Source organism: Dryas octopetala, chromosome 4 (genome assembly GCF_963921425.1).
Source record: "Dryas octopetala chromosome 4, drDryOcto1.1, whole genome shotgun sequence".
Lineage (NCBI taxonomy): Eukaryota > Viridiplantae > Streptophyta > Magnoliopsida > Rosales > Rosaceae > Dryas > Dryas octopetala.
Window position 1 is genome coordinate 4,673,536 of NC_141369.1, and position 116,821 is coordinate 4,790,356.

Sequence of the window (116,821 nt, forward strand, 5' to 3'; positions counted from 1 at the left end):
TTCCCCTTCTCTCTCTGACCCAAAGTAGTGGCAATCTGACCCATTTGACTCTCCAAGTGTGCAATAGCCTTCGAATTGGCTTGCATCTGCTGCTCGGTTCGGTTCCTGAAGGCATTGGTGCTTTGGGCAAGGGAAGTGGTGCTTTGAGCAATCTGAGCAATCTTGTCCTCCAAACTAGACCTCTCGGCATTAGGGTGCACATACGGCTTGTTGGTGCTCCCACTAGCTTGCTGTCCATTGTTGTTGCTCCATCTGAAATTCGGGTTGTTCTTCCATCCAGGGTTGTAAGTGTTGGAATATGGGTCATACGGCACCCTAGGATAGCTCCCAACCTGGTTCACTTGTTCCACGTCACCCCCTTGTCCTTGCGCACTCATCATCTTCTCTTGAGCCAAAGATAACTTCTGCACCATAGTCTTGATTTCCAAAATCTGTCCCTCCATGGTGTTTGGCACATCAGCCACCTCATATAACCCTCTCTTTGGTCCTCCTCTTGCACGATTGGAATCCCATTGTTGAGAACTCAAAGAAAGCGACTCAAACAATTCTGTAGCCTCATCCTCCGTTTTGGACATGAATGCACCACCACATGCCGAATCCACCTTGGCTTGGTCTCTTTCCAACAATCCCTGATAAAAACAGCAAATCACATACCAAGGAGATAAGTTATGGTGTGGGCAGCTAGTAAGTAACTCATTGAATCTGTCCCAAGTCTCATGGAATGGCTCGTCCGCTTTCTGCACAAATCCAAGGATCTCCTTCCGAATAGAATTAGTCTTGGAAATGGAATAGAACTTGTTCAAAAACTTGCTCGAAAGATCATCCCATGTCGAAATGGAACCACTGGGCAGCGAATACAACCACCTCTTTGCCTTGTCCTTAAGCGCAAAAGGGAACATCCTCAAACGGTACTGATCGGCATTCAGGCCCCTCAATTGTGCGGCTTCACAAACCCCAGAAAACTCCTTCAAAAAGTGGATCGGATCCTCCCCATTCAGCCCATGGTAGCTCGGCAACAAGTGAATCTGACCACTCTTGATTTCGAAATCAGTGGCTATGGTGGCATACCGAATGCACGATGGTTGAGTGGGCAGCGAAGGCGCTGAAAAGTGGCTCAGGGGCTGCGGCACAATCTCATTTGCTTCAGCCATGTCGACACTCTCAGTCTCTTCACTACTCGAATCTGATGCACTAGGTTGCGGGCTGACTTGTGATGTATCTAAAGCTTCGTTCTTGAGCCTCTCCAACCTAGCAACAAGTTCAGGGTTCATAAAACACACCTAATCAAGAGAAAACACACAATCAGTAGAAAGAATGCATATAAAGGCATGGCATTTATTTAAAACTAAGAATTAACAAAAACTGAAATCTAGCTAATATAACCTAATTCTAATGACTAATTACACCAATTCATTGATATTAGACACCATTCCCCGGCAACGGCGCCAAAAACTTGTTGATGTGTTTTCTTAGAACAAAACAAACAATTATCTCATTCTAAGTTTACTCGCAAGTGCACGAATCGCATCAGTAGCAAAGCGTACAAGCACGAGGTCGATCCCACAGGGAATGGTTAATATACAACAAATCAGTGCAAATAATCACTAGAATAACTAAATGGGGGGTTTTGAAAGATGGAAACACACGCACACACACTTTATTCTATCTTGCAATGTTAATTTTCAGTTTCAAATCAGATAAGCATGCAATAACCATCCAAGGCTAATGACAGTTAATTTGAACACAACATATTAAAGTTTGACAGCTAAAAAGGTTTGGCTAGTTACTTTCTCGCCATTGTTCTCCTAATGCATAAACTAAGAGCTTCTTGGGCCTTCCTTAGCTAGTTAACCTACATGTTCCCTAGTTCAAGCTAAGGCAGCTGTTACCCATGCAGGAGTCATTAAGTTTTATGAGAACGTCAAACATGCACAACATATAAGCTTTGACTATTTCCTTATAGAGGTTGCAATAGATGGGCTAGGGTTTCACTCCATGTTGGGCTTCCATGTTGGGCTTCAGTAGCTTGCACAAGATGGGCTAGGGTTTCACTCCATGGGCTTCCATCTTGGGCTTGTCACCTTGGGCTTGCGCATGGCCCCTTCCTTGCTAGGGTTTGCATGGCATGCATGCGCATGCATGGCTGCCATCTACCTCCTTGCGTGTGGCTTTTGGGCTGCTAGGGTTTGGGCCCATGCATGTGCATGCATGGCCCACTTGGTTCGGCATCCCTAGGGCCCATGGGCCCTCCACTTTTGAATTCAAATTCATTTCTTCCCTCCATTCATTTCCATGGATGTCCACCACCTTCTGGAAACTTCTGGAACCTTGAAAAACATTTCCTGGTGCAACTAGGATTTCTTGAAAATGAGACATTCCTTATCCATTTCGACTTCTCGTAATGACCATATTGCCCCTGGGATCTCCTAGTGTCACTAGGACTCCTTTCCCTAGTTGGGTTAGGTTTCCTAGTTCGACCAGGAATTCCTGTTCGAATCAGTATTTCACATTTCTGGCTCCGCAATGATGGTTCTGGACTTGATGTTTCCTAGTGTGACTAGGAATCCTCATTTGACTAGGATTTCTGCACTTTTCCTGGTTTGACCAGGAAATGTCCCAAAATGGCTCCATTTGCTTCTTTTTCTCATTTCTGCTTCATTTGACCTGAAAACACAAAAACAAGACAAGAAACACAAAATAGCGAGTTCTAACACTCTAGGTTAAGGAATTAGTATCATAAAGTGATGCAAAATGCACACTCATCAGCAACCCAAGTTTTCGTCGAGGACCAAGGAGGCCGCGCCTACCCTTGGAGTGTCCACGCTTGCGTACGCAAGTAAACAGTTTTTTTATTTCGCTTCATAAGACAATTTTTCATTTTGGGGTGTTTATTTGGTTTTTGATATTTTCAATTTCCCGTTTCGCTTAATTTGATCATTCTTGCATTTATTTCATATACATTGAGGGCAATGTATCATTTAAGTGTGGGGGGAAAGGCAATTGTCATTTGTTAGTGTTTTTAGGTTAGAACAAGTGTTTAGAGTGTTTTAAGTGTTTTTGAGTGTTTTTAGAAAAAAAAAAAATTGTTTTTAGTGTTTTTAGGTGTTTTTAGGTTAGGAAAAAACTTTTTCTTTTGTTTCTAAACTTAGGGTATCAAAACCCACATCAAAATGCACATTTTCGTTAGATCTCATTCACCTTAGTGATGGATGTGATTCTTTAGAAGTGTGCGACATTGTTTTAAAAACAAAAAATTTTTGAGTCATTTTGGTTGTTTCAGGTCGTTTTGAGTCCCCAACTAATTGATTTGAGTGTGCATGATTGTTATGAGCATGTTTTAGTATTGTGTATATATTTGGTGTTCTTTTCATTCTAATAGTGTTCCATAACATATCTTGCAATTCTATGTCATTTGGCCTTGTTGATATGAATTTAGGTTGTGATTAGCATTACTAATGATTATATGCATAATAGAGTAGACTTGCATGACCTAAGTGAGCTTTTGAGCCCTGTTCTTCAATTCTTGAGTGTTGCGCGCCACTCTGATTCTATCATTGTCATATAAGTCATTGTTTTGATCTCATTATCTTTCATTTGGTCATTTGCTTAGTGATGAGTGTTCATTTTACGTTATTTTATGATACTAACTCCCTAACCTAGAGTGTTAGAACTCGATACTTTGGTGTCTGTTATCTTGTTTTTGTGTTTTTAGGTCTAATGAAGCAAAAATAGGAAATTGGAGCAAATGGAGCTGTTTTGGGACATTTCCTGGACAAACTAGGAAACGAGCATAAATCCTAGTCAAATGAGGATTCCTAGTCACAAGAGGAAACATCAAGCCCAGAACCATCATTGCCAAGCCAGAAATGAGAAATCCTAATTGAAGCAGGAATTCCTGGTTGAACTAGGAAACCTAATCCTACTAGGAAAAGGAGTCCTGATGAGACTAGGGGTCACTAGGGGCAATATGGTCATTATGAGAAGTTGAAATGGACAAGGAATCCTACATCTACAAGGAATCCTAGTGGGACTAGGAAAGGTTGGTCAAAGTCAACTCTATCAAGTCAAGGTTCCAGAAGCTTCTAGAAGGTGGTGGACATCCATGGAAATGAGGGGCGAAATGGAAAGTTAAAGTCAATGGCCAAGGGTCAACTATGACATGTCATCAAGTCAAATGGGCCATGGGCCTATGTGGAAGTCAATGGCAAGGTGGCAGCCCATGCATACATGCGCATCCCATGCAAGCCCATGCGCCTAAACCTAGCAGCCCAAGTCCATCACGCCATGCAAGGTGGCAGCCCATGCACTGAAACCCTAGGGCCTATGTGCAACCCATTCAGCCCAAGTCATGCAGCCATGCGCAAGCCATGCAGCCCAAGTCCATCACGCCATGCAAAGAGAAAGCCCAAGGAATCCTAGCTGAAAAAGAAGTGAAAACCCTGGAAAATAGAGCACCAATTTCGACAGCAATTCTGTAATTCTCCAGAGAGAACCAGGTAGCATGCCATATATGGTTGGAAAGATACGGATGTTAGCTTCGCAGGGAATTTTACGGATTTCAATTTCGAGTTTTCTAGCTCAAGATATGGCCATTTTAGTGGAGGTAGCGCAGCAGTTCCGCGAGCTGAAAATAAGTTACGCCCAAAAAGAGCCCAAATCAGCCCAAGGCCCACTTTTGGCCGAAAATTAGAAGTCTTAAGGAGCAAGAAATTCACTTAAGCCCATGTTATTTTAATGAAACCCTAGCCGCACCTTGTCTTCTCCTTGCCTCCAAAGGAATCCTCACCTCACCTCTATAAATATATCCTATTCTCTCATTGTTTAGGGTTCCCATATTTTTATATTTTCAGAATTCAGAGAGAGAGGGGGAGGCCGAATTTCAGAGAGAGAGAGTGAGAGGGTGGCGCCACTTGAGGGAGAATGAGAGACCATGTGCCGCAGCCCTAGCTCAACTTTGTCGTGAGCCTCCTTGCTGCTATGTCTCTCCTCTTCTTCTCTCTTGTGCCGCTGCCACCCTCTTGTGATGTTCTTTGTTTTTCTTTTGATTTTCTTCTTTTTCTTTAGTTAATTAGCTTGTTCTTGCTTTCATTGTGGATTTAATTATTTTAATGGAAGTTAGATCTTTTATTTTCTTTATTATTATGTTTTGAAGTTTTTTTATTGCTTTGCTAAGTTGGATGATGAAACTTTAATTGTGAGTTATGCAATGGTGACACTTGTGATTTAATTTGATGCATGTAGTAAATCCTTGATCTCTATTTAAATTGACTCTATTTGTTTTGCATCTTTGACTGATCACCTTAGGTTGCATGCATCTAGATTTATGTTGTGAAACTAAACAAGCTCGAAAGAATGATAGTTTCAGTAGGCAACAAGTGGGTATCCTAAGATAATATTCATGAGAAAAGGGATCATAGATGACATACAGTACATTAATTTGGAGCCATGCGCTATGTGTTTGTCACTCTCACAGATCGTAACGACTCTTGCATGGGTAACAGCTGCCTTAGCTTAGAACTAGAGAACATGCAAGTTAACTGGCTAAGGAAGGCCCAAGAAGCTCTTAGTTTATGCACAGTAAGGGGAGTAATTGCTAAAAGTGACTAGCCAAACCTTTTAGTAGATGAACTTTATTACATTTATGCATTATCTTGAATTGCTTGGTTGTATTTCCATCAATTGGTGTGGATTCTGAATTCTTAGCATTGCAATTGTGTGTGTGTGTGTATGTGGTGTGTGTGAGTTTAACAATCTACAAACCCCCCCCCCTTTGCCGTGTGTGTGTGTTTGGTGATTCTAGTTGGTAAGTTGAATTGGTTTGATGTGTATTTACCTATTCCTCGTGGGATCGACCTCGTACTTATACGCTATGCTTACATGAGCGATTCGTATACTTGCGAGCTACAACTTGGTATTCGTTTCGAAATTCCAAGTAAAACAAGTTGTACAAAAAGGAGCAACACTTAGAATATGCATAATCTTGAATCAATGAGCTAGAACTCTTTTCTTGTGTACACAAAGCATGTCGTATTTGCATAACTCTTGAGAAATTAATTTAGGCCCTGTTTGTTACCCCATAGCCTGAAAGCCTACCCATTACATGTTTTATCCATAGTTACCCATTTTGAGCCTTTTAAGCCGTTTTCTTTGTAACCCCATACCAAACCCTAAGTTTAGGGGTGTTACACCCCTTTTACCCATTTTACCCTTTTTATGGTATTGCAAGTTGTTTATATGTTGATTGAGGTGAAAAAGAAGTGAAAATGCATAGCTTATACAAAAATGTGGCAGAAAAGTATGTATACCGTGCCCAAAGAAAAGAAAAAGAAAAGAAATCAAAGAAAAGAGATGGGACGGTTTCAAAAGAAAAAGTGAGCAAAAAGAGTTCAAATTGAGCTATGAAGTGCAAAAGGCAAAGTGTACCTCAGAATGTTCTATTGATGCTTGCAATTCCATGAATTTAGCCCTTTGTGTTTCCGTTTCATTTCAATACCCTATCCTAGCCTAAGCCTTCATTATAACCCTATTAAAAGCCCTAGCTGATCTCAAGAGGTGTGTATTATACTTATGTGGAGTCTATTTAAGAAGGGAGCCTATGGTCATTGATTCTATTTCAAGCATTTGGATTCCTTTCATGAGATCAGTAGTTCTTTCTAAAATGTGCCTTTATTTCATGTACATATGTGAGCTAATTGTTTTTGTTACATATTTCCTCTCACATATACTGTTGAGTGCACATAACAACCCAATTCTTAAGTGTTATCATTGAGAGTATGCCATAGTGAGGATTGGAGTTGAATCTATTGTGTATGTATTGATTTAGTCTTGTTTGTCTAATACTTGGATTTGTGTCAAGGATGGCCTATACGACAATAGAGGAGCGAGGTATGTTATTTGAAATGTTATTAGAATTTGAAGAATACAATTTATACGCCTTGCTTTCCTATGTGATTAATGGTTGTGCGCATGAATTCAGTTGTTGGGATGTTAGAGTCAGTTTTGAGTCTTTTCTTTCCTTTATTTGCTCGAGGACTAGCAAAATCTAAGTTTGGGGGTGTGATGAGTGTGCATTTTGCATCACTTTATGATACTAATTCCTTAACCTAGAGTGTTAGAACTCGATATTTTGTGTTTGTTGTCTTGTTTTTGTGTTTTCAGGTCAAATGAAGCATAAATGAGAAAAAAAAGCAAATGGAGCCATTTTGGGACATTTCCTGGTCAAACCAGGAAAACGAGTGAAATCCTGGTCAAACCAGAAAAAGTGCAGAAATCCTAGTCAAATGAGGATTCCTAGTCACACTAGGAAACATCAAGTCCAGAACCATCATTGCGGAGCCAGAAATGTGAAATCCTGATTCGAACAGGAAATCCTGGTTGAACTAGGAAACCTAACCCAACTAGGGAAATGAGTTCTAATGACACTAGGAGACCCTAGGGGCAATATGGTCATTACGAGAATTCGAAATGGATAAGGAATCTCTCATTTTCAAGAAATCCTAGTTGCACCAGGAAATGTTGGTCAAAGTCAAGGTTCCAGAAGCTTCCAGAAGGTGGTGGACATCCATGGAAATGAATGGAGGGAAGAAATGAATTTGAATTCAAATGGAAATGAGGGGCAAAATGGGAAGTCAAAAGTCAAGGGCCCATGGGCCTAAGGGATGCCGAACCCAAGATGGGCCATGCATGCACATGCATGGGCCCAAACCCTAGCAGCCTAAAGACCATGCGAAAGGAGCAAGATGGCAGCCCATGCATGCGCATGCATGCCATGCAAACCCTAGCAACCAAGGAGCCCATGCGCAAGCCCAAGATGCAAGCCCAAGGTGGAAGCCCATGGAGTGAAACCCTAGCCCATCTTGTGCAAGCCACCTCAGCCCAACACATGTGAGCCCAATGCACCATCAAGGTCCAAACCCTAGCAACCCATGCGCAAGGAGGGAGGCCTAGCTGACTTGCATGCACCACTTAAGCCCAAGAGGACAAGCCCTTGCCGCAAGCCCACAAGCTCTAACCCTAGCTGATGCCGCAAGCTACAAGGAGAAGAAACCCTAGCAGCCGCATGTCACCTCTTCCTTGCCTCTCAAGGATTGCATCTCTATATATATCCCCTTAATTCAGAACCCTAGGGACCACACTTCACACTTCTTGCACCAGCCGAAACCTCCTAGTCTTTAGTTTTATATTTCTGTTCTAGGTTTTTAATTTCAAAATTTTAGTTTGTTCTTGGGAGGACTAGCCTAAGGTTGAGAGAGAGAGAGAAGTGGCATGGCTGCAAGGAAGAGCAACCCTAAGCCGCAAGCCCTAGCTCACCATAGCCGTGAGCCAATTGCTTGTGCAAGCTGCTTCTTCTTCCTTGTCTTGCCGCAGCCCCTTCCACTTGTTTCCTTCAATTTTTGTTCTAGTTTTCTATTTTATTGTTGGATTGTGCCTCTGAATATATTTAATTAAGTTTCTGAATTTATTTAGTTTTCCTTTTGATTTCATTTAATTCATGTTGCTGAGTTCAATTCGTTTATGCATTTAATTTCGTTAACTTTGCGTTTCTGATTTTATTATTAAGCATGAATTGGGATTTCATTATTTATTGTTGGTGTTTTTATTTATTTAATTTAAGTATGTAGGTTAGTTATTCTATCTTGCATGTTAGTCGTAGGTCGATTAATGGTTTGCATGTTCTAACAAATCGTTTATCCGTCTCTTGGTCTGTTAGTTTGATGTTTGCATGTATTAAATTTCCACTATCTATTAGAACCCGTCACTAGTTGTTTGCATCCTTTGACTGGCCACCTTAGGGTAATTGCATCTAGTTTATTTGTTAGGTTTAGCTGTGAAATAGTCAAAGACACTAAACCACAAGTAACAAGGGAATAAGGGATATTCTTGGTAGTGGGGTTGGGCAACCTCTATAAGGAAATAGTCAAAGCTTATATGTTGTGCATGTTTGACGTTCTCATAAAACTTAATGACTCCTGCATGGGTAACAGCTGCCTTAGCTTGAACTAGGGAACATGTAGGTTAACTGGCTAAGGAAGGCCCAAGAAGCTCTTAGTTTATGCATTAGGAAAACAATTGCGAGAAAGTAACTAGCCAAACCTTTTTAGCAGTCAAACTTTAATATGTTGTGTTCAAATTAACTGTCATTAGCCTTGGATGGTTATTGCATGCTTATCTGATTTGAACCCGAAAACTTAACATTGCAAGATAGAATAAAGGGTGTGTGTGTGTGGTGATGTGTGCGTGTGTTTCCATCTTCCAAAACACCCCCCCCCCCCCCATTTAGTTATTCTATTGATTAATTGAATTAATTTGTTGTGTATTAACCATGCTCTGTGGGATCGACCTCGTGCTTGTACGCTTTGCTACTAATGCGATTCGTGCACTTGCGAGTAAACTTAGAATGAGATAATCGTTTATTTTGTTCTAAGAAAACACAATCAACACAAAACCATTACCAAGAATAATCCCTTGTTCTCTTGTTACTTGTGATTTAGTGTCTTTGATTAGTCCACAGCTAAACCTAACAAATAAACTAGATGCAATTACCCTAAGGTGGCCAGTCAAAGGACGCAAACAACTAGTGACGGATTCAATCAGATAATGAGAATTTAATACATGCAAACATCAAATTAATTCATCAAGAGACGGATAAACGATTTGTTAATGTATGTCATCTCTGAAAATCAACCTACAACTAACATGCAAGATAGAATAATAAACTACATAATTAACATAGAAAATAAAATCTGAATAACATAAATAAAATCCCAATCCATAATTATAACAAAATTAGAAACACAAACTAAAAAGAAAATCAGAATTCTAGACGAAAAAATTAAAGAACATCAAAGAGGGGCTGCGGCAAGACAAGGAGGAGAAGGGAACATCACACAAGCAGGTGGCTCACGGCTAGGGTGAGCTAAGGCTTGCGGCAAAGGCACCTTCTCTCTCTTGCTGCCACGCCAACCTCTCTCTCTTCCTCTCTCTGAAATTCGGCCTCTCTCTCTCTCTGAATTCTGAAAATATAAAAATATGGGAACCCTCAACAATGAGAGAATATGATGTATTTATAGAGGTGAGGGAGAAATCCTTGTGAGGCAAGGCTTTAGCATATGCGGCAGCAGCTAGGGTTTGGGGAAGCTTGGGCTTGCGGCAAGGCTTGGCATTGGACTTAAGTGACTCACGCCTAGGCCCCCTAGGGTTTCCTTCCTTCATGCGCATGGGCTGCCACCTTGGGTCTTGTCGCATTGGGCTTGGGCTGCTTGGGTTAGGCGCATGCACTTGCATGGCATGCGCATGCATGCATGGGCTGCCATGCCATTGACTTCCATATAGGCCCATGGCCCATTTGACTTGATGACATGTCATAGTTGACCCTTGACCATTGACTTTGACTTCCCATTCCGCCCCTCATTTCCTTTTGAATTTGAATTCATTTCTTCCCTCCATTTATTTCTATGGATGTCCACCTCCTTCTAGAAGCTTCTGGAACCTTGACTTGATAGAGTTGACTTTGATCAACCTTTTCTGTTGAATGTTTTCTTAGAACAAAATAAACATCTATTTCATTCAAAGTATACTCGCAAGTGCACGAATCGCATCAGTAGCAAAGCGTACAAGCACGAGGTCGATCCCACAAGGAATGGTTAATAAACAACAAATCAATTCAAATAATCACTAGAATAACTAAATGGGGAGTTTTGAGAGATGGAAACACACGCACACATCACCACACGCACACACCCTTTATTCTATCTTGCAATGTTAAGTTTTCAGTTTCAAATAAGATAAGTATGCAATAACCATCCAAGGCTAATGACAGTTAATTTGAACACAATGTATTAAAGTTTGATTGCTAAAAAGGTTTGGCTAGTTACTTTCTCGCAGTTGTTCTCCTAATGCATAAACTAAGAGCTTCTTGGGCTTTCCTTAGCCAGTTAACTTACATGTTCCCTAGTTCAAGCTAAGGCAGCTGTTATCCATGTAAGAGTCATTAAGATTCGTGAGAACGTCAAACATGCAGAACATATAAGCTTTGACTATTTCCTTATAGAGGTCGCCCAACCCCATTACCAAGAATAATCCCTTATTCCCTTGTTAAAACATGCAAATCCATTAATCAACCTACAACTAACATGCAAGATAGAATAAATAACTACATAATTAAATTAAATAAAATAAAACAGCAACAAATAATAAAATCCCAATTCATGCTAATAATAAAATCAGAATCACAAACTAAATAAATTCAGAAACATAAATCAACATGAAATCAGAATTCTAGAAGGAAAAAGAAAACAAAATCAGAGATTCAAGCACAAGGTGGCTGCGGCAAGGAGAGAGGAAGAAAGAGTTACCTAGCAAGCAGGAGGAACTCACGGCAAGGTGAGCTAGGGCTTGCGGCAAGGGCTGGTTCCTTCTCTCTCTCACTTGTCACGCCACCTTCTCTCTCTAACTCACTAAATTCAGCTCTCTCTCTCTCACTCTAACTTTCTGAAAAATAAAACCTAAAACTGAAAATAAAACTAGGAGGCAAGAGGTGATGGGGTTCTGAAGTGATGAGGTATATAGAAGTGCAATCCTTGAGAGGCAAGGAGAAGACTTGCGGCAGCAGCTAAGGTTTGGCGCCTTGGACTTGCGGCAAGGGCTTGGCCCTTTTGGGCTTAAGTGACACACGCAAGTCAGCTAGGGCTTCCTCTTCATGCGCATGGGCTGCTGGTCTTGGGTTATGGACTTGACGCATTGGGCTTGCACAATGTGGGCTAGGCTTTCACTCCATGGGCTATCACCTTGAGGTTTGCACATTGGGCTTGCATGTTGGGCTGAAGTGGCTTGCATGGCATGCATGTGCATGCATGGGCTACCACCTTGGACCTTGCGCATAGGGCTTGGTATGCTAGGGTATGGCGCATGCATGCATGCATGGCCCATTGTTGTATGTTTTCCTAGAGCAAATTAAATACCCTTTCCTGAGCTCTAGGTTAACTCGCAAGTGCACGAATCGCGGAGTAGCAAAGCTTACAAATACGAGGTCGATCCCACAGGGAATTGTACTAGTGTTATGATCACTAACTTAATTAAATTCGATTAAATCAACTCTAACTCACACACGCAAATGGGGGGTTTTGATTGGTTTTTGAGACTAGAAAAACTAACAGATAAATGACAAAACTTTAAAATAACAACTGAATGAATTTGGATAAAACAATAATAAAGAAATACTAGGGGTCAGAATCCACCACTAGCATACCATTCACTCTACTATGGATATTAACAATCAATATATAAACATGTCAACAAAGTTTGTCTACTAAAAGGTTTGGCTAGTTACTTTTAGCAATTACTCCCCTTACTGTGCATAAACTAAGAGCTTCTTGGGCCTTCCTTAGCCAGTTAACTTGCATGTTCCCTAGTGCTAAGCTAAGGCAGCTGTTACCCATGCAAGAGTCATTACGATCTGTGAGAGTGACAAACACATAGCGCATAGCTCCAAATTAATGTACCCTATGTCCTCTATGATCCCTTTTCTCATGAATATTATCTTAGGATATCCACTTGTTGCCTATTGAAACTATCATCCTTTCGAGCTTATTTAGTTTCACAACATATATCTAGATGCATGCAACCTAAGGTGATCAGTCAAAGATGCGAAACAAATAGATTCAATTTAAACAGAGATCCAAGATTTGTCAACATGTAAATAATTAAAAATCAATAATCCATAGTGAGAGTAAGCAGCATCGCTAGGGCTTCATCCTTGCCCTAGCCCAATATTCAGTTACACATAATTAAATCCATAAATAAATAATGCATAATTAAAACAATTAAAATAAAAGAAAGGGAAGAAGAAATCAAGCCACGGATGACGAGGTGGAGGCGGCTCCACCCTTGGACGGTGTGGCTGCAAGGTGGCGCGATGGCTGCTGCTCGGCTTGGGCTCCACGGCAAGGCTGCTGGGGTGCTCGGCAAAGTGGTGGCAGCAAGAAGGTGGCGCGGCTAGGTGGTGGTGGCTGCGGCGTGACTTCCTCCTCCTTCTTCAGTTCAGCCCAAAAATAAAAGAACACAAAGATAGGTGGCTGTAGCAGAAAAATAAAGAGAAGAGAAGGAGGTGATGGGGGCTGCGGCAAGAGAAAAGAAAGAGATGGTGGCTGCTAGGGTTTGCTTCAGAAAAATAAAAGAAAGAGAGAGAAAGGACAAGGGGTGTGCGGCAAGGAAGAAGGAGGCTAGCTAGGGTTTCTGAAAATTAAAGAGGAGAGAGCCCTATCCTTGAGTTATAAAGATGTATTTATAGAGGAGAGTGGGGCTGAGATTTCTCTTTCTCTTCAATGTGGGATAAGTGCATTCCTTGCACACCAAGGCTTATAATTTTCGGCCAAGCATGGGCCTTGGGCTGATTTGGGCTCTTTTTGGGCGTAACTCCTTTTTCAGCTCGCGGAACTGCTGCGCTACCTCCACTAAAATGGCCATATCTTGAGCTAGAAAACTCGGAATCGAAATCCGTAAAATTCCCTGCGAAGCTAACATCCGTATCTTTCCAACCATATATGGCATGCTACCTCATTCATTCTGGAGAATTACAGAATTGCTGTCGAAATTGGTACTCTATTTTCCAGGGTTTTGACTTCTTTTTTCAGCTAGGATTCCTTGGGAGGCAAGGACAAGAAAGTGCGGCAGCAGCTAGGGTTAGGAGAGCATTGGGCTTGCGGCAAGGGCTTTGGCTTTGGACTTAAGTGACACAAGCCAGCCCCCTAGGGTTTAGTGCATGCGCATGGCTGCTAGTCTTGGGCTGGCGCATTGGGCTTCCTCTTGGGCTGGCGCATGCATGCATGCATGGCCCCTTCAGATTTCGGCATTGTATAGGCCCATGGCCCATTTGACTTGTTGACTTTGTCATAGTTGAACCTTGACCTTTAACTTTGACTTCCCATTTTGCCCCTCATCTCCATTTGAATTTTAATTCATTTCTTCCCTCCATTTATTTCCATGGATGTCCACCACCTTCTAGAAGCTTCAAGAACCTTGACTTTGTAGAGTTGACTTTGACCAACATTTCCTAGTGCAACTAGGATTTCTTGTAAATGAGGGATTCTTTATCCATTCCGACTTCCCGTAATGACCATATTGCCCCTGGGGTCTCCTAGTGTCATTAGGACTCCTTTCCCTAGTAGGGTTAGGTTTCCTAGTTCAACCAGGATTTCCTGTTTCAATCAGGATTTCTCATTTCTGGCTCCGCAATGATGGTTCTGGACTTGATGTTTCCTAGTGTGACTAGGAATCCTCATTTGACTAGGATTTCTGCACTTTTCTTGGTTTGACCAGGATTTCACTCGTTTTCCTAGTTTGACTAGGAAACGTCTAAAAATGGTTCTTTTGGCTCCTTTTCTCTTCTTTGCTCATTTTATCCTATAAGAACAAAAACAAACTAACAACACACAAAATATCGAGTTCTTGCACTCTGGGTTAGGGAGTTAGTATCATAAAGTAGTGTAAAATGAGCACTCAACACACCCCCAAACTTAGATTTTGCTAGTCCTCGAGCAAAAAGAACAAAGAAAAGACTCAAGACAGACTCAAAACATCCCAACACATGACTTCATAAGTACAGCCATAAATAGCATAGTCAAGCAAGATACATATAGAATTTATTCCTCAATCTCTAATAATGCTTCAATTAACATACCTTACTCCTCCATGAAGCGTATAGACCATCCTTGACACAAACTCAAGTGTTAGACAAACAAGACCAAATCAGGATACACAAAATAGATTCAACTCAAATTCTCACTAAGGCATACTCTCAACAATAAAACGCTCAGAGATTGGGTTAACACGTGTACTCAAGTATATGTGAGAGATGATATGATAAACAAATACAAAAAGCTCACATATTAATCATGAAAGAAAGGCACAATGAAACAAAAACACTGATCTCAATAGAAGAAATTAAAATACTTGGAACAGAATCAATAACCATAAGCTTCCCTTTTATCTAGACTCCACATAATGAACCACATTTCTCCCAAGATCAATTAGGACTTTTATGCAGGTTGTAATGGAGGCTTAGGTTAGGATAAGGTATTGAAATGAAAGGGATAACCAAGGGCTACAGACTATGGATTTGCACAAAGAAAACAATAGAGGTATTCCTTGCATAATTTGCACTCATAGCTCAAATTCGAACACTTTCCTTCTTCAATCTTTTGAAATCGTCCCTTCCCTTTGATATATTTTTTTTTTTTTTTTTTTCAGGGAACGACAAACACTCTTAAGCACAATTCATTTTCCTTTTACATCAAGCTATGCATAGACATTTCTTTTCAACCTCACATTTTCACCAACTCCATGCAAATTCATAGGTAAGGTAAACGGGTAGAGGAGTGAAACTCCAAACTTAGGGTTTGGTATAGGGGTGAACAAAGAAAAGGTCATTAGGCTCAAAATGTTTGACTAGGGTTATAACATAGGGTAGGCTTTAGGCTATGGGTTAAAAACAAACAAGGCCTAATATCATCTCCTAAGATTTATGTAGTTATATTCATGCTTTGTATAGAATAAGAGAGAAGTTCTAGCTCTTTGATTCACAATTATATTCCAAGTACTTAATCAAAAGAAAGAATAATGAGATCACAACGACTTTATATGACAAGAAAATATTAGAGTAATGTTAACACTCAAGAATTGAAGTACATGGCTCAAAAGTTCACTTAGGTCATACAAGTCTACTCTATTAAGTATATGCATCTCTAAGCATGCAAGTCATCACTTAAGCTCATGAAAACAAGGCCACAAGTCCATAGAGTTGTAAAGCATGTTACGAAACAATACTAGATAAAGAAGAATACATACTATATATACGGGCTAGACATGCTCAAAATAACCATACATAATGAAATCAATTAGTCGGGGACTCAAGACTAAAACAAACAAAAAGACTCAAAAACACTGTTGCATGCTTCTAAAGATTCGAATCCATCTCTACGGTGAATGAAATCTTAAGAACAGATGCATTTTAATGTGGGTTTGATACCCTTAATTAACAACAAAAGTAAATTTTTTTTTTTTTTTTTTTTTTTACACTAAAAACTAAAAATGCGTTGCATTCCCCACCCCCAAACTTAAAAGAAACATTGTCCTCAATGTTTAAATGAATGACAAATGTAATGCATAATGTAATGAAAAGAGGAAGGGAAAAACAACAAATAAAACAAAACTACTGAACTGAGCAAAGAGAGGGTGAAAACGTACCTTGGCTAATGTGAAAATAGCTTGCCCACGCATATGTGCAAAATCACCTCCTCGTCGTCATCCATCCCTTGGGTTGCCTCCCAAGAAGCGCTAAGTTTCACGTCTTCAGCCAGACCTAGTCTTGTACTAGAAATCAATTTTTTCTTGGTTCAGCTCAAAATCAGGTTTAAGGAAAGGCTTCACACGATGACCATTGACCTTAAATATGTTCCCATTCTTCGGGTTCTTGAGTTCAACTGTACCATAGGGAAACACTCTAATCACCTCATAAGGTCCGGTCCATCTCGAACGCAACTTGCCTGGGAAGAGACGTAATCTTGTATCATATAATAACACATTCCCTCCAACAAAGAATTCTCGCGGACGTAGCTTCTTATCATGGTACCTCTTGGTCCTTTCCTTGTACAACTTAGCATTCTCATATGCGAAATGTCGTATTTCCTCCAGCTCACTAAGTTGCAACTTCCTTTTCTCACCAGCGGCATGAATATCGAAATTGAACTTCTTAATCGCCCAATTTGCCTTATGCTCAAGCTCAACTGGTAAATGACAAGCTTTCCCATAGATCAGTCGAAACGGAGACATTCCAATGGGTGTCTTGTAAGCGGTGCGATAAGCCCATAATGCATCATTAAGCTTGGTAGACCAATCCTTCCTATTGGCGAGCACCGTTCTTTCCAAAATGAACTTAATCTCACGATTCGAAATTTCCACTTGCCCACTTGTTTGAGGATGGTAGGGAGTAGCTACTTTATGCCTTATTCCATATTTCTTCATCACGGCCTCAAACAGCTTGTTGCAAAAATGCGACCCCCCATCACTAATGATTGCTCTCGGGGTACCAAATCGTGCAAAGATATTGGTCTTAAGGAAATTCAAGACCACTCGAGCATCAATAGTCCTACAAGCGACAGCTTCCACCCACTTAGACACATAATCAACTCCAACCAGAATGTACTCGTATCCAAAAGAAGATGGAAATGGTCCCATGAAATCTATACCCCAAACATCAAAGATTTCGACTTCCAACATGAAGTTTAGCGGCATCTGATCGCGAGTCGAAATATTTCCCATCTTCTGACACCTGTCACATGTGAGATAAAACTGATGACAATCATGAAAAATAGTGGGCCAAAAGAAACCTGCTTGAAGAATCTTGTAAGCGGTCTTAGTTCCTCCACCATGGCCTCCACATTCTTTAGAATGGCACATGTCAATGACATTCCTCTGCTCCATTTCCGGTACACATAGTCTAATCAACTGATCTGACCCATATTTGAACAAATAAGGATCATCCCACACATATTGTCTGACATCATGCAAAAACTTCTTCCTTTGGTAGTGTGTCAGATCATTGGGCAACACTCCACTTGCTAAATAATTAGCTATGTCAGCATACCATGGAGTAGTCAAGATGGCAAAAAGCTGCTCGTCCGGGAATGACTCTCGTAACGGTAGTGTGTTCTCTTCAGACTGTTCCTCATTGACGAGTCTACTCAAATGGTCTGCTACCACATTCTCACACCCTTTCTTATCCTTGATCTCAATATCAAATTCCTGTAGCAACAGAATCCATCTAATCAACCTTGGCTTGGCATCTTTCTTATTCAGCAGATACTTGAGAGCGGCATGATCCGTGTAGATGATGATCTTAGACCCAATCAAATAACTTCTAAATTTCTCCAAAGCAAAGATCACAGCAAGCAACTCCTTCTCTGTAGTAGAATAGTTCAACTGTGCATCATTCAGAGTCCTGCTTGCATAATAAATCACATGTGGCAGCTTATCGACTCTCTGTCCCAAAACAGCTCCAACAGCATAGTTACTTGCATCACACATAAGCTCAAACGGCAAGTTCCAATCGGGTGGCATGATGATCGGAGCGGAAGTGAGTAGCTTCTTCAATTTGTTAAAGGCAACCAAGCAATCTTCATTAAACTCGAAATTCACCTCTTTTTGCAATAAGGTGCACAAAGGCCTGGAGATCTTGGAAAAATCCTTGATGAACCTCCTATAAAACCCAGCATGGCCTAGGAAACTTCTTACTTCCTTAACACTCGATGGAGGCGGCAATCTCTGTATCACATCAATCTTGGCCTTATCAACTTGTATGCCCTCTTTTGAAATCACATGACCCAATACTATCCCTTGTTGAACCATGAAGTGACATTTCTCCCAATTAAGCACTAGATTGGCTTCTTGACATCTTTTCAGAACTAAAGACAAGTTATCCAGACATGCATCAAAAGACGAACCAAAAACAGAGAAATCATCCATAAATACCTCAATGATTCGTTCCACCATATCGGAGAAAATAGACATCATGCATCTCTGAAATGTTGCGGGCGCATTGCACAATCCGAATGGCATCCTCCTATAAGCAAATGTACCAAATGGACATGTGAACGTGGTCTTCTCTTGATCCTCGGGCGCAATAGCAATCTGATTGTACCCACTATAACCATCCAAAAAGCAATAGTGACTATGGCCAGCCAACCTTTCCAACATCTGGTCAATAAATGGCAAAGGAAAATGATCCTTTCTTGTCGCGGTGTTCAGCTTCCGATAGTCAATACAAACACGCCAACCGGTTTGTGTCCTTTGGGGAACCAACTCATTATGCTCATTCTTCACCACAGTAATACCACTTTTCTTTGGCACTACTTGAACAGGACTAACCCACTTTGAATCACTAATAGGATAAATAATACCAACATCCAACAATTTGATTACCTCATTACGTACAACTTCCTTCAAAGTTGGATTCAGTCTTCTTTGGGCATCACGAGTAGGCTTGGATTCCTCCTCAAGTAAAATTCTGTGCATACACACTGTGGGTGAGATCCCCTTGATATCGGCTATGGTCCATCCCAATGCTAACCGATTTTCCTTCAGAATTCTCAAGAGTCTTTCTTCCTCGCTTGCACTCAAATTAGCTGCAATAATCACAGGCAAGGTCTCATTCTCTCCCAAAAATGCATATTTCAAGTGCTCCGGTAACGGTTTCAGTTCCAACTTAGGTGCTTGCTCAATAGAAGGAAGTGTCTTTTGATTCGTAGGCACTAACATTTCAAACTGGTTGAACCACTTATTTCTGAGAGGTCGGGTGCCTTCCAAACGTGTAGGAGTTGTTTCCACGATTTCATCTATTTCACTGGACTCTGGTGTTCCCAAAGCAACCTCCAATGTATCTTCTGCAAGGCTAGTTTTGCACACTTCCTCAACCAATGGGTCCAAACTATCAATCCTCAAGCAATCATCCTCCTCCTTTGGATACCTCATTGCACCAAAAACATCAAACTCAACTGTTTCACCAAGAACAGACATTGTCAACTTCCCATTACTCACATCAATCTTGGTGTTCGCTGTGGCCATGAACGGTCTTCCCAATATGATCGGTAGCTCATTCCCTCTAATTGGGGTATCCTCCATTTCAAGAATGATAAAATCAGCGGGCATGATCAAATCTGCAACCCGAACCAGCACATCTTCAACCACACCTTTCGGAACCTTTACTGAACGATCTGCCAATTGAAGAGTGACACTAGTAGGTTTAAGGTCTCCTATGCCCAACTGTGCGAAAACTGAATATGGCATCAAATTAATACTTGCTCCCAAATCCAGCAATGCCTTCTCAAACTTATGATTTCCCACCAAACATGGAATCATGAAACTGCCAGGATCTTTCAACTTGGGCGGCAACTTCCTTTGCAAAACAGCACTCACTTCTTCACTTAGACACACCTGCTCATGCTCTTTAAATTTCCTCTTGTGTGTGCACAATTCCTTCAAGAACTTGGCATACTTAGGAATCTGCTGAATAGCGTCAAGCAAAGGAATATTGATTTCCACTTTCTTAAACATCTCCAAAATTTCCTTGGCTTGCTCATCTTTATTCTGCTTCCATTGACGTTGAGGGAAAGGCAATGGAGCTCTTGGGATAGAGGAGGTAGTCACGGCCTTCTTGCTAGCACGTGTAGCAATGTGCTTTTCTTGTTTCTTTCTTTCCTCCTCTTCCTCATCCTTAACCTTAACTTTATCCCTCTTGTACTTTTCCACTTGTTCAGGATCTAGCATCTCAACTTCATCCTCATTGCCTGCATTATCACCTTGAGTAGTGCCCACTTTGTTGTCAATCACTTTCCCACTTCTCAAAGTAGTGATTGCTTCAGCCTTATCCTGAATTGGTGCACCCTTTACCACTTTGTCCAAGGTCAAAGTCACTTGTTCCAATTGGGCTTCCAAATTCGCGATAGCTTTAGCTGTGACACTCAACTGCTCCTCAGTCCTATTCATAAACGTCTTAGTATCATTAGACATCGAAGTTGTACTCTGAGCTAATGCAGCCATCATGTCCTCCAAATAAGTACTTCGCTGCTCAACAGGGGACTGCACACTCGGTCTAGCTTGAACTCTTTCAACCTCGAAACATGCCTCTCCATGTGATGGCCTAGCTTTCTGATTTGCCATCAGAACCTGCATCATCTGCTTAAGTTCAGACATCTCAGCTTCCATAGCTGATTTCTTTTCCACTCTTTTCCGTCTATTCCACTGCTGTGAACTCAACGCCAATGTGTCAAAGAGTGTCCATGCTTCCTCAAAAGTCTTCTTTTTCAGTGCTCCTCCACATGTCATATCCACCATATTACGATCTTGATCCAACAGACCCTCATAAAAATACTCAATCTGCATCCACGGGGCAAAATTATGGTGCGGACACGAAGTCAGAAGCTCTTGATACCTTTCCCAACTCTCATGAAATACTTCGTCCTCTGATTGTGTAAACCCTAAGATCTGCTTCCTCATAATGATAGTCTTGCTAACTGGATAGAACCTCAGAAGAAACTTAGATGCCAGTTCCTCCCATGTTGTAATTGAAGCGACCTGCAAGGAAAACAACCACTGTTTAACTTTATCTTTAAGAGAAAATGGAAATAACCTTAACTTCCTTTGATCATCGCTCAACCCCCTCAGCTTGCCAATCTCGCATATTGCATGAAATTCCTTGATATGCACGTAGGGATCCTCTCCTTCTAACCCATGAAATAATGGAAGGAGTTTGATTGTCCCACTTGAAAGTTCAAAATCAGCTTCCACTTGAGAGTAAACAATGCACGTAGGTTGAGCTAGAAGCGTTGGAGACGAATAATCACTCAAAGGTATTGTCATTTGAGATGCATTCGGCTGCAAGGTCTCCTCGACTTCCTCTTCTGATTTCTCCTCTTCGTATGCTTCTTCAGATTCACTTCCTTTCGGCGACACAAGAGTCGACCTCATCCTTAATGGTGTCCAATTGAGTCTCGGCCTTCCCTTGTACACACTCAACACCTTTTGGCCTTCTACGCGTGAAAGAGGAGTGATCTTCGAATTTGATTCTTCCATTGTACCTTAGAAACAAGAGAAATCAGTGAGAACCAAAAATAAAAACAGAAAATAAAACCTAACTAAAATGACTTAACTAAAGATAATTAAACTAGCAATCAACACAAATAACAATTCCCCGGCAACGGCGCCAAAAACTTGTTGTATGTTTTCCTAGAGCAAATTAAATACCCTTTCCTGAGCTCTAGGTTAACTCGCAAGTGCACGAATCGCGGAGTAGCAAAGCTTACAAATACGAGGTCGATCCCACAGGGAATTGTACTAGTGTTATGATCACTAACTTAATTAAATTCGATTAAATCAACTCTAACTCACACACGCAAATGGGGGGTTTTGATTGGTTTTTGAGACTAGAAAAACTAACAGATAAATGACAAAACTTTAAAATAACAACTGAATGAATTTGGATAAAACAATAATAAAGAAACACTAGGGGTCAGAATCCACCACTAGCATATACCATTCACTCTACTATGGATATTAACAATCAATATATAAACATGTCAACAAAGTTTGTTTACTAAAAGGTTTGGCTAGTTACTTTTAGCAATTACTCCCCTTACTGTGCATAAACTAAGAGCTTCTTGGGCCTTCCTTAGCCAGTTAACTTGCATGTTCCCTAGTGCTAAGCTAAGGCAGCTGTTACCCATGCAAGAGTCATTACGATCTGTGAGAGTGACAAACACATAGCGCATAGCTCCAAATTAATGTACCCTATGTCCTCTATGATCCCTTTTCTCATGAATATTATCTTAGGATATCCACTTGTTGCCTATTGAAACTATCATCCTTTCGAGCTTATTTAGTTTCACAACATATATCTAGATGCATGCAACCTAAGGTGATCAGTCAAAGATGCGAAACAAATAGATTCAATTTAAACAGAGATCCAAGATTTGTCAACATGTAAATAATTAAAAATCAATAATCCATAGTGAGAGTAAGCAGCATCGCTAGGGCTTCATCCTTGCCCTAGCCCAATATTCAGTTACACATAATTAAATCCATAAATAAATAATGCATAATTAAAACAATTAAAATAAAAGAAAGGGAAGAAGAAATCAAGCCACGGATGACGAGGTGGAGGCGGCTCCACCCTAGGACGGTGTGGCTGCAAGGTGGCGCGATGGCTGCTGCTCGGCTTGGGCTCCACGGCAAGGCTGCTGGGGTGCTCGGCAAAGTGGTGGCAGCAAGAAGGTGGCGCGGCTAGGTGGTGGTGGCTGCGGCGTGACTTCCTCCTCCTTCTTCAGTTCAGCCCAAAAATAAAAGAACACAAAGATAGGTGGCTGTAGCAGAAAAATAAAGAGAAGAGAAGGAGGTGATGGGGGCTGCGGCAAGAGAAAAGAAAGAGATGGTGGCTGCTAGGGTTTGCTTCAGAAAAATAAAAGAAAGAGAGAGAAAGGACAAGGGGTGTGTGGCAAGGAAGAAGGAGGCTAGCTAGGGTTTCTGAAAATTAAAGAGGAGAGAGCCCTATCCTTGAGTTATAAAGATGTATTTATAGAGGAGAGTGGGGCTGAGATTTCTCTTTCTCTTCAATGTAGGATAAGTGCATTCCTTGCACACCAAGGCTTATAATTTTCGGCCAAGCATGGGCCTTGGGCTGATTTGGGCTCTTTTTGGGCGTAACTCCTTTTTCAGCTCGCGGAACTGCTGCGCTACCTCCACTAAAATGGCCATATCTTGAGCTAGAAAACTCGGAATCGAAATCAGTAAAATTCCCTGCGAAGCTAACATCCGTATCTTTCCAACCATATATGGCATGCTACCTCATTCATTCTGGAGAATTACAGAATTGCTGTTGAAATTGGTACTCTATTTTCCAGGGTTTTGACTTCTTTTTTCAGCTAGGATTCCTTGGGAGGCAAGGACAAGAAAGTGCGGCAGCAGCTAGGGTTAGGAGAGCATTGGGCTTGCGACAAGGGCTTTGGCTTTGGGCTTAAGTGACACAAGCCAGCCCCCTAGGGTTTAGTGCATGCGCATGGCTGCTAGTCTTGGGCTGGCGCATTGGGCTTCCTCTTGGGCTGGCGCATGCATGCATGCATGGCCCCTTCAGATTTCGGCATTGTATAGGCCCATGGCCCATTTGACTTGTTGACTTTGTCATAGTTGAACCTTGACCTTTAACTTTGACTTCCCATTTTGCCCCTCATCTCCATTTGAATTTGAATTCATTTCTTCCCTCCATTTATTTCCATGGATGTCCACCACCTTCTAGAAGCTTCAAGAACCTTGACTTTGTAGAGTTGACTTTGACCAACATTTCCTAGTGCAACTAGGATTTCTTGTAAATGAGGGATTCTTTATCCATTCCGACTTCCCGTAATGACCATATTGCCCCTGGGGTCTCCTAGTGTCATTAGGACTCCTTTCCCTAGTAGGGTTAGGTTTCCTAGTTCAACCAGGATTTCCTGTTTCAATCAGGATTTCTCATTTCTGGCTCCGCAATGATGGTTCTGGACTTGATGTTTCCTAGTGTGACTAGGAATCCTCATTTGACTAGGATTTCTGCACTTTTCTTGGTTTGACCAGGATTTCACTCGTTTTCCTAGTTTGACTAGGAAACGTCTAAAAATGGTTCTTTTGGCTCCTTTTCTCTTCTTTGCTCATTTTATCCTATAAGAACAAAAACAAACTAACAACACACAAAATATCGAGTTCTTGCACTCTGGGTTAGGGAGTTAGTATCATAAAGTAGTGTAAAATGAGCACTCAACACCCATCTTGACTTCGGCATCCCATAGGCCCATGGCCCATTTGTCTTGTTGACTTCTCCTCTTTGACCCTTGACCATTAACTTTGACTTCCCATTTTGCCCTTCATTTCCATTTGAATTCAAATTCATTTCGTCCCTCTATTCATTTCCATGGATGTCCACCACCTTCTAGAAGCTTCTGGAACCTTGACTTTGTAGAGTTGACTTTGACCAACATTTCCTAGTGCAACTAGGATTCCTTGAAAATGAAGGATTCCTTATCCATTTCGACTTCTCGTAATGACCATATTGCCCCTGGAGTCTCCTAGTGTCATTAGGACTCCTTTCCTTAGTCGGGTTAGGTTTCCTAGTTCAACCAGGATTTCCTGTTTCAATCAAGATTTCTCATTTCTGGCTCTGCAATGATGGTTATGGACTTGATGTTTCCTAGTGTGACTAGGAATCCTCATTTGACTAGGATTTCTGCACTTTTCCTGGTTTGACAAGAATTTCACACGTTTTCCTAGTTTGACCAGGAAATGTCCCAAAATGGCTCCATTTGCTTCATTTTCATAGTTTTGCTTCATTTGACCTGAAAACACAAAAACAAGACAAGAAACACAAAATATCGAGTTTTAACACTCTAGGTTAAGGAATTAGTATCATAAGGTGATGCAAAATGCACACTCATCACACCCCCAAACTTAGATTTTGCTAGTCCTCGAGCAAATAAAAGAAACAAAAAACTCAAGACTGACTATAACATCCCAACAACTGAATTCATGCACATAACCATTAATCACATAGGAAAGCAAGGCATATAAATTGCATTCTCCAAATTCTAATAACATTTCAAATAAGATACCTCGCTCCTCTATTGTCATATAGGCCATCCTTGACACAAATCCAAGTGTTAGACAAACAAAACTAAATCAATACATACATAATAGATTCAACTCCAATCCTGACTATGGCATACTCTCAATGATAAACACTAAAGAATTGGGTTGATATGTGCACTCAAAGGTATATGTGAGAGGAAATATGTACAAAAATAATTAGCTCATATATGTACATGAAATAACGGCACTTTTTAGAAGGAAATACTGATCTCATGGAAAGGAATCCAAATGCTTGAAATAGAATCAATGACCATAGGCTCTCTTCTTAAATAGACTTCACATAAGTATAATACACATCTCTTGAGATCAGCTAGGGCTTAAATAAGGTTATAATGAAGGCTTAGGCTGGGATAGGGTATTGAAATGAAAAGGAAACACAAAGGGCTAAATCCATGGAATTGCAAGCATTAATAGAACATTCTGAGGTACACTTTGCTTCTTTGCACTTCATAGCTCAATTTGAACTCTTTTTGCTCATATTTTTTTTTTCTTTTGACACCGCCCCATCTCTTTTCTTTGATTTCTTTTCTTTTTCCTTTCTTTAGGCACGTAATACATATTTTTCTGACACATTTTTGTATAAGCTATGCATTTTCACTTCTTTTTCACCTCATTCAACATGTAAACACATTGCAACACCATAGATAGGGTAAAAGGGGTGTAACACCCCCAAACTTAGGGTTTGATATGGGATAACAAAGAAAACGACTTAAAAGGCTCAAAATGGGTAACTAAGGATAAAACATGTAATGGGTAGGCTTTCAGGCTATGGGGTACACAAACAGGGCCTAAATTCATTTCTCAAGAGTTATGCAAATACGACATGCTTTGTGTACACAAGAAAAGAGTTCTAGCTCATTGATTCAAGATTATGCATATTCCAAGCAAATGACCAAATGAAAGATAATGAGATCAAAACAACGACTTATATGACAATGATAGAATCAGAGTGGCGCGCAACACTCAAGAATTTAAGAACAGGGCTCAAAAGCTCACTTAGGTCATGCAAGTCTACTCTATTATGCATATAATCATTAGAAATGCTAATCACCACCTAAATTCATATCAACAAGGCCAAATGACATAGAATTGCAAGATATGTTATGGAACACTATTAGAATGAAAAGAACACCAAATATACACACAATACTAAAACATGCTCATAACAATCATGCACAATCAAATCAATTAGTTGGGGACTCGAAACGACCTGAAACAACCAAAATGACTCAAAAACTTTTGTTTTTAAAACAATGTCGCACACTTCTAAAGAATCATATCCATCACTAAGGTGAATGAGATCTAAAGAAAACATGCATTTTGATGTGGGTTTTGACACCCTAAGTTTAAAACATAAGTAAAAGTTTTTTCCCAACCTAAAAACACCAAAAACTAAATTTTTTTTTTTTTTTTTTTTCTAAAAACACTTTAAAACACTTAAAACACGTAAAACACTTAAAACACTTGTCCTAACCTAAAAACACTAACGAATGACAAATGCCTTTCCCCCCACACTTAAATGATACATTGCCCTCAATATATATGAAATAAATGCATGAATGATCAAATTAAGCGAAATGGGAAATTGCAACTATCCAAAACCAAATAAACACACCAAAATGAAAAATTGTCTTATGAAGCGAAATAAGGAACTGTATACTTGCGTATGTGATGAGTGTGCATTTTGCATCACTTTATGATACTAATTCCTTAACCTAGAGTGTTGGGAACTCGATATTTTGTGTTTCTTGTCTTGTTTTTGTGTTTTCAGGTCAAATGAAGCAGAAATGAGAAAAAGAAGCAAATGGAGCCATTTTGGGACATTTCCTGGTAAAACCAGGAAAAGTGCAGAAATCCTAGTCAAATGAGGATTCCTAGTCACACTAGGAAACATCAAGTCCAGAACCATCATTGCGGAGCCAGAAATGTAAAATCCTGATTCGAACAGGAAATCCTGGTTGAACTAGGAAACCTAACCCAACTAGGGAAAGGAGTCATAATGACAGTAGAAGACCCCAGGGGCAATATGGTCATTACGAGAAGTCGAAATGGATAAGGAATCCTTCATTTTCAAGGAATCCCAGTTGATCAAAGTCAAGGTCAACTCTACAAAGTCAAGGTTCCAGAAGCTTCTAGAAGTCAGTGGACATCCATGGAAATGAATGGAGGGAAGAAATGAATTTGAATTCAAATGGAAATGAGGGGCAAAATGGGAAGTCAAGAGTCAAGGGCCCATGGGCCTAAGGGATGCCGAACCCAAGATGGGCCATGCATGCACATGCATGGGCCCAAACCCTAGCATCCCAAAGCCCATGCGTAAGGAGCAAGATGGCAGCCCATGCGTAAGGAGCAAGATGGCAGCCCATGCATGCTCATGCATGCCATGCAAACCCTAGCAGCCAAGGAGCCCATGCGGAAGCCCAAGATGCAAGCCCAAGGTGGAAGCCCATGGAGTGAAACCCTAGCCCATCTTGTGCAAGCCACTTCAGCCCAACACATGTGAGTCCAATGCACCACCAAGGTCCAAGACCAGCAGCCCATGTGCAAGGAAGGAGGCCTAGCTGACTTGCATGCGCCACTTAAGCCCAAGAGGACAAGCCCTTGCCTCAAGCCCATTGCTAGAAACCCTAGCTGATGCCTGATGAGTGTTCATTTTACGCTATTTTATGATACTAACTCCCTAACCTAGAGTGTTAGAACTCGATCTTTTTCTGTCTGTTGTCTTGTTTTTGTGTTTTTAGGTCGAATGAAGCATAAATATGAAATATGAGCAAATGGAGCCGTTTTGGGACATTTCCTGATCAAACTAGGAAAATGGGTCAATTCCTGGTCAAACCAGGAAAAGAGCTGAAATCCTAGTTAAATGAGGATTCCTAGTCACACTAGGAAACATCAAGTCCAGAACCATCATTGTCGAGCCAGAAATGAGAAATCCTGATTGGAAAAGGAATTCCTGGTTGAACTAGGAAATCTTAACCCTACTAGGGAAAGGAGTCCTAATGACACTAGGAGACTCCAGGGGCAATATGGTCATTACGAGAAGTCAAAATGGATAAGGAATCTTTCATTTACAAGAAACCCTAGTTGGACTAGGAAAGGTTGGTCAAAGTCAACTCAATCAAGTCAAGGTTTCAGAAGCTTCTAGAAGGTGGTGGACATCCATGGAATCAAATGGAGGGAAGAAATGAATTCGAATCCAAGAAGGAGAGAGGGGTAAAATTGGAAGTCAAAGTCAATGGTCAAGGGTAGACCATATCATGTCATGAAGTCAATTGGGCTTTGGGCCTAGGTGAAGTCGAAATCCACAAGAATGGTGAGGTGGCAGCCCATGCATGCATGCGCATGCCATGCAAGCCATGCGCCAACTCTAGAGCCCAAGCCATGCAAGCCATGCATCCCTAAAGCCCATCACGCCACTTGCTTGTTGCAGCCAGTCCATGTTCTTTTAAAGGAAACCCTAGCCCATCACGCCTACAAAGAGAAAGCCCAAGGAATCCTAGCTGAAAAAGAAGTCAAAACCCTGGAAAATAGAGCACCAATTTCGACAGCAATTCTGTAATTCTCCAGAACGAATCAGGTAGCATTCCATATATGGTTGGAAAGATACGGATGTTAGCTTCGCAGGGAATTTTACGGATTTCGATTCCGAGTTTTCTAACTCAAGATATGGTCATTTTAGTGGAGGTATCGCAGCAGTTCCGCGAGCTGAAAACGGAGTTACGCCCAAAAAGAGCCCAAATCAGCCCAAGGCCCATGCTTGGCCGAAAATTATAAGTCTTGATGTGCAAGGAATGCACTTATCCCACATTGAAGAGAAAGAGAAATCTCAGCCTCACTCTCCTCTATAAATACATCTTTATAGCTCAAAGAGAGGGATCACCTCTCTGAAATTTCAGAAACCCTAGCCTAGTCTCTCTCTCTTCTTGCCGCACACCCTAGCCTCCTTTCTCTCTCTTTCTTTTCTCACGCACCCTAGGAACCCTAGCAGCCCCCATTATTTCTCTTCCCTTGCCGCAGCCACCATCATCTCTCTTTCTTTATTTTTCTGCTGAACCGAAGGAGGAGGAAGGAGTCGAGCCGCTGCCACCTTGTGCCGCCGCTGCCACCTTGTGCCGCCGCTGCCACCTTGTGCCGCTGCTGCCACCTTGTGCCGCCGCTGCTGCCACTCTCTAGGGATGTTCTTTTATTTTTGTTTTGGAATTCTTATTTCTTTTGTTTGATTCTAGTTTTAATTGTTTTGTTTAATTAGTTTGCTTTCCAACATGGATTGAGAATTTATTTATATTATTATGATTTTCTTTTCTATTTTAATTATGTAGGTTTATTTATTCTATCTTGCATGTTAGTTGTAGGTTGATTATTGGATTTGCATGCTTTAACAAATCGTTTATCCGTCTCTTGGTCTGTTAGTTTGATGTTTGCATGTATTAAATTTTCATTATCTATTAGAACCCGTCACTAGTTGTTTGCATCCTTTGACTGGCCACCTTAGGGTAATTGCATCTAGTTTATTTGTTAGGTTTAGCTGTGAAATAGTCAAAGACACTAAACCACAAGTAACAAGGGAATAAGAGATTATTCTCGGTAGTGGGGTTGGGCGACCTCTATAAGGAAATAGTCAAAGCTTATATGTTGTGCATGTTTGACGTTCTCATAAAACTTAATGACTCCTGCATGGGTAACAGCTGCCTTAGCTTGAACTAGGGAACATGTAGGTTAACTGGCTAAGGAAGGCCCAAGAAGCTCTTAGTTTATGCATTAGGAGAACAATTGCGATAAAGTAACTAGCCAAACCTTTTTAGCAGTCAAACTTTAATATGTTGTGTTCAAATTAACTGTCATTAGCCTTGGATGGTTATTGCATGCTTATCTGATTTGAAACTGAAAACTTAGCATTGCAAGATAGAATAAAGGGTGTGTGCGTGTGGTGATGTGTGCGTGTGTTTCCATCTTCCAAAACCCCCCATTTAGTTATTCTATTGATTAATTGAATTGATTTGTTGTGTATTAACCATTCCCTGTGGGATCGACCTCGTGCTTGTACGCTTTGCTACAGATGCGATTCGTGCACTTGCGAGTATACTTGGAATGAAATAGATGTTTATTTTGTTCTAAGAAAACATTCAACAATGCCGCAAGCTACAAGGAGAAGAAACCCAAGCAGCTGCAAGTCACCTTTTCCTTGCCTCTCAAGGATTGCACCTCTATATATATCCCCTTAATTCAGAACCCTAGGGACCTCACTTCTCACTTTTTGCACCAGCCAAAACCTCCTTGTCTCTAGTTTTATTTTTCTGTTCTAGGTTTTTAATTTCAGCTTCTAGTTTTATTATTGTGAGGACTAGCCGAAGGTTGAGAGAGAGATAGGAGTGGCGTGGCTGCAAGGAAGAGCAATGATGAGTGTGCATTTTGCATCACTTTATGATACTAATTCCTTAACCTAGAGTGTTAGAACTCGCTATTTTGTGTTTCTTGTCATGTTTTTGTATTTTCAGGTCAAATGAAGCAGAAATGAGAAAAAGAAGCAAATGGAGCCATTTTGGGACATTTCCTGGTCAAACCAGGAAAACGAGTGAAATCCTGGTCGAACCAGGAAAAGTGCAAAAATCCTAGTCAAATAAGGATTCCTAGTCACACTAGGAAACATCAAGTCTAGAACCATCATTGCGGAGCCAGAAATGTGAAATCCTGATTCGAACAGGAAATCCTGGTTGAACTAGGAAACCTAACCCAACTAGGGAAAGGAGTCCTAGTGACACTAGGAGACCCCAGGGGCAATATGGTCATTACGAGAAGTCGAAATGGATAAGGAATCTCTCATTTTCAAGGAATCCTAGTTGCACCAGGAAATGTTTTTCAAGGTTCCAGAAGCTTCCAGAAGGTGGTGGACATCCATGGAAATGAATGGAGGGAAGAAATGAATTTGAATTCAAATGGAAATGAGGGGCAAAATGGGAAGTCAAAAGTGGAGGGCCCATGGGCCCTAGGGATGCCGAACCAAGATGGGCCATGCATGCACATGCATGGGCCCAAACCCTAGCAGCCCAAAGGCCATGCGCAAGGAGGAAGATGGCAGCCCATGCATGCGCATGCATGCCATGCAAACCCTAGCAGCCAAGGGGCCATGCGCAAGGCCAAGGTGACAAGCCCAAGATGAAAGCCCATGGAGTGAAACCCTAGCCCATCTTGTGCAAGCAACTGAAGCATGGAAGCCCAACATGCAAGCCCAAAGCCCAAGACTACCAGCCCATGCGCAAAGGAGGGACCCTAGCTAGGCTAGGCGTGAGCCACTTAAGCCCAAAGGGAGCAGCCCATGCCGCAAGGCCCTGATGCAGCTAGCCCTAGCTGAAGCCGCAAGCAACTAGGAGAGGGAAACCCTAGCAGCCGCAAGTTTTCTCCTCCTTGCTTCTCAAGGAATGCTCCTCTATATAAACCCCCTTCATTCAGAACCCTAGAACACTTTTTTTGCACCTACACACTCCAGCCGAAATTCCTCTCTTCTCCTCGTTTTATTTTTCTGTTTTAGGTTTTTAGTTTCAGCTTTTATTTCTTGTAAGGGGAGCCGAATTCAGAGAGAGACTTAGAGAGAGAGGGTGGCGTGACAAGTGAGAGAGAGAAGGACCAGCCTGCTGCCGCAAGCCATAGCTCACCTTGCCGTGAGTTCCTCCTGCTTGCTAGGTGCCTCCTTCTTCCTCTCTCCTTGCCGCAGCCCCCATGTGTTTGCACCTCTGATTTTTGCTTTCTTTTTCCTTCTAGTTTCTATTTTAATTGTTGGATTATGCTTCTGAATATTTTTAATTAAGTTTCTGATTTTATTTAGTTATCTCTTTATTTCTTTTAATTCATGTTGCTGAGTTCAATTCGTTTATGCTTTTAATTTCCTTAAGTTTGCGTTTCTGATTTCCTTTAGCAAGCATGAATTGGGACTTTTTTTATTTGTTAGTTTCTGTTTTTTTTTATTTATTTAATTTAATTATGTAGGTTAGTTATTCTATCTTGCATGTTAGTCGTAGGTCGATTAATGGATTTGCATGTTCTAACAAATCGTTTATCCGTCTCTTGGTCTGTTAGTTTGATGTTTGCGCATATTAAATTTCCACTATCTATTAGAACCCCCATCACTAGTTGTTTGCATCCTTTGACTGGCCACCTTAGGGTAATTGCATCTAGTTTATCCGTTAGGTTTAGCTGTGAAATAGTCAAAGACACTAAACCACAAGTAACAAGGGAATAAAGGATTATTCTTGGTAGTGGGGTTGGGCGACCTCTATAAGGAAATAGTCAAAGCTTATATGTTGTGCATGTTTGACGTTCTCATAAAACTTAATGACTCCTGCATGGGTAACAGCTGCCTTAGCTTGAACTAGGGAACATGTAGGTTAACTAGCTAAGGAAGGCCCAAGAAGCTCTTAGTTTATGCATTAGGAGAACAATGGCGAGAAAGTAACTAGCCAAACCTTTTTAGCTGTCAAACTTTAATATGTTGTGTTCAAATTAACTGTCATTAGCCTTGGATGGTTATTGCATGCTTATCTGATTTGAAACTGAAAACTTAACATTGCAAGATAGAATAAGGTGTGTGTGTGTGTGGTGATGTGTGCGTGTGTTCCATCTTTTCAAAACCCCCCATTTAGATATTCTAGTGATTAATTGCATTGATTTGTTGTTTATTAACCATTCCCTGTGGGATCGACCTCGTGCTTGTACGCTTTGCTATTGATGCGATTCGTGCACTTGCGAGTAAACTTAGAATGAGATAATTGTTTATTTTGTTCTAAGAAAACATTCAACAAGCAACCCTAAGCCGCAAGCCCTAGCTCACCATAGCCGTGAGCCAATTGCTTGTGCAAGGTGCCTTCTCTTCCTTGTCTTGCCACAGCCCCTCCCACCTGTTTTCCTTGATTTTTCTCCTAGTTTTCTATTGTGCTATTGGATTATGCCTCTGAATTTATTTAATTAAGTTTCTGGATTTATTTAGTTGTCTCTTGATTTCAATTAATTCATGTCTCTGATTTCAATTCGTTTATGCTTTTAAGTTTGTTTACTTTGTGTTTCTGATTTAATTGTTAAGCATGAATTGACACTCCAAGGGTAGGCGCGGCCTCCTTGGTCCTCAACGACTCTTCCTCGGTTATTCGAAACAAAAACTTTGGTTGCCTCCCAATCAGCGCTTCTTTTTCTGTCTTCAGCCTGACATTGCCTCTCCTTTACTTGCGTCCTTTCCTCTTTTTCTTGCCATTGCTACTCTCGGCACTCCCTAAGAATGAACTGAAGAAGCTCTCCATCTCTGACTTCTCATCTCCATAAAAAGTGATCTCCTCGCTCCGCGGCGGCTCGGAAGTGAGATAATACACCTCTTGCTTGGTGTTGTGACGAATCTTCATGAAACACTCCATTGCTTTGTACTCCATGTTAGAGGTGCACAAAAATGGTCTCCCAAGAAGAATAGAAACGTCACCAGGAAGTCTCGGCACATCTAGCACTATGAAATCAGAGGGAATTAGTAAATTACGACATCTAACCAAAACATCCACAAGCATACCAAGGGCTTTCTCGACTGAAGAGTTGGCGAAGCGAATGTTCGAATCAAACGGGTGCAAATCAGCTTCCACAAATCCAAGCCTCTTGAACACCACCAGCGGCATGACATTGATGGCTGAGCCATTGTCAATTAAGGCATTGGCAATCTCATACTCCCCTATGCTGCACGGTATGACCAATGAGCCTGGATCCCTCTTCTTGCTCGGAAAAGATGCAAAGAGATAACCACAAATCTCTCTAGGAACGTTGTGACTATGCCCTTGCTCCTCAAACTTTTTCTTGATTGACTTCAATTCCCTCATGGTTGCTGGAAATTTGGTGACGTCCATGTCCGAAATGAGGGGAATCACACGTGTATCAACTTTCTCTTCAATCATGTCTGGATCCTCCTCTTCCTCACTATCCATGATCTCAATCACTTCCTTAGTCTTAACCACTCTAACTCTTTTTCTTGGAGTTGTTCTCAGAATAGCATTTACATGCTCCTCATTCTTCGGGTTGACGATGGGCTGACTAGGCAATTTTCCCTTCTCTCTCTGGCCCAAAGTAGTGGCAATCTGACCCACTTGACTCTCCAAATTTGCAATGGCCTTCGAGTTGGCTTGCCTCTGCTGCTCGGTTCGGTTCATGAAGGCATTGGTGCTCTGAGCAAGGGAAGTGGTGCTTTGAGCAATATGAGCAATCTTGTCCTCCAAACTAGACCTCTCGGCGTTCGGGTGCACATACGGCTTGTTGGTGCTCCCACTAGCTTGCTGTCCATTGTTGTTGCTCCATCTGAAATTAGGGTTGTTCTTCCATCCAGGGTTGTAAGTGTTGGAAAACGGATCATACGGCACCCTAGGATAGCTCCCAACCTGGTTTACTTGATCCACGTCACCTCCTTGTTCTTGCATACCCATCAGCTTCTCTTGAGCCAAAGACAACTTCTGTACCATAGTCTTGATTTCCAAAATCTGTCCCTCCATGGTGTTTGGCACATCAGCCACCTCATATAATCCTCTCTTTGGTCCTCCTTTTGAACGATTGGAATCCCATTGTTGAGAACTCAAAGAAAGTGACTCAAATAAGTTTGTAGCCTCATCTTCCGTTTTTGACATAAATACACCACCACATGCCGAATCCACCTTGGCTTGATCCCTCTCCAATAAACCTTGATAAAAACAGCAAATCACATACCAAGGAGATAAGTTGTGGTGCGGGCAGCTAGTAAGCAACTCATTGAATCTGTCCCAAGTCTCATGGAATGACTCGTCCGCTTTTTGCACAAATCCAAGGATCTCCTTCCGAATCGAATTTGTTTTGAAAATTGAATAAAACTTGTTCAGGAACTTGCTCGAAAGATCATCCCAAGTCGAAATGGAACCACTGGGCAGCGAATACAACCACCTCTTTGCCTTGTCCTTAAGCGCAAAAGGGAACATCCTCAAATGGTACTGATCGGCATTCAGACCCCTCAACTGTGCGGCTTCACAAATCCTGGAAAACTCCTTCAGAAATTGGATCGGATCGTCCCCATTCAACCCATGGTAGCTCGGCAACAAATGGATCTGACCACTCTTGATCTCAAAATCAGTGGCTATTGTTGCACAACGAATGCAAGATGGTTGAGTGGGCAGCGAAGGTGCTGAAAAATGGCTCAGGGGCTGCGGCACAATCTCATTTGTCTCAGCCATGTCGACACTTCCAATCTCTTCACTACTCGAATCTGATGCACTAGGTAGAGGGCTGCCTCGAGATGTACCTAAAGTTTCGTTCTTGAGCCTCTCCAACCTTGCAACAATTTCAGGGTTCATAAAACACACCTAATCAAGAGAAAATACACAATCACCAGAAAGAATGCTTATAAAGGCATGGCATTTATTAAAAACCAAAAATTAACCAAAAATGAAATCTAGCTAATATAACCTAATTCTAATGACTAATTAAACCAATTCATTGATATTAGACACCATTCCCCGGAAACGGCACCAAAAACTTGTTGAATGTTCTCTTAGAACAAAATAAACATCTATTTCATTCCAAGTATACTCGCAAGTGCACGAATCGCATCAGTAGCAAAGCGTACAAGCACGAGGTCGATCCCACAGGGAATCGTTAATAAAAAACAAATCTATTCAAATAATCACTAGAATAACTAAATGGAGGGTTTTGAGAGATGGAAACACACGCACACATCACCACACGCACACACCCTTTATTCTATCTTGCAATGTTAAGTTTTTAGTTTCAAATCAGATAAGCATGGAATAACCATCTATGGCTAATGACAGTTAATTTGAACACAATGTATTAAAGTTTGACTGCTAAAAAGGTTTGGCTAGTTACTTTCTCGCAATTGTTCTCCTAATGCATAAACTAAGAGCTTCTTGGGCCTTCCTTAGCCAGTTAACTTACATGTTCCCTAGTTTAAGCTAAGGCAGCTGTTACCCATGTAAGAGTCATTAAGATTCGTGGGAACGTCAAACATGCACAACATATAAGCTTTGACTATTTCCTTAGAAAGGCCGCCCAACCTCATTACCAAGAATAATCCCTTATTCCCTTGTTACTTGTGGTTTAGTGTCTTTGACGATTTCACAACTAAACCTAACAATTAAACTAGATGCAATTACCCTAAGGTGGCCAGTCAAAGGATGCAAACAACTAGTGACGGATTCAAATAGATAATGGAAATTTAATACATGCAAATATCAAACTAACAAACGAAGAGACGGATAAACGATTTGTTAAAACATGCAAATCCATTAATCAATCTACAACTAACATGCAAGATAGAATAAATAACTACATAATTAAATAAATAAAATAAAACAGCAACAAATAATAAAATCCCAATTCATGCTAATAATAAAATCAGAATCACAAACTAAATAAATTCAGAAACATAAATCAACAGGAAATCAGAATTCTAGAAGGAAAAAGAAAACAAAATCAGAGATTCAAGCACAAGGGTGGCTGCGGCAAGGAGAGAGGAAGAAGGAGGCACCTAGCAAGCAGGAGGAACTCACGGCAAGGTGAGCTAGGGCTTGCGGCAAGGGCTTTCTCTCTCTCACTTGTCACGCCACCTTCTCTCTCTAACTCATTGAATTCGGCTCTCTCTCTCACTCTAACTTTCTGAAAAATAAAACCTAAAACTGAAAATAAAACTAGGAGGCAAGAGGTGCTAGGGTTATGAAGTGATGAGGTATATATAGAGGTGCAATCCTTGAGAGGCAAGGAGAAGACTTGCGGCAGCAGATAGGGTTTGGCGCCTTGGGCTTGCGGCAAGGGCTTGGCCCTTTTGGGTTTAAGTGACACACGCAAGTCAGCTAGGGCTTCCTCTCCATGCGCATGGGCTGCTGGTCTTGGGCTATGGACTTGACGCATTGGGCTTGCACAATGTGGGCTAGGGTTTCACTCCATGGGCTATCACCTTGAGGCTTGCACATTGGGCTTGCATGTTGGGCTGAAGTGGCTTGCATGGCATGCATGCGCATGCATGGGCTGCCACCTTGGACCTTGCGCATAGGGCTTGGGCTGCTAGGGTTTGGCGCATGCATGCATGCATGGCCCATCTTGACTTCGGCATCCCATAGGCCCATGGCCCATTTGTCTCTTTGACTTCTCCTCTTTGACCCTTGACTATTGACTTTGACTTCCCATTCTTCCCTCTATTCATTTCCATGGATGTCCACCACCTTCTAGAAGCTTCTGGAACCTTGACTTTGTAGACTTGACTTTGACTAACATTTCCTAGTGCAACTAGGATTCCTTGAAAATGAAAGATTCCTTATCCATTTCGACTTCTCGTAATGACCATATTGCCCCTGGGGTCTCCTAGTGTCATTAGGACTCCTTTCCCTTGTCGGGGTAGGTTTCCTAGTTCAACCAGGATTTCCTGTTTCAATCAGGATTTCTCATTTCTGGCTCCGCAATGCTCGTTCTGAACTTGATGTTTCTTAGTGTGACTAGGAATCCTCATTTGACTAGGATTTCTGCACTTTTCCTGGTTTGACCAGGATTTCACACGTTTTCCTAGTTTGACCAGGAAATGTCCAAAAATGGCTCCATTTGCTTTCTTTTCATATTTCTGCTTCATTTGACCTGAAAACACAAAAACAAGACAAGAAACACAAAATATCGAGTTCTAACACTCTAGGTTAAGGAATTAGTATCATAAAGTGATGCAAAATGCACACTCATCACTTTCCTAGTCCAACTAGGACTTCTTGTTAATGAAGGATTCCTTATCCATTTTGACTTCTCGTAATGACCATATTGCCCCTAGGGTCTCCTAGTGTCATTAGGACTCCTTTCCCAAGTAGAGTTAGGTTTCCTAGTTCAACCAGGAATTCCTGTTTCAATCAGGATTTCTCATTTCTGGCTCGACAATGATGGTTCTGAACTTGATGTTTCCTAGTGTGACTAGAAATCCTCATTTGACTAGTATTTCTGCTCTTTTCCTGGTTTGACCAGGAATCGACCCATTTTCCTAGTTTGACCAGGAAATGTCCCAAAATGGCTCAATTTGCTCCTTTTTCCTATTTCTGCTTCATTTGACTTGAAAACACAAAAACAAGACAAGAAACACAAAATATCGAGTTAAGTAATTAGTATCACAAAATGATGCAAAATGCACACTCATCAAGGACTAATGACAAAACCACAAGACTAGGATCACAAATCACCCACCAGGATTCTGTGCATCCTAAACACCACGTGGTGAGGTGTGTTGAGTGCTCATTTTACACTATTTTATGATACTAACTCTCTAACTCAGAGTGCAAGAACTCGACATTTTGTGTGTTGTTAGTTTGTTTTTGTTTTTATAGGATAAAATGAGCAAAGAAGAGAAAAGAAGCCAAAAGGACCATTTTTAGACATTTCCTGGTCAAACTAGGAAAACGAGGGAAATCCTGGTCAAACCAGGAAAGGGGCCGCAATCCTAGTCGAATGAAGATTCCTAGTCACACTAGGAAACATCAAGTTCATAACCATCATTGCGGAGCCAGAAATGAGAAATCCCGATTGGAACAGGAAATCCTGGTTGAACTAGGAAACCTAACCCAACTAGGGAAAGGAGTCCTAATGACACTAGGAGACCCCAGGGGCAATATGGTCATTACGAGAAGTCGAAATGGATAAGGAATCCTTCATTTACAAGAAATCCTAGTCACACTAGGAAATGTTGGTCAAAGTCAACTCTACAAAGTCAAGGTTCCAGAAGCTTCTAGAAGGTGGTGGACATCCATGGGAATAAATGGAGGGAAGAAATGAATTCGAATTCAAATGGAAATGAGGGACAAAATGGGAAGTCAAAGTGAAAAGTCAACAAGTCCAATGGGCCATGGGCCTATGCAAATGCCGAAATCTGAGGGGCCATGCATGCATGCATGCACCAGCCCATGATGAAGCCCAATGCGCAAGTCTAAAGGTGGCAGCCATGAAGTGAAACCCTAGGGGGCTGGCGCGTGACACTTAAGCCCAAAGCCAAAGCCTTGCCGCAAGCCCAAAGCTTCCCCTAACCCTAGCAGCAGCCGCACCTTCTCTTTTCCTTGCCTCCCAAGGTTTCCTCTCCGACTGATCTCTATAAATACATATCTTCCATTCAGAAAAAGGGTGCTGAAGTTTTGTCTCTTCTCTTTTATTTTTCAGAAACCCTAGTTAGCTTATTTTCTTTATCTTGCCGCACACCCTTGCTCTCTCTCTCTCTCTCTTTTTCTTATTTTCTTGTCTGGCCGAACCCTACCAGCCACCTTTGTTTGTGTGTCTTCTATTTTTGCGCTGAGTTGAAGAAGGAGAAGGAAGCCAAGCCGCAGCCACCAACATTCAGCCACGCATCACCACCTTGAAGCCTCCTTGCCGTGGAGCCCAAGGCCGAGCAGCAGCCCATCACGCCGTCACCTTGCAGCCGCACCTTCACTCCATCATTCGTGGCTTGATTTCTTCTTCCCTTTCTTTAGTTTAATTGTTAATTATGCATCATTTAACTATGGTCTTAATTATGTGTAGCTGAATATTGGGCTAGGGCTAGGATGAAGCCCTAGCATTGCTGTTCATTTTCACTATGGATTATTAATAATTTAATTGTTTATATGTTGACAAATCTTGGATCTCTGTTTAAATTGAATCTATTTGTTTTGCATCTTTGACTGATCACCTTAGGTTGCATGCATCTAGAATTATGTTGTGAAACTAAATAAGCTCGAAAGGATGATAGTTTCAATAGGCAACAAGTGGGTATCCTAAGATAATATTCATGAGAAAAGAGATCATAGATGACATACAGTACATTAATTTGGAGCCATGCGCTATGTGTTTGTCACTCTCACAGATCGTAACGACTCTTGCATGGGTAACAGCTGCCTTAGCTTAGAACTAGGGAACATGCAAGTTAACTGGCTAAGGAAGGCCCAAGAAGCTCTTAGTTTATGCACAGTAAGGGGAGTAATTGCTAAAAGTGACTAGCCAAACCTTTTAGTAGACAAACTTTGTCAACATGTTTACTTATTGGTTGTTAATACCCATAGTGAAGTGAATGGTATGTTAGTGGTGGATTCTGACCCCTAGTGTTCTTTATCATTGTTTTACCCGAAATCTTTCAGTTGTCATTTTAAAGTTTGTTATTTCTCTGTTCGTTTAGTTAGTCTTAAAAACCAATCAAAAACCCCCATTTGCATGCGTGAGTTAGAGTTGAGTTAATTGAATTTAATTGAGTTAGTAATCATACACTAGTACAATTCCCTGTGGGATCGACCTCGTATTTGTAAGCTTTGCTACTTAGCGATTCGTCCACTTGCGAGTTAACCTAGAGCTCAGAAAAGGTTACTTAATTTGCTCTAGGAAAACATACAACAAGGTGGTGAGACATAACCAAAACTAAATTCTAACTAAATTCTTATGATTGGAACTAAGAGAGGAGAACTAAGAAAACTGAGAGAGAGCTACGGAAGAAAAATGAATCAGAAGAGAGAAAACTGGGGGGGGGGGGGGGTAGAGGGGTATATATAGGCTGGCTGCCAAGCCCTCAGTAGGCTTTTCTGATCGTTCGCTGCTGCGCCGAGCCCTCGGCAAGCCTTGCCGATCGCTCGGTGGTAGCTTCCAGCAGATTCCACCGATTTCTCCCACTTCCTCCTTTCTTCGCGTCGGTTCCTCCTTTGCCATCTGTTGCAGCCACATGTCACCATCCTAGCCGTTTGACGAAAATAGATCAACGGCCAAAATTCCTTTAACTTCGAAAATTAACCAAAAACACTCTGAGACTCAAAAAAAAATACCCAGAAAAATACTACGTACTCGTAGTGAAGAATACTATTTTCCCATTGGCTCAAAACCAATCTTGAAAATAAAATAAAACACGAAAAATTTTCGGGGCCTCACAAAAGTTATGTCTAAGCAATTTCTCATGTTAGAATTAGCGTTATAGACCTATAGAACCGTATTTGGTGTTAAGAAAGCACATAAACATCATTTCAGTGCATACTTGGTCCAATTTCGTTCTAATTGTACCAAAACGTTCCTGGATGACAAGAAAGACATGTCAAAGCACTTTCTCAAGTTAGGATTAGGGTTCTAGATCTACTGAACCACAATTGGTGTTAAGAACGCACAAAAACTTCATTTCGGTGGATACTTAGTCCAATTTCGTCCTAGACCAAAATTCCTTAAACTTCAAAAATTAACCAAAAACACTCCGAGACTCAAAAAAATACCCAGAAAAATACTACGTACTCGTAGTGAAGAATACTATTTTCCCATTGGCTCAAAACCAATCTTGAAAATAAAATAAAACACTAAAAATTTTTGGGGCCTCACAAAAGTCATGTCTAAGCACTTTCTCATGTTAGAATTAGCGTTATAGACCTATAGAACCGTATTTGGTGAAATTCCTTAAACTTCAAAAATTAACCAAAAACACTCCGAGACTCAAAAAAATACCCAGAAAAATACTACGTACTCGTAGTGAAGAATACTATTTTCCCATTGGCTCAAAACCAATCTTGAAAATAAAATAAAACACTAAAAATTTTTGGGGCCTCACAAAAGTCATGTCTAAGCACTTTCTCATGTTAGAATTAGCGTTATAGACCTATAGAACCGTATTTGGTGTTAAGAAAGCACATAAACGTCATTTTAGTGCATACTTGGTCCAATTTCGTTCTAATTGTACCAAAACGTTCCCGGATGACAAGAAAGACATGTCAAAGCACTTTCTCATATTAGGATTAGGGTTCTACATCTACTGAACCATAAGCCCTTGCCTCAAGCCCATTGCTAGAAACCCTAGCTGATGCCTGATGAGTGTTCATTTTACGCTATTTTATGATACTAACTCCCTAACCTAGAGTGTTAGAACTCGATCTTTTTCTGTCTGTTGTCTTGTTTTTGTGTTTTTAGGTCGAATGAAGCATAAATATGAAATATGAGCAAATGGAGCCGTTTTGGGACATTTCCTGATCAAACTAGGAAAATGGGTCAATTCCTGGTCAAACCAGGAAAAGAGCTGAAATCCTAGTTAAATGAGGATTCCTAGTCACACTAGGAAACATCAAGTCCAGAACCATCATTGTCGAGCCAGAAATGAGAAATCCTGATTGGAAAAGGAATTCCTGGTTGAACTAGGAAACATAACCCTACAAACATAGTCCCTGTAACAGACTAATGGTATCACCATTTTCAGAAAATCTAAAGGTGAACTCACCATTTTCATTATAATGGTATCAGAGCCAAGGACGTGTTGTTAATCATAGTCCCTGTAACATCGGAGTGGTCCGAATCCACCGATTACAAACATTGATCAACAACAGTTAGCTCTTACTTTAGTCTGTTTAAATTCTGAAAATATTTTGAGGGGGGTGGAAGTCCGTTGTAGCCGAGGATAGGCGTTGAGGACGCTTGACACCGTTGAGAACTGAAAAATATTTTCAAATTTTTACAAACTGTTTTAATGGCTAATCTGTTTAGATCGTTGTCTCGTAGATCTGATGGATCCAGACCTAATGAAGTTATGAGGATTAAGAACAGCGAAGAAGTAGTAATTAGAGATTTTGAAAAACAATTACAGAACTGGAAAATTCCTAAAGTCCCTATTTATGATGTTTATAGAAAAGGATCCTTTTCATTTAAAAGTGATTATGTTATTAAGACTTGTGAAAGAACAGTTGATATCTCAGAGTCTCATGAAAATTTCCAACTCTTTTCACAAGAGATGTTAAAAGAACATCAAAAAAGAGAATTCAAATATTTGCACATTGGTTTAGTACAGGTTGCAGTAAAACCCTTAACAAGAACAGGGTTAAAAACTTCAGTACTAATATGTGTTCGAGATTGCAGGCATAACCGCTTTGCGGATTCACTATTGGGAGTAGTGGAATCATCACTTTGTGATGGGCCAGTATTTTTCAATTGTTTTCCGAATTTTTCTATCTCACTTGCAGATAAAGGGGCCTTAAAGGCTTTAACCCTAAACTTACAAACCCAGGGGTTTGATATGATCTCAGGGTCACAAAACATGGCTGTTGTTTATAGAATTTACTATAAAGCCATGAACACCCTTTGTCCAGAAGCTCATGACTTAGAAGTCAAAGGTAAGACTACATTATTCCAGGCCAATTTAGGTAAGGCTAATGTAGTTGTCCCTAAAACAATTATGTGGAATGACATAACTCTTTCTGAAAGATGGACTTTACAGAATCAGGTCCCTACCAGACCATTGGAAAATCAAGAATTGGATCAAATCATTGAACATCAGGATGGAGATGTAGAGATCAGATTTTCTACAAGTAGGACAGCCAGGATTGGAAGAGAAAGCGCAAACTCTAGGGGGGAAAGCTCTAGACTGACTAGTGCAAGGAACTCATTTGTGGCAGAATCGGAACATGATAAAATAATCATGGGAGGATTGATGCAGACTGACAATGGAATTAGTCAGCCATGGTACAGGGTGGAAACACCTGGCACTGAAGCCAGCAGGCCAAGCCAGGTAAGAAGGCCTCAATCACCTACCTTTTCAGATTTAGAAGGTGATCTTTTTATAAATGTTTTAGAAATAGAAAGCCCTTTTGAAATAGATCAAGAACTCCTAAAAAGAGAGTACATGCTTGATAAAAACAGAAAGAAAAGAGAATGGTTTGAGCATACTTTTGATCCAAAACAAAAGGAAGTCATTCATAAAGCTTTTATTGCTAACATAACCCAGTTTAGGAGGCACATTGCTTTCTTTGTCTGGTTCGAAGGTTTTGCTAAAAGGCAAAATGTTGAAGAATATAATCTGGTGATTAATACTTTAGAAAATCCTTTTAAGAATTACCTAACTAAAAAGGGAAAGACAGTTAGGTCAATCCATCCACCAGCAGAAACCCTAGAAATGAATGGGGCATTTGCTGCTCCTTTTAAAACTGATACTTTATCTAGGATTGAGAAAATCACAACTGAACATATTGGGGATATTCTGTCCCAAGGAAATTATACCAATTTGTTCCTTCAATCGTTAGGAGCCCAAACTTCTAGGATTGAAAATATCTTAAAGACCTTTAAAGAAGAAGATTCTAAATTAGAATCTACCAAACAGGTTAAAAATAATTCTATACAGGAAGTAATGTTTAAACCTCCACCAACCTTGGAAAATTATAGATTAAAACCTCCTGTGTCTAGCAGCCAACAAAAAGATGTAGTAGATGAAATTCTCCAAAGATTGTCTAAATTAGATATAAAAGACAAAACTTCTAAAGTAGAAGGATCAAAGAGTCCCATAATAAATGTCCTCTCTAAAAAAGAAGAAGAAACAGAAGAGGAAGAAGACTTAGAACAAGTCTTCATGAACCATCCAGAAGATTCAGCCAGTGCTCAGGTAAATAAAATAAACTTTAAAAGAAACCTAATTCCCATGGCTCCAAGTAGGAATTATTACCATAGACCAACACCTGTCGATATGGGATTTGAGGAAAATTTCCATTTTGATACGGCTAGGTTTGATGCAGGGTCCATTGTAGAATGGAACATAGACGGCCGTACAGAATACCAAATTATTGATGTGGTTAGGCAAATGCTAATGTACGCAACTGTTGGTAAAGCTGCAGGTAATTCAGAGAGTCAAGTGGCTTCTGCCATTGTGACTGGCTTCTCAGGACAATTAAGAGGATGGTGGGATTTCATGCCAGAATCTAAAAGAAATGAAATTCTATTTGCTACCAAGAAAGTAGAGAAGGATGAATTTGGGGTTAAGACAGAAACCACATTAGAAGATGGGGTAAATACTCTGGCTTATACAATTACTCTTCATTTTTTAGGATCTGTTAATGTCCAGCATGAAAGGTCTAGGGAGGTTCTCATGAACCTTAAATGTCCAACCTTGTCCCAATTTAGATGGTATAAGGATGTGTTTTTAGCTAAGGTATACACTAGACCAGATTGTCACCAAGAATTCTGGAGAGAAAAATTCATTTCAGGTTTACCACCTTTGTTTGCTGAGAAAGTAAGAAATAGGCTAAAAGCCAGAAATGGAGGCATAATCCCTTACGCTTCTTTAACTTTTGGGCACCTTGTCTCAGAAATTTGTGCTGAGGGCTTAGCCTTATGCACAGATATGAAATTAAAAAGGCTTTTAGAAAAGGAAAGGTCCTCCAGAGGAAAGGAGATGGGTGATTTTTGTGAACAATTTGGATTTTCAAAACCCTCTGATTTATATAAAACAAAGAAAAGAAAATTTCACAAAAGTAAAAAATTTTCAAAAAAAAGGCAAGAGTGGGTTAAAGAACCCAAAGAAGAAAGAAATTTTAAAAGAAAAAGGTTTCAAAAGAAAAGGAATTTTTTAAAGAAACCTCCTGTCTATTTTAAGTGTGGCAAAACAGGACACTACAAGAATGAGTGTCGTTTGAAAGAAAAAATTAATTCTCTGGAAATTCATGAAGAATTAAAAGAAAAAATTTATAACATTCTTCTAAACTCAGAAGATTCTTCAAGCGAAGAGATAGCAGGATTAGAAGACACCACAGATCAAGATTACTCAAGCTTTAGTGATCAAGATTCAGACATCTCCTGTATTTGTAAAAAGGTAAAAAACCTTGAGATAAATGTCTTAACCTCCCAGGATAATTTTCTCTTAGATCTCATAGACAAAATAGAGGATCCTACCCAAAAGAGGTTAACCTTAGAACAATATTTAGAAACTGTTAGCAAAGGTCAGCCCAGTAAGAGAAAAGAAAGCACTTTTCCCTCACCAATTGAACCTTACAGTTTCCAAAATATAATTGAAAGAATAGGGATGTCACAAAACCTTAGTTCACAAGAACCAACAATTCCAGATCTGAAGAAAGAAATTAATGAAATAAAAGGAGAAGTCAAAGCTCTAAAAGAGAGAGTCAACCTTCTAGAATTAACTCAGCTTTCAGAAAGATTTCAAGAACAGGAATTCGAAGAAGAATTTTCTACTAAGTTGGAAAAAGGGAAAAAAGTAACTATAGAAGAGTCAACTAGTCTTAACCAGATCAACCAGATTGACCAAGTAATTACTCAAAGATGGTTCATAGAAGTAACCATCAAAATTGGAAAAAATCTTGAAATCACAACCATGGCTTTAATGGATTCAGGGGCAGATTTGAACTGCTTAAGAGAAGGATTGGTCCCAGTAAAATATTTCTCAAAAACAACTCAAACTTTGAATGCTGCCAATGGAAAAAGAATGAAAATAAATTATAAATTGTCTGATGCAGCAGTCTGTAACCAAGGAGTTTGCTTTGAAACACCCTTCTTAATGGTAAGAGACCTTTCACAGAATTGTATTCTAGGAACTCCCTTCCTAAATATGTTATATCCTATGCAGGTCTCCAAACAGGGAATTAAGACTTCAATCTGTGGAACTAATGTTGTTTTCTCTTTCGTTCAAGAACCACAGGTTAAGTTTATTAATAACATCAAAGACCAGATTGAAAAGAAAGAGAGGTTCCTATTCTCTTTGAAAGAAGAAGTTCAATACAGAAGAACAGAAGAAGTCTTAAAGACTTCACAAGCCCAGGCCCAAATCAAAAGCATAGAAGAAATGCTAAAAAAGGAAATCTGTTCAGATTTACCTAATGCCTTTTGGAATAGGAAAAAGCATGAAGTTTGGTTACCCTATGAACCTGGCTTTAATGAAGCCCAAATCCCAACAAAGGCAAGGCCCATTCAGATGAATAGTGCCCATCTAGACCTCTGCCAAAAAGAGATTAACGATCTCTTAAAAAAAGGCCTGATCAGAAAAAGCTCTTCACCATGGAGCTGCCCGGCCTTTTATGTGGAAAAGGCTGCTGAAATCGAACGAGGTGTCCCCAGGTTAGTCATAAATTATAAACCTCTCAATAAAGCTCTTAGATGGATTAGGTATCCTTTACCTAATAAAAGGGATTTGTTAAATAGACTCTGTGGTGCCACTATTTTTTCAAAGTTTGATATGAAATCCGGTTACTGGCAGATACAGATTAAAGAGGAAGAAAGGTATAAAACTGCCTTTACGGTTCCATTTGGTCATTACGAATGGAATGTAATGCCTTTTGGACTAAAAAATGCCCCATCAGAGTTCCAAAACATCATGAATGAGATATTTAACCCATACTCTCATTTTACTATTGTCTATATTGACGATGTTCTGGTTTACTCCAAATCTTTTGAACAACACCTTAAACATATCAAGGTGTTTCACAGAGTTATTATGTATGCAGGACTAGTTGTTTCAGCCAAGAAAATGGAAATATTTCAGACCAAGGTAAGGTTCCTTGGACATAATATCCATAATGGGACAATTATTCCAATTGACAGGGCCATCGAATTCGCAGATAAGTTCCCTGACGAAATCAAGGACAAAACACAACTGCAAAGGTTTCTAGGGAGCCTAAATTATATTGCAGACTTTTACCAAGATCTTGCTAAAGAAAGTAAGATTTTATACCAAAGGCTGAGAAAAAATCCTACTGCTTGGACACGAGAACACACTGAAGCAGTGAAAAGGCTTAAAGCCAAGGCAAAAGAATTGCCATGTCTTTCTATCCCCATCCCTGAAGCCTTTAAAATAATAGAAACAGATGCTTCAGAACAAGGGTATGGTGGGATTCTAAAACAAAGAATCCAAGGAAAAGAACAATTGGTCAGGTTTACTTCGGGATGCTGGAAGCCTGCACAACAAAATTATTCTACAATAAAAAAAGAAATTCTTGCAATTGTTTTATGTGTCACTAAATTTGAAAGTGATGTTTTAAATCAGCCATTTTTAATTAGAATTGATTGTAAGGCGGCTAAAGACGTTTTAACTAAAGATGTTAAAAACATAGCTTCAAAACAGATTTTTGCTAGATGGCAAGCTATTCTTTCTGCCTTTGATTTTCAAATTGAATATATTAAAGGAGAAAACAATTCTCTTCCTGATTTTCTAACCAGAGAATTCTTGCAGGGAAAGATTTTGCAGGAACAACAGGCTGAGCCAAAACTTGAATCAGAAACTAGAAAGGGACCTAAAAGGGCCCATACAAAGAAAAGATAAGCAAAAAATGGATCAGGAGGAACCTAAAAGGTCTCCTTATATCCCTTCAATGGAAATCCCTCTAGGAACCATTGAGGATATCTATGCAGAAATGAACCCAGCTGAAGTAGCAAGGTTAAATCTGATTGGTCATTTGCACCCTAAATTTGAGGGTAAAAACCAATTTTTCTTTGAAGCAATTCTGGTAGAAACAGGATCGGTTAAAATAACCCACAACTACAGAAATGACTCTAAAAGAGTTATAGGGTTCTCTCAACTATACATCTTAAAGGTGTTAACCTTGAATGATTGGGGTTCTAACCCAATGTCTAAAAGACGTTTTAAAAATCCAAAAATTTATCCAAATTATTTCAGTTATTTTGATTACCAGCATGCCTGGGAAAATGCCTTGTGTTTACAAAATGATATTTTCTCACACTCCTGGTTTTTCAATTTCCAGGTCCGAGATAAAAAACCCCTTCCAAACTGGTTTAAAGCATGGTTTCTTGTTTGGGGTCCTTCCATTGATCTTTTGCCTTTAGATCTTAAAGATTCTTTTTTCAAATTTAGAAAATCAAATTTTGATTTGGAAGGATATTGGGAAGCCCTGTTGTGGTTTTTCTACCTTTATGATATGATTTGGATTTTAAAATGGGTTTATGAAATCGCCCCACCTGAGGAAGATAATTTCATCTATCTCCCTCATCTTAAAAGACAATTATTCATAAAATGGTGGGATAAATACCAAATCCAGCATCTGCTGTTTCCCAGATTTAAAATTAAATCTGTAGATGAAATTCTTGCAGGGGTAAAAGAAGCCTCTTCTTCCCAATCTCAAAAGGAACCCAGAGAATCTGTTCCTGTCCTTAAAGGACTTCTCTCCCAAATTAAGAAGGCTAAATCAGCTGATCCTTCACTCTCCCAATCTGACATCAAGAGACAGCTCATGGAAGCACTTGATGAAGTAGACAAGATGTCTACATCCGATCATGATGAAGATGACACCCACCTCAATAATGAAGACGACTGTGAGGGAATATGCTCCCCTCTTTTTTAAAAAGGTGTCGGCCACATTATTTTTCTAAAAGAAAGCTACTGTTCAGTTCAGTGTGGGTCACTATTCATTTCACCACGTCACTTCTGGTTTCCCACTTCAGTTCATTGCGCCTAAAAGGATAAGAAGGAATCTGCTTTTCCTCTCTATATAAGGAAGGCCTCTCCTCAATTCTAAGGCATCGAAAATTTTAGCAAGTTTAAGTTTAAATTGTAAGAGTGTTTCTCTTCAGAGTTTGAAAGTGTGTTTTCTTTAAGAGTGTCTTAAAGTAACTTTCAGAAATCATTTGGAGGTCTCCTGTTCCAAATGAATCAGTAAGTTATTATGCTTTGTTCTTTTTTCTGTACTTTGGTTTATTATCTTTGTATCTTTGAATTGCTTTTACTTTGTGTTTGTATTTTGTACTTGTATTCCCTTCCAGTTCATAAATATAAAAGAAGTTAATATCTGGGTTATTAGGGAAAGGAGTCCTAATGACACTAGGAGACTCCAGGGGCAATATGGTCATTACGAGAAGTCAAAATGGATAAGGAATCTTTCATTTACAAGAAACCCTAGTTGGACTAGGAAAGGTTGGTCAAAGTCAACTCAATCAAGTCAAGGTTTCAGAAGCTTCTAGAAGGTGGTGGACATCCATGGAATCAAATGGAGGGAAGAAATGAATTCGAATCCAAGAAGGAGAGAGGGGTAAAATTGGAAGTCAAAGTCAATGGTCAAGGGTAGACCATATCATGTCATGAAGTCAATTGGGCTTTGGGCCTAGGTGAAGTCGAAATCCACAAGAATGGTGAGGTGGCAGCCCATGCATGCATGCGCATGCCATGCAAGCCATGCGCCAACTCTAGAGCCCAAGCCATGCAAGCCATGCATCCCTAAAGCCCATCACGCCACTTGCTTGTTGCAGCCAGTCCATGTTCTTTTAAAGGAAACCCTAGCCCATCACGCCTACAAAGAGAAAGCCCAAGGAATCCTAGCTGAAAAAGAAGTCAAAACCCTGGAAAATAGAGCACCAATTTCGACAGCAATTCTGTAATTCTCCAGAACGAATCAGGTAGCATTCCATATATGGTTGGAAAGATACGGATGTTAGCTTCGCAGGGAATTTTACGGATTTCGATTCCGAGTTTTCTAACTCAAGATATGGTCATTTTAGTGGAGGTATCGCAGCAGTTCCGCGAGCTGAAAACAGAGTTACGCCCAAAAAGAGCCCAAATCAGCCCAAGGCCCATGCTTGGCCGAAAATTATAAGTCTTGATGTGCAAGGAATGCACTTATCCCACATTGAAGAGAAAGAGAAATCTCAGCCTCACTCTCCTCTATAAATACATCTTTATAGCTCAAAGAGAGGGATCACCTCTCTGAAATTTCAGAAACCCTAGCCTAGTCTCTCTCTCTTCTTGCCGCACACCCTAGCCTCCTTTCTCTCTCTTTCTTTTCTCACGCACCCTAGGAACCCTAGCAGCCCCCATTATTTCTCTTCCCTTGCCGCAGCCACCATCATCTCTCTTTCTTTATTTTTCTGCTGAACCGAAGGAGGAGGAAGGAGTCGAGCCGCTGCCACCTTGTGCCGCTGCTGCCACCTTGTGCCGCCGCTGCTGCCACTCTCTAGGTTGATTAATGGATTTGCATGCTTTAACAAATCGTTTATCCGTCTCTTGGTCTGTTAGTTTGATGTTTGCATGTATTAAATTTCCATTATCTATTTAAACCCGTCATTAGTTGTTTGCATCCTTTGACTGGCCACCTTAGGGTAATTGCATCTAGTTTATTTGTTAGGTTTAGCTGTGAAATAGTCAAAGACACTAAACCACAAGTAACAAGGGAATAAGGGATTATTCTTGGTAGTGGGGTTGGGCGACCTCTATAAGGAAATAGTCAAAGCTTATATGTTGTGCATGTTTGACGTTCTCACAAATCTTAATGACTCCTACATGGGTAACAGCTGCCTTAGCTTGAACTAGGGAACATGTAGGTTAACTGGCTAAGGAAGGCCCAAGAAGCTCTTAGTTTATGCATTAGGAGAACAATTGCGAGAAAGTAACTAGCCAAACCTTTTTAGCAGTCAAACTTTAATATGTTGTGTTCAAATTAACTGTCATTAGCCTTGGATGGTTATTGCATGCTTATCTGATTTGAAACTGAAAACTTAACATTGCAAGATAGAATAAAGGGTGTGTGTGTGTGTGGTGTAGTGTGTGTGTGTTTCCATCTTCCAAAACCCCCCATTTAGTTATTCTATTGATTAATTGAATTGATTTGTTGTGTATTAACCATTCCCTGTGGGATCGAACTCGTGCTTGTACGCTTTGCTACTGATGCGATTCGTGCACTTGCGAGTATACTTGGAATGAAATAGATGTTTATTTTGTTCTAAGAAAACATTCAACAAGTTTTTGGCGCCGTTGCCGGGGAATGGTGTCTAATATCAATGAATTGATTTGATTAATCATTAGAATTAGGATATATTAGTTCGATTTGTTTTTGGTTAGATTTTAGTTTAAATAAATGGCATGACTTTACAAGCATATTCTCTACTGATTTGGTGTTTGCTTTTGTAGATGCCTAGAGCAACAATGGGAGAAAGAGGAAGAGAAGACGCAAGTAGAGGAATGGCAATGTCAGGCTGAAAGACAGTAAACCAAGCGCTGATTGGGAGGCAACCCAAGCTTTTTCAAGAATCTAAGAGATCAATATAGACCAAGGAGGCCGCGCCTACACTTGGAGTGTCCAACTTGCATCCGCAAGTAAACAATTCCTCTATTCTTGCTTCATTTGACCATCTTATTTCATTTGTGTGTTTATTTGGTTGCAATTTCCCTATTGCTTATTTTGAGCATTCATGCATTTAATTTGTATACATTGAGGGCAATGTATCATTTAAGTTTGGGGGGAAAGCAATGGTGTCGTAGCTTGTTTATTAGGTTTTTAGTTTTTAAATTTTGAAAAAAAAAAAATTCATTTTGGCTTTAGAGGTCCGGTCCTCTAGGGCATTTTTCAAAAAAAAAAAAAAAAAATTTTTGTTTCTTTTGTTTTTAAACATAGGGAGTCAAATCCCACATCAAAAAGCAATTTTCTAAAATTCATTCCACCCTAATGATGGAATTGAATCTTTAGAACCTTGTTGCAACATTGTTTTTAATGTGATTTTGAGTCTTTTGTGTGTTTTGGTTAGTTTTTGAGTCCCCAACAAGTTGATTGATTGTTTATGACTTTTGAGAAGCATTTTAGCATTGTGTCTATGATATGTATTCTTCTTTTTCTAATATTGTTCCATAACATATTTTATGATTCTATGTGATTGGGCCTTATTTTCATAAACTTGAGTTGTGATTTGCTTGATTTAGTGATTCATATGCATCTTAGAGTAGACTTATGTGACCCATGTGAAGTTTTGAGCCTTGTCCTTCATTTCGCGAGTGTTGTAAATGACTCTATTCTTTTCTCGTTATTTAAGTCGTTGTATGATCTCATTGTTTTTGATCAAATGCTTGAAATGTATGTATTTTTGAATCAATGAACTAGAACTTCTTTCTTATTCTAGGCAAAGCATGTTTATAACTACATGAATCTTAGAAGATGATTTTAGGCCATGTTTGTTTTACCTATAGCCTAAAAAGCCAACCCTTATGTGTTTTATCCCCAGCTAACCCTTTTGAGCCTTATAGCTTTTTCTTTGTTTACCCATACTATATACCCAAACCCTAAGTTTGGGGGTGCTATACCCCTTCTACCCGTTTACCCTTATCTATGGTTTTGCATTAATTAAGATTGAGGTTGTAAATAAATGATTATGATTAGCTTGAAGGAGAAGAAAATGAAATGTGCTTAATTGTATATGCCGTGCACTGGAAAAAAAAAAAAGAAAAAAAAAAAAAAGAAAGAAATCATTGGGACGGTTTCAAAAGAAGAAGTGGACAAAAGTGTTCAAGTTCAAGCTATGATGTGCAAAGAAGTAAGGTATGCCTCAGAATGTTCTATTGTTCTTGCAATTCCATAGTTTATAGCCCTTTGTTTATCCCTTTCATTTCAATATCATACCTTACCCTAAGCCTTCATTGTAACCCTTATGAAGCCCTAATTGATTTTAAGAGAAGTGTAGTTCTTAATGTGGAGTCTAGGACGGAAGGAAGCTTATGGTTATTGATTTTATTTCAAGTGTTTTGATTTTTCCTTCCTTGAGATCTTGTTTCCTTTCAAATGTGCCTATCTTTCATGCTAATATGTGAGCTACTTCTCTTTGATTACATAACTTCTCTCACATATCCTTTGAGTGCAAAATTCAACCCAATTCTTGAGTGCTTTATTGTTGAGGGTATGCCTTGGTGAGGATTGGAGTTGAATCTATTTTGTATATGTTGATTTATTTCTTGCTTGTCTAACACTTGGGTTATGAAGAGAATGACTTATACACAATGGAGGAGTAAGGTATGTTATTTGAAGCAATATTAGAATTTGAAGAATAAATGTTATATATGCCTTGCTCTACTATGTTATTGTTGGTCATCCTCATGATGTCAGTTGTTGGGAAAGTTGGTTAGTTTGTTTTTGAATTTTTGAGTATTTTTCTTTATTTTCTTTGCTCGAGGACTAGCAAAGTCTAAGTTTGGGGGTGTGATGAGTGTTCATTTTACGCTATTTTATGATACTAACTCCCTAACCTAGAGTGTTAGAACTCGATCTTTTTGTGTCTGTTGTCTTGTTTTTGTGTTTTTAGGTCGAATGAAGCATAAATAGGAAATAGGAGCAAATGGAGCCGTTTTGGGACATTTCCTGGTCAAACTAGGAAAATGGGTCAATTCCTGGTTGAACCAAGAAAAGAGCTGAAATCCTAGTCAAATGAGGATTCCTAGTCACACTAGGAAACATCAAGTCCAGAACCATCATTGTCGAGCCAGAAATGAGAAATCCTGATTGGAACAGGAATTCCTGGTTGAACTAGGAAACCTAACGCTACTAGGGAAAGGAGTCCTAATGACACTAGGAGACTCCAGGGGCAATATGGTCATTACGAGAAGTCAAAATGAATAAGGAATCTTTCATTTACAAGAAATCCTAGTTGGACTAGGAAAGGTTGGTCAAAGTCAACTCAATCAAGTCAAGGTTCCAGAAGCTTCTAGAAGGTGGTGGACATCCATGTAATCAAATGGAGGGAAGAAATGAATTCGAATCCAAGAAGGAGAGAGGGGTAAAATTGGAAGTCAAAGTCAATGGTCAAGGGTCAACCATATCATGTCATGAAGTCAATTGGGCTTTGGGCCTAGGTGAAGTCGAAATCCACAAGAATGGTGAGGTGGCAGCCCAAAACATTATTTGCATGCTTGTAGCCCATTCAGCCCAAGTCATATAGCCATGCGCAAGCCATGCATTCCTAAAGCCCATCACGCCACTTGCTTGTTGCAGCCAGCCCATGTTCTTTTAAAGGAAACCCTAGCCCATCACGCCTACAAAGAGAAAGCCCAAGGAATCCTAGCTGAAAAAGAAGTCAAAACCCTCGAAAATAGAGCACCAATTTCGACAGCAATTCTGTAATTCGCCAGAACGAATCATGTGGCATGCCATATATGGTTGGAAAGATACGGATGTTAGCTTCGCAGAGAATTTTACGGATTTCGATTCCGAGTTTTCTAGCTCAAGATATGGTCATTTTAGTGGAGATAGCGCAGCAGTTCCGCGAGCTGAAAACGGAGTTACGCCCAAAAAGAGCCCAAATCAGCCCAAGGCCCATGTTTGGCCGAAAATTATAAGTCTTGGTGTGCAAGGAATGCACTTATCCCACATTGAAGAGAGAGAGAAATCTCAGCCCCACTCTCCTCTATAAATACATCTTTATAACTCAAGGAGGGGGCTCTCCTCTCTAAAATTTCAGAAACCCTGGCTGTTCTCTCTCTCTTGTAGCCGCCAATACCCTAGCCTCCTTTCTCTCTTTTTCTTTTCTCACGCACCCTAGGAACCCTAGCAGCCCCCATTATTTCTCTTCCCTTGCCGCAGCCACCATCATCTCTCTCTCTTTATTTTTCTGCTGAACCGAAGGAGGAGGAAGGTGTCGAGCCGCTGCCACCTTGTGCCACTGCTGCCACCATGTGCCGCCGCTGCCACCTTGTGCCGCCGCTGCTGCCACCTTGTGCCGCCACCGCTGCCACTCTCTAGGGATGTTCTTTTATTTTTGTTTTGGAATTCTTATTTCTTTTGTTTGATTCTAGTTTTTAATTGTTTTGTTTAATTAGTTTGCTTTCCAACATGGATTGGAAATTTATTTATGTTATTCAGATTTTCTTTTCTATTTTAATTATGTAAGTTATTTATTCTATCTTGCATGTTAGTTGTAGGTTGATTAATGGATTTGCATGCTTTAACAAATCGTTTATCCGTCTCTTGGTCTGTTAGTTTGATGTTTGCATGTATTAAATTTCCATTATCTATTTAAACCCGTCACTAGTTGTTTGCATCCTTTGACTGGCCACCTTAGGGTAATTGCATCTAGTTTATTTGTTAGGTTTAGCTGTGAAATAGTCAAAGACACTAAACCACAAGTAACAAGGGAATAAGGGATTATTCTTGGTAGTGGGGTTGGGCGACCTCTATAAGGAAATAGTCAAAGCTTATATGTTGTGCATGTTTGACGTTCTCACAAATCTTAATGACTCCTACATGGGTAACAGCTGCCTTAGCTTGAACTAGGGAACATGTAGGTTAACTGGCTAAGGAAGGCCCAAGAAGCTCTTAGTTTATGCATTAGGAGAACAATTGCGAGAAAGTAACTAGCCAAACCTTTTTAGCAGTCAAACTTTAATATGTTGTGTTCAAATTAACTGTCATTAGCCTTGGATGGTTATTGCATGCTTATCTGATTTGAAACTGAAAACTTAACATTGCAAGATAGAATAAAGGGTGTGTGTGTGTGTGGTGTGGTGTGTGTGTGTTTCCATCTTCCAAAACCCCCCATTTAGTTATTCTATTGATGAATTGAATTGATTTGTTGTGTATTAACCATTCCCTGTGGGATCGACCTCGTGCTTGTACGCTTTGCTACTGATGCGATTCGTGCACTTGCGAGTATACTTGGAATGAAATAGATGTTTATTTTGTTCTAAGAAAACATTCAACAAGGGTGGCGTGACAAGTGAGAGAGAGAAGGACCAGCCTGCTGCCGCAAGCCATAGCTCACCTTGCCGTGAGTTCCTCTTGCTTGCTAGGTGCCTCCTTCTTCCTCTCTCCTTGCCGCAGCCCCCATGTGTTTGCACCTCTGATTTTTGATTTCTTTTTCCTTCTAGTTTCTATTTTAATTGTTGGATTATGCTTCTGAATATTTTTAATTAAGTTTCTGATTTTATTTAGTTATCTCTTTATTTCTTTTAATTCATGTTGCTGAGTTCAATTCGTTTATGCTTTTAATTTCCTTAAGTTTGCGTTTCTGATTTCCTTTAGCAAGCATGAATTGGGACTTTGTTTATTTGTTAGTTTCTGTTTTTTTTATTTATTTAATTTAATTATGTAGGTTAGTTATTCTATCTTGCATGTTAGTCGTAGGTCGATTAATGGATTTGCATGTTCTAACAAATCATTTATCCGTCTCTTGGTCTGTTAGTTTGATGTTTGCGCATATTAAATTTCCACTATCTATTAGAACCCCCGTCACTAGTTGTTTGCATCCTTTGACTGGCCACCTTAGGGTAATTGCATCTAGTTTATCCGTTAGGTTTAGCTGTGAAATAGTCAAAGACACTAAACCACAAGTAACAAGGGAATAAGGGATTATTCTTGGTAGTGGGGTTGGGCGACCTCTATAAGGAAATAGTCAAATCTTATATGTTGTGCATGTTTGACGTTCTCATAAAACTTAATGACTCCTGCATGGGTAACAGCTGCCTTAGCTTGAACTAGGGAACATGTAGGTTAACTAGCTAAGGAAGGCCCAAGAAGCTCTTAGTTTATGCATTAGGAGAACAATGGCGAGAAAGTAACTAGCCAAACCTTTTTAGCTGTCAAACTTTAATATGTTGTGTTCAAATTAACTGTCATTAGCCTTGGATGGTTATTGCATGCTTATCTGATTTGAAACTGAAAACTTAACATTGCAAGATAGAATAAGGTGTGTGTGTGTGTGGTGATGTGTGCGTGTGTTCCATCTTTTCAAAACCCCCCATTTAGTTATTCTAGTGATTAATTGCATTGATTTGTTGTTTATTAACCATTCCCTGTGGGATCGACCTCGTGCTTGAACGCTTTGCTATTGATGCGATTCGTGCACTTGCGAGTAAACTTAGAATGAGATAATTGTTTATTTTGTTCTAAGAAAACATTCAACAAGCAACCCTAAGCCGCAAGCCCTAGCTCACCATAGCCGTGAGCCAATTGCTTGTGCAAGGTGCCTTCTCTTCCTTGTCTTGCCACAGCCCCTCCCACCTGTTTTCCTTGATTTTTCTCCTAGTTTTCTATTGTGCTATTGGATTATGCCTCTGAATTCATTTAATTAAGTTTCTGGATTTATTTAGTTGTCTCTTGATTTCAATTAATTCATGTCTCTGATTTCAATTCGTTTATGCTTTTAAGTTTGTTTACTTTGTGTTTCTGATTTAATTGTTAAGCATGAATTGAGATTTCCTTATTGTTGCTGTTTTATGTATTTAATTTAATTATGTAGGTTAGTTATTCTATCTTGCATGTTCTAACAAATCGTTTATCCGTCTCTTGGTCTGTTAGTTTGATGTTTGCATGTATTAAATTTTCACTATCTATTAGAACCCGTCACTAGTTGTTTGCATCCTTTGACTAGCCACCTTAAGGTAATTGCATCTAGTTTATTTGTTAGGTTTAGCTGTGAAATAGTCAAAGACACTAAACCACAAGTAACAAGGGAATAAGGGATTATTCTTGGTAGTGGGGTTGGGCGACCTCTATAAGGAAATAGTCAAAGCTTATATGTTGTGCATGTTTGACGTTCTCATAAAACTTAATGACTCCTACATGGGTAACAGCTGCCTTAGCTTGAACTAGGGAACATGTAGGTTAACTGGCTAAGGAAGGCCCAAGAAGCTCTTAGTTTATGCATTAGGAGAACAATTGCGAGAAAGTAACTAGCCAAACTTTTTTAGCAGTCAAACTTTAATATGTTGTGTTCAAATTAACTGTCATTAGCCTTGGATGGTTATTGCATGCTTATCTGATTGGAAACTGAAAACTAGACATTGCATGATAGAATAAAGGGTGTGTGCATGTGGTGATGTGTGCGTGTGTTTCCATCTTCCAAAACCCCCCATTTAGTTATTCTAGTGATTAATTGCATTGATTTGTTGTTTATTAACCATTCCCTGTGGGATCGACCTCGTGCTTGTACGCTTTGCTACTGATGCGATTCGTGCACTTGCGAGTATACTTAGAATGAGATAATTGTTTATTTTGTTCTAAGAAAACATTCAACAGTATGCAAGCATGGACACTCCAAGGGTAGGCGCGGCCTCCTTGGTCCTCAACGACTCTTCCTCGGTTATTCGAAACAAAAACTTTGGTTGCCTCCCAATCAGCGCTTCTTTTTCTGTCTTCAGCCTGACATTGCCTCTCCTTTAGTTGCGTCCTTTCCTCTTCTTCTTGCCATTGCTACTCTCGGCACTCCCTAAGAATGAACTGAAGAAGCTCTCCATCTCTGACTTCTCATCTCCATAAAAAGTGATCTCCTCGCTCCGCGGCGGCTCGGAAGTGAGACAATACACCTCTTGCTTGGTGTTGTGACGAATCTTCATGAAACACTCCATTGCTTTGTACTCCATGTTAGAGGTGCACAAAAATGGTCTCCCAAGAAGAATAGAAACGTCACCAGGAAGTCTCGGCACATCTAGCACTATGAAATCAGAGGGAATTAGTAAATTACGACATCTAACCAAAACATCCACAAGCATACCAAGGGCTTTCTCGACTGAAGAGTTGGCGAAGCGAATGTTCGAATCAAACGGGTGCAAATCAGCTTCCACAAATCCAAGCCTCTTGAACACCACCAGCGGCATGACATTGATGGCTGAGCCATTGTCAATTAAGGCATTGGCAATCTCATACTCCCCTATGCTGCACGGTATGACCAATGAGCCTGGATCCCTCTTCTTGCTCGGAAAAGATGCAAAGAGATAACCACAAATCTCTCTAGGAACGTTGTCACTATGCCCTTGCTCCTCAAACTTTTTCTTGATTGACTTCAATTCCCTCATGGTTGCTGGAAATTTGGTGACGTCCATGTCCGAAATGAGGGGAATCACACGTGTATCAACTTTCTCTTCAATCATGTCTGGATCCTCCTCTTCCTCACTATCCATGATCTCAATCACTTCCTTAGTCTTAACCACTCTAACTCTTTTTCTTGGAGTTGTTCTCAGAATAGCATTTACATGCTCCTCATTCTTCGGGTTGACGATGGGCTGACTAGGCAATTTTCCCTTCTCTCTCTGGCCCAAAGTAGTGGCAATCTGACCCACTTGACTCTCCAAATTTGCAATGGCCTTCGAGTTGGCTTGCCTCTGCTGCTCGGTTCGGTTCATGAAGGCATTGGTGCTCTGAGCAAGGGAAGTGGTGCTTTGAGCAATATGAGCAATCTTGTCCTCCAAACTAGACCTCTCGGCGTTCGGGTGCACATACGGCTTGTTGGTGCTCCCACTAGCTTGCTGTCCATTGTTGTTGCTCCATCTGAAATTAGGGTTGTTCTTCCATCCAGGGTTGTAAGTGTTGGAAAACGGATCATACGGCACCCTAGGATAGCTCCCAACCTGGTTTACTTGATCCACGTCACCCCCTTGTTCTTGCATACCCATCAGCTTCTCTTGAGCCAAAGACAACTTCTGGACCATGTTCGTTTTAAATTTAAATACTCGCAGTGCACGAATCTATATATAATATAGATGGCAAGCAAGGTCGATCCCACGAGGACTATTATTGATCTTTAAATGATAATCCGTATGCTAAAAGGAAACAAGAAAACAAGACACGAGTGGCTGCCCAAGTTGTCACGCCTAGGGCAGCTGCTCACTTGAAATGAAACACACGCACACACACACACGAATGAGAGGGAGTTTGTATGACTTGAAAACAGCAAATTAAACCTAACTTTAAAGACTAAAATGCGCAACTAGCAAAGAGTATGGAAACAGCAAGTTATCTTGTGAAAATAGATTGATAGATGATACTAGGACTCTAGGACTTTACCACTAGACCTCATATCCAATGTCATGGTGCAATTTCTGAAACCTTTAATTCCTATTGATGAATGCATTCGCATATTCACCTATGGCATAGCATGAAATGCAGGATTCCCCAAATGTACAAACTAGTGCATGGCGTCTACCCTAGTTCTTGTACTCTATATGTGACCTATGCATGGCATCTACATAGGAACACACAAACAGAATTCATTAAGCTTATATGAGAAAATAAATGCAATTAAACCCCTAGTGCATGGCGTCTACCCTAGGTGATTTAAAATTGATTTCACACAATTAGAATTCAGCCAATTACTAAATCCTAAGTTGTTTATCACTTGTATTAGGGGCTGATTGGTTGTCCTCACCCTAAATTGATTAAATTCTAGATGCAATAACCCTAGGTGATCAATCAAGGATTAAAAACACATAGAGAACAATGATAACAGTGAAATCAAAATCATCAATCCATGGAATTAAACAAACAGCAACTACATCACCAATCCATTAAAAATTCGGCCTAGGGCTGAATCCTAGGCCCTAGAAAACGTGATTAGTTCATGCTAGAGAACAAGAACAGCCACGTAATCATGTTTTTCATCTAACAATTACAAGAAAAGAAGAAGAAGAAGAGAAAACACCCCAAGGAGAGCTCACGCCTCCAGCAGCCTCTCTCTCTCTCTATTTTCTGATTTTTCCAAGTGTCTGCCCTCCTAAAATGATAGAAAGAGATGTATATATAAGGGTGTGCAGCAGCTAGGGTTTTGGGAAGGAAGGATGTGCGGCCAGCTAGGGTTAGGTTTAGAAAACTAGGGTGTGCGGCATGGGCTTGGCTTCTTGGGCTTAAGTGACTTGCGCAAGGCCCTAGGGTTTCTCCCTCTCTTTTGCGCAAGGTGCAGCTGACTTCTATGGGCTTGGTGTAGCTGATTTCCTCCCCATTGAGCCTCCAATAAATCAGGAATTAAAATGAAATAAAAAAGGTAATATCAAATCTGATTTTTAGAGCCCAATTAGGGAAGGAGAGCCTTGCAAGGTGCGGCCAGCTCCTCTCTCTTAGCACACACGCCACTTCCTATGTGGTTTGGGCTGGGCTTTCATTTCTTCATGCTCTTGAACCCTCTCTTGATCTTGGGCTTCCATTTAAACAGCAAATATTCATTTAAGCTCAAAATGGGCTGATTTGCATCCATTTAATTCCTATGGGCTTTCCACCTACAAAAGAGAAAAACACAAATAAATAACATAAAATATAGGGACTAAGTACTAAATACATGAAGATAGAGGGCCTAAAATGCAAACATTTAAGGACCTAACAAATTCCCCCAAACTTAACATTTGCTAGTCCCTAGCAAAACAAAACAAAACTACACTAAGACTCCAAAAACAACCTAACCGTCCACCAAAAATCTCAGGTATGCTTGATCATGCATAACTCAATCAAATAGATTACATACTAGTTCCAGAGATTACCAAATGCCAACATTAACTCACAATCAACAAGGTTAAGCATCATGTGCGTAAGACAATATCAACATAGTTTTCAATCTGAACTTTCAAGCAACTTGAGTAATCACAAGCAACTAGTGTCACTTCAATTCTCACAAAGATAGTCACTCACAAAATAAAGCACTGAGATTTTGGTTAAATAGTGATTCACTCAAAAAGCATATGTGAGCGAGTTTATGCAAACAAATTCAAATTACTCACATATATGTAAGAACGAAAGCACAAGTGAAAGAATAATGATCTCATGAAAGATACCAAATACCCGAAATCAAATCAAAATACAATATGCTTCCATCCCATCTAATCTCCACATTAAGACTACACTTCACCTAAGATCATATAGGACTTTTACATATGGGTTGTAATGGGGCTAACGGTGAAGGGTTTTAACAAGAAAGGTATGGAAAACACAAAGACTTAAGGGAACCATAGAGAATCAGGTTTTACGTTGTCATTTCATTCTTATACACTTTGGCAACAAGGCTTGCATTCTTGAATTTGCACACTTGTGAAACACATGCCTACCCTTTTCACTTTCTTTTCTTCTTTTTTTTTTTTTTTTTTTTCTTTCTATTTTCTTTTGGGCACGGCAACATATTCAACTCCTTTTCTTTTCTTTTTCTACATTATTCCCAAGCCTTGCACACAAATGAACAATTATCCTAAACCAGTTCTCTACAATCCCTTAAGTATGGGTAGATACACACAACGGAAAGGTACTTCCCCCAAACTAGGGGCTGCCACGGGTAACATGGTTAAGAAACAAAAAGGCTGACAAGGCTCAACAGGGCAACTAGGGGTATAAATTAACACAAAAAGGATGGCTAGAATGGCACAAACGAGACAAAGAAGGCCTAAATCATTTCCTAGGTTCCACGTAGTTACAACATGCTTCAATTAAATTGAGATGGAAGTTCTATCATTTGATTTAAAATGATGCACATTTCAAGCATTTGATCAAGTGAAAAATAATGAGATCATGCAAACTCTAGATATTCAATGAACATATGGAGTATTAGCATATAACCCTCAAAACAGAAGCATTAAGGCTCAAACCTCGCAAAGGGTGTATAAGTTTCACTAGAAGCTTAGATCATACAAGTTATGCAATCACTTTCAGTCTAAACTATACCGGTATTGTAATCCACACAAAGATAGCTCAAACATGCTCAAAATGAGTTATATGTCAAAAGAATAATCAAAAGAACTAGTTTCATCAATTTAACCAAATTATGCAAGATCAAAGCATTTGCAATTCATCATAGTGGTGGACAAGAACCTAAAAGACACAAAAACAAAAATATTTTTGGTATTTTTCAAAAATTTGAACGAAAATCTCAAAACCTAAACCTAAAACTCTTCCCCCAAACTTAAATGAAACATTGTCCTCAATGTTTCGAACTAAGCATGCAATGAATCATTCAAGCTAGGAAGACAAATACTCTAATGACCTAAAAACAGACCACAACCAACAAAAAAAAAAAACTAAAGGAAAGCACAAGGTTAAGAACTCCCTGATATCCATGCAAACAGCCAGAGGGCAATGTCTCTTCTCTCCAAATGTTGGGTTGCCTCCCAATCAGCGCTAAGTTTAGAGTCTTCAGCCAGACTTGGTAGTACATCATGCTAATGGAACAGGATCCTCCAAGAGCATGTTCTCCTCTGAACGCTCCATATTAGCCTCCAAGTAATGCTTAAGCCGATGACCATTCACCTTGAATGTATTCTTTGTCTTTGGATTGCAGACCTCCACTGCACCATAAGGGTAAACATTAGTAACAGTAAATGGACCATACCATCGAGAACGAAGTTTACCTGGAAAGAGTCTGAGGCGAGAATTGTAAAGCAAGACTTTCTGACCCACTTCGAAATGTTTCCTCAAAATGGCCTTGTCATGGTAGGCCTTAGTCTTGTCTTTGTAAATCCTAGAACTCTCATAAGCCTCATTCCTGAGTTCTTCCAACTCACTCAATTGTAACTTCCTATGGTCACCTGCCTCGTTCATCTTAAAATTGAAATGTTTAATAGCCCAATATGCTTTATGCTCTAATTCGACAGGTAAATGACATGGCTTACCAAAAACCAACCTGTACGGGGACATACCAATGGGAGTCTTATACGCTGTACGATAAGCCCATAGAGCATCTAAGAGGCGATCTGACCAATCTTTCAGGGAGGGGCTCACAGTCTTCTCCAAAATTTGCTTAATTTCCCTATTACAGATCTCAGCCTGTCCACTTGTCTGGGGGTGATAAGGTGTAGAAACCTTATGCTTGATACCGTATTTGCTCAGCAAGGCCGCAAATAACCTGTTGTTGAAGTGAGATCCTCCATCACTAATAATAGCCCTGGGAGCGCCAAATCTTGCTAAAATATGATCCTTAAGAAATCTGAGGACAACTCTAGAATCATTAGTCTTGGATGGAATTGCTTCCACCCATTTCGACACATAATCAACCGCAAGCAAGATATACAAATAACCCTTGGAAGACGGAAATGGGCCCATGAAATCAATGCCCCAGACATCAAAAATCTCAACAATAAGAATGGGGTTAAGAGGCATTTGATTTCGTGAAGAAATGTTACCAAACTTTTGGCACCTATCACAAGTGGTGCAGAATGTATAAGCATCCTTGAACAAACTAGGCCAGTAAAAGCCACACTGCAACACTTTTAGAGCCGTCTTCTTTGCTCCACCATGTCCTCCACATGCATCAGAATGGCAAAAAGTTAGTATAGACTGAAACTCAGATTCTGGCACACACCTTCTGATGATCTGGTCGGGGCACCACTTAAATAGATATGGATCATCCCATATATAGTACTTAGCCGTGCTGATGAGCTTCTCCTTCTGAGCTCTCTGTATATCACCTGGAAGTTCTCCTGTAACAATATAATTAACAATATCAGAGTACCAAGGAACATAAACAGACAATGAGAACAACTGTTCATCTGGGAATCGCTCATTCAGAGGGAGGATGTCCTCCTCTGCAGTAGAACTGTGCACCAATCGACTAAGGTGATCCGCCACCACATTCTCTGAGCCCTTCTTATCTTTGATCTCCAGGTCAAACTCCTGGAGCAACAAAATCCATCTAATCAGCCTGGGCTTCGCATCTTTCTTCTGTAGAAGGTACCTAAGCGCTGCATGATCAGAAAACACAATCACTTTAGTTCCAATCAGATATGACCTAAATTTTTCTAAAGCAAAAATGACAGCCAAAAGCTCCTTCTCTGTGGTGGAATAATTCAGCTGGGCATCATTGAGAGTCCGACTGGCATAGTAGATAACATGTGGTATCTTGTTCACTCTCTGCCCTAACACAGCTCCCACAGCATAATCAGAAGCATCGCACATCAGTTCAAATGGTAAACTCCAATCAGGAGGCATAATGACTGGAGCTGATGTGAGAAGAGTCTTCAATCTGTTAAATGTGGCTAGACACTCCTCATTGAATTCAAACGGCACCTCCTTGGCCAACAATCTACTCAAAGGCCGAGCTATCTGGGAAAAATCCTTAATGAACCGCCTGTAAAAACCTGCATGACCAAGAAACGATCTCACATCTTTAACTGTCAAAGGTGGTGGAAGATTACTTACCAGATCAACCTTAGCCTTATCCACCTCTATCCCTCTACTGGATATGACATGGCCAAGAACAATACCCTGTTGTACCATAAAATGGCACTTCTCCCAATTCAAAACCAAATTGCATTCCTGGCATCTTTCTAAAACCAAAGCAAGATTATGTAGGCATTTATCATAAGAAGAACCAAATACACTGAAGTCATCCATAAATACCTCTATTATATTCTCCACCATATCGGAAAAAATGCTCATCATGCATCGCTGAAAAGTACCTGGAGCATTGCACAAGCCAAAGGGCATGCGCCTGTAGGCAAAAGTGCCATAGGGACAGGTGATGAGTGTGCATTTTGCATCACTTTATGATACTAATTCCTTAACCTAGAGTGTTAGAACTCGTTATTTTGTGTTTCTTGTCTTGTTTTTGTGTTTTCAGGTCAAATGAAGCAGAAATGAGAAAAAGAAGAAAATAGAGCCATTTTGGGACAATTCCTGGTCAAACCAGGAAAACGAGTGAAATCCTGGTCAAACCAGGAAAAGTGCAGAAATCCTAGTCAAATGAGGATTCCTAGTCACACTAGGAAACATCAAGTCCAGAACCATCATTGCGGAGCCAGAAATGTGAAATCCTGATTCGAACAGGAATTCCTGGTCGAACTAGGAAACCTAACCCAACTAGGGAAAGGAGTCCTAGTGACACTAGGAGACCCCAGGGGCAATATGGTCATTACGAGAAGTCGAAATGGATAAGGAATCTCTCATTTCCAAGAAATCCTAGTTGCACCAGGAAATGTTTTTCAAGGTTCCAGAAGCTTCCAGAAGGTGGTGGACATCCATGGAAATGAATGGAGGGAAGAAATGAATTTGAATTCAAATGGAAATGAGGGGCAAAATGGGAAGTCAAAAGTGGAGGGCCCATGGGCCCTAGGGATGCCGAACCAAGTGGGCCATGCATGCACATGCATGGGCCCAAACCCTAGCAGCCCAAAAGCCACACGCAAGGAGGAAGATGGCAGCCCATGCATGCGCATGCATGCCATGCAAACCCTAGCAAGGAAGAGGCCATGCGCAAGCCCAAGATGGAAGCCCATGGAGTGAAACCCTAGCCCATCTTGTGCAAGCTACTGAAGCCCAACATGGAAGCCCAACATGCAAGCCCAAAGCCCAAGACTACCAGCCCATGCGCCAAGGAGGGGACCCTAGCTAGGCTAGGCGTGAGCCACTCAAGCCCAAAAGGGAGCAGCCCATCACGCCAAGGCCTAGTCCAGCTGGACCTAGCTGAAGCCGCAAGGCACTAGGAGAGAAACCCTAGCCAGCCGCAACTAGCTTTCCTTGCCTCTCAAGGAAAGCTTCTCCTATTTAAACCCCCTCCATTCAGACTTTGAGGATTCATTCATTCTTTCTCCCCTCCTCCAGCCGAATTCTCTTTTCTCTCTCCCTTAGTTTTATTTTGCTGATTTAGGTTTTTAGTTTCAGATTTTCATTCTTGGAAGGTGAGCCAATTTCAGAGAGTGGTTTAGGAAGAGGGTGGCGTGACATTGAGAGGGGAGGATCACCTGCTGCCGCAAGCCCAAGCTCACCTTGCCGTGAGCCAATTGCTTGTGCTGGTGCTTCCTTCTTCTCCCTCCTTGCCGCAGCCCCCATGCACTTGCACCTCTGATTTTTGTTTTCTTTTTCCTTCTAATTTCAGATTTGATGTTGGATATTGGTTTCTGATTTTATTTAATTTAAGTTTCTGAATTTAATTAGTTTATAGTTTTGGTTCTGATTTTAATTAGTTGTTATTTAATCTTTGCAATCTGATTTTGTTTAGTTATCTCTTTAGTGTTTTTAATTCATGTTGCTGATTTCCATTTGTTTATGCTTTTAGTTTCTTTAATTTTGCGTTTCTGATTTCATTTAGTTTATGCACTTTAAATTAGTTGTTTAGTTTATGTTTCTAAGTTTGTTTAGTTTGCGTTTCTGATTTCCGTTAGCAATCATGAATTGGGATTTCATTTATTTGTTGCTGTTTTCTTTTATTTATTTGTTTTAATTATGTAGGTTAGTTATTCTATCTTGCATGTTAGTCGTAGGTTGATTAATGGATTTGCATGTTCTAACAAATCGTTTATCCGTCTCTTGGTCTGTTAGTTTGATGTTTGCGCATATTAAATTTCCACTATCTATTAAAACCCCCGTCACTAGTTGTTTGCATCCTTTGACTGGCCACCTTAGGGTAATTGCATCTAGTTTATCCGTTAGGTTTAGCTGTGAAATAGTCAAAGACACTAAACCACAAGTAACAAGGGAATAAGGGATTATTCTTGGTAGTGGGGTTGGGCGACCTCTATAAGGAAATAGTCAAAGCTTATATGTTGTGCATGTTTGACGTTCTCATAAAACTTAATGACTCCTGCATGGGTAACAGCTGCCCTAGCTTGAACTAGGGAACATGTAGGTTAACTAGCTAAGGAAGGCCCAAGAAGCTCTTAGTTTATGCATTAGGAGAACAATGGCGAGAAAGTAACTAGCCAAACCTTTTTAGCTGTCAAACTTTAATATGTTGTGTTCAAATTAACTGTCATTAGCCTTGGATGGTTATTGCATGCTTATCTGATTTGAGACCGAAAACTTAACATTGCAAGATAGAATAAAGTGTGTGTGCGTGTGGTGAAGTGTGCGTGTGTCTCCATCTTTCAAAACCCCCCATTTAGTCATTCTAGTGATTGTTTGCACTGATTTGTTGTATATTAACCATTCCCTGTGGGATCGACCTCGTGCTTGTACGCTTTGCTACTAATGCGATTCGTGCACTTGCGAGTAAACTTAGAATGAAGTAATTGTTTATTTTATTCTAAGAAAACACATCAACAAGTTTTTGGCGCCGTTGCCGGGGAATGGTGTCTAATATCAATGAATTGGTGTAATTAGTCATTAGAATTAGGTTATATTAGCTAGATTTCAGTTTTTGTTAATTTTTAGTTTTTAATAAATGCCATGCCTTTATTTGCATTCTTTCTACTGATTGTGTGTTTTTCTCTTGATTAGGTGTTTTATGAACCCTGAACTTGTTGCTAGGTTGGAAAGGCTCAAGAACGAAGCTTTAGGTGCATCACAAGTCAGCCCGCAACCTAGTGCATCAGATTCGAGTAGTGAAGAGACTGAGAGTGTCGACATGGCTGAAGCAAACGAGATAGTGCCGCAGCCCCTGAGCCATTTTTCAGCACCTTCGCTGCCCACTCAACCATCATGCATTCGGTATGCCACCATAGCCACTGATTTCGAAATCAAGAGTGGTCAGATTCACTTGTTGCCGAGCTACCATGGGCTGAATGGGGAGGATCCGATCCACTTTTTGAAGGAGTTTTCTGGGGTTTGTGAAGCCGCACAATTGAGGGGCCTGAATGCTGATCAGTACCGTTTGAGGATGTTCCCTTTTGCGCTTAAGGACAAGGCAAAGAGGTGGTTGTATTCTCTGCCCAGTGGTTCCATTTCGACATGGGATGATCTTTCAAGCAAGTTTTTGAACAAGTTCTATTCTATTTCCAAGACTAATTCGATTCGGAAGGAGATCCTTGGATTTGTGCAGAAGGCGGACGAACCATTCCATGAGACTTGGGACAGATTCAATGAGTTACTTACTAGCTGCCCACACCACAACTTATCTCCTTGGTATGTGATTTGTTGTTTTTATCAGGGATTGTTGGAGAGAGACCAAGCCAAGGTGGATTCGGCATGTGGTGGTGCGTTTATGTCTAAAACGGAGGATGAGGCTACAGAATTGTTTGAGTCGCTTTCTTTGAGTTCTCAACAATGGGATTCCAATCGTGCAAGAGGAGGACCAAAGAGAGGGTTATATGAGGTGGCTGATGTGCCAAACACCATGGAGGGACAGATTATGGAAATCAAGACTATGGTGCAGAAGTTATCTATGGCTCAAGAGAAGATGATGAGTGCGCAAGGACAAGGGGGTGACGTGGAACAAGTGAACCAAGTTGGGAGCTATCCTAGGGTGCCATATGACCCATATTCCAACACTTACAACCCTGGATGGAAGAACAACCCGAATTTCAGATGGAGCAACAACAATGGACAGCAAGCTAGTGGGAGCACCAACAAGCCATATGTGCACCCTAATGCCGAGAGGTCTAGTTTGGAGGACAAGATTGCTCAGATTGCTCAAAGCACCACTTCCCTTGCCCAAAGCACCAATGCCTTCATGAACCGTACCGAGCAGCAGATGCAAGCCAATTCGAAGGCTATTGCACACTTGGAGAGTCAAATGGGTCAGATTGCCATTACTTTGGGTCAGAGAGAGAAGGGGAAGTTGCCAAGTCAGCCCATCGTCAACCCAAAGAATGAGGAGCATGTAAATGCTATTTTGAGGACTACTCCAAGAAAAAGAGTTAGAATGGTCAAGACTAAGGTGGTGAAGGAAGTGATTGAGGTCAGTGATAGTGAGGAAGAGGAGGACCCAGATATGATTGAAGAGCATAAGGATACACGTGTGATTCCCCTCATTCCGGACATTGACATTACCAAATTTCCAGCAACCATGAGGGAATTGAAGTCTATTGAGAAGAAGGTTGAGAAGCAAGGGCATAGTCACAATGTTCCTAGGGAGATTCGTGGTTATCTCTTTGCATCTTTTCCAAGCAAGAAGAAGGATCCGGGCTCGTTGGTCATATCATGCAGCATAGGGGAGCATAAGATCACCAATGCCTTAATTGACAGTGGTGCAGCTATCAATGTCATGCCGCTGGTTGTGTTCGAGAGGCTTGGATTTAAGGAGGCTGATTTGCAACCAGCTGATGTGAACATTCGCTTCGCCAACTCTTCAGCCCAAGAAGCTTGTGGTATGCTTGTGGATGTTTTGGTTAAATGTCGTAAATTACTAATCCCCTCTGATTTCATAGTGCTAGATGTGCCGACAATTCCGGGCGATGTCTCTATTATTCTTGGGAGACCATTTTTGTGCACCTCTAACATGGAGTACAAAGCATTGGAGAGCGCCATGACAATTCGGCACTACGCCAAGCGAGAGTTGTATGCGCTCACTTCCGAGATGCCAGAAAACGAGGAGGTCACTTTTTATGGAGAGGAGAAGTCCGAGATGGAGAGCTTCCTCAGTTCGATCCTAGGGAATTCCGAGAGTAGCAATGGCAAGAGGAAGAGGGAAGGACGCAAGTAAAGGAGATGGCAATGTCAGGCTGAAGACAGAAAAACAAGCGCTTATTGGGAGGCAACCCAAGTTTTTGTTTCGAATAATGGAGGAGAAGTCGTTGAGGACCAAGGAGGCCGCGCCTACCCTTGGAGTGTCCACGCTTGCGTATGCAAGTAAACAGTTTCTTTATTTCGCTTCATAAGACAATTTTTCATTTTGGTGTGTTTTTGTGATTTTGGATGTTTGCAATTTCCCGTTTCGCTTAATTTGATCATTCTTGCATTTATTTCATATACATTGAGGGCAATGTATCATTTAAGTGTGGGGGGAAGGGCAATTGTCATTTGTTAGTGTTTTTAGGTTAAAACAAGTGTTTAGGGTGTTTTAAGTGTTTTTGAGCGTTTTTAAGAAAAAAAGGAAAAAAAAATTTTCGTTTTTAGTGTTTTTAGGTGTTTTTAGGTTAGGAAAAAAACTTTTTCTTTTGTTTTTAAACTTAGGGTGTCAAAACCCACATCAAAATGCACGTTTTCGTTAGATCTCATTCACCTTAGTGATGGATGTGATTCTTTTGAAGTGTGCGACATTGTTTTAAAAACAAAAAGTTTTTGAGTCATTTTGGTGGTTTCAGGTCGTTTTGAGTCCCCAACTAATTGATTTGAGTGTGCATAATTGTTATGAGCATGTTTTAGTATTGTGTGTATATTTGGTGTTCTTTTCATTCTAATAGTGTTCCATAACATATCTTGCAATTCTATGTCATTTGGCCTTGTTGATATGAATTTAGGTTGTGATTAGCATTACTAATGATTATATGCATAATAGAGTAGACTTGTAAGACCTAAGTGAGCTTTTGAACCTTGTTCTTCAATTCTTGAGTGTTGCGCGCCACTCTTATTCTATCATTGTCATATAAGTCGTTGTTTTGATCTCATTGTCTTTCATTTGGTCATTTGCTTGGAATATGCATAATCTTGAATCAATGAGCTAGAACTCTTTTCTTGTGTACACAAAGCATGCCGTATTTGCATAACTCTTGAGAAATGAATTTAGGCTCTGTTTGTGTACCCTATAGCCTGAAAGCCTACCCATTACATGTTTTATCCTTAGTTACCCATTTTGAGCCTGTTAAGCCGTTTTCCTTGTTACCCCATACCAAACCCTAAGTTTGGGGGTGTACCACCCCTTTCATCCGTTTTACCCTTTTTATGGTGTTGCAAGTTGTTTATATGTTGATTGAGGTGAAAAAGAAGTGAAAATGCATAGCTTATACAAAAATGTGTTAGAAAAGTATGTATGCCGTACCCAAAGAAAAAGAAAATAAATCAAAGAAAAGAAATGGGACGGTTTCAAAAGAAAAAAAAAAAAAAAAAAAAAAATGAGCAAAAAGAGTTCAAAGTAAGCTATGAAGTGCAAAGAAGCAAAGTGTACCTCAGAATGTTCTATTGATGCTTGCAATTCCATGAAATTAGCCCTTTGTGTTTTCCTTTTCATTTCAATACCCTATTCTAGCCTAAGCCTTCATTACAACCCTATTTAAAGCCCTAGCTGATCTCAAGAGTGTGTATTATACTTATGTGGAGTCTATTTAAGAAGGGAGCCTATGGTTATTGATTCTATTTCAAGCATTTGTATTCCTTTCATGAGATCAGTATTTCTTTCTAAATGTGCCTTTATTTCATGTACATATGTGAGCTAATTGCTTTTGTTACATATTTCCTCTCACATATACTTTTGAGTGCACATATCAACCCAATTCTTGAGTGTTTATCATTGAGAGTATGCCATAGTGAGGATTGGAGTTGAATCTATTATGTATGTATTGATTTAGTCTTGTTTGTCTAAAACTTGGATTTGTGTCAAGGATGGCCTATATGACAATGGAGGAGCGAGGTATATTTGAAATGTTATTAGAATTTGAAGAATGCCATTTATATGCCTTGCTTTCTTATGTGATTAATGGTTATGCGCATGAATTCAGTTGTTGGGATGTTGGAGTCAGTCTTGAGTCTTTTCTTTCCTTTATTTGCTCGAGGACTAGCAAAATCTAAGTTTGGGGGTGTGATGAGTGTGCATTTTGCATCACTTTATGATACTAATTCCTTAACCTAGAGTGTTAGAACTCGTTATTTTGTGTTTCTTGTCTTGTTTTTGTGTTTTCAGGTCAAATGAAGCAGAAATGAGAAAAAGAAGAAAATAGAGCCATTTTGGGACAATTCCTGGTCAAACCAGGAAAACGAGTGAAATCCTGGTCAAACCAGGAAAAGTGCAGAAATCCTAGTCAAATGAGGATTCCTAGTCACACTAGGAAACATCAAGTCCAGAACCATCATTGCGGAGCCAGAAATGTGAAATCCTGATTCGAACAGGAATTCCTGGTCGAACTAGGAAACCTAACCCAACTAGGGAAAGGAGTCCTAGTGACACTAGGAGACCCCAGGGGCAATATGGTCATTACGAGAAGTCGAAATGGATAAGGAATCTCTCATTTCCAAGAAATCCTAGTTGCACCAGGAAATGTTTTTCAAGGTTCCAGAAGCTTCCAGAAGGTGGTGGACATCCATGGAAATGAATGGAGGGAAGAAATGAATTTGAATTCAAATGGAAATGAGGGGCAAAATGGGAAGTCAAAAGTGGAGGGCCCATGGGCCCTAGGGATGCCGAACCAAGTGGGCCATGCATGCACATGCATGGGCCCAAACCCTAGCAGCCCAAAAGCCACACGCAAGGAGGAAGATGGCAGCCCATGCATGCGCATGCATGCCATGCAAACCCTAGCAAGGAAGAGGCCATGCGCAAGCCCAAGATGGAAGCCCATGGAGTGAAACCCTAGCCCATCTTGTGCAAGCTACTGAAGCCCAACATGGAAGCCCAACATGCAAGCCCAAAGCCCAAGACTACCAGCCCATGCGCCAAGGAGGGACCCTAGCTAGGCTAGGCGTGAGCCACTCAAGCCCAAAAGGGAGCAGCCCATCACGCCAAGGCCTAGTCCAGCTGGACCTAGCTGAAGCCGCAAGGCACTAGGAGAGAAACCCTAGCCAGCCGCAACTAGCTTTCCTTGCCTCTCAAGGAAAGCTTCTCCTATTTAAACCCCCTCCATTCAGACTTTGAGGATTCATTCATTCTTTCTCCCCTCCTCCAGCCGAATTCTCTTTTCTCTCTCCCTTAGTTTTATTTTGCTGATTTAGGTTTTTAGTTTCAGATTTTCATTCTTGGAAGGTGAGCCAATTTCAGAGAGTGGTTTAGGAAGAGGGTGGCGTGACATTGAGAGGGGAGGATCACCTGCTGCCGCAAGCCCAAGCTCACCTTGCCGTGAGCCAATTGCTTGTGCTGGTGCTTCCTTCTTCTCCCTCCTTGCCGCAGCCCCCATGCACTTGCACCTCTGATTTTTGTTTTCTTTTTCCTTCTAATTTCAGATTTGATGTTGGATATTGGTTTCTGATTTTATTTAATTTAAGTTTCTGAATTTAATTAGTTTATAGTTTTGGTTCTGATTTTAATTAGTTGTTATTTAATCTTTGCAATCTGATTTTGTTTAGTTATCTCTTTAGTGTTTTTAATTCATGTTGCTGATTTCCATTTGTTTATGCTTTTAGTTTCTTTAATTTTGCGTTTCTGATTTCATTTAGTTTATGCACTTTAAATTAGTTGTTTAGTTTATGTTTCTAAGTTTGTTTAGTTTGCGTTTCTGATTTCCGTTAGCAATCATGAATTGGGATTTCATTTATTTGTTGCTGTTTTCTTTTATTTATTTGTTTTAATTATGTAGGTTAGTTATTCTATCTTGCATGTTAGTCGTAGGTTGATTAATGGATTTGCATGTTCTAACAAATCGTTTATCCGTCTCTTGGTCTGTTAGTTTGATGTTTGCGCATATTAAATTTCCACTATCTATTAAAACCCCCGTCACTAGTTGTTTGCATCCTTTGACTGGCCACCTTAGGGTAATTGCATCTAGTTTATCCGTTAGGTTTAGCTGTGAAATAGTCAAAGACACTAAACCACAAGTAACAAGGGAATAAGGGATTATTCTTGGTAGTGGGGTTGGGCGACCTCTATAAGGAAATAGTCAAAGCTTATATGTTGTGCATGTTTGACGTTCTCATAAAACTTAATGACTCCTGCATGGGTAACAGCTGCCCTAGCTTGAACTAGGGAACATGTAGGTTAACTAGCTAAGGAAGGCCCAAGAAGCTCTTAGTTTATGCATTAGGAGAACAATGGCGAGAAAGTAACTAGCCAAACCTTTTTAGCTGTCAAACTTTAATATGTTGTGTTCAAATTAACTGTCATTAGCCTTGGATGGTTATTGCATGCTTATCTGATTTGAGACCGAAAACTTAACATTGCAAGATAGAATAAAGTGTGTGTGCGTGTGGTGAAGTGTGCGTGTGTCTCCATCTTTCAAAACCCCCCATTTAGTCATTCTAGTGATTGTTTGCACTGATTTGTTGTATATTAACCATTCCCTGTGGGATCGACCTCGTGCTTGTACGCTTTGCTACTAATGCGATTCGTGCACTTGCGAGTAAACTTAGAATGAAGTAATTGTTTATTTTATTCTAAGAAAACACATCAACAACAGGTAAATGTCGTCTTCTCCTGGTCCTCTGGGGCTATAGCTATCTGGTTGTAGCCTGAATACCCATCTAGAAAGCAATAATGGCTATGACCTGCAAGACGTTCCAACATCTGATCAATAAAAGGTAATGGGAAATGGTCTTTCCGAGTACCTGAGTTAAGTTTCCTGTAGTCTATGCAGACACGCCACCCTGTTTGTACTCGAGTTGGCACCAGCTCATTTGCATCATTTCTGACCACTGTAACACCAGACTTCTTAGGAACCACCTGCACCGGACTCACCCATTTGCTATCTGATATGGGATAAATAATACCCACATCTAGCAACTTCAGCACCTCCTTCAGCACAACTTCCTTCATCACTGGGTTGAGTCTACGCTGAGCCTCTCTAGTTGGCTTAGCTCCATCCTCCAACAATATCCTGTGCATACACCTCGAGGGACTGATTCCCTTGATATCTGCAATACTCCACCCAATTGCTGTTTTGTGCTCTCTCAGCACTCTCAACAATTTCTCTTCTTCCTCTGCATTGAGGTTGGAAGCAATGATCACAGGTAATGTGCTTCCCTCACCCAAATAAGCATACTTCAAATGCTCAGGCAAATCCTTCAACTCTACCTTAGGTGCCTGCAACACAGAGGGTACAAGTTTTGTATCAGATACAGGTAAAGGCTCAAAAGCAGAAATATACATACCTGAACAGCGAGGTACGGCCTCTAAGTGAGCCAAAATGCTCTCAACCTGCTCATCCTCTTGCACAGCCATAGGGCTATGAATCAAAGCCCTATTCAACGGATCACTGCTACAAGTCACATTAAACACCTGTTGACAAACCAAATCCATAACATCCACCCTAAAGCACTCATGCTCATCACTGGGTAGTTTGAGTGCCTCAAACACTCTGAACTCAATGGTCTGTCCCTGCACATTCATAGTTAGTGTACCCTGTTGAACATCAATTTTTGTACCTGCAGTGGCCATAAAGGGATGACCAAGTATCAAGGGTAATTGTGCCTCATACATAGGTACGGCCTCCATTTCCAAAACTAGGAAATCAGCCGGCAATATCAATCCATCTACTCTCACAAGTACATCTTCCAAAATTCCTCTGGGGTACTTAACTGATCTATCAGCTAACTGGATACTCACAGAGGTCGCCTTCAGCTCACCTAAATTCAGAGTCTCATACACAGAAAATGGCATTAAATTCACAGAAGCACCTAAATCAAGGAGAGCTTTCTCAAACCTATAATCCCCAATGATACAAGGGATAGTGAAACTGCCTGGGTCCTTGAGCTTGGGAGGTAGCTTCCTCTGAAGCACTGCTGAAACCTCCTCAGAGACCTTCACTGTCTCGAACTCCTTGAACCTTCTCTTGTTCGTGCACAAGTCCTTGAGGAACTTTGCATACCTGGGCACTTGCTTAATCGCATCTAGAAGGGGAATATTGATCTCCACCTTCCTGAATATCTCCATAACACCCTTCAGAGGGTCCTCTTTCTTAGCCTTCTGCAACCTGCTAGGAAAAGGAGCATGTATAGAAATCAACTTAGAGGGGTCAGATTGTACCTGAGGTAAGGGAGAACCTTTGGGAACTACCACATGGTTGCCTGAAGATGGCACAGAAGAGTCTAAGGTACCCTTAACAGGTTCGGCTATGATCTCAGGTGCATCTTCTGACTCGACACCTTCCTCCACAACTTCTTTCTCCTCTTTCCCAACTATCTTACCCCCTCTGAGAGTAATTGCATTCACCTGCTCATTGTTCTTGGGGTTAATGATCACTTGCCCTGGAAGTCTCCCTGGCTCTCTTTGATTCAGTGCGGTAGCTAACTGGCCCATCTGTTGCTCAAGATTCGCAATGGCCCTATCAGTCTTCTGCATATGTGTCTCTGACTTCTGAATGAAAGACTGTGTGCTCTGAGCCATGGATGCAATCAAATCTTCCAAGGACTTCTTCTGAGGCTGTTGTTGTTGATAGCCCTGATGTGCCTGATGTTGTGGAAATGAACCTTGAGGCTGCTGCTGATTCTGGTTATTACTCCACCTGAAATTGGGATGATTCCGCCACCCTGGGTTGTAAGTAGGAGAGAATGGATCATTTCTGGGCCTCTGATTATATGAGTTCAGCATGTTGGCCTGTTCTTGCACAAACTCAGGGAAATCGGCACCATGAGGGCAAGAAATCGTTTCATGTCCAGGTGTAGCACAAATGGCGCAAACCTCCAATGATGGAGCTTTCTGATTTAGGGCAAGTATGACATCCATCTTGCGTTCCAGCCGAGCGATCTGCGCATTAGATGCAAGATTATTAGAAGTATTGACCTCATTAACACCAGCGCACTTACCTCTAGTATCTGAATGCATTGTTTCTCTTGCCATCTCTTCATAGAGGTCAGAGGCTTCCTGGGCTGTCTTATTCCTGATAGAACCACCTGAAAAATTAATCACAGCATTCCTACTCGCAAGGGTTAGTCCTTTATAAAATATGCGCATCAATAAGTTCAAAGGAAGTCCATGATGTGGACATTGAAGTAGCAATGTATTAAAACGCTCCCAAGCCTCTGAGAATGACTCATCTTGTTGAGAAAACTGCATAATCTTATCTCGCAGCATATCCGTCTTTTGAGATGAAAAGAACTTTTCTAAGAACTTCTTCTCAATTTCATCCCAAGTCCTCAGTGATCCAGGTTTCAAAGAATTCAGCCAAAACTTAGCTTTATCCTTCAAAGTGTAAGGAAACACCCTCATCTTGAGTTGATTCTCATTCACACCTGTCAAGGGCAAAAAACTCACAGCATTAAATATATCTTTAAGGTGAGTTAGCGGATCTTCACTAGGTAAACCATGAAAAGAGGGTAGCATATTAAAGTGAGAGGATTTGAGCTCATAATTTCTTGCAGCAGGTGGCAAGGCAATGCTCGAAGGGGAAGCAGGGATGGTCGGGATGTCTAGATCCCCCATGTGTTCCACGTTGTCTTCCTCGGCCATAACTTTTTCAAATTGGTGAGAGCTTGATGAAGATGTAGGAGACGGTGTAGGGGATGGCAAAGGTAGACGTGTTGCTGCTCGAACTAACTCCGCCTTACTCCTTTCACAAAACAACCTGATTTCGGCTAATCTCTCATCCAAATAAGTGTCCTCAATTGACTTGTTAGGATCTGGCTGGGACATGCACAAGTACCTACAAAATAAGAGACAAATACGTTAGAACCACAATTGAACAATAAGAAAGAAAAGTAATTTTCGGATTTTTTTTTTTTTTTTTTGAAATAAGTAAATTATGTAACTAAATAAATACGAAAATCAGAAAATAAAACGAAAAATAAGAACAGAAAAGGAAAATCAATTAATCAAAGTGAATAAACTAAAAGGGAAATTATCAAATTCAGAAAATTAAACCAAGAATCAATTCAAATTCAAATTCCCTAATTAGATGCAATCCTACCTAACTTGGAAATTAATTAGCCCAAACTAATTAGGAACAATCACCAAATCAGATCATGCAAATAAGGCAAGGAATTTAAATTTAAACTTACCTTCCTAATCAGATGCACAACTAAAACCAAATCAGAAACCAAAACAAGTTAAGAAGGAAAAACAAAACACAATCCTACCTAACTTGTGACTCACGACACAAGAACAAAAAGAAAGGAAACTAAATTAATAAAAAGAAAACAGCAAATAATCACTAAATAAAAACACTAAAATAACGCACTAAGATTGTCACAAAGATCAAAACTAGTCCCCGGCAACGGCGCCAAAAACTGTTCGTTTTAAATTTAAATACTCGCAGTGCACGAATCTATATATAATATAGATGGCAAGCAAGGTCGATCCCACGAGGACTATTATTGATCTTTAAATGATAATCCGTATGCTAAAAGGAAACAAGAAAACAAGACACGAGTGGCTGCCCAAGTTGTCACGCCTAGGGCAGCTGCTCACTTGAAATGAAACACACGCACACACACACACGAATGAGAGGGAGTTTGTATGACTTGAAAACAGCAAATTAAACCTAACTTTAAAGACTAAAATGCGCAACTAGCAAAGAGTATGGAAACAGCAAGTTATCTTGTGAAAATAGATTGATAGATGATACTAGGACTCTAGGACTTTACCACTAGACCTCATATCCAATGTCATGGTGCAATTTCTGAAACCTTTAATTCCTATTGATGAATGCATTCGCATATTCACCTATGGCATAGCATGAAATGCAGGATTCCCCAAATGTACAAACTAGTGCATGGCGTCTACCCTAGTTCTTGTACTCTATATGTGACCTATGCATGGCATCTACATAGGAACACACAAACAGAATTCATTAAGCTTATATGAGAAAATAAATGCAATTAAACCCCTAGTGCATGGCGTCTACCCTAGGTGATTTAAAATTGATTTCACACAATTAGAATTCAGCCAATTACTAAATCCTAAGTTGTTTATCACTTGTATTAGGGGCTGATTGGTTGTCCTCACCCTAAATTGATTAAATTCTAGATGCAATAACCCTAGGTGATCAATCAAGGATTAAAAACACATAGAGAACAATGATAACAGTGAAATCAAAATCATCAATCCATGGAATTAAACAAACAGCAACTACATCACCAATCCATTAAAAATTCGGCCTAGGGCTGAATCCTAGGCCCTAGAAAACGTGATTAGTTCATGCTAGAGAACAAGAACAGCCACGTAATCATGTTTTTCATCTAACAATTACAAGAAAAGAAGAAGAAGAAGAGAAAACACCCCAAGGAGAGCTCACGCCTCCAGCAGCCTCTCTCTCTCTCTATTTTCTGATTTTTCCAAGTGTCTGCCCTCCTAAAATGATAGAAAGAGATGTATATATAAGGGTGTGCAGCAGCTAGGGTTTTGGGAAGGAAGGATGTGCGGCCAGCTAGGGTTAGGTTTAGAAAACTAGGGTGTGCGGCATGGGCTTGGCTTCTTGGGCTTAAGTGACTTGCGCAAGGCCCTAGGGTTTCTCCCTCTCTTTTGCGCAAGGTGCAGCTGACTTCTATGGGCTTGGTGTAGCTGATTTCCTCCCCATTGAGCCTCCAATAAATCAGGAATTAAAATGAAATAAAAAAGGTAATATCAAATCTGATTTTTAGAGCCCAATTAGGGAAGGAGAGCCTTGCAAGGTGCGGCCAGCTCCTCTCTCTTAGCACACACGCCACTTCCTATGTGGTTTGGGCTGGGCTTTCATTTCTTCATGCTCTTGAACCCTCTCTTGATCTTGGGCTTCCATTTAAACAGCAAATATTCATTTAAGCTCAAAATGGGCTGATTTGCATCCATTTAATTCCTATGGGCTTTCCACCTACAAAAGAGAAAAACACAAATAAATAACATAAAATATAGGGACTAAGTACTAAATACATGAAGATAGAGGGCCTAAAATGCAAACATTTAAGGACCTAACAGACCATAGTCTTGATTTCCAAAATCTGTCCCTCCATGGTGTTTGGCACATCAGCCACCTCATATAATCCTCTCTTTGGTCCTCCTTTTGAACGATTGGAATCCCATTGTTGAGAACTCAAAGAAAGTGACTCAAATAAGTTTGTAGCCTCATCTTCCGTTTTTGACATAAATACACCACCACATGCCGAATCCACCTTGGCTTGATCCCTCTCCAATAAACCTTGATAAAAACAGCAAATCACATACCAAGGAGATAAGTTGTGGTGCGGGCAGCTAGTAAGCAACTCATTGAATCTGTCCCAAGTCTCATGGAATGACTCGTCCGCTTTTTGCACAAATCCAAGGATCTCCTTCCGAATCGAATTTGTTTTGAAAATGGAATAAAACTTGTTCATGAACTTGCTCGAAAGATCATCCCAAGTCGAAATGGAACCACTGGGCAGCGAATACAACCACCTCTTTACCTTGTCCTTAAGCGCAAAAGGGAACATCCTCAAATGGTACTGATCGGCATTCAGACCCCTCAACTGTGCGGCTTCACAAACCCTGGAAAACTCCTTCAGAAATTGGATCGGATCGTCCCCATTCAACCCATGGTAGCTCGGCAACAAATGGATCTGACCACTCTTGATCTCAAAATCAGTGGCTATTGTTGCACAACGAATGCAAGATGGTTGAGTGGGCAGCGAAGGTGCTGAAAAATGGCTCAGGGGCTGCGGCACAATCTCATTTGTCTCAGCCATGTCGACACTTCCAATCTCCTCACTACTCGAATCTGATGCACTAGGTAGAGGGCTGCCTCGAGATGTACCTAAAGTTTCGTTCTTGAGCCTCTCCAACCTTGCAATAATTTCAGGGTTCATAAAACACACCTAATCAAGAGAAAATACACAATCACTAGAAAGAATGCTTATAAAGGCATGGCATTTATTAAAAACCAAAAATTAACCAAAAATGAAATCTAACTAATATAACCTAATTCTAATGACTAATTAAACCAATTCATTGATATTAGACACCATTCCCCGGAAACGGCACCAAAAACTTGTTGAATGTTTTCTTAGAACAAAATAAACATCTATTTCATTCCAAGTATACTCGCAAGTTGATGAGTGTGCATTTTGCATCACTTTATGATACTAATTCCTTAACCTAGAGTGTTAGAACTCGCTATTTTGTGTTTCTTGTCTTGTTTTTGTATTTTCAGGTCAAATGAAGCAGAAATGAGAAAAAGGAGCAAATGGAGCCATTTTGGGACATTTCCTGGTCAAACCAGGAAAAGTGCAGAAATCCTAGTCAAATGAGGATTCCTAGTCACACTAGGAAACATCAAGTCCAGAACCATCATTGCGGAGCCAGAAATGTGAAATCCTGATTCGAACAGGAAATCCTGGTTGAACTAGGAAACCTAACCCAACTAGGGAAAGGAGTCCTAGTGACACTAGGAGACCCCAGGGGCATTATGGTCATTACGAGAAGTCGAAATGGATAAGGAATCTCTCATTTCCAAGAAATCCTAGTTGCACCAGGAAATGTTTTTCAAGGTTCCAGAAGCTTCCAGAAGGTGGTGGACATCCATGGAAATGAATTGAGGGAAGAAATGAATTTGAATTCAAATGGAAATGAGGGGCAAAATGGGAAGTCAAAAGTGGAGGGCCCATGGGCCCTAGGGATGCCGAACCAAGTGGGCCATGCATGCACATGCATGGGCCCAAACCCTAGCAGCCCAAAAGCCACACGCAAGGAGGAAGATGGCAGCCCATGCATGCGCATGCATGCCATGCAAACCTTAGCAAGACAAAGGGCCATGCGCAAGCCCAAGGTGGCAAGCCCAAGGTGACAAGCCCATGGAGTGAAACCCTAGCCCATCTTGTGCAAGCTACTGAAGCCCAACATGGAAGCCCAACATGCAAGCCCAAAGCCCAAGACTACCAGCCCATGCGCCAAGGGGGGACCCTAGCTAGGCTAGGCGTGAGCCACTCAAGCCCAAAAGGGAGCAGCCCATCACGCCAAGGCCTAGTCCAGCTAGCCCAAGCTGAAGCCGCAAGCAACTAGGAAAGGGAAACCCTAGCAGCCGCAAGCTTCAGTCTTCCTTGCCTCTCAAGGAAGGCTTCTCCTATTTAAATCCCCTCATTCAGACTTTTAGGGACACCTTTTATTCATTCATTCACACACACTCCAGCCGAAATCACTCTCTTCTCTCTCTTAGTTTTATTTTTCTGATTTAGGTTTTTAGTTTCAGACTTTCATTCTTGTAAGGTGAGCCGAATTCAGAGAGAGGTCTAGGAAGAGGGTGGCGTGACATTGAGAGGGAAGGATCACCTGCTGCCGCAAGCCCAAGCTCACCTTGCCGTGAGCCAATTGCTTGTGCTGGTGCCTCCTTCTTCTCCCTCCTTGCCGCAGCCCCCATGCACTTGCACCTCTGATTTTTGTTTTCGTTTTCCTTGTAGTTTCAGATTTGATGTTGGATATTGGTTTCTGATTTTATTTAATTTAAGTTTCTGAATTTAATTAGTTTATAGTTTTGGTTCTGATTTTAATTAGTTGTTATTTAATCTTTGCAATCTGATTTTGTTTAGTTATCTCTTTAGTGTTTTTAATTCATGTTGCTGATTTCCATTTGTTTATGCTTTTAGTTTCTTTAATTTTGCGTTTCTGATTTCATTTAGTTTATGCACTTTAAATTAGTTGTTTAGTTTATGTTTCTAAGTTTGTTTAGTTTGCGTTTCTGATTTCCGTTAGCAATCATGAATTGGGATTTCATTTATTTGTTGCTGTTTTCTTTTATTTATTTGTTTTAATTATGTAGGTTAGTTATTCTATCTTGCATGTTAGTTGTAGGTTGATTAATGGATTTGCATGTTCTAACAAATCGTTTATCCGTCTCTTGGTCTGTTAGTTTGATGTTTGCGCATATTAAATTTCCACTATCTATTAAAACCCCCGTCACTAGTTGTTTGCATCCTTTGACTGGCCACCTTAGGGTAATTGCATCTAGTTTATCCGTTAGGTTTAGCTGTGAAATAGTCAAAGACACTAAACCACAAGTAACAAGGGAATAAGGGATTATTCTTGGTAGTGGGGTTGGGCGACCTCTATAAGGAAATAGTCAAAGCTTATATGTTGTGCATGTTTGACGTTCTCATAAAACTTAATGACTCCTGCATGGGTAACAGCTGCCTTAGCTTGAACTAGGGAACATGTAGGTTAACTGGCTAAGGAAGGCCCAAGAAGCTCTTAGTTTATGCATTAGGAGAACAATGGCGAGAAAGTAACTAGCCAAACCTTTTTAGCTGTCAAACTTTAATATGTTGTGTTCAAATTAACTGTCATTAGCCTTGGATGGTTATTGCATGCTTATCTGATTTGAAACTGAAAATTAACATTGCAAGATAGAATAAAGTGTGTGTGCGTGTGGTGATGTGTGCGTGTGTTTCCATCTTTCAAAATCCCCCATTTAGTTATTCTAGTGATTATTTGCACTGATTTGTTGTATATTAACCATTCCCTGTGGGATCGACCTCGTGCTTGTACGCTTTGCTACTGATGCGATTCGTGCACTTGCGAGTAAACTTAGAATGAGATAATTGTTTATTTTATTCTAAGAAAACACATCAACAAGTTTTTGGCGCCGTTGCCGGGGAATGGTGTCTAATATCAATGAATTGGTGTAATTAGTCATTAGAATTAGGTTATATTAGTTAGATTTCAGTTTTTGCTAATTTTTAGTTTTTAATAAATGCCATGCCTTTATTTGCATTCTTTCTACTGATTGTGTGTTTTTCTCTTGATTAGGTGTGTTTTATGAACCCTGAACTTGTTGCTAGGTTGGAAAGGCTCAAGAACGAAGCTTTAGGTGCATCACAAGTCAGCCCGCAACCTAGTGCATCAGATTCGAGTAGTGAAGAGACTGAGAGTGTCGACATGGCTGAAGCAAACGAGATAGTGCCGCAGCCCCTGAGCCATTTTTCAGCACCTTCGCTGCCCACTCAACCATCATGCATCCGGTATGCCACCATAGCCACTGATTTCGAAATCAAGAGTGGTCAGATTCACTTGTTGCCAAGCTACCATGGGCTGAATGGGGAGGATCCGATCCATTTCTTGAAGGAGTTTTCCGGGGTTTGTGAAGCCGCACAATTGAGGGGCCTGAATGCCGATCAGTACCGTTTGAGGATGTTCCCTTTTGCGCTTAAGGACAAGGCAAAGAGGTGGTTGTATTCGCTGCCCAGTGGTTCCATTTCGACATGGGATGATCTTTCGAGCAAGTTTTTGAACAAGTTCTATTCCATTTCCAAGACTAATTCGATTCGGAAGGAGATCCTTGGATTTGTGCAAAAGGCGGACGAACCATTCCATGAGACTTGGGACAGATTCAATGAGTTACTTACTAGCTGCCCACATCATAACCTATCTCCTTGGTATGTGATTTGTTGTTTTTATCAGGGATTGTTGGAGAGAGACCAAGCCAAGGTGGATTCGGCATGTGGTGGTGCGTTTATGTCTAAAACGGAGGATGAGGCTACAGAATTGTTTGAGTCGCTTTCTTTGAGTTCTCAACAATGGGATTCCAATCGTGCAAGAGGAGGACCAAAGAGAGGGTTGTATGAGGTAGCTGATGTGCCAAACACCATGGAGGGACAGATTATGGAAATCAAGACTATGGTGCAGAAGTTATCTATGGCTCAAGAGAAGATGATGAGTGCGCAAGGACAAGGGGGTGACATGGAACAAGTGAACCAGGTTGGGAGCTATCCTAGGGTGCCATATGATCCATTTTCTAACACTTATAACCCTGGATGGAAGAACAACCCAAATTTCAGGTGGAGCAACAACAATGGACAGCAAGCTAGTGGGAGCACCAACAAGCCATATGTGCATCCTAATGCCGAGAGGTCTAGTTTGGAGGACAAGATTGCTCAGATTGCTCAAAGCACCACTTCCCTTGCTCAAAGCACCAATGCCTTCATGAACCGTACCGAGCAGCAGATGCAAGCCAATTCGAAGGCTATTGCACACTTGGAGAGTCAAATGGGTCAGATTGCCACTACTTTGGGTCAGAGAGAGAAGGAGAAGTTGCCAAGTCAGCCCATCGTCAACCCGAAGAATGAGGAGCATGTAAATGCTATTTTGAGGACTACTCCAAGAAAAAGAGTTAGAATGGTCAAGACTAAGGTGGTGAAGGAAGTGATTGAGATCAGTGATAGTGAGGAAGAGGAGGATCCGGAAATGACTGAAGAGCATAAGGATACACGTGTGATTCCCCTCATTCCGGACATTGACATCACCAAATTTCCAGCAACCATGAGGGAGTTGAAATCTATTGAGAAGAAGGTTGAGAAGCAAGGGCATAGTCACAATGTTCCTAGGGAGATTCGTGGTTATCTCTTTGCATCTTTGCCAAGCAAGAAGAAGGATCCGGGCTCTTTGGTCATATCATGCAGCATAGGGGAGCATAAGATCACCAATGCCTTAGTTGACAGTGGTGCAGCTATCAATGTCATGCCGCTGGTTGTGTTCGAGAGGCTTGGATTTAAAGAGGCTGATTTGCAACCAGCTGATGTGAACATTCGCTTCGCCAACTCTTCAGCCCAAGAAGCTTGTGGTATGCTTGTGGATGTTTTGGTTAAATGTCGTAAATTACTAATCCCCTCTGATTTCATAGTGCTAGATGTGCCGACAATTCCGGGCGATGTCTCTATTATTCTTGGGAGACCATTTTTGTGCACCTCTAACATGGAGTACAAAGCATTGGAGAGCGCCATGACAATTCGGCACTACACCAAGCAAGAGGTGTATTTGCTCACTTCCGAGATGCCAGAAAACGAGGAGGTCACTTTTTATGGAGAAGAGAAGTCCGAGATGGAGAGCTTCCTCAGTTCGATCCTAGGGAATGCCGAGAGTAGCAATGGCAAGAGGAAGAGGGAAGGACGCAAGTGAAGGAGATGGCAATGTCAGGCTGAAGACAGAAAAACAAGCGCTTATTGGGAGGCAACCCAAGTTTTTGGTTTCGAATAATGGAGGAGGAGTCATTGAGGACCAAGGAGGCCGCGCCTACCCTTGGAGTGTTCACGCTTGCGTATGCAAGTAAACAGTTTCTTTATTTCGCTTCATAAGACAATTTTTCATTTTGGTGTGTTTATTTGGTTTTGGATGTTTGCAACTTCCCGTTTCGCTTAATTTGATCATTCTTGTATTTATTTCATATACATTGAGGGCAATGTATCATTTAAGTGTGGGGGGAAGGGCAATTGTCATTTGTTACTGTTTTTAGGTTAGAACAAGTGTTTAGAGTGTTTTAAGTGTTTTTGAGTGTTTTTAGAAAAAAAAGAAAAAATTTTTCGTTTTTAGTGTTTTTAGGTGTTTTTAGGTTAGGAAAAAACTTTTTCTTGTGTTTTTAAACTTAGGGTGTCAAAACCCACATCAAAATGCACGTTTTCGTTAGATCTCATTCACCTTAGTGATGGATGTGATTCTTTTGAAGTGTGCGACATTGTTTTAAAAACAAAAAGTTTTTGAGTCATTTTGGTTGTTTCAGGTCGTTTTGAGTCCCCAACTAATTGATTCGAGTGTGCATGATTGTTATGAGCATGTTTTAGTATTGTGTGTATATTTGGTGTTCTTTTCATTCTAATAGTGTTCCATAACATATCTTGCAATTCTATGTCATTTGGCCTTGTTGATATGAATTTAGGTTGTGATTAGCATTACTAATGATTATATGCATAATAGAGTAGACTTGCATGACCTAAGTGAGCTTTTGAGCCCTGTTCTTCAATTCTTGAGTGTTGCGCGCCACTCTGATTCTATCATTGTCATATAAGTCGTTGTTTTGGTCTCATTGTCTTTCATTTGGTCATTTGCTTGGAATATGCATTATCTTGAATCAATGAGCTAGAACTCTTTTCTTGTGTACACAAAGCATGCCGTATTTGCATAACTCTTGAGAAATGAATTTAGGCCCTGTTTGTGTACCCCATAGCCTGAAAGCCTACCCATTACATGTTTTATCCTTAGTTACCCATTTTGAGCCTGTTAAGCTGTTTTCTTTGTGACCCCATACCAAACCCTAAGTTTGGGGGTGTACCACCCCTTTCATCCGTTTTACCCTTTTTATGGTGTTGCAAGTTGTCTATATGTTGATTGAGGTGAAAAAGAAGTGAAAATGCATAGCTTATACAAAAATGTGTTAGAAAAGTATGTATGCCGTACCCAAAGGAAAGAAAAAAAAAAGAAATCAAAGAAAAGAGATGAGACGGTTTCAAAAGAAAAAAAAAAAAAAATGAGCAAAAAGAGTTCAAAGTAAGCTATGAAGTGCAAAGAAGCAAAGTGTACCTCAGAATGTTCTATTGGTGCTTGCAATTCTATGAATTTAGCCCTTTGTGTTTCCTTTTCATTTCAATACCCTATCCTAGCCTAAGCCTTCATTATAACCCTATTAAAGTCCTAGCTGATCTCAAGAGTGTGTATTATACTTATGTGGAGTCTATTTAAGAAGGGAGCCTATGGTTATTGATTCTATTTCAAGCATTTGTATTCCTTTCATGAGATCAGTATTTCTTTCTAAATGTGCCTTTATTTCATGTACATATGTGAGCTAATTGCTTTTGTTACATATTTTCTCTCACATATACTTTTGAGTGCACATATCAACCCAATTCTTGAGTGTTTATCATTGAGAGTATGCCATAGTGAGAATTGGAGTTGAATCTATTATGTATGTATTGATTTAGTTCTGTTTGTCTAAGACTTGGATTTGTGTCAAGGATGGCCTATATGACAATAGAGGAGCGAGGTATGTTATTTGAAATGTTATTAGAATTTGAAGAATATCATTTATATGCCTTGCTTTCTTATGTGATTAATGGTTGTGCGCATGAATTCAGTTGTTGGGATGTTGGAGTCAGTTTTGAGTCTTTTCTTTCCTTTATTTGCTCGAGGACTAGCAAAATCTAAGTTTGGGGGTGTGATGAGTGTGCATTTTGCATCACTTTATGATACTAATTCCTTAACCTAGAGTGTTAGAACTCGCTATTTTGTGTTTCTTGTCTTGTTTTTGTATTTTCAGGTCAAATGAAGCAGAAATGAGAAAATGGAGCAAATGGAGCCATTTTGGGACATTTCCTGGTCAAACCAGGAAAAGTGCAGAAATCCTAGTCAAATGAGGATTCCTAGTCACACTAGGAAACATCAAGTCCAGAACCATCATTGCGGAGCCAGAAATGTGAAATCCTGATTCGAACAGGAAATCCTGGTTGAACTAGGAAACCTAACCCAACTAGGGAAAGGAGTCCTAGTGACACTAGGAGACCCCAGGGGCATTATGGTCATTACGAGAAGTCGAAATGGATAAGGAATCTCTCATTTCCAAGAAATCCTAGTTGCACCAGGAAATGTTTTTCAAGGTTCCAGAAGCTTCCAGAAGGTGGTGGACATCCATGGAAATGAATGGAGGGAAGAAATGAATTTGAATTCAAATGGAAATGAGGGGCAAAATGGGAAGTCAAAAGTGGAGGGCCCATGGGCCCTAGGGATGCCGAACCAAGTGGGCCATGCATGCACATGCATGGGCCCAAACCCTAGCAGCCCAAAAGCCACACGCAAGGAGGAAGATGGCAGCCCATGCATGCGCATGCATGCCATGCAAACCTTAGCAAGACAAAGGGCCATGCGCAAGCCCAAGGTGGCAAGCCCAAGGTGACAAGCCCATGGAGTGAAACCCTAGCCCATCTTGTGCAAGCTACTGAAGCCCAACATGGAAGCCCAACATGCAAGCCCAAAGCCCAAGACTACCAGCCCATGCGCCAAGGGGGGACCCTAGCTAGGCTAGGCGTGAGCCACTCAAGCCCAAAAGGGAGCAGCCCATCACGCCAAGGCCTAGTCCAGCTAGCCCAAGCTGAAGCCGCAAGCAACTAGGAAAGGGAAACCCTAGCAGCCGCAAGCTTCAGTCTTCCTTGCCTCTCAAGGAAGGCTTCTCCTATTTAAATCCCCTCATTCAGACTTTTAGGGACACCTTTTATTCATTCATTCACACACCTTTTAGTTTCAGACTTTCATTCTTGTAAGGTGAGCCGAATTCAGAGAGAGGTCTAGGAAGAGGGTGGCGTGACATTGAGAGGGAAGGATCACCTGCTGCCGCAAGCCCAAGCTCACCTTGCCGTGAGCCAATTGCTTGTGCTGGTGCCTCCTTCTTCTCCCTCCTTGCCGCAGCCCCCATGCACTTGCACCTCTGATTTTTGTTTTCGTTTTCCTTGTAGTTTCAGATTTGATGTTGGATATTGGTTTCTGATTTTATTTAATTTAAGTTTCTGAATTTAATTAGTTTATAGTTTTGGTTCTGATTTTAATTAGTTGTTATTTAATCTTTGCAATCTGATTTTGTTTAGTTATCTCTTTAGTGTTTTTAATTCATGTTGCTGATTTCCATTTGTTTATGCTTTTAGTTTCTTTAATTTTGCGTTTCTGATTTCATTTAGTTTATGCACTTTAAATTAGTTGTTTAGTTTATGTTTCTAAGTTTGTTTAGTTTGCGTTTCTGATTTCCGTTAGCAATCATGAATTGGGATTTCATTTATTTGTTGCTGTTTTCTTTTATTTATTTGTTTTAATTATGTAGGTTAGTTATTCTATCTTGCATGTTAGTTGTAGGTTGATTAATGGATTTGCATGTTCTAACAAATCGTTTATCCGTCTCTTGGTCTGTTAGTTTGATGTTTGCGCATATTAAATTTCCACTATCTATTAAAACCCCCGTCACTAGTTGTTTGCATCCTTTGACTGGCCACCTTAGGGTAATTGCATCTAGTTTATCCGTTAGGTTTAGCTGTGAAATAGTCAAAGACACTAAACCACAAGTAACAAGGGAATAAGGGATTATTCTTGGTAGTGGGGTTGGGCGACCTCTATAAGGAAATAGTCAAAGCTTATATGTTGTGCATGTTTGACGTTCTCATAAAACTTAATGACTCCTGCATGGGTAACAGCTGCCTTAGCTTGAACTAGGGAACATGTAGGTTAACTGGCTAAGGAAGGCCCAAGAAGCTCTTAGTTTATGCATTAGGAGAACAATGGCGAGAAAGTAACTAGCCAAACCTTTTTAGCTGTCAAACTTTAATATGTTGTGTTCAAATTAACTGTCATTAGCCTTGGATGGTTATTGCATGCTTATCTGATTTGAAACTGAAAATTAACATTGCAAGATAGAATAAAGTGTGTGTGCGTGTGGTGATGTGTGCGTGTGTTTCCATCTTTCAAAATCCCCCATTTAGTTATTCTAGTGATTATTTGCACTGATTTGTTGTATATTAACCATTCCCTGTGGGATCGACCTCGTGCTTGTACGCTTTGCTACTGATGCGATTCGTGCACTTGCGAGTAAACTTAGAATGAGATAATTGTTTATTTTATTCTAAGAAAACACATCAACACAAGTGCACGAATCGCATCAGTAGCAAAGCGTACAAGCACGAGGTTGATCCCACAGGGAATCGTTAATAAACAACAAATCTATTCAAATAATCACTAGAATAACTAAATGGAGGGTTTTGAGAGATGGAAACACACGCACACATCACCACACGCACACACCCTTTATTCTATCTTGCAATGTTAAGTTTTTAGTTTCAAATCAGATAAGCATGAAATAACCATCTATGGCTAATGACAGTTAATTTGAACACAATGTATTAAAGTTTGACTGCTAAAAAGGTTTGGCTAGTTACTTTCTCGCAATTGTTCTCCTAATGCATAAACTAAGAGCTTCTTGGGCCTTCCTTAGCCAGTTAACTTACATGTTCCCTAGTTTAAGCTAAGGCAGCTGTTACCCATGTAAGAGTCATTAAGATTCGTGAGAATGTCAAACATGCACAACATATAAGCTTTGACTATTTCCTTAGAAAGGCCGCCCAACCTCATTACCAAGAATAATCCCTTATTCCCTTGTTACTTGTGGTTTAGTGTCTTTGACGATTTCACAACTAAACCTAACAATTAAACTAGATGCAATTACCCTAAGGTGGCCAGTCAAAGGATGCAAACAACTAGTGACGGATTCAAATAGATAATGGAAATTTAATACATGCAAATATCAAACTAACAAACGAAGAGACGGATAAACGATTTGTTAAAACATGCAAATCCATTAATCAATCTACAACTAACATGCAAGATAGAATAAATAACTACATAATTAAATAAAATAAAATAAAACAGCAACAAATAATAAAATCCCAATTCATGCTAATAATAAAATCAGAATCACAAACTAAATAAATTCAGAAACATAAATCAACATGAAATCAGAATTCTAGAAGGAAAAAGAAAACAAAATCAGAGATTCAAGCACAAGGGTGGCTGCGGCAAGGAGAGAGGAAGAAGGAGGCACCTAGCAAGCAGGAGGAACTCACGGCAAGGTGAGCTAGGGCTTGCGGCAAGGGCTTTCTCTCTCTCACTTGTCACGCCACCTTCTCTCTCTAACTCATTGAATTCGGCTCTCTCTCTCACTCTAACTTTCTGAAAAATAAAACCTAAAACTGAAAATAAAACTAGGAGGCAAGAGGTGCTAGGGTTATGAAGTGATGAGGTATATATAGAGGTGCAATCCTTGAGAGGCAAGGAGAAGACTTGCGGCAGCAGATAGGGTTTGGCGCCTTGGGCTTGCGGCAAGGGCTTGGCCCTTTTGGGTTTAAGTGACACACGCAAGTCAGCTAGGGCTTCCTCTTCATGCGCATGGGCTGCTGGTCTTGGGCTATGGACTTGACGCATTGGGCTTGCACAATGTGGGCTAGGGTTTCACTCCATGGGCTATCACCTTGAGGCTTGCACATTGGGCTTGCATGTTGGGCTGAAGTGGCTTGCATGGCATGCATGCGCATGCATGGGCTGCCACCTTGGACCTTGCGCATAGGGCTTGGGCTGCTAGGGTTTGGCGCATGCATGCATGCATGGCCCATCTTGACTTCGGCATCCCATAGGCCCATTGCCCATTTGTCTCTTTGACTTCTCCTCTTTGACCCTTGACTATTGACTTTGACTTCTCATTCTTCCCTCTATTCATTTCCATGGATGTCCACCACCTTCTAGAAGCTTCTGGAACCTTGACTTTGTAGACTTGACTTTGACTAACATTTCCTAGTGCAACTAGGATTCCTTGAAAATGAAAGATTCCTTATCCATTTCGACTTCTCGTAATGACCATATTGCCCCTGGGGTCTCCTAGTGTCATTAGGACTCCTTTCCCTAGTCGAGGTAGGTTTCCTAGTTCAACCAGGATTTCTTGTTTCAATCAGGATTTCTCATTTCTGGCTCCGCAATGATCGTTCTGGACTTGATGTTTCTTAGTGTGACTGGGAATCCTCATTTGACTAGGATTTCTGCACTTTTCCTGGTTTGACTAGGATTTCACACGTTTTCCTAGTTTGACCAGGAAATGTCCAAAAATGGCTCCATTTGCTTTCTTTTCATATTTCTGCTTCATTTGACCTGAAAACACAAAAACAAGACAAGAAACACAAAATATCGAGTTCTAACACTCTAGGTTAAGGAATTAGTATCATAAAGTGATGCAAAATGCACACTCATCACTTTCCTAGTCCAACTAGGACTTCTTGTTAATGAAGGATTCCTTATCCATTTTGACTTCTCGTAATGACCATATTGCCCCTAGGGTCTCCTAGTGTCATTAGGACTCCTTTCCCAAGTAGGGTTAGGTTTCCTAGTTCAACCAGGAATTCCTGTTTCAATCAGGATTTCTCATTTCTGGCTCGACAATGATGGTTCTGGACTTGATGTTTCCTAGTGTGACTAGAAATCCTCATTTGACTAGTATTTCTGCTCTTTTCCTGGTTTGACCAGGAATCGACCCATTTTCCTAGTTTGACCAGGAAATGTCCCAAAATGGCTCAATTTGCTTTTTTTTCCTATTTCTGCTTCATTTGACTTGAAAACACAAAAACAAGACAAGAAACACAAAATATCGAGTTAAGTAATTAGTATCACAAAATGATGCAAAATGCACACTCATCAAGGACTAATGACAAAACCACAAGACTAGGATCACAAATCACCCACCAGGATTCTGTGCATCCTAAACACCACGTGGTGAGGTGTGTTGAGTGCTCATTTTACACTATTTTATGATACTAACTCTCTAACTCAGAGTGCAAGAACTCGACATTTTGTGTGTTGTTAGTTTGTTTTTGTTTTTATAGGATAAAATGAGCAAAGAAGAGAAAAGAAGCCAAAAGGACCATTTTTAGACATTTCCTGGTCAAACTAGGAAAACGAGGGAAATCCTGGTCAAACCAGGAAAGGGGCTGCAATCCTAGTCGAATGAAGATTCCTAGTCACACTAGGAAACATCAAGTTCATAACCATCATTGCGGAGCCAGAAATGAGAAATCCCGATTGGAACAGGAAATCCTGGTTGAACTAGGAAACCTAACCCAACTAGGGAAAGGAGTCCTAATGACACTAGGAGACCCCAGGGGCAATATGGTCATTACGAGAAGTCGAAATGGATAAGGAATCCTTCATTTACAAGAAATCCTAGTCACACTAGGAAATGTTGGTCAAAGTCAACTCTACAAAGTCAAGGTTCCAGAAGCTTCTAGAAGGTGGTGGACATCCATGGGAATAAATGGAGGGAAGAAATGAATTCGAATTCAAATGGAAATGAGGGACAAAATGGGAAGTCAAAGTGAAAAGTCAACAAGTCCAATGGGCCATGGGCCTATGCAAATGCCGAAATCTGAGGGGCCATGCATGCATGCATGCACCAGCCCATGATGAAGCCCAATGCGCAAGTCTAAAGGTGGCAGCCATGAAGTGAAACCCTAGGGGGCTGGCGCGTGACACTTAAGCCCAAAGCCAAAGCCTTGCCGCAAGCCCAAAGCTTCCCCTAACCCTAGCAGCAGCCGCACCTTCTCTTTTCCTTGCCTCCCAAGGTTTCCTCTCCGACTGATCTCTATAAATACATATCTTCCATTCAGAAAAAGGGTGCTGAAGTTTTGTCTCTTCTCTTTTATTTTTCAGAAACCCTAGTTAGCTTATTTTTCTTTATCTTGCCGCACACCCTTGCTCTCTCTCTCTCTCTCTTTTTCTTATTTTCTTGTCTGGCCGAACCCTACCAGCCACCTTTGTTTGTGTGTCTTCTATTTTTGCGCTGAGTTGAAGAAGGAGAAGGAAGCCAAGCCGCAGCCACCAACATTCAGCCACGCATCACCACCTTGCAGCCTCCTTGCCGTGGAGCCCAAGGCCGAGCAGCAGCCCATCACGCCGTCACCTTGTAGCCGCACCTTCACTCCATCATTCGTGGCTTGATTTCTTCTTCCCTTTCTTTATTTTAATTGTTAATTATGCATCATTTAACTATGGTCTTAATTATGTGTAGCTGAATATTGGGCTAGGGCTAGGATGAAGCCCTAGCATTGCTGTTCATTTTCACTATGGATTATTAATAATTTAATTGTTTATATGTTGACAAATCTTGGATCTCTGTTTAAATTGAATCTATTTGTTTTGCATCTTTGACTGATCACCTTAACTGATCACCTTAGGTTGCATGCATCTAGAATTATGTTGTGAAACTAAATAAGCTCGAAAGGATGATAGTTTCAATAGGCAACAAGTGGGTATCCTAAGATAATATTCATGAGAAAAGAGATCATAGATGACATACAGTACATTAATTTGGAGCCATGCGCTATGTGTTTGTCACTCTCACAGATCGTAACGACTCTTGCATGGGTAACAGCTGCCTTAGCTTAGAACTAGGGAACATGCAAGTTAACTGGCTAAGGAAGGCCCAAGAAGCTCTTAGTTTATGCACAGTAAGGGGAGTAATTGCTAAAAGTGACTAGCCAAACCTTTTAGTAGACAAACTTTGTCAACATGTTTACTTATTGGTTGTTAATACCCATAGTGAAGTGAATGGTATGTTAGTGGTGGATTCTGACCCCTAGTGTTCTTTATCATTGTTTTACCCGAAATCTTTCAGTTGTCATTTTAAAGTTTGTTATTTCTCTGTTTGTTTAGTTAGTCTTAAAAACCAAATAAAAACCCCCATTTGCATGCGTGAGTTAGAGTTGAGTTAATTGAATTTAATTGAGTTAGTAATCATACACTAGTACAATTCCCTGTGGGATCGACCTCGTATTTGTAAGCTTTGCTACTTAGCGATTCGTCCACTTGCGAGTTAACCTAGAGCTCAGAAAAGGTTACTTAATTTGCTCTAGGAAAACATACAACAAGGTGGTGAGACATAACCAAAACTAAATTCTAACTAAATTCTTATGATTGGAACTAAGAGAGGAGAACTAAGAAAACTGAGAGAGAGCTACGGAAGAAAAATGAATCAGAAGAGAGAAAACTGGGGGGGGGGGGGGTAGAGGGGTATATATAGGCTGGCTGCCAAGCCCTCAGTAGGCTTTTCTGATCGTTCGCTGCTGCGCCGAGCCCTCGGCAAGCCTTGCCGATCGCTCGGTGGTAGCTTCCAGCAGATTCCACCGATTTCTCCCACTTCCTCCTTTCTTCGCGTCGGTTCCTCCTTTGCCATCTGTTGCAGCCACATGTCACCATCCTAGCCGTTTGACGAAAATAGATCAACGGCCAAAATTCCTTTAACTTCGAAAATTAACCAAAAACACTCTGAGACTCAAAAAAAATACCCAGAAAAATACTACGTACTCGTAGTGAAGAATACTATTTTCCCATTGGCTCAAAACCAATCTTGAAAATAAAATAAAACACGAAAAATTTTCGGGGCCTCACAAAAGTCATGTCTAAGCAATTTCTCATGTTAGAATTAGCGTTATAGACCTATAGAACCGTATTTGGTGTTAAGAAAGCACATAAACATCATTTCAGTGCATACTTGGTCCAATTTCGTTCTAATTGTACCAAAACGTTCCTGGATGACAAGAAAGACATGTCAAAGCACTTTCTCAAGTTAGGATTAGGGTTCTAATCTACTGAACCACAATTGGTGTTAAGAACGCACAAAAACTTCATTTCGGTGGATACTTAGTCCAATTTCGTCCTAGACCAAAATTCCTTAAACTTCAAAAATTAACCAAAAACACTCCGAGACTCAAAAAAATACCCAGAAAAATACTACGTACTCGTAGTGAAGAATACTATTTTCCCATTGGCTCAAAACCAATCTTGAAAATAAAATAAAACACTAAAAATTTTTGGGGCCTCACAAAAGTCATGTCTAAGCACTTTCTCATGTTAGAATTAGCGTTATAGACCTATAGAACCGTATTTGGTGTTAAGAAAGCACATAAACGTCATTTTAGTGCATACTTGGTCCAATTTCGTTCTAATTGTACCAAAACGTTCCCGGATGACAAGAAAGACATGTCAAAGCACTTTCTCATATTAGGATTAGGGTTCTACATCTACTGAACCATAATTGGTGTTAAGAACGCACAAAAACATTATTTCGGTGGATACTTAGTCCAATTTCGTCCTAATTGCACCAAAAGGTTCTCGGTTGGCAAGAAAGTCATGTCAAAGCACTTTCTCATGTTAGAATTAGCGTTCTAAACCTATTGAACCATATTTGGTATTACGAAAGCACATAAACGTCATTTCGGTGCATACTTGGTCCAATTTCGTCCAAATTACACCAAAACGTTCTCGGTTGACAAGAAAAACATGGGTAAACACTTTCTCATGTTAGGATTAGCGTTTTAGACCTTTTGAACCATATTTAGTTTTAAGAATACACAAAAACGTCATTTAGGTGTATACTTTGTCCAATTCCGTCTAAATTGCACTAAAAGGATCCGGTTGGCAAGAAAGTCATGTCAAAGCTCTTTCTCATGTTAGAATTAGCATTCTAGACCTTTCTAACCGCATTTGGTGTTAAGAGCGCACGAAAACGTCAATTTGGTGCATACTTGGTTCAATTTCGTCCAAATTAAACCAAAAGGTTGGCAAGAAAGTCATGTCAAAGCACTTTCTCATGTTAGAATTTGCGTTCTTGACCTATTGAACCATATTTAGTATAAAGAAAGCACATAAACGTCATTTCGGTGCATACTTGGTCCAATTTCGTCCAAATTACACCAAAACGTACTCGGTTGGCAAGAAAAATATGTTGAAGCACTTTCTCATGTTAGGATTACCGTTAAACCTTTTGAACCATATTTGGTTTTAAGAATACACAAAAACGTCATTTAGGTGTATACTTAGTCCAATTTCATCTATATTGCACCAAAAGGTTCCTGGTTGGCAAGAAAGTCATGTCAAAACACTTTCTCATGTTAGAATTATCGTTCTAGACCTTTTTAACAGCATTTGGTGTTAAGAACGCATGAAACCTCACTTCGGTGCATACTTGGTCCGATTTCGTTCTAAATGTACCAAAACGTTCCCGGATGGCAAGAAAGACATGTCGAAGAACTTTCTTATGTTAGGATGAGTGTTCTAGACCTATTGAAGCACATTTGGTGTTATGAACCCTCAAAAACGTTGTTTTGCTACATACTTGCTCCAATTTCGTCCAAATTGCACCAACAGGTTCTCAGTTGGCAAGAAAGCCATGTCAAATAACTTTCTCATGTTAGAATTAGCGTTCAAGACCTTTTGAACTGCCTTTAGTGTTAAAAACGCACGAAAACGTAATTTCGGTGCATACTTGGTCCAATTTCGTTCTAATTGTACCAAAACATTCCCGGATGGTAAGAAAGACATGTCAACGCACTTTCTCATGTTAGGATTAGGGTTTTAGACTTATTGAACCACAATTGGTGTTCAGAACACACGAAAACATCATTTTGGTGCATACTTGGTCCAATTTCGACCTAATTGCACCAAAACGTTCCCTGATGGCAAAAAAGACATTGGGAACAACTTTCTTTTTTCGGTGCATACTTAGCCCAATTTCGTCCAAATTGCACCAAAAAGTTCCGGGTTGGCAAGAATGTTGTTGTTTTTTTAGAACGAATTAAATAACTCAATTCTAAGTATACTCGCAAATGCACGAATCACATCAATAGCAAAGCATGTAAATACGAGGTCGATCCCACGAGGAATGGTTAAATACACATCAAATCAATTTGATCTATCCACTAACACACCCACACGATATGGGGGGTTGTAAGTTGTGAAACACACGCACTCCACCAAACACACTCACACACCCAATTGTCTTGCAATGTTAAGATATCTGAATCCATCACATATTAAAAGATAACAACTATTATGGTGACATGCAATTCAATGTAAACACACACAATTAAGTTTGCTAGCCGAAAGGCCTTGATTATCGGACACTCTCTAACTATGTTTTCCTTATTCATAAATTAAGAGCTTGATTATCGCTACTTAACCTAGTTAACTTACATGTTCCTAGGAAGCTTGATTATCGTCTACCTAAGCTGTTAACCATGCAATAGTCATTAAGAACTTATGAAAACAGCAAAAACATAGAGCATGACTGAATCTTGTGAGATTTTCCTTGAGCATGAAGGATTCCTTCCTTGGGTCTTGGATCAGCTAAGTGAGTGCGGCATAGGCTTGGGCTCTTGGACCTTTAAATGGCACAACTTGGGGTTCCTCCAATTGGGCTTGCAATAGGCGCATGGTCTTGGTCTTGGTCCTGGTCCTTTGTGCTATGGTTATGCACATGTCCCATAATGCATGGGTTGCATGTGTGGTCCATGTCATGTGACGATGTGACACAGTTGACCATTGACTTTGACCAAAAGTCAACCTTGACCAAAAAGATTCCCCAAAAGATTATGTCTGAGATTCTCTAAAGATTCCTTTCAGATTCCAGATCCTTCTAGAAGATTCCCTCAAGATTCTTTTTCCTATTTTTTCCATTTTTAGCTCAAAATAGTTTCATTTAACTTCTTTCTCAATCATTGCTTCATTTAACCTACAAAACACTAAAACAAACTAACATGACCTAAAATATCGAGTTAGGGAATTAGTATCATTCAATGATGCAAATTGGACACTCAACACACCTCCAAACTTAGACTTTGCTAGACCTCAAGCAAACAAATAAAGAAAAGACTCAAAACTGACTCAACTAAACCCAACAAACTTTCCCAACAAATGATTTCACGAAGATAGCCACCAATAATCATAGCAAAGCAAGACATATAGGTTATTTAATCTTCTAATTCTAATAATGCTTCAACAACATACCTCACTCCTCTATTGTACATATATACCATCCTTAACATAAACCCAAGTGTTAGATAAGCAAGACTAAATCAACATAAACAACATAGATTCAACTCCAATCCTCACTAAGGCATACTATCAACAATAAAGCACTCAGAAATTGGGTTGAATTGTGCACTCAAATTATATGTGAGAGAATTCATGTAAACAAAAACAAATAGCTCACATATTAGGATTAAATAAAGGCACATTTGAAAGGAAACAATGATCTCATGAAAGGAATATCAAAATACTTGAAATAGAATCAATCACCATAGGCTTCTCTTTCATCTAGACTCCACATTTTGTACTACATTTCCCTTAAAATCAAATAGGGCTTTATTAAAGGTTGTAACGTAGGCTTATGGTAGGGATATGATATTGAAATGAAAGGATAATACAAAGGCTACAAACTATGGTTTTGCAACACATAATAATACTTTAGAGGCATACCTTGCATACTTGCACTTCATAGCTTGAGCTTTGAACATTTGAGCACCTTTCTTCATCATTTTTCTTTTCTTTTGAAACTGTCCCTTCCTTCTTTTTTTTTTTTTTTTTTTTTCAGTACTTTTCTTTTTCAACTTCTCTTGGGTACAGCATACACTCCTTTCAGCACATTTCTCCTTCTTTTGCTTTCAAGCTATACTTCACATTTATTTTCAACCTCAAAACCATAAAATCAATGCAAAACCATAGTAAAAGCTAAATAGGGTAGGGGTGTAACTCCCCCACACTTAGGGTTAGGTATATAATGTGGTTAACAAACAAAAAGGCTTATAAGGCTCAAAAGGGTTAACTAAGGTAAAAACACAAAAGGTTGGCTTTTGGCTCTAGGTAACACAAACAAGGCCTAAAATCATCTCCTAAGATCCATGTAGCTATAGACATGTTTTGCATAGAATAAGAGAGAAGTTCTAGTTCAATGATTCAAATCATGTGTATTTCAAGCATTTGAACAAACGAATGAACAATGAGATCCAACAACGACTTAAATGTCAAGAAAGGATTAGAGTAAGAATAAACACACTCAAGAATTGAAGTACAAGGCTCAATAGCTCACTTAGGTCATATAAGTCTCCTCTCTCATGTATATGTATCTCTAGTTATGCAAATCACAACTTAAGCTTATGAAAACAAGGCTTAATTACAAAGAATCATGAAATAGGTTATGAAACAACATTAGAAAAACAAAAACTCATAACCTATATAATGAATGCTAAACATGCTTTTCAATGGCTATAAACAATTCATCAACTTGTTGGGGACTCAAAAACTTTGTTTTAAAAACAATGTTGCAATAAAGTTCTAAGGATCAATTACCTCACAAAGATGTAATGACACTTAGATGATTGCATTTTGATATGGTTTGTCACCCTAATTGAAAAAAACTAAATTTTTTTTTTTTAAATTGCTCGAGGACCGGACCTCCAGAGAGCATGGCTCGAGGAAGTCCACAGAAGGACCGGTCCTCAATTAGGGAGGACCGGACTGTTGTATGTTTTCCTAGAGCAAATTAAATACCCTTTTCTGAGCTCTAGGTTAACTCGCAAGTGCACGAATCGCGGAGTAGCAAAGCTTACAAATACGAGGTCGATCCCACAGGGAATTGTACTAGTGTTATGATCACTAACTTAATTAAATTCGATTAAATCAACTCTAACTCACGCACGCAAATGGGGGGTTTTGATTGATTTTTGAGACTAGACAAACTAACAGATAAATGACAAAACTTTAAAATAATGATGAGTGTGCATTTTGCATCACTTTATGATACTAATTCCTTAACCTAGAGTGTTAGAACTCGCTATTTTGTGTTTCTTGTCTTGTTTTTGTGTTTTCAGGTCAAATGAAGCAGAAATGAGAAAAAGAAGCAAATGGAGCCATTTTGGGACAATTCCTGGTCAAACCAGGAAAACGAGTGAAATCCTGGTCAAACCAGGAAAAGTGCAGAAATCCTAGTCAAATGAGGATTCCTAGTCACACTAGGAAACATCAAGTCCAGAACCAACATTGCGGAGCCAGAAATGTGAAATCCTGATTCGAACAGGAAATCCTGGTTGAACTAGGAAACCTAACCCAACTAGGGAAAGGAGTCCTAGTGACACTAGGAGACCCCAGGGGCAATATGGTCATTACGAGAAGTCGAAATGGATAAGGAATCTCTCATTTTCAAGAAATCCTAGTTGCACCAGGAAATGTTTTTCAAGGTTCCAGAAGCTTCCAGAAGGTGGTGGACATCCATGGAAATGAATGGAGGGAAGAAATGAATTTGAATTCAAATGGAAATGAGGGGCAAAATGGGAAGTCAAAAGTGGAGGGCCCATGGGCCCTAGGGATGCCGAACCAAGTGGGCCATGCATGCACATGCATGGGCCCAAACCCTTGCAGCCCAAAAGCCACACGCAAGGAGGTAGATGGCAGCCATGCATGCGCATGCATGCCATGCAAACCCTAGCAAGATAAGGGGCCATGCGCAAGTCCAAGGTGACAAGCCCAAGGTGGAAGCCCATGGAGTGAAACCCTAGCCCATCTTGTGCAAGCAAATGGAAGCCCAACATGCAAGCCCAAAGCCCAAGTCTACCAGCTCATGCGCCAAGGAGGGACCCTAGCTAGGCTAGGCGTGAGCCACTTAAGCCCAAAGGGAGCAGCCCAAGCCGCAAGCCCAAGGAGCAGCCAGCCCTAGCTGATGCCGCAAGGAATTAGGAAAGCAAACCCTAGCCAACCGCAAGTTGCTTTTCCTTGCCTCTCAAGGAAGGCTTCTCCTATTTAAACCCCCTCATTCAGACTTTTAGAGAACACTTTTTCTCCTCCTAGTTCAGCCGAAACCTCTCTCCCTCCTAGTTTTATTTTTCTGTTTTAGGGTTTTATTTTCAGACTTTTATTGTTGTAAGGTGAGCCGAATTCAGAGAGAGGTTTAGAGAGAGGGTGGCGTGACAAGTGAGAGGGAAGTACCACCTGCTGCCGCAAGCCCAAGCTCACCTTGCCGTGAGCCAATTGCTTGTGCTAGGTGCCTCCTTCTCCCTCTCTCCTTGCCGCAGCCCCCATTTGTTGCACCTCTGATTTTTGTTTTCCTTTTCCTTCTAGTTTCTATTCTTATTGTTGGATTATGTTACTGATTTTATTTAATTAATTTGCTGTTTTATTTAGTTGTCTCTTTATTTCTTTTATAGCTTTGGCTCTGAATTTATTTAGTTATTTATGTTTATGCAATTTAATTTATGTAATCTAATTTAATTGTGTAGTTGTTTCAGTTGCTTTATGTTTCTGATTTTTAATTAGTGCATGCGTTTAATCTTGTGTGTCTTGCGTTTCTGATTTCATTTAGTTTATGCACTTTAAATTAGTTGTTTAGTTTATGTTCTTCAGTTTGTTTAATTCACGTTTCTGATTTCCTTTGCAAGCATGAATTGGGATTTTACTTATTTGTTGCTGTTTCGTTTCTTTTATTTGTTTTATTTAATTATGTAGGTTAGTTATTCTATCTTGCATGTTAGTCGTAGGTTGATTAATGGATTCGTATGCTTTAACAAATCGTTTATCCGTCTCTTGGTCTGTTAGTTTGATGTTTGCACATATTAAATTTCCACTATCTATTAGAACCCCCGTCACTAGTTGTTTGCATCCTTTGACTGGCCACCTTAGGGTAATTGCATCTAGTTTATCTGTTAGGTTTAGCTGTGAAATAGTCAAAGACACTAAACCACAAGTAACAAGGGAATAAGGGATTATTCTTGGTAGTGGGGTTGGGCGACCTCTATAAGGAAATAGTCAAAGCTTATATGTTGTGCATGTTTGACGTTCTCATAAAACTTAATGACTCCTGCATGGGTAACAGCTGCCTTAGCTTGAACTAGGGAACATGTAGGTTAACTAGCTAAGGAAGGCCCAAGAAGCTCTTAGTTTATGCATTAGGAGAACAATGGCGAGAAAGTAACTAGCCAAACCTTTTTAGCTGTCAAACTTTAATATGTTGTGTTCAAATTAACTGTCATTAGCCTTGGATGGTTATTGCATGCTTATCTGATTTGAAACTGAAAATTAACATTGCAAGATAGAATAAAGTGTGTGTGCGTGTGGTGATGTGTGTGTGTGTTTCCATCTTTCAAAACCCCCCATTTAGTTATTCTAGTGATTATTTGCACTGATTTGTTGTATATTAACCATTCCCTGTGGGATCGACCTCGTGCTTGTACGCTTTGCTACTGATGCGATTCGTGCACTTGCGAGTAAACTTAGAATGAGATAATTGTTTATTTTATTCTAAGAAAACACATCAACAAATAACAACTGAATGAATTTGGATAAAACAATAATAAAGAAACACTAGGGGTCAGAATCCACCACTAGCATACCATTCACTCTACTATGGATATTAACAATCAATATATAAACATGTCAACAAAGTTTGTCTACTAAAAGGTTTGGCTAGTTACTTTTAGCAATTACTCCCCTTACTGTGCATAAACTAAGAGCTTCTTGGGCCTTCCTTAGCCAGTTAACTTGCATGTTCCCTAGTGCTAAGCTAAGGCAGCTGTTACCCATGCAAGAGTCATTACGATCTGTGAGAGTGACAAACACATAGCGCATAGCTCCAAATTAATGTACCCTATGTCCTCTATGATCCCTTTTCTCATGAATATTATCTTAGGATATCCACTTGTTGCCTATTGAAACTATCATCCTTTCGAGCTTATTTAGTTTCACAACATATATCTAGATGCATGCAACCTAAGGTGATCAGTCAAAGATGCGAAACAAATAGATTCAATTTAAACAGAGATCCAAGATTGTCAACATGTAAATAATTAAAAATCAATAATCCATAGTGAGAGTAAGCAGCATCGCTAGGGCTTCATCCTTGCCCTAGCCCAATATTCAGTTACACATAATTAAATCCATAAATAAATAATGCATAATTAAAACAATTAAAATAAAAGAAAGGGAAGAAGAAATCAAGCCACGGATGACGAGGTGGAGGCGGCTCCACCCTTGGACGGTGTGGCTGCAAGGTGGCGCGATGGCTGCTGCTCGGCTTGGGCTCCACGGCAAGGCTGCTGGGGTGCTCGGCAAAGTGGTGGCAGCAAGAAGGTGGCGCGGCTAGGTGGTGGTGGCTGCGGCGTGACTTCCTCCTCCTTCTTCAGTTCAGCCCAAAAATAAAAGAACACAAAGATAGGTGGCTGTAGCAGAAAAATAAAGAGAAGAGAAGGAGGTGATGGGGGCTGTGTTGATGTGTTTTCTTAGAATAAAATAAACAATTATCTCATTCAAAGTTTACTCGCAAGTGCACGAATCGCATTAGTAGCAAAGCGTACAAGCACGAGGTCGATCCCACAGGGAATGGTTAATATACAACAAATCAGTGCAATTAATCACTAGAATAACTAAATGGGGGTTTTGAAAGATGGAAACACACACACACATCACCACACGCACACACACTTTATTCTATCTTACAATGTTAATTTTCAGTTTCAAATCAGATAAGCATGCAATAACCATCCAAGGCTAATGACAGTTAATTTGAACACAACATATTAAAGTTTGACAGCTAAAAAGGTTTGGCTAGTTACTTTCTCGCCATTGTTCTCGTAATGCATAAACTAAGAGCTTCTTGGGCCTTCCTTAGCTAGTTAACCTACATGTTCCCTAGTTCAAGCTAAGGCAGCTGTTACCCATGCAGGAGTCATTAAGTTTTATGAGAACGTCAAACATGCACAACATATAAGCTTTGACTATTTCCTTATAGAGGTCGCCCAACCCCACTACCAAGAATAATCCCTTATTCCCTTGTTACTTGTGGTTTAGTGTCTTTGACTATTTCACAGCTAAACCTAACAGATAAACTAGATGCAATTACCCTAAGGTGGCCAGTCAAAGGATGCAAACAACTAGTGACGGGGGTTTTAATAGATAGTGGAAATTTAATATGCGCAAACATCAAACTAACAGACCAAGAGACGGATAAACGATTTGTTAAAGCATACGAACCCATTAATCAACCTACGACTAACATGCAAGATAGAATAACTAACCTACATAATTAAATAAAACAAATAAAAGAAACAAAACAGCAACAAATAAATGAAATCCCAATTCATGCTTGTTAACGGAAATTAGAAACGCAAATTAAACAAACTTAGAAACATAAACTAAACAACTAATTTAAAGTGCATCAATTAAATGAAATCAGAACCGCAAGACACACAAGCTTAAATGCATGCACTAATTAAAAATCAGAAACATAAAGTAACGGAAACAACTACACAAGTAAATTAGATTACATCAATTAAATTGCATAAACTTAAACAATTAACTAAAATCAGAACCAAAGCTATAAAAGAAATAAAAAGACAACTAAATAAAACCAGCAAATTAATTAAATAAAATCAGTAGCACAATCCAACAATAAGAATAGAAACTAGAAGGAAAAGGAAAACAAAAATCAGAGGTGCAACAAATGGGGGCTGCGGCAAGGGGAGAGGGAGAAGGAGGCACCTAGCACAAGCAATTGGCTCACGGCAAGGTGAGCTTGGGCTTGCGGCAGCAGGTGGTGCTTCCCTCTCACTTGTCACGCCACCCTCTCTCTAAACCTCTCTCTGAATTCGGCTCACCTTACAACAATAAAAGTCTGAAAATAAAACCCTAAAACAGAAAAATAAAACTAGGAGGGAGAGAGTGATTTCGGCTGGACTAGGAGGAGAAAAAGTCTTTTCTAAAAGTCTGAATGAGGGGGTTTAAATAGGAGAAGCCTTCCTTGAGAGGCAAGGAAGAGGAAGTTGCGGCTGGCTAGGGTTTGCTCTCCTAGTTCCTTGCGGCATCAGCTAGGGCTGGCTGCACCTTGGGTTTGCGGCATGGGCTGCTCCCATTGGGCTTAAGTGGCTCACGCCTAGCCTAGCTAGGGTCCCTCCTTGGCGCATGGGCTGGTAGTCTTGGGCTTTGGGCTTGCATGTTGGGCTTCCATATTGGGCTTCAGTTGCTTGCACAAGATGGGCTAGGGTTTCACTCCATGGGCTTCCATCTTGGGCTTGTCACCTTGGGCTTGCGCATGGCCCCTTGTCTTGCTAGGGTTTGCATGGCATGCATGCGCATGCATGGCTGCCATCTACCCCCTTGCGTGTGGCTTTTGGGCTGCTAGGGTTTGGGCCCATGCATGTGCATGCATGGCCCACTTGGTTCGGCATCCCTAGGGCCCATGGGCCCTCCACTTTTGACTTCCCATTTTGCCCCTCATTTCCATTTGAATTCAAATTCATTTCTTCCCTCCATTCATTTCCATGGATGTCCACCACCTTCTGGAAGCTTCTGGAACCTTGAAAAACATTTCCTGGTGCAATTAGGATTTCTTGAAAATGAGAGATTCCTTATCCATTTCGACTTCTCATAATGACCATATTGCCCCTGGGGTCTCCTAGTGTCACCAGGACTCCTTTCCCTAGTTGGGTTAGGTTTCCTAGTTCAACCAGGATTTCCTGTTCGAATCAGGATTTCACATTTCTGGCTCCGCAATGATGGTTCTGGACTTGATGTTTCCTAGTGTGACTAGGAATCCTCATTTGACTAGGATTTCTGCACTTTTCCTGGTTTGACCAGGATTTCACTCGTTTTCCTGGTTTGACCAGGAATTGTCCCAAAATGGCTCCATTTGCTTCTTTTTCTCATTTCTGCTTCATTTGACCTGAAAACACAAAAACAAGACAAGAAACACAAAATAGCGAGTTCTAACACTCTAGGTTAAGGAATTAGTATCATAAAGTGATGCAAAATGCACACTCATCAGGCTGCGGCAAGAGAAAAGAAAGAGATGGTGGCTGCTAGGGTTTTCTTCAGAAAAATAAAGGAAAGAGAGAGAAAGGACAAGGGGTGTGCGGCAAGGAAGAAGGAGGCTAGCTAGGGTTTCTGAAAATTAAAGAGGAGAGAGCCCTCTCCTTGAGTTATAAAGATGTATTTATAGAGGAGAGTGGGGCTGAGATTTCTCTTTCTCTTCAATGTGGGATAAGTGCATTCCTTGCACACCAAGGCTTATAATTTTCGGCCAAGCATGGGCCTTGGGCTGATTTGGGCTCTTTTTGGGCGTAACTCCTTTTTCAGCTTGCGGAACTGCTGCGCTACCTCCACTAAAATGGCCATATCTTGAGCTAGAAAACTCGGAATCGAAATCCGTAAAATTCCCTGCGAAGCTAACATCCGTATCTTTCTAACCATATATGGCATGCTACCTCATTCATTCTGGAGAATTACAGAATTGCTGTCGAAATTGGTACTCTATTTTCCAGGGTTTTGACTTCTTTTTTCAGCTAGGATTCCTTGGGAGGCAAGGACAAGAAAGTGCGGCAGCAGCTAGGGTTAGGAGAGCATTGGGCTTGCGGCAAGGGCTTTGGCTTTGGGCTTAAGTGACACAAGCCAGCCCCCTAGGGTTTAGTGCATGCGCATGGCTGCTAGTCTTGGGCTGGCGCATTGGGCTTCCTCTTAGGCTGGCGCATGCATGCATGCATGGCCCCTTCAGATTTCGGCATTGTATAGGCCCATGGCCCATTTGACTTGTTGACTTTGTCATAGTTGAACCTTGACCATTAACTTTGACTTCCCATTTTGCCCCTCATCTCCATTTGAATTTGAATTCATTTCTTCCCTCCATTTATTTCCATGGATGTCCACCACCTTCTAGAAGCTTCAAGAACCTTGACTTTGTAGAGTTGACTTTGACCAACATTTCCTAGTGCAACTAGGATTTCTTGTAAATGAGGGATTCTTTATCCATTCCGACTTCCCGTAATGACCATATTGCCCCTGGGTCTCCTAGTGTCATTAGGACTCCTTTCCCTAGTAGGGTTAGGTTTCCTAGTTCAACCAGGATTTCCTGTTTCAATCAGGATTTCTCATTTCTGGCTCCGCAATGATGGTTCTGGACTTGATGTTTCCTAGTGTGACTAGGAATCCTCATTTGACTAGGATTTCTGCACTTTTCCTGGTTTGACCAGGATTTCACTCGTTTTCCTAGTTTGACTAGGAAACGTCTAAAAATGGTTCTTTTGGCTCCTTTTCTCTTCTTTGCTCATTTTATCCTATAAGAACAAAAACAAACTAACAACACACAAAATATCGAGTTCTTGCACTCTGGGTTAGGGAGTTAGTATCATAAAGTAGTGTAAAATGAGCACTCAACACACCCCCAAACTTAGATTTTGCTAGTCCTCGAGCAAAAAGAACAAAGAAAAGACTCAAGACAGACTCAAAACATCCCAACACATGACTTCATAAGTACAGCCATAAATAGCAGAGTCAAGCAAGATACATATAGAATTTATTGCTCAATCTCTAATAATGCTTCAATTAACATACCTTACTCCTCCATGAAGCGTATAGACCATCCTTGACACAAACTCAAGTGTTAGACAAACAAGACCAAATCAGCATACACAAAATAGATTCAACTCAAATTCTCACTAAGGCATACTCTCAACAATAAAATGCTCAGAGATTGGGTTAACACGTGTACTCAAGTATATGTGAGAGATGATATGATAAACAAATACAAAAAGCTCACATATTAATCATGAAAGAAAGGCACAATGAAACAAAAACACTGATCTCAATAGAAGAAATTAAAATACTTGGAACAGAATCAATAACCATAAGCTTCCCTTTTATCTAGACTCCACATAATGAACCACATTTCTCCCAAGATCAATTAGGACTTTTATGCGGGTTGTAATGGAGGCTTAGGTTAGGATAAGGTATTGAAATGAAAGGGATAACCAAGGGCTACAGACTATGGATTTGCACAAAGAAAACAATAGAGGTATTCCTTGCATAATTTGCACTCATAGCTCAAATTCGAACACTTTCCTTCTTCAATCTTTTGAAATCGTCCCTTCCCTTTGATATTTTTTTTTTTTTTTTTTTTTTTTTTTTTCAGGGAACGACAAACACTCTTAAGCACAATTCATTTTCCTTTTACATCAAGCTATGCATAGACATTTCTTTTCAACCTCACATTTTCACCAACTCCATGCAAATTCATAGGTAAGGTAAACGGGTAGAGGAGTGAAACTCCAAACTTAGGGTTTGGTATAGGGGTGAACAAAGAAAAGGTCATTAGGCTCAAAATGTTTGACTAGGGTTATAACATAGGGTAGGCTTTAGGCTATGGGTTAAAAACAAACAAGGCCTAATATCATCTCCTAAGATTTATGTAGTTATATTCATGCTTTGTATAGAATAAGAGAGAAGTTCTAGCTCTTTGATTCACAATTATATTCCAAGTACTTAATCAAAAGAAAGAATAATGAGATCACAACGACTTTATATGACAAGAAAATATTAGAGTAATGTTAACACTCAAGAATTGAAGTACATGGCTCAAAAGCTCACTTAGGTCATACAAGTCTACTCTATTAAGTATATGCATCTCTAAGCATGCAAGTCATCACTTAAGCTCATGAAAACAAGGCCACAAGTCCATAGAGTTGTAAAGCATGTTACGAAACAATACTAGATAAAGAAGAATACATACTATATATACAAGCTAGACATGCTCAAAATAACCATACATAATGAAATCAATTAGTTGGGGACTCAAGACTTAAAACAAACAAAAAGACTCAAAAACACTGTTGCATGCTTCTAAAGATTCGAATCCATCACTACGGTGAATGAAATCTTAAGAACAGATGCATTTTAATGTGGGTTTGATACCCTTAATTTACAAAAAAAAAAATTTTTTTTTTTTTTTTTGTTTTTTTAACACACTAAAAACGAAAAATGCGTTGCATTCCCCACCCCCAAACTTAAAAGAAACATTGTCCTCAATGTTTAAATGAATGACAAATGTAATGCACAATGTAATGAAAAGAGGAAGGGAAAAACAACAAATAAAACAAAACAACTGAACTGAGCAAAGAGAGGGTGAAAACGTACCTTGGCTGATGTGAAAATGGCTTGCCCACGCATATGTACAAAATCACCTCCTCGTCGTCATCCATCCCTTGGGTTGCCTCCCAAGAAGCGCTAAGTTTCACGTCTTCAGCCAGACCTAGTCTTGTACTAGAAATCAATTTTTTCTTGGTTCAGCTCAAAATCAGGTTCAAGGAAAGGTTTCACACGATGACCATTGACCTTAAATAGGTTCCCATTCTTCGGATTCTTGATTTCAACTGTACCATAAGGAAACACTCTAATCACCTCATAAGGTCCGGTCCATCTTGAACGTAACTTGCCTGGGAAGAGACGTAATCTTGTATCATATAATAACACCTTCCCTCCAACAAAGAATTCTCTTGGGCGTAGCTTCTTATCATGGTACCTCTTGGTCCTTTCCTTGTACAACTTAGCATTCTCATATGCGAAATGTCGTATTTCCTCCAGCTCACTAAGTTGCAACTTCCTTTTCTCACCAGCGGCATGAATATCAAAATTGAACTTCTTAATCGCCCAATATGCCTTATGCTCAAGCTCAACTGGTAAATGACAAGCTTTCCCATAGATCAGTCGAAACAGAGACATTCCAATGGGTGTCTTGTAAGCGGTGCGATAAGCCCACAATGCATCATTAAGCTTAGTAGACCAATCCTTCCTATTGGCGAGCACCGTTCTTTCCAAAATGAACTTAATCTCACGATTCGAAATTTCCACTTGCCCACTCGTCTGAGGATGGTAGGGAGTAGCCACTTTATGCCTTATTCCATATTTCTTCATCACGGCCTCAAACAACTTATTGCAAAAATGCGATCCCCCATCACTAATGATTGCTCTCGGGGTACCAAATCGTGCAAAGATATTGGTCTTAAGGAAATTCAAGACCACTCGAGCATCATTAGTCCTACAAGCGACAGCTTCCACCCACTTAGACACATAATCAACTCCAACCAGAATGTACTCGTATCCAAAAGAAGATGGAAATGGCCCCATGAAATCTATACCCCAAACATCAAAGATCTCAACTTCCAACATAAAGTTCAGCGGCATCTGATCACGAGCAGAAATATTTCCTATCTTCTGACATCTATTGCATGTGAGGTAAAACTGATGACAGTCATGAAAAATAGTAGGCCAAAAGAAACCTGCTTGAAGAATCTTGTAAGCAGTCTTAGTTCCTCCTCCATGGCCTCCACACTCTTTAGAATGACACATCTCAATGACATTCCTCTGCTCCATTTCCGGTACACATCGTCTTATCAACTGATCTGATCCATATTTGAACAAATAAGGATCATCCCACACATACTGTCTGACATCATGCAAAAACTTCTTCCTTTGGTAGTGTGTCAGATCATTGGGCAACACTCCACTTGCTAAATAATTTGCTATGTCAGCATACCATGGAGTAGTCAAGATGGCAAAAAGCTGCTCGTCCGGGAATGACTCTCGTAACGGTAGTGTGTCCTCTTCAGACTGTTCCTCATTGACGAGTCTACTCAAATGGTCTGCTACCACATTCTCACAACCTTTCTTATCCTTGATCTCAATATCAAATTCCTGTAGCAACAGAGTCCATCTAATCAACCTCGGCTTGGCGTCTTTCTTATTCAGCAGATACTTGAGAGCGGCATGATCCGTGTAGATGATAATCTTAGACCCAATCAAATAACTTCTAAATTTCTCCAAGGCAAAGATCACAGCAAGTAACTCATTCTCTGTAGTAGAATAGTTCAACTGCGCATCATTCAGAGTCCTGCTTGCATAATAGATCACATGTGGCAGCTTCTCAACTCTCTGACCCAAAACAGCTCCAACAGCATAATCACTTGCATCACACATGAGCTCAAATGGCAAGTTCCAATCAGGTGGCATAATGATCGGAGCAGAAGTGAGTAGCTTCTTCAACTTGTTAAATGCAACCAAGCAATCCTCATCAAACTCAAAATTCACCTCTTTTTGCAATAAGGTGCACAAAGGCCTAGAAATCTTAGAAAAATCCTTGATGAACCTCCTATAAAACCCAGCATGGCCTAGGAAACTTCTTACTTCCTTAACACTCGTTGGAGGCGGCAATCTCTGTATCACATCAATCTTGGCCTTATCAACTTGTATGCCCTCTTTTGAAATCACATGACCCAATATTATCCCTTGTTGAACCATGAAGTGACATTTCTCCCAATTAAGCACTAGATTGGCTTCTTGACATCTTTTCAGAACTAAAGACAAATTATCCAGACATGTATCAAAAGACGAACCAAAAACAGAAAAATCATCCATAAATACCTCAATGATTCGTTCCACCATATCCGAGAAAATAGACATCATGCATCTCTCAGATTTTCTAGAAATTTCTCTCTCTCTCTAGAACACTCTCTCTCTCGTTTATATCTCTCTCTCCCCGCACTCTCTCTCTCTCCCGGTCTTCACTCCAGCCCCGCACCCTCTCCCCTGCGCGCACCAGCCCCAGCCACCCCCACTCACCTCGCCGTCGACCGCCACTCGCCGACCTGGCCTCTGGCTCCGGCGAGCTCCCCCCAGACGCCGAACACCCCCCGGCCTCGTCTCTCCCCGAGTTCACTCCCTCTTCTCTCTCCTCTGCGCGCGGCCAACCCAGCCAACCCAGCCACTTTCGGCGGCTGTTCCATCGACCCCGACCACCGACGACCTTCCCCGTCGGCCGATCAGCTCGGCCCGACCCTCCTCCAGCCAGCCCAGCTCCCACACGCGCGAGAACGAGGCCAGAGGAAGCCCAGCCCGCCGCCACTGCTCGCCGGATTCCGGCCAAATCTCAGCCCATTTCATCCCTATTTTTGGTGAGATTTCTTCCTCTTCCTTTGGGTTTTCATTTTCCTAATTGATGTTGATTAATTTCGAGTATATAGGAATTGGAAATTTCTGGGTTTTGAAGCCATTTCGGGTTGTTCTTTAACTTTCGGACTAGAGGGCTGTTTTTGTCGTTTTAAATAATAAATTCTATTCCTAGGAACCCCAATTGTGGTTTAAGATTGAAGGATTGAGTGGGTTTGAGGAATTAGGCATTTCTTGGTTGAATTTGGAGTTAGGGCAGCCACTTTGGACGGCTCTTGCAGTGAGTCCAAACCCCCGCTGTCATTCGTAAATAAAGGATTAATTGTGGGCAATTGTGGAGTGAGTTATTGATCTTGGTTATGACGTTTTTGGTTAGGCTGAGCCGGAGAGCTTCCGGAGTGTTTATGTAGGAGTTTTGGGTCTACGTTGTGGAGGTTGGGAATCGTCGAGCTAGAATGGGAGTCGGGTGGGACGCTTAGGTTTTATACACACATCTACGTTTAAATGTCTTGAGGCGGAACTAATTGTATTTCGTTGATTGTTGTTGAGTGTCCAATTTGCATCATTTTATGATACTAATTCCCTAACCTAGAGTGCAAGAACTCGATATTTTAGGTCTTGTTAGTTTGTTTTAGTGTTTTGTAGGTTAAATGAAGCAATGATGGAGAAAGAAGCTAAATGAGGCTATTTTGAGCTAAAAATGAAAAAAATGAGAAAAAGAATCTTGAGGGAATCTTCTAGAAGGATCTGGAATCTGGAAGGAATCTTTGAAGAATCTTAGACAGAATCTTTTGGAGAATCTTTTTGGTCCAAGAGTGTTGAGTGCTCATTTTACACTGTTTTATGATACTAACTCCCTAACTCAGAGTGCAAGAACTCGGTATTTTGTGTGTTGTTAGTTTGTTTTTGTTCTTATAGGATAAAATGAGCAAAGAATAGAAAAGGAGCCGAAAGAGCCATTTTTAGACGTTTCCTAGTCAAACTAGGAAAAGTGGAGAAATCCTGGTCAAACCAGGAAATGCCGAATCCCAGTCAAACTAGGATTCCTAGTCTCACAAGGAAAGATCAAGCTTGAATAAGAAGGAACCATGATGATCAGAAGCCAGAAATGAGAAATCCTAGTTGGAGCAGGAAATCCTATTTCAACTAGGAAACCTAATCCAAGTAGGAAATGGAGTCCTAATGAAGATAGGAATCATGAGGGGCAAAATGGTAATTGTGAAATTCCAAGTGAGATAGAAATCCTAAGTCAACAAGGATTCCTAGGTGGACAAGGAAATGTTGGTCAAAGTCAACTCTACAAAATCAAGGTTCCAGAAGCTTCTAGAAGGTGGTGGACATCCATGGGAATAAATGGAGGGAAGAAATGAATTGAATTCAAATGGAAATGAGGGGCAAAATGGGAAGTCAAAGTTAATGGTCAAGGGTCAACTATGAAAAGTCAACAAGTCAAATGGGCCATGGGCCTATACAATGCCGAATTTTGAAGGAGCCATGCATGCATGCATGCACCAGCCCAAGAGGTAGTCCATGCGCAAGCCCAAGCCTATCAGCCATGCGCAAAACCCTAGGGGGCTGGTGTGTGTCACTTAAGCCCAAGTCATGCAGCCCACAAGCCAAAGCCCAAGAAATCCTAGCTGAAAAAGAAGTCAAAACCCTGGAAAATAGAGCACCAATTTCGACAGCAATTCTGTAATTCTCCAGAACGAATCAGGTAGCATGCCATATATGGTTGGAAAGATACGGATGTTAGCTTCGCAGGGAATTTTACGGATTTTGATTCCGAGTTTTCTAGCTCAAGATATGGCCATTTTAGTGGAGGTAGTGCAGCAGTTCCGCGAGCTGAAAGAGGAGTTACGCCCAAAAAGAGCCCAAATCAGCCCAAGGCCCATGCTTGGCCGAAAATTATAAGCCTTGGTGTGCAAGGAATGCACTTATCCCACATTGAAGAGAAAGAGAAATCTCAGCCCCACTTCCCTCTATAAATATATCTCTAAAAATCAGAAAAGGGGTTCGGTTCTGAAGTTCTCTTCTCTCCTCTTTAATTTTCAGCAACCCTAGCTAGCCTCCTTCTCTTTCTTTTATTCTTCTCTAGCCGCAGCCCACACTCTCTCCCTTCTTTTTATTTTCTTTTTCTTCTCTTGTCTGGCCGAACACTAGCAGCCACTTTATCTTGTTTTTCCTTTATTTTGCGCTGAACGGAAGAAGGAGGAAGTGAAGCCAAGCAGCAGCCATCAACACCCAGCCGTGCGCACCACCTTGCCGAGCACCTCAGCCTCCTTGCCGTGGAGCCTAAGGCCGAGCAGCAGCCCATCACGCCACCACCTTGCAGCCGCACCTCCACCCCATCATTCGTGGCTTGATTTCTTTCTCCTTTCCTTTTATTTTAATTGTTTAATTATGTTCTGTTTATTTATGATTTTAATTATGTGTAACTGAATATTGGGCTAGGGCTAGGATGAAGCCCTAGCGATGCTGCTTACTCTCACTATGGATTATTGATTTTTAATTATTTACATGTTGACAAATCTTGGATCTCTGTTTAAATTGAATCTATTTGTTTCGCATCTTTGACTGATCACCTTAGGTTGCATGCATCTAGATATATGTTGTGAAACTAAATAAGCTCGAAAGGATGATAGTTTCAATAGGCAACAAGTGGATATCCTAAGATAATATTAATGGGAAAAGGGATCATAGAGGACATAGGGTACATTAATTTGGAGCTATGCGCTATGTGTTTGTCACTCTCACAGATCGTAATGACTCTTGCATGGGTAACAGCTGCCTTAGCTTAGCACTAGGGAACATGCAAGTTAACTGGCTAAGGAAGGCCCAAGAAGCTCTTAGTTTATGCACAGTAAGGGGAGTAATTGCTAAAAGTAACTAGCCAAACCTTTTAGTAGACGAACTTTGTTGACATGTTTATATATTGATTGTTAATATCCATAGTAGAGTGAATGGTATGCTAGTGGTGGATTCTGACCCCTAGTGTTTCTTTATTATTGTTTTATCCAAATTCATTCAGTTGTTATTTTAAAGTTTTGTCATTTATCTGTTAGTAAGTCTAGTTTCAAAAACCAATCAAAACCCCCCATTTGCGTGTGTGAGTCAGAGTTGGGTTAATTGAATTTAATTGAGTTAGTAATCGTACACTAGTACAATTCCCTGTGGGATCGACCTCGTATTTGTAAGCTTTGCTACT

At 40.4% G+C, this 116,821-nt stretch overlaps 1 protein-coding gene and 4 non-coding genes across 5 annotated transcripts; 2 read left to right on the plus strand and 3 right to left on the minus strand.

Moving 5' to 3' along the window:
* Nucleotides 1-34,944: 34,944 nt before the first annotated feature.
* LOC147286270 (small nucleolar RNA R71) lies at nt 34,945-35,050 on the plus strand. Its single transcript, XR_015122171.1, has one exon. It is a non-coding gene; the product is annotated as a small nucleolar RNA R71 (small nucleolar RNA).
* Nucleotides 35,051-63,584: 28,534 nt separating this feature from the next.
* On the minus strand, nt 63,585-110,873 carry LOC147286271 (uncharacterized). Its single transcript, XM_086240728.1, has 4 exons — nt 110,809-110,873; nt 75,988-78,457; nt 75,459-75,945; nt 63,585-65,590 (listed from the first exon to the last, which is right to left on the minus strand). The coding sequence occupies exons 1-4, from the start codon at nt 110,871-110,873 to the stop codon at nt 63,585-63,587; spliced, it is 5,028 nt and encodes a 1,675-aa protein (XP_086096854.1).
* Nucleotides 69,089-69,194, minus strand: LOC147286272 (small nucleolar RNA R71). The gene has a single exon (XR_015122160.1). It is a non-coding gene; the product is annotated as a small nucleolar RNA R71 (small nucleolar RNA).
* Nucleotides 80,962-81,067, plus strand: LOC147286273 (small nucleolar RNA R71). The gene has a single exon (XR_015122172.1). It is a non-coding gene; the product is annotated as a small nucleolar RNA R71 (small nucleolar RNA).
* On the minus strand, nt 85,012-85,118 carry LOC147286274 (small nucleolar RNA R71). Its single transcript, XR_015122167.1, has one exon. It is a non-coding gene; the product is annotated as a small nucleolar RNA R71 (small nucleolar RNA).
* Nucleotides 110,874-116,821: the final 5,948 nt, after the last annotated feature.

Coding starts and splice junctions, on each gene's coding strand:
- LOC147286271 (XM_086240728.1), bottom strand. CDS start 110,873: ATGGATGACGACGAGGAGGTGATTTTGTACATATGCGTGGGCAAGCCA. Junction 78,458..110,808: donor CCATTTTCACATCAGCCAAG/GTACGTTTTCAC, acceptor CTTATTTTGTAG/GTACTTGTGCATGTCCCAGC. Junction 65,591..75,458: donor TCGAGTACAAACAGGGTGGC/GTGTCTGCATAG, acceptor GTAGAGGGATAG/AGGTGGATAAGGCTAAGGTT.